This window comes from Neodiprion virginianus, chromosome 3, assembly GCF_021901495.1.
Source record: "Neodiprion virginianus isolate iyNeoVirg1 chromosome 3, iyNeoVirg1.1, whole genome shotgun sequence".
Taxonomy (NCBI): domain Eukaryota; kingdom Metazoa; phylum Arthropoda; class Insecta; order Hymenoptera; family Diprionidae; genus Neodiprion; species Neodiprion virginianus.
Genome location: NC_060879.1, coordinates 42,368,867 through 42,484,387, shown reverse-complemented (window position 1 = coordinate 42,484,387; position 115,521 = coordinate 42,368,867). Strand labels below are relative to the sequence as shown.

The 115,521-nt window shown below is 38.9% G+C and overlaps 9 protein-coding genes and 4 long non-coding RNA genes across 30 annotated transcripts; 6 read left to right on the top strand and 7 right to left on the bottom strand.

The window, feature by feature from the left end:
• The first annotated feature begins 11,344 nt into the window (after positions 1-11,344).
• On the top strand, positions 11,345-13,897 carry LOC124301238 (transmembrane protein 147). The gene is made up of 4 exons (XM_046756053.1): positions 11,345-11,775; positions 11,996-12,134; positions 12,386-12,607; positions 12,788-13,897. Exons 1-4 carry the CDS (start codon positions 11,699-11,701, stop codon positions 13,037-13,039), a joined length of 690 nt encoding a protein of 229 aa, XP_046612009.1. The 5' UTR covers positions 11,345-11,698; the 3' UTR covers positions 13,040-13,897.
• Positions 12,924-20,808, bottom strand: LOC124301235 (DDB1- and CUL4-associated factor 8-like). 5 transcript variants are annotated; one of them, XM_046756045.1, is made up of 15 exons: positions 20,666-20,808; positions 19,809-20,027; positions 19,272-19,529; positions 18,918-19,178; positions 18,541-18,687; positions 18,195-18,418; positions 17,905-18,048; positions 17,589-17,821; positions 17,256-17,421; positions 16,986-17,154; positions 16,736-16,866; positions 16,310-16,429; positions 16,070-16,186; positions 15,625-15,781; positions 12,924-14,304 (listed from the first exon to the last, which is right to left on the bottom strand). In XM_046756045.1, the coding sequence occupies exons 2-14, from the start codon at positions 19,930-19,932 to the stop codon at positions 15,638-15,640; spliced, it is 2,238 nt and encodes a 745-aa protein (XP_046612001.1). In that variant the 5' UTR covers positions 19,933-20,027; positions 20,666-20,808; the 3' UTR covers positions 12,924-14,304; positions 15,625-15,637. The 5 variants fall into 5 exon arrangements, with proteins under 5 accessions (XP_046612001.1, XP_046612004.1, XP_046612000.1 ...); XM_046756048.1 differs by lacking the exon at positions 20,666-20,808 and adding an exon at positions 20,457-20,659 and having other exon boundaries at positions 12,924-14,327; XM_046756044.1 differs by lacking the exon at positions 20,666-20,808 and adding an exon at positions 20,457-20,659.
• Positions 20,809-21,669: 861 nt separating this feature from the next.
• On the bottom strand, positions 21,670-31,320 carry LOC124301234 (vacuolar protein sorting-associated protein 35). Of its 8 annotated transcripts, none has more exons than XM_046756042.1 (12): positions 31,202-31,320; positions 28,990-29,188; positions 28,692-28,815; positions 28,354-28,591; positions 27,975-28,169; positions 27,788-27,871; positions 27,312-27,548; positions 23,492-23,640; positions 22,872-23,358; positions 22,349-22,768; positions 22,135-22,278; positions 21,670-22,057 (listed from the first exon to the last, which is right to left on the bottom strand). In XM_046756042.1, the coding sequence occupies exons 1-12, from the start codon at positions 31,208-31,210 to the stop codon at positions 21,878-21,880; spliced, it is 2,466 nt and encodes an 821-aa protein (XP_046611998.1). In that variant the 5' UTR covers positions 31,211-31,320; the 3' UTR covers positions 21,670-21,877. The 8 variants fall into 8 exon arrangements, with proteins under 8 accessions (XP_046611998.1, XP_046611994.1, XP_046611995.1 ...); XM_046756038.1 differs by having other exon boundaries at positions 28,990-29,209; positions 31,202-31,225; XM_046756039.1 differs by lacking the exon at positions 31,202-31,320 and adding an exon at positions 30,717-31,138 and having other exon boundaries at positions 28,990-29,209.
• On the top strand, positions 29,134-31,443 carry LOC124301243 (uncharacterized). The gene is made up of 2 exons (XR_006907434.1): positions 29,134-29,237; positions 29,362-31,443. It is a non-coding gene; the product is annotated as an uncharacterized LOC124301243 (long non-coding RNA).
• A 64-nt stretch (positions 31,444-31,507) lies between these two features.
• Positions 31,508-38,070, bottom strand: LOC124301236 (extracellular signal-regulated kinase 2-like). Of its 2 annotated transcripts, XM_046756051.1 has the most exons (12): positions 37,941-38,070; positions 37,587-37,806; positions 37,360-37,490; positions 37,105-37,280; positions 36,876-37,015; positions 36,565-36,757; positions 36,350-36,490; positions 36,089-36,258; positions 35,887-36,009; positions 35,607-35,758; positions 35,254-35,280; positions 34,477-34,654 (listed from the first exon to the last, which is right to left on the bottom strand). In XM_046756051.1, the coding sequence occupies exons 1-11, from the start codon at positions 38,028-38,030 to the stop codon at positions 35,254-35,256; spliced, it is 1,563 nt and encodes a 520-aa protein (XP_046612007.1). In that variant the 5' UTR covers positions 38,031-38,070; the 3' UTR covers positions 34,477-34,654. The 2 variants fall into 2 exon arrangements, with proteins under 2 accessions (XP_046612006.1, XP_046612007.1); XM_046756050.1 differs by lacking the exon at positions 35,254-35,280 and having other exon boundaries at positions 31,508-34,654.
• Positions 38,071-38,342: 272 nt separating this feature from the next.
• Positions 38,343-40,730, bottom strand: LOC124301240 (death-associated protein 1). The gene is made up of 3 exons (XM_046756057.1): positions 40,501-40,730; positions 40,111-40,210; positions 38,343-39,609 (listed from the first exon to the last, which is right to left on the bottom strand). Exons 1-3 carry the CDS (start codon positions 40,550-40,552, stop codon positions 39,453-39,455), a joined length of 309 nt encoding a protein of 102 aa, XP_046612013.1. The 5' UTR covers positions 40,553-40,730; the 3' UTR covers positions 38,343-39,452.
• Positions 40,731-40,839: 109 nt separating this feature from the next.
• On the top strand, positions 40,840-42,017 carry LOC124301242 (uncharacterized). Its single transcript, XR_006907433.1, has 2 exons — positions 40,840-40,937; positions 41,088-42,017. It is a non-coding gene; the product is annotated as an uncharacterized LOC124301242 (long non-coding RNA).
• On the bottom strand, positions 41,757-44,049 carry LOC124301237 (proteasome subunit beta type-5). Its single transcript, XM_046756052.1, has 5 exons — positions 43,846-44,049; positions 43,414-43,564; positions 42,944-43,156; positions 42,085-42,318; positions 41,757-41,960 (listed from the first exon to the last, which is right to left on the bottom strand). Exons 1-5 carry the CDS (start codon positions 43,987-43,989, stop codon positions 41,851-41,853), a joined length of 852 nt encoding a protein of 283 aa, XP_046612008.1. The 5' UTR covers positions 43,990-44,049; the 3' UTR covers positions 41,757-41,850.
• A 3,308-nt stretch (positions 44,050-47,357) lies between these two features.
• Positions 47,358-84,668, bottom strand: LOC124299895 (uncharacterized). 4 transcript variants are annotated; one of them, XM_046753322.1, is made up of 9 exons: positions 84,550-84,656; positions 79,454-82,011; positions 78,329-78,472; positions 73,796-73,973; positions 57,611-57,822; positions 54,499-54,590; positions 50,956-51,148; positions 50,344-50,642; positions 47,358-50,146 (listed from the first exon to the last, which is right to left on the bottom strand). In XM_046753322.1, the coding sequence occupies exons 2-8, from the start codon at positions 80,493-80,495 to the stop codon at positions 50,362-50,364; spliced, it is 2,142 nt and encodes a 713-aa protein (XP_046609278.1). In that variant the 5' UTR covers positions 80,496-82,011; positions 84,550-84,656; the 3' UTR covers positions 47,358-50,146; positions 50,344-50,361. The 4 variants fall into 4 exon arrangements, with proteins under 4 accessions (XP_046609278.1, XP_046609279.1, XP_046609277.1 ...); XM_046753323.1 differs by having other exon boundaries at positions 47,358-49,960; XM_046753321.1 differs by having other exon boundaries at positions 47,358-50,642; positions 84,554-84,668.
• On the top strand, positions 64,852-67,762 carry LOC124299898 (uncharacterized). 3 transcript variants are annotated; one of them, XR_006907098.1, is made up of 3 exons: positions 65,237-65,251; positions 65,354-65,978; positions 67,071-67,762. It is a non-coding gene; the product is annotated as an uncharacterized LOC124299898 (long non-coding RNA). The 3 variants fall into 3 exon arrangements; XR_006907099.1 differs by having other exon boundaries at positions 65,340-65,978; XR_006907097.1 differs by having other exon boundaries at positions 64,852-65,978.
• LOC124299899 (uncharacterized) lies at positions 65,851-67,071 on the bottom strand. The gene is made up of 2 exons (XR_006907100.1): positions 66,794-67,071; positions 65,851-66,709 (listed from the first exon to the last, which is right to left on the bottom strand). It is a non-coding gene; the product is annotated as an uncharacterized LOC124299899 (long non-coding RNA).
• A 134-nt stretch (positions 84,669-84,802) lies between the features above and the next one.
• On the top strand, positions 84,803-90,330 carry LOC124299897 (arrestin domain-containing protein 17-like). Its single transcript, XM_046753324.1, has 7 exons — positions 84,803-84,934; positions 86,631-86,759; positions 86,831-87,042; positions 87,364-87,546; positions 87,699-87,913; positions 88,356-88,576; positions 88,684-90,330. Exons 1-7 carry the CDS (start codon positions 84,820-84,822, stop codon positions 88,842-88,844), a joined length of 1,236 nt encoding a protein of 411 aa, XP_046609280.1. The 5' UTR covers positions 84,803-84,819; the 3' UTR covers positions 88,845-90,330.
• A 6,648-nt stretch (positions 90,331-96,978) lies between these two features.
• On the top strand, positions 96,979-100,963 carry LOC124300304 (CCAAT/enhancer-binding protein-like). The gene has a single exon (XM_046754251.1). It carries the CDS (start codon positions 97,907-97,909, stop codon positions 99,044-99,046), a length of 1,140 nt encoding a protein of 379 aa, XP_046610207.1. The 5' UTR covers positions 96,979-97,906; the 3' UTR covers positions 99,047-100,963.
• Positions 100,964-115,521: the final 14,558 nt, after the last annotated feature.

The following is a 115,521-nucleotide window of genomic DNA, read 5'->3' as shown; positions in this document are numbered from 1 at the left end:
CTGCGATGTGCGCTTCAAAACTTACAGCTGGTGATCCTACAAAGTTCTAACTGTCTTTTCGGCGTTCTGGAAGGTCCAATTAGTGGAAAAAGGACCTACAAATCAATCATGCGACGAAAAAATTTCGGCCCCTAAAATCGCAAACAATAAGAAAAGCCAACTTAAGAACCAACAAACTTTTTGGATCTTTTCTGCGAAATTTTGGTTCATGCTAGAGCTCTTTTGCCAGAGAAAACGGTTACACATAGTCTCGACACGTTGCGATTAGCGGTTCGAAAATGTACGAACGAAAAACGGGAAAATTTCGTTGTATTTTTTTCAGGTGTTGATTTAACAATGTTCTGATAGTTGTCCACGAATTTCCGAGCGTTTATTTGTTTTAAAGAAACTGTAAGCAAATCGATTGCTTCGTCCGATGTTTGTGAAAAATCAAACGATCCGGGAAACCGCCAGCTCCGAAGTCGCTGTGATTAGTGATTCTAACTTCGCATCGTACAACCATAGGAATTTTGGCATATCTTTCACGCATCTTATAATTCAATCTATTTCAGACTCGATACAAAAGTTGGTTACTACTTGTAATATGCGCATTACTTCGTATGCATGTATCCTGTTATCAAACTTGCAGTGTAGAGGCAATTTTTGTGCGTAGTGAAAGCGCTCATTGAGCAGCAATCGCCAATTTCATGAACAAAATTATACTTTTCGAAAGCACGTGATCGCTAACATCCCGACTATTGGTTTTTTTGAACGCCTAATCACTACCAATTTCTTAGGCCATAGAGACAGCGCCTACGTGCAGACAACGGAACGTACGTTCCGTGAAAGCACCTGATTGAAACCAAAACTTCTACAATCAGCTGTTTGAAAGCTTATCTCGCACCTAATAACTTGAGAGAAAATCATGGCATCCCTGGTGACAATTATTTCTAAGCCAAGCTGCAAAAAAGTACAGTTCGTTGAAAATTATAGGAAATATTCGAAAATCGTAAGAAATTGTCCAAAAGCGTGGAACATTGTGGAAAATCGTCAAAAGTCGTAGTAATTTGCATATAAAATTGCAAGTTTCGACGAAAAATTATAAAAATCTTCAATTTTCTATAAAAGATGATTACAATTTCCAACACGGACGAAATAGATTTTTAATAGAGAGATAGAACTCGTGGAAATTCCTAAAAAAAAAACTGCTGGTTTCTATAAAAAAATTATAAAAATTCTGAATCATCTGTGAAACATAACAACAATTTCGAACCCAGGCAACATCAATTTACTTCTCATAGCAATGTTAGGATTTTGTTGAAAAGTACAATTTTTTATGAGTTTCGCGAATTTTTGAAACGTCACTAGATATCGCATCTCTCTCAACAGGAAAACAATGGCAGACAAGTTAAGTACCTAGCAGAATTGGGGTCCACCTTCCCGTCTTGAATAAGATCGCGACGGAATTAGAAAATCTGTTGCGTATTTTGGAACTCATCTTATCTCAATAGATAAGTAGTCCTATGATAAAAGTAACAATTGTTATCTTTCTAAACCAAGAATTTCTCAATATTCTACAGTAAATTATATCGATATCAATTTTTGATATAAGAAAATCGTTCGCATAAATGCGAGTCATTCTGCAATTATCTATAAGATACATTGATAATCTACGAAAAAGTACGATAACCTATGAAAATTTCTATGCCAGAACTACAAAAGTGTCCGAATTTCTTTATTTAATCGATGAATCAAATGCGTAGTTAGGTGTTGAAATTATTTCCACCAGGGAACTGGTAGTAAATCGCTAATTCGAAATAAATGTAGCAAGTTCTACTAATTTTCTTAATAGCTCTCCTTACGATCTTTTAGCAATCGTCGTCAAGTTTTGGAGGTTCTCACTTATCCGTTCTGGCCGTCCGACGAAATACGTCCGCTCTAAATTTCTCGGCGAAATATGTCCGTTCTAGATATCCAACCGAAATACGCCTGTTTCTATAGAAACCGTCGATTTATGGTCACGGTATTTATCGCCCTCAGGCGACAGATTATCAAGATTGGGTTTCAAAGACGTTCGTAAATGCTATGATAAATTCGAACTCTGAAATTAGTTTAAATTTCATAACCGAAACTTATGCATGTGAACAATGATTCAGAGATGGCTAGTTTTTCGGCAAAGTCGATTACGTTGGTAATGCAGATTCAGACCGTAGCGGCCGGCCGACAATGACACTTGCAGTCCATGAATCTGTGTTACCAACTTAATCGATTCGGTCCAAAAACTAGCCGTCTGAATTAATGTCGACAGATGTACACTTGGGGACAATGAATCTGAGACGGCTAATTTTTTACACTAGACAGTTTATGTTGGTAACGCAGAGAAACCTAGAGGGCGATACTCGGCCGAGCCTGAAACTAACTCAATCGCAATAAACGTATCGTAACCCATGACCGTCGAATCTAATCTTAAAACACGTGTCAATCCAACAAGTAATTATCTCCGCGGTATTCTAATGTTAGATTCGACGGTCATGGATTATGTTATGTTTATTGAGATTGAGTTTGCTTCGCGCTCGGCCGACTATGGCGCTGTAAGTTTCTCTGTGTTGCCAACATAACCTTCTAGTGTAAAAAATGAGCCGTCTCAGATTCATTGACCCCAAGTGTACATGCATACAAAAAAACACGAAATTATGTAACAGTTTATTCACAGGGCCAACTCAATCTTGTATACAATTTGACACAGAGCAACTACACGGCATCTTTGACGGCTGTGATTTGCAGGACGATAATTTGTAATGATCAAACCAATCACTGATGCTACTTGCTAGGGCTACTTGGAGCGTGCTCTGAGGTTAGAATAGTTTGCTTACGTTTGACTACTACTAGATTACAGTGCTCTAACTTTGGCACCCAATTTCTGAAACTTTTGAGATTCAATGCGAGACTTACCCCCACCACGGGAGTTTCCGGACCTGTGTATACGACCGTGCACTCGCATTAGCGGATCCTACCATAGTTCCCTACATTACCTAAGCCGCTGCCAACATAAAAATAAATGTGAAACTTCGTTTGCCTATCCTGGGGACGACAGATACCGTGATCGTGGCTATACATTAGGGTACGTAAAAAAAAAACTTGATTCTTTTTCGAGCGGTACTTAATGAACCCTCATACTTAATAACATAATATTGAACCTCCTGAAAGGAAAACGCCTATTTTTAGAGGTTGGGCATCGACATTTCGTTTCAGACTAATTTGTATTCGCCATTTCATTAGTGGTATGTAGTATTCCTACCTTCACCGCGATCGAGCAAACCCACCCTTCTTATATTAATTAAACGAATGAACGGAAAGGGCTCAAATTTCGACAGCGCATCGTTCTTTTGTAGCGGCATTCAAGAAAGTTACTTATATCCCGAAAATCATTTTAAAAAGAATGTGTCGTTTTTTGACACGCGTTACTATTCCTACATTTCCCGCATTTCAGGAGACAAAAATTGCATAATTGAGATTCTTTTCACAAATCTGGACAGAATAAGGAGTAATATGAGTCATAGTGAGACTATTTTCGTGCAATATCAAGGTCGCTTGACGACAATTATAAATTACACTAATTTCGTAGATAAAAGATGCTCTCGCGTTCAGCTAAGGCCCGTATTCATAGTCAGTTCTTAAATTTAAGCACGGTCTTAAGTCCTCGTTTACCATGACTTGAGTAGGACTTCAGGGTCTGAAGACCGTGCTTAAATTTAAGAACTGACTATGAATACGGGCCTAAGTGTACACGGCCGAACGTGCTTGGTTGGCGTGGTCACTACGGTACGAAGTGGCGCTTACAGTCAGTAGTGCGGCCTCAGGCAGCTCGTCCAGGAGCGTAGTTATTTATTCGGCTCAAGGTCAGTGTCGTTACGATTATCACGAAACATAATTATGAGAGCCGAATAAATAACTACGCTCCTGAGAGAGCATTCTCAGGCCCACGCTCAGGCTCCACTGACCGCAAGCGCCATTTCATGTTGCGGAGACCACGCCACCAAGGAACGCTCAGGCATGCACCCAGCTGATCGTGAGAGCATCTTTCATTTACGAAATTATTGTAATTCCTAGTTCTCGTCTAGCCATCTTAATATTGCATGATAATAGTCTCACTATGACTCATTCTATTTCTCAAACTTTCCGGAATTGCGCAAAGTATCTCAACTATGCACTTTTTGGACCCTGAAATTTGAAAAATGTGGGAATTTGAACCTGTCAAAAATCATGACATTTTTTTAAACACTTTTAGGAATATGAGTAACAATTTCCTGAATTCCGCTATGAAAGAACGATGCACCGTCGAAATTTGAAACCTTTCCATTCACTTTTTTATTTAATACAGGAAGAAAAAGGGTGAGTTTGCTCGGTTGGTAAGGATAGGAGTACTACCAACCCTTAACGTATAAGAAATTCAATTCTGATGCTTGGATGGAGATTCCCTAGTGAAAATAATTCCTACGCCAAACTATAAAAAAGTGCAGTTCGTTGAAAACTGTAGGAAATATTTGAAAATCGTAGGTAATTGTCCAAAAGCCTGGAACATTATGGAAAACCGTCGAAAATCATAGTATTTTACATAGAAAAACGCAAACTACGAAAAATTATGAAGATCTACAGTTTTCTATAAAATAATGACAATTTCCGATACGAACAAAATAGATTTTTTCCGCAGAAACTCGTGGGATTTCGTAAAAAAAAAAAAACTACATTTCTACAAAAAATTACAAAAATTCACAATTTTCTACGAAAGATAGTTACAATTTCAGACCCAGACAATATACATTTTTTTCTCATAGTATTCTTAGAATTCTGTTGAAAAGTACACCTTTTTATGAACTATAAGAATTTTTTAATCACCGCCAGATGTCGCATCTCTCTCACAAGGAAAACTTACAGCAAACAACAAGTACCTAGCAGAATTTGAATCTGCAATCTACATTCGAAGACTGTTCTTGTCATCTGTTGCGTATGATGTAAACGGATTTAGAGAATCTGTCGTTCATTTTGAACCTCAACTTGTGTCAATAGGTGAGTCTTATGACCAAATTACCAAAGACAAATTATAACGGTTTCAAAGTTTGACACAAGAGCATCGTTGGCTTAGATGCGGGCCATTCTAGAATTATATGTCGAATATAACGACAATGTACGAAAAAGTACTGTTTCACGTAAAAGTATGATAACTTACGGAAAATTCTATGACAAACCTAAACAAATGTCCAAGTTTGACTACTTAATCGTATAATCAAATTCGTAGCTAGACGTCGAAATTATTTCCACCAGGTTTATCGTTTCTCCATTGCAATGGACGGCATTTTACATGCAAGTGTCCTACTAACTCTCATTCGGTTTCCTTCATATTGAGGCGTCGTAGAACATTCGAAGTCCTACGATCTTCGAAATACTCAACATTCTGTAAATCGTAGTTCTTTACCTTTAGTCTCTATCCGACCGTCAGAATTGGATTTCTTGCGTGTTATTCAAACAGCGAATACAAAACACAAAACTACGCGCAACCTGCCAAAAAATCACACAGCGTTTTCCTTTCAGGAGGTTCAATATGATATTATCAACTATGGTTTCGTGAAGTGGCCGATGGAGAAAAAAGAAAGAAATTTTTTATTCAGGCGTCCTACTGTACATTATACACACGAGTCCAGGTTTTCCCATGTGCAAAACGAAGATACCCCTTTGTTCCGGGTGATCCGGAGCTACGGAGGGTGTGAGCCTCTAGGTGTACCCACAGATGCTACTTGACGTATTCTGTCGATACGATGCTAACATCCCTACATACAGCAGAAACCGAATACGTGGTGCTGTATCCGTTATTCGTTATCGGAAAAGTCATGCAGTTAGAACTAGAATCAGAGGCAGGCACTCTAACCGTACGTGACATCAAAGACCAGGAACAGAAAATGAAACGAGACACTCGAATCCGCGAATGTTTCCCGGTACTTAGTTTTCGGAGATATTCCATGCTCAAATAACTGTTCCTTTTAAATCCGAACCATTGATTTTCTAGAAAGATCGATCTTAGACTTCTCGTTAATTCTCCAAGGCTCTTATAATTGGGTATTTGCATGATTTTTATATTTCTTGACTTTTGATGTTTTTCGATTCTATAAATTTTTTTAGAATTTTTGAAAAAAAAATATTTTGTTTTTGTTTATAAATATTTAAATAATTTAATAAATAAAAGTGGTCCTAAATCACATAAAAGTCACGTGACATAAAACGGAATGTGATTGGTTTGACGTCATTGTGCTGCTACTGGCGCGTTTATTTGAATCCACAAAGAGTAATGTACAATATTTTCTAGCGCTAAAAAAATTTTAAGTAAATTTTTTAAACTTTAAGTTTGATAAATTGTATAATTAATGTCAGACTTCGGTGAAAATAATTAAAATAGAAATCAATTTTTGTGTGGTGTTTTTTTTTTTGAACTCACACGGATAATTGTGTGGAGGTTATGATCACGTCAATGTATTATACTAAGAATGTTAAGCAAGCATTAGTTTGAGTATTTTTACAAGTTGGTACTATACACCAACAAAAATCGTTTTTTAATGACATATTAAATAATTTAATAACTTTAGTTTATAATAAACAGCACTATCAGACGTTCTTTTCATCAATCACAACACAGAGCAACAGCTGATTACACGTACGGCGTGCTTACAGGAGAACTTGGCGCTAAAAATTTCAAAAAAATTCAGCATTGTGACGTCACATACGCGAGATGGAGCTACTTATTCATTTAAATATTGCCTTTTTTTTATTTATTAAATTATTTAAATACTTATAAACAAAAACAAAATATTTTTTTTTCAAAAATTCTAAAAAAATGTATAGAATCGAAAAACATCAAAAGTTAAGAAATATAAAAATCATGCAAATACCCAATTCCTCAAAAATTCCTTGTAAATTCTTGAGGTGCACTGTTGTTAAGAATTTACTTAAGTTAAGAATATTCAAACGATACTTGAAGACGCCCTTAAAGAGTAACAACAGCATGAGAAAACATGAATACTCGTTATACATTATTTCTCATCCTACGATGTATATCTCATATTTTATCAATACAACTTTCGTTCATCCTTGAATTAAATAAATATATATAAAAAAATAAATAGTACGCAATTCCGCAAACGTATGCCGCAGGCTTTCAAAATGTTATTGCATTATTTCCTTTTGACAATATACTTTTTAATTTAGCAGCTGTAAGTATTTCTTCCGATAATTCTATGTCGGGTGTTTTCTACCTATACATGTGTAAGTGACAAGTATTTATTGACGATTTCGTTAATGCCTACTGCCGGGAAGTCCAATGACGTTTATTCAGAAATAAGATATAATTGTGCACAACAAATAGTTAATTGGAACCAGTGGGCAGAAGCATGGAGTTTTCGATGGAGATAGTGGTGCAAAAATCATCCAGCCTGGAACCAGAAACTAATGGCAAATTCAACTTACAGAAAAAGTGTGCACTGACAATCAGGGGAATTTTCCTAGTTAATTGTATAGTCTTTTCATTCCCTGAAAACTGGGAAATCTGCACTCAGTGCACACCTTTTCTGTAAGTCGAATTCGAAATAAGCTCAACGTTATAAGAGATTCGGATTTGATGTAACACGGTTGTAAAGCATTCGAATTTTCAAATCTTGTAACCTGGGGCTCAGAAAAGGAAATTCCTTACTTTATTCATAACACTAGGTATACACCACATCTATGTGGGTGGACGGGTTGACATATTGCACGAGTACTTGCCTGCGAAAAACTTCATCATATATATTGAAAAGGACAAGTCGACTTTAGGTCCGTGTAAGACCAATGAAAGCCACGGTTTGAAGGCGAATCGAAATCCGTCAAGTTGTAGGGTTTTAAGTCCTGTTCCAAGTCATAAAAAAAATCTTTGTAAAGTTTCAAGCCGCTACATCAACTGGAGCACGTGCTTCAACGAGCTTGAATTTTCCCGTTCCGTAAAAAAAAAACTACCCTCAATGTTGATTTTCGGGTGGATGTAAGAATTTCTGTTTTAAGTTAATTTTTTTCCAAAATTCCAAGTGTTAATTGAAAAATATAAATTATTTACAACCAGACATTGTTTTCATTTCAGCATTGTATTAGCAATTTAGGAAAAATCGATTATGAGTGGTAATAAAAAAAAAATTTAAGGACCGACTTGTTGATATTTTTACATAAGCAATTCGAATTTGACGAACAAATGTTCGTTGACACTGGAATTTTTTTGCATTCACTCGTCGTGGCACATGTCCCCAATGTTTTTTTCTTTTCAATGTTTGTAACAGGTCAGGAGCAGTCGCAATGAAAATTTTTCAGACCCACAGGTAAAGGCCACCCTATTTTAATATGTTAAACAACGATTATAAAAACAAATTTCAATCACTATATTATAGTGTAGTAGTTTCATTTAGCAGGAAGATCATCGATAATACGACACTCATTCTGTCGACCTAGAAATATGAAGAATTGTAAAAAACTCTCACGATTAGAATTAGAAAGTCGAAGCTCACCTCGATTAACGATTGTATTACAAGGTACTCCAGGTCGAGGGCACGCACTTCTTACACTATAGGTCTTTGAGGTCTTTTGATTAGATTAAACGAAAAATAAAGAAAACAATAATCCACTTATGCCGTTTTTTATTTTTTAATTTTTTAATGTGATTTTCATTGTATTGTAAAGCGTATAACTCTCATAGTTAAATATTGAAACTGAAGTATTACTGACATATCAAGTTTACAATTGTTATTATACAAAACAGATGACGAAAAAAAATTAAATATTAAACATAAATCCTTAGCATTCGTGCTAGAATACTTGAAAAATAGAAACAAAGTGTTAGTATGGGTTGTATTACTTATAGATAAAACGATGCCTATTTCATCAGAAAAAACTTCCACGAAAGTATTTCCACTTTGTAAACAGTACAAGGTTTCGCTTTATATTATATGTAAATATAAGACTAAACAAATGTCTTTTAGCTTTGCAGATGTTCGAAACAGCTTAGTATTCAACCAAACATTGTTAATAATGTAAGTCATACGCATAAAAAATATGTAGAATACTTAATTTTTTCTCTGGGAATAAATAAAAGTCACTTGTTCACCATAAAGGTAACTTGTTCACCTAGTACACTACCAGTAATAATTTGTAACTGCTTCGACGCACCTTACATCGACAGCTACCACTCTGGAACTGAATACCCTTCCGCCTCGAATCAGTAGATGCAAAGTTGAAGGGGGCTGAAGGCTCCACCCATCGACGAATCCTTGACTGTCTCAAACTTCAAATAGCATCTATGCCGGAGTAACTGAATTGGTTTTTTCTTCGAAACAGCAAGCATCACTGGATATACTGATCGTGAGTCAAACAGTTATTATAAAGCACAACTACAAAAGAATTTCATTTGAATTATCACACTGGTGTAAGGATGTGTAACAAATAACAGTAATAATAAACTAATAACAAATTTTCTTTACCGCAAACAAAATGGCAATAATTTTGCAAATTTCGGAACCTTTTCTGTACCATCAACTCTTTTTCAGAGGGTTGTGGATGCCCCCCTTTTGATATATACTATTTAATCAACACAAATTTGCAACATTTTTTTCTCTTTGTTAAGCCTACAAAATGATAAAAGTTAACGCCCCACGCCATGTTGCCATAGTTTTTGTGCACACCTAATATAACAAAATGACGAATTACTTGTTTATCTAATTCAAAGATAATTGACAAGTGACGATTTACTTTTTCGAATCATAAAATGACCTTGGAATTGGAAGAAAGAATTAAAGAAAAAATAATGAACAAACAAAACAGACAATAAATTAGTGTAGAAGTTTATAAATTAAAGATGTTTTAGCAATCCTCATTAAACATTAGCAAGCGGTATTGATTCACAGGTACAGTAAAAAATAAAAATACAGTTTGATTTTTAATCACTATTAGTTTTTAGCAATGGTATAAAAATTTCACTTTATCTATATAATCTGAATTCCATCTGCTCTAAATACAACTCACTGGGACTCACTGGCACAAATACTATTAAAGTTAGTCATAACATAGCCCGAAGCTGACAGAGCGGAGTCTCCGATGTGACTGAATCACCCTTTCAGCAAGGGTCTACGAATGGAGAATGGCTCCCGTAGCCGATCAGGCGGTCTCACCCAATCGTGTACTCCCACCGACCAATCCCTAGCAAGGTTCTCCGTTCGGAGTGCTAAAAAGAGACGACAGGCTCGTACTCCATCCCTGTTGGTTGGAAGAGCAGCGTCTCCCCATACAATTTACATCAGATCCGACACCTAAAGGGGTGGATTTTTATCGCTAGGCTGGAGCGTAGGGAAAAAGTATTGGCTACGAGGGCTAAGTCTTCAGGAAACTACTTCGATTGTTAAATAACCAGAGAGTAAAGGATCGGTAATGATTTTTTTTTCACGTTTCTTCTCATTACACCTGCAACGGCAAGGATTTTCATGATCAATTATACCACACTCGTGTGACGCAAATGTAGATAGGATATTGAGATAAAGTATAGCATATTTTTTAGATCTTTCAGGACAATACTTATCCTGACATGGAGAACCCTTTTTTATTAACAGCTATTCATTTCAATAGGAAAGGGGTGCCCAGCCTGCTCCCCCTTATAAGGGGTACATGCTTAAAAGGCAAAAGGGTAAAGAGAGGGTTGAGGGCTAGGGTTAACCCTATAGAAGCATAAAAAAGCAGACAAAGTAAAGGCGAAATGTAACATACATCAGTGTACCCTGAAAATTTGGACTCAAGTGATTTCACAGTAGTGAACAAGGTCATAGAAATTGGCTAATCAGGTCCTTTATATGCTCAGTGGATGAAAACAAATTTCAATTCTAATCAATTTGTTAATGATTCTTGATAAGTAACGATAAAAAACAGAGTTCGTGCAGCATAAAAAAGAGTTTCTCTCACTTTGCGTTAAAATAAACAAAGAAATCAGATTCACCGAGAGTAAATTAATTTTCGTTTACTGGGTGGCTGGCCCATAGTTGGCCATACTTACAATTCATCATCGCAATTGAGAATGAAAATCACCGTACACTAACCTCTTCGAGCCGCATTTCTTAGGCAAATAACATTGCAACTTCATTCCTACTTTTTTGGCCTTTTAAATCGAATGAATGTTTTTTTTTCTCCGACGAATCTTTGGTACCGCAGCATTCCCGCCAAAGAGCGTTACTTGCGCAATGAAACATGAACCGCTGATTCTGCGCGCTACTTCTGCGCAACAGCAACGCCACATGGGCAGCGCTATTTGACTGTGAGATACACTATTTTCATGCCAGTGTATTGGCGAATCCGTTTAGAAACACCGTAATCTTGTTGAATAGGGGGGCAAATCCCGTGCCACTGTACATAATAGTTTATAATCTAGAATATGTATGCAAACAGCATCTGTTAGTCTAGAGGATCTTATATTCATACTATAGAGAGTATCTCTATTACTCTCTCACATATTTTGCGGGCAAAAGTTGTGCTTCCGTATTCTAACCTAACCTAACTTGAACCTAAATCTACCTTTCGTGATCTACCTGTATCTTGATCATAAGCTTCTGACTTATAACAAATTCCGAAAACTTTCTTAATTGTATTTGCGCACTGCAACCCCATATCTCTCGATATGACCTTGTATCACTTTGGCAATTGTTTGGCTCTAGTTTACGTCCCATATTATCTGACCTACAAGTACTCCGGCCTGTAAGTATTCACAGAATATTGTTCAATTTCAACCCTGAGACGAATAGCAGTAACAACGAAAAATTCTACAGACTTGAAACTAGGACGTGTGTAAAAACAGGTCTCCAAAATTAACATTGCAACAATTCTATATGCTAAGCTATCATTTCACTTGCAACTTTGATACGTAATAATCAAAAACTCATCCCGATTAGTATCAAGACTTGTCATTTTCCTGCAGGTCAGAATATGGAGCATTTTGGAAATGCATTCAAGCAGGTGGCATTTACATCTTCACACAGCTAGTCAAAATGTTAGCCCTAGCCACATTCTTTCCCACTGCAGATTCGGTTGGGCAAGAAGGTTTTGACATTGTCGGAGTAGGTATAGCAATACTACCAGATTGGAAAACCAAGACACCCAAAATTCATAAAGAAATTTCTATAAAGTTCAGTCACATGCCTATGATATCCTACAATCACTAACCACGTTGGTATTCAAATGAAATTCAGGAAATATTCCAAGTCACGATTACCAAACATATTAAAATGAAATTCTGAAACTTGTTTGCACAAGTTGAAACTTGACTTTCTGTTATGCAATGTACGATCCGATTTCCAATATTCCACAGGAGTTTTTGAAGTCTACAATAGACCTGGCGGATCTAGTCGGAATACTCCTAGTACTTAACGGAATACCTGGCAAAGGTCATGCTAAGGTTTTAACTGCTGGTATAGGATGGGCCGGTGCCGAGGTATTGCTGACTAGATTTTTACTGCTATGGGTTGGAGCTCGAGGAGCAGAGTTTGACTGGAAATACATTCAGAAGAGTCTCGAATCAAATATAAGCTTGGTAATAATATTGTTTCCGAAAGCATTCGGTATTTAGGACAAGTACCCAAGTCTAAAGATATTTACTCTCGATTGAACATTTAACCTAAACGCACCGTAGCGAGTATTTAAGATTTTTCTGTGTTTAAGAATTCCTTCTACTCTGGTTATCTATTCATACTCATTTATTTTTTTACAACAGGTTCAACACATTACAACCGCAACCTTAGTCTGGTTGTGGTCACGGCACGATTTGAGGCGAGGTCTTGTGCCAGTCGTAGTGAGCATGCTTTTATTGACAGTTTATAGATCGCTGATATTAGATTTTTTGAGCTCACTTCTGCTGGCTGGACCCTGGTCATCTCTTTTCATCAAAGCTGTTACAACTTTGTTCATGGGGGCGACTACTCTGCACATGTATGCAGGACTTGCTCAATCAATTGGAATATTCTAAAAATTTGTTGAACGGGTACAACACAAGACTAGCCGGTGTGTGAGCAAAAACACGATCAACGTGGAAAGAGTTCACAAAAAAATCTCAGATAGAATGTGACACTAAAATTTGAAGCACCATTATTGTGTAAGCTTACAGATTCCAATGTTTTGATATAAAATCGCACTAGTTGAATACAACAACTATATGAAAAAAAAAACTTAGTACATTGATACATAGTATAATATTAACAAGTCCTAGTTTGTTACTTATGGTAGAATATTGTTTATTATACATGTGTCACTATTAATAATAATGTATACCGATTTATTATATTATGTCATCCTTTTTCGGCTTGGCGATCCAAGTCTGTGACTGAGGAAAGTGAGATTTAATTAGTCTTCATATAAAAGTTTCCAAGTCAAGAATGGCGAGACTTAAATTCGTTGAAAGTTTCAGATACATATTCATCTTAAATTTTTTTTAGCTCATGGGTAAGTACGTTCCCGTAAGATGGTAGAAAAAGTCGCAAATGTATAAACTTGGTTACTAATACAATTACAACGTATTCGGTTATTGAAAACAACCCTTTATTCAACTTTTCTGTATATCAAAACCCTAAAAACATGTTTATCACAATTTTTAGGGAGAAAAAATACATATAGTGGTAAATCAACCTTATATAACAATGAGAGTATGTACTAACCCCCCCCTCGCAAAGTTCTTTTCCGAATGTAGAGAAACAAATAAATATACATTTGAAAACTACTATTACATAGATATGCGTTTAGTGTGTACTCAAAATCTACTCTACCGCATTATGTACATTCCTATAACATGCACTTTCAAATGAAAACTCTTGACAAATGACAGTAAAAACCAGCTTTCGAGAAATGTATTTTCCTTAAATTTATACACGACAGTTTTCAATGCATTGTGATTGTACCTATATACGACTCCAGATTGTTTCAAATAATTTTGGCACGAACAGAAATATTTAGTAATTGTTGACTTTTATCATTGTTAACAAATGCCTGAATTTATGTAAGTGTTGAAGAAATAGATTCATGGTAAGACTAACTTTCTATTAAACTTATTATTTGAATACACTTATGAATAAAGAACAACTTAAAATACCAACCAACCGTAAACTGTGATCCAGTCCATATTTGTTACACATCATAGTACCCATTGTATACAACAACGGTTCAGTCTTTGGATGCACAAAAAATAAAATCCATTGATGATTTTTTACCAATGCAATGTAAATACACATCGCAATGCAGCTAGAATATAAGATTGAAGAAAACTATAAAAGTATTAAATTTCGTCCGTTCGGAGAATAGAGTACCCAGATAACCATATTACAGAAATAACCATTTGTTAAAGCTGCTAATGAATTGAAAATATTTACATAAATTTTATTGTCGTAAGTGTCTTCATTCGAATATTTGTTTTCCATCAATCTATGACAGCCATTGATTGTAGGAAGAACTGGAAATTATGCCAACAATCAAACGATGAATTTTTAAATCAAGACAGCGTGCTAGCAGTGAATGGTGCATTGAATGATTTGAGCCGCAGCATGTCCATAATATTCCAATGATAATATGCTAGCATGTTTTTTATATTAATGATGGGGTAATATTTATAAATAATTATAATTGTAGTATTAACGGAATAAATTTATGATCTTTCCTTTCACTTTGCACCCATGTTGATATTTTTTATTCGTCCATCTTGCATTATTGTTGCCCAGATGATTTCAATACACCAAACTACCTGACGTACGAACCCAAATGTTTGAAAATTCACTAAATTGTGGCTCGGTAGGAGACTTGAATTCATAGAATCTAAAAGACCTATGTATCTGTTTTCCAGTGATTCCACCTTGAACGTTGAACCTTACGATCAGATTCAAGTCTTGCTTCAAGAGCTAAGCTACACAACAGTTGAAAGGAAATGCTCTGTAAGTCTTACATTTCATCCTCTAAATAGCTTGACATAATTGTGAAAATCGCGAACAAGCGTCTAATAAATTCAATGTTTAATGTACGCATGATGTACTTCGAGTCAATTTCGGTTTCAAGGAGGAAATGCGTTGTGTCGCTTGCGTCATATTTTTAAATGTAGGTTGGAAATTTATAAAATCCTTTCATAAACTCATCGTAATCTAATTCATCTCAGATACCTGACTATAATATTTATCTACAAATATAGTTATAATAAATTGCATTTTCTGTAAATCCCTCCCAGTAGTAAGCGAAAATTAATTGCTACAAAAATTACAGCTAAATGGCGAGATTATTCGAGTTAACAATGTGACCGTTTGAAATGAATTTTAGTTGTTTGTCGCAAATCTCAAGATGGTAGCTTCATGCTGGCATAATTACACTTTTTTCCAGTGAACGAAATTACTGGCATATAGAAAATTGCGAGTCGTTTGGACGCGAGGTTTGCATACTGGAGATACCTATGAATATCTGGGTATCTGGGTTTGGGAATAATGAATCCACATCTACTGTACTAAATCATTTCTACACCGTAGGTACTTATTCCGTCAGAAAATTGTATTACAGTTATAACATTATGCTGCACAAACTCACCATGGCATTGAATTTAAGACGGAGAACACTGCGGCCTCTCATCACTCTCGTCTTCTGATGCGCTGTTACTGTGACTTGACGTATTGTCACTGGATGTACCAGCATCTTCACCGTCTTGCGCATCACCAGACCCTCGACCTGACCCCCGAGCACGGACCTATTCAATACAGAAAGAGGTCATACGTACTTAATTCTGCGGGGTCCAAACTGCTGGTACAGGCTACCACTGTTTTTCTATTACAAAAGTCCCTGATTTTTTCCGTTTTCCCCGGTTTTCAGATTTCGCGGTCACACTATCATATCCTCAATAATCAATACTGTTGTAATGTATGATTGACGTATTATTTTAGTGTATTCCACTACTCCTAACATTACGGGTAGTTTATTTTCAAGGAGCAGAAATAATTGTTGATTCCGAATCAGTTCAAGATTCAAAACAACTCACTCTTGGTTCTTCACTTTCTCTAACGTGTCTCCATAAAAACCAGAGCAACTGTCCATCAAATGCATCTGGATCCCTGGACATGTCTCGCTCTCTGCTCCTCATGTTATACTTGATGCACTGGAAATTTTTATTATAAATTCATTTTTATTATAAATACATGTCTACAAAAAGTTTGTTATACAAGAATAACTAATACAAAAGCTAATGCTTGTTTCTATGTAAAATCATTCAACACTTCACCGTTTCCAAATCCTTCATAACTGGTGGTTTCTCGCATGATGGGACCCACACTTTAACATCATAGTCTAATCCACTAGTAGCTAGAACTGGAATGTGCGGATGTGGTTCTAGCCGATTCACCTGCAATGAATTCATGTTTTGGTAAGTTTGGGAGGAAAATCAAACTCATAAAAATCCAAGTCCGGTTGAACTTCCACAACTTCTTGCATTCTGACTTTTTATGTAACCCTTCTTATCATTACACACATCACTTTACGCATGTGTAGTTCATTACTACCCGACTGTAGTTTAGTAGTAGAGATATATACCTAATACGGAATGCCGAAAAGTTATGGAAAGTATGGAAACTACTGGGCGTATTATTTCCCACTACTTGTTTACACATCTTCATATACTGAAACGGTTGTTAGATTAGATACTACATACCACGCCATTCTCATCTCCAGTCATCCACTGCACAATCGCCTCAGTATTCTTCTCCCAAATAAAAATGTTACCACAATCAGAACCTGAGATAACAAATTCACTTTTCGGCCCAAAGAAATTCACTCCTTTTACTGAAAATTATAATTGCCATTTAGAAATATGACATCTTGTAAGAAACATGTTGTTCTGAAATAGGAATTTCAAAAAAGCAACATTTCTTCAGCTAGATATTCTTAGTTACAATACCCACCCGTTGCATTATTTCGATGGCCCTGATATCTGTGAGCAAAATCTCCAATTGAAAATGGGAAAAGAGTATCAAACAAGTATATATCTTCATCATTATAGGATGCTACGATTTCTGATCCGTTATAGTTGTATTTCACTGAAGTGACATGGGCATGACTTTTGTTATTTTTCTGCAATAACATGATTATTTATAATTATTTTATTTAATTAATACCAGGTTATTAGCTTGTTGAATCTTGTACAGAACAAATGATACATCCAAAATACACACCAAATGTTTCGGGCAAAGCTTGTACAAGGGTGTAGAAACTTTCCGTTTATCATATAAACGCACATATTGATCTCGTCCACCTAGGCAAAATTCGTTACTATTGAATGGATTCGAATTGATGCTGTATAACGCGACTTGCGATTGGCCTTCCTTCACTGTCAAGAGTCTAGAACGATATTATTTGCTATTCCTTTTTGCTTTTCCTGTTGCTTTCGTGTATAAATTTTGTTAAGATTTCTTCTCAAAGATACAGAATGAACTCTGCGTTAGTTCAATACATTTGAATGTCGAATTAATTTTCAATAGTCATTAAGAAATGTACACTGGACTTACGTTGTAGGTTTGTTCTGGCGTATATCAATTGCGAATACTTTGGCATCTTCACCAACAGAAAGTATTACGTGTGGTATTTCAGGATGAATCGAGAGCTTTGTAGCTGGGCCTTGGTGAGCTGCAAGTCGCCGCGAATAGTCTACCGATGATTTATGGAGATCCGTTAATCTGACATGTCCATCACGTGCACACGTTACCATCAAATGTTCAGATGGCAAAGGCAACCACGATGCCTGCAGATGTAACATTGTGTTGTACTATAATTATGTTAAATTTCAATGGAATACATTTGAGATGAGAGATTGGCAATAATTACCTGAAATACATTACTTGTATGACCAGTTTTAAACGATTCATGTTTCTTTCCTAATGGCCAATCCCATATAACTACCATCAAATCGTCAGAACCACTAGCCAAATAATTCCCTCTTTGGTTAAAACTTAACGTATTGACACAGCCCTGATGAGAATAATTTCAATATTATACTGTGATCATAGTTTTTGTTTAAAAAAGAAAATTATGCTCTTACGAGCTACATAAGAAAAAACTTATTGCTGATAATTTAGTATTCGTGCAGACGAAACAGTAAACATAATAAAGCAAACCTTGTGTTCCTTTAGTTTGTACATAAGTTCTAGTCGTTCTACAGTATGAAGCGAGCCATAGAATCTGCTCTGGAACAGTCTGTTGCAACCAAGTTGCCGGTTGATCAGTTCGGGAACAATAAACCACTGGGGTTTTGGTTTTTCTTTAGACAGAACTGGGTGGACTGGCTCATTAGAGCTCATCGACTCACTGGCTGACGTCCATTCATTGGAGTTGTCATCGCCTACATAAAAGATATAGGTTGCAGCAAGTTTGTTTTTCATAATTTAAAGCCTTAGAGTTGATGATTATTATCAAGGTAACAACAATGCCAGCTTATTATTTTTTAGTATTGGCACCACCAACCGGTATGATCATCCTCCTGCCCTTCACTATTTTCTTCCGATTCATCATTGGTGTCTTCGGCAATATCCAGATGTGAACTCAAATTTGACTCTTCATTCACAGTTGACGGTAGATCATATTCACTTTGGGCAACATCCCCATCAATGGCTAGAAAGAATAAGTTAATCGGGAAATTTTCAGCGCTGTTTTGTAAGGTCAAGGAATTATTTTCTATTACCAATTAGGTCAGAAAAAACTACAAATGCAATTCTTATAAAATTGTGCAATGTTTCTTAGTAATGTGACCATAGCTGAATGAGATTTTTTCACCAAGTTTATCTTCACATGCTGCGTTAAATGTGACTTAATTTTCAAAACGGGTTTTATGGGAGACTCACCTTCCGTCTCTTCACCAGTTGATTCACCAGTGAGTACATCATCCGAACTATCGTGAGCCTCATCCTGTACATTCTGTTTGACACGATAGTTTCGTTTCCTGACTTTTGACTTCAGCTTGTGAAATTGTGTTGGAACCTCATTCCTAGAATTAGCTTCTCGGGACCCATTTATATTTTCATCTGTTTTTTGACGTTTACTAGAGTCTGTATCCAAACTGTACTTCGATTCATTATTTGAAAGTCTATCACCATCCTCTTGGCCTGTACCAAGTGAATTCATTTTGTAATCAAACCATTCAATTTTCGTCATATCAGTTTTTAATGTATATCGAAGACTGCAAGGCCGATATTTACCTTCTGAAATTCCTCTTTTTGACTGAGTAAACTCGCCAATAGAAGTTGTTGTTCCTTGATCCTTTGAATCCAGCCCACTTTTCATCAAATTCGACTCCTCAGATGGTTCTACCTGTTGCGGACTGTCATTTGTAACCATTTCTGAAGGCTGCGGCCACATTTCGCCCACCTTACTATCATCTGTCTTCAGAGAATAATGTGACTTTTCTGTAATGTGAACCCTGTCGTCCTTATTTTCAGTAGATATTGCCTGTGCTGCTGTAACATTATCGATGTTTAGCTCACTAGTTTCTGTTCATCATTAGATTCAGAATCTAACTCTGTTAGAAACTGATTAATTTTTAAATATGAGTGGCCAAAAGAGTTTTTAGTTTCATTGATCAAAACTAATTTCATGATAAAATCTATAACAACAATCATTCTTATAAGTATTCTTATAAGTATTTCGTACTATTGTGACAAAAGATTTTTATCCTTAGCCAGCATTTTGAAATCTATAATTTAGAAATAGTCGAGAGTGCTATGAAGTTATGTTACCGTTATTTTCGTTTTTATTGGCAACAGTCTCTGCTATCACTTTATTGATTCCATTCAACTCAGTTTCATGACTTTTTGATTTTCCTGTTCCGCACATAAGTTCGTCATCGTCTTCACACTCCATTATTTCAACTGGCTGTTTAAAATATAAGTTTGGGGCTTCGATTTGGATATTAGATCACAGAAATAGTAGCAACATATGGATAATGTTGACTGAATCTAGAATGACACATCAAATTGTTCTTATATTTTTTAGTTATGATTTTGAACAATGTTCACTGTATGGCATAAGAGACTTGCAGTCTTGTTTGCAAAAATAATAAACTGCGGAAAACCTGTAGTGGCACACTGAAGTACCTTTCACGGTACATTACACATACAACTCACATCATCTAACGTAATTTCGCTTTCAATAATTATATCAATAATTGATTTGCAGCAATATCTACGATATATTACCGTATTATGGTGTGATATGGATATTTCACTAAAATTTGGTGTTTGACGTGATAACGGACGAATGATCTTAATCGAAAAATACATCATTTACAATTGCGTATGGATCGCAAAATAGCAGGCTGCATTCAAGACAGTTCTAATTCTTACAAAGGATAATAAGATGTAAGCCACCTATTTAATTATACTTGCCTAGTTACAAGAAAAATTCAGAACGTAATCACGAAGTATAAGAATTGCATCTTCTTACTGTGTAAGTCTATTTATTTATCTATTCACACACGCAAGTTGCCGCTAGCCAGAATTACTGAATACAAGATAGAAGATACACATAAATAAAACACCGTTTACACAGATCGTTTTGGTTTTCATTTACGTAAACGTCTTCGCTAACAGCTTACCTATAAATAATATTCGTTCAGACATTCGGAGCCACTGCATGGCACCGTTGTCGTACGGTTAAATCTAGATTTACGGATAGAATTAACCAATCGCAACAGCGATAAACAAGAATGCACGAATACAATTGTCGTTGTGATATGTAAAGACCACCAGTCTGGTTAAATTTTTCACCACTGGTGGGTCCGAAAACGAAACAGCTATCTGCAGTTATTTTTCTTGTGAAACTGCATATCGCGGTCGATAAAGGATGAAACTGATATGCCCATGGACGCGCAATATTCTGTGATAAACTGGTGTACGGAACCCACAAGCTTCGTATATCTTTCGTCAGCGGAGCCGTAGTACATTCCGTACAATTCCGCAGAGAAAGCCACAGTGTGATGAAATGGAAAATGAAATAGTGAGCTACCTATGTTTAAGGGAAAAAAAATGCACGTCAGCTTGCAGGCATTTTCTACCAAGGGCGGGCAACCTCCGGTCAATACTTCAGCCAACGTCCAGGGAAAGGATCCGGTAGCTAACGGCCGATTAAATTTTTCTTGCCAGATAAATGCGTGCGCATTGATCCACAGATGACATCATTTTGGAAGTTGGAAAAACGATAGTTACGCGCTTACCCGCCGAGTATATTACCCGACACCTTACCTGGAAGTCGGAATATCTCGACCTAAAAAGAACCAGCCTAATGGGAGTTGGCGTATAAAAGCAGAATTGAATGGTAAGCTATCGACAATTCAAGTAGCCAGAAAGTATGCATAGCACAATACCGACATGATTAAGTGATGTACCGATGTTATTGTCTTATTCGCTTCCACATCGGTCTTTAGACGGAGATAGAAAAGCCACCGCTACAGGCGTGTTACTTTATCCGCCTATGCAATACTCTCGAATTGCAAATATTACCAACTTCGCCTACTCCGGCCCCCGAATCTAACAGAACATTATCTAGGGCTAGCTCGCGCTTTGTTAACGTATGGTTAATCAATGGATACATTTTCCATTGCCGGCATGATCACAATATAAGATGGTATATTATTGCAGCATTTTATACATAATTCGGAATGCTATAGCTGAGATAGGTTTAATTATCGGTTAGTTTATCATTTGATTATTTTAATTCATTTTATACAGACTCATTTCAGGATCATTATCACAATGAAAAACTATTTACAATGATTTCATCATAAACGGGAAAAAATCTTAAATTTCGATTACAGTACGAGACCTTGATACGATGGACCTTCCGATTCGGGAGACTCCATCCGGTTCCGAAGGTGTTCTAGAGTATTTGCTAAATGTTTTTGAATCTGTTCCGTTTCTTCGCTAACCTCGAGGTTTGGCAATTCCTCCCTTATCTTGGCAATCACTTGGTTCAAAATTTGTACGCTCAACTGAAATAATGTTGTTTTACAAAATGATTCATTCGGCAAGTACCTAACTATTGTAAGTAATATTCGCATTATCTTACCGCTGCATTTCCTTTTTCGTAAAAGTAAATATAATGATTAAGCAATTCAACAAAAAGTTGAACTTGGACAGACGTATCCATGCACTGGCTCGCTATTCTAATTCCCTTTTTCAAGCAATCCAGTACTTTGTTCCCGTCTTGCATCTGGAAGAATGTGAAAGATCTATGATATATTTGTATCTAATTAAAAAACAGCGTAAATGGGAGAAAATACCTCTTTACCACCAGTGGCAATTGACTTTCCAGACCAGAATATGTGGGAACAAGTAGACACCCCTCTGCATTGATCTGGCTTCTTCAGTAACTTGCTAGCGTAAAGTGCACACTGGTTTCTAACTGGTTCAGCATTCTCTTCGGAAAAGCAACTCATTTGTTCGAAAGTTGCGATTATAAGTGTAATGGCAGCTAACTGGGCTTTCGAATCGCTAATCTCATCTTCGTAAATGGAGAAAGCTTGACTCATAAATTCATAGGCGACTGTTTCGAAGTTATCAAAGCGAATTTCACCAATAGCAATGGCTCCTTGGAGAAAAAGCCGAAGTGGAAGTTCGGCAAGCTCGGCTTTCATCAATGCGGTGATTGTCACGTGACAGAATTGAAAGATTTTCTGACACTTTTTCTGCCACATGTCATCCTGGAATGAATAATAAAAAAACTAGAACTATTCTTTCAGTTAGTCGGACTAAAATATCAAGCCTTCAAGAATAATTAGATGGAACAAATGAATAACGGCTCACTTGATCTTTCAGGCTCTTGTAGGTAAAGGCCAGCTGATAAGCTTGAAACACGATGGGTGGGAGAGTGTACTTGATTCTCTTATTTCCACCAGTACTGAAATGTTTTCTTGCTGCACTCAAAATCATGTATTGCTGGTCAGCAGTTTCCGATTTAAAATGATGAATCAGTCTACCAAGAAGGCCCTGTTCTTCGGCAAAATCTTCGGGATCTTCTTCAATAGTTGGTTGGTCTGGTTGGTCTTGAACCAGAGGAGAAACCATTGACAGGACAGCGTCGACTTGTTCTTGCGCAGGTATCAGGGTTTCATTATCCAAGATATTCGTGATTATGTAAACAGCCAATGATTTCCTTCCTTCATAATCGAAGTATTCCAAAAGTGGTGCAAAATGTTCGAGTTTCAAAACGGTCAGTATGTTCTTATAGTTATCGACAGGTATTTTCACCAGCCTGGATAATTCCCTTGAAACTGCACTGTTGTATTCTAATCTGTGGGAAACAAAACGTGAATCATTAAATCCGTCAACTTTGTAATCAGACATTCGAATCCATGTACGCGCACTGTTACAGTAAACTCGAAATAACGCTCGGAAAAACAAACGTGATAAGACTTCTTACTGACCTTTCAATATTGAGCTTCTGGAATATTTGCACCGTGGTTGACAAAACCTTGTCGATGTAATCAACTCTGTCTGGATAACACTTGTGCGCTAAATTGATGAGCGCTACTTGGAGCGACACAATGTCTTCGGGTGGCATGTCTTGCCTGGTCTGTGAGAATATGATAAATGAAGAGATGTGCATTGAAGTACACATGACCCGTGTCTGGTACAAGTATATATGTGTATGAAATTGACAATACTATCTGCTGTTTACTTAATTGTGAGATAATGGGACCTATTATTTTTCTCTCTCATATTAAGACAGAGAGACAAACGAAAAAAACATCCAATAATTTGTAGAATTTTTTTTTTGAAGGGTAAGAATTCTCGACCTCGTGTATAATCTATTATTGAATCTTGGTGAGCGGTCAATTATATATAAACGTATTTTTTGGTAACGTTTCGGCCCGGATATGGGCCCTCCTCAATACGATTTATTTATTTAACTGTCAAGAACAATATAAATTTTTTATAAGAAAAGTACAATCAGACATTAAATACTGTAGATGTAATACTCTTAAGGCTATTGTATATTATGGGTTAGAGAGTACAATTTTGATTAATTGAAAATAAAGATAGGTTTAGAGAGTAATTTACCTTTTTATAGTTAGGGAACTAAGATACAGTCGAATTCATAAAATACATTTTGTCGAGACAACGTTCTTCGAGTAACGGTAGTCATTGTCGGCTCCTCCGGTTGTTTAAAGTGTAGGAGTTACAAATTGGAGGTAATTAATTAAAAAGATTAAAAAACTATGTATCATCACTGTCTATAGGTCAATGTAATAAAAAGGTTTTAAAGAAGGTTTTTATAGCAGTTAAATTAGTTTACGCAATGTCCAAGAAAGTGGTACTGGGATCTTTATGACTCTGTTCTCCATGTCTAACAATAATTTTGTTGAACCGGTTGGTTCAACTGGTGAATAACGACTGATGGGAGAAACAAACATGACCCAGAGTGAACGTGAACCAGATATAAACATATATACAAAAAAACAGAAAAAAATGATGTAAATAAAACTGTGCCATGGGGACAATAATTTTATGTGTATAGTTAAGGTTAAACAATATGTAAAATGTGGGCAGAGATTAGCGGTTTGTAAATATTACTAAGATGTTCAACATCTTGTCTAAGGTTAACGGAATTAGTGTGTCCTACAATATTGCACATTTCTAGTAATAACCTTTTATAATAATTAGGTTCTTCACAAAGGATGTTTGTATTGTCGTAGCTAAAAGTATGTTGTTGGTCACATGTTTTGTTAGAGCAGTGTGACATTCTTCATCCTCATGTACATTGCGTTGATGTTCTTTGATTCTGGTGTTTAGGTGGCGGCCAGTTTGTCCGATATAAACTTGATTGCAATCATTGCAAGGTATTTTGTACACAACATTGGATCGTTTGCCCATGGGGATCCTATATTTTGTACACAACATTGGATCGTTTGCCCATGGGGATCCTATCTTTTCCCGAATCAAAGACTATTTGTAAGTCTTTTGAATTTTTTCCCACGAACTTGACATTGTGTTTGGTAAATAGGCGGTTCAGTGACTCAAAGAAACCAGATACATATGGGATGGAAATAAATGTAGTGGCAGGTCTATTGTTGTCGCCTGCGGGAGCAGAGTCAATATTATTGTCAAGTAAGTTGTTGATATGGGAGCGTCTCTTACTTATATGTTTGTGTAATAGGCCGTGAGGATAATCATTCCATCTTAATATATTATATATGAGTGACAGATTTTTTTCATGGAATTCTGTACTTCAAAGTTTGATGGCTCGGTCAACAAGATTAAAGATGGTGCCTATTTTGTAGGACATCGGGTGGTGGGAATTAAAATTCAAATATCTTTGAGACCAGGTTTTTTTGTGGAACCAATCTGTTTTGATTTTAGTGTTGTTGTGTATCAGCAATAAATCTAGGAAATTGATGGCGTTATTATCTTCTATTTCAATGGTGAATTGTAGTCGTGGATGATATTGGTTGAAAATATTCAGTGTGTAATCTATTTTTTCTTTAGGGACTGCAGTTGGAATATCATCGACATATCGGAAGTAGAAAGGTAAATCAAAATCTAGATTGCTGATGCATGACCTTTCTAGGTCTTCCATTACAAGATCTGACAGAATTGGAGAGAGAGGGGATCCCATGGGCAACCCGAATTGTTGTGCATATGTGTCATTGTTAAATTTAAAGATTGCCGAATCGAAACAAATGTTTAACGCTTTAACTAGTTCACTAAGTGGAATTGGGATCTTTTTATCTAGAGAGGCCCAACGGTTTTTTACTGTGTGCATAGCAAGGTCTGTCGGAACATTGGTGAAAAGAGATATTACATCTAGCGATATTAGAATGTAGTTGTCTGGAATAATCAATTTTTTTATTGTTTCAACTAAAGTAAAGCTATCTTTGACTCTGGAGGTGGGGGGGATATTTGTGGTGAGCCATGAATTGATTAACTTGGATAAGGCGTAAGTCGGGCTATTGACAAAAGAGACTATAATTCGTAATGGGACTTCTTCTTTATGGATTTTAGGTAGCCCATATGCGCGTGGGGGGACACTATTGTAGGTAGAGATGCTTCTGTGTATGTTTTTGTTTATTAATTTGGAATTGAACCAATTGAAAGTGAGTTTGTTCACCCTAGTTTGTAGGGAGTTGCAAAGGTCGTATCTAGCAATTCTGTAGGTGTTAGTGTCCGAAAGCTGTTGTCGCATTTTGTTATTGTAAGTGTCTCTATGCATGGCTACTGACGTATTGCCTTTATCCGCTTTTAAAAACATGATGTTCGGGTTGTTTTTTTTAAATAACATGGTATCACGAATTTTTTTGTCTGTGACTAAATTATTGTTGTTATTTCTGGGGTACTTTGGGAAATTAAGAACTCTGTTAGTGAAATCTAATCTTACTTGGTTTCTTGAGTCGGTTGGAAAACTCGTTATTTTTGCTTCAAAGTTGGAGATGAGATTGAAACCCATAATATATAACAGCCTTAAGAGTATTACATCTACAGTATTTAATGTCTGATTGTACTTTTCTTATAAAAAATTTATTTTGTTCTTGACAGTTAAATAAATAAATCGTTCTGAGGAGGGCCCATATCCGGGCCGAAACGTTAACAAAAAATACGTTTATATATAATTGACCGCTCACCAAGATTCAATAATAGAATTTTTTTTTTTTGCTTTCCACCGTTTACCCACTCAATCAAACTATAATTGAACCAATACACATTTAGACTATGTGCGCAAGCCTCGGTTAACTGGCAATGATCGCTAGTGAGAACCTCACACATGCGGTGGTCTCACTATGATTTCTTTGAGCTTTCAGTGCTGTATCTCCACAATTTCTGAAGGTATGAGTAAACAGAGTTCAATGCACAAATTTTTCATCGTTCTCAGACTTAAACTAGATGAGTAAGTATTGTTTAGGATATAAAATCATGGTACTTTTCAGTAACGAGTACATGTAGTATCTGGTCATCACAGAACGACTTGAGAATTTTATAGGTTCAAAAAATCGGGGAATCATTTCAATCTTACCAATTCCATAAATTGCATTTACCAATTAGAATTATATCACAAATTAAAATATAACAGTTCTCTTCTTCATCAAGTATATACGTTACAAAATTCCACTTTCTTTCACATCTCAAATAAAACCTACATTTATTTCATATATGCCATTGATGATGTTTATGTTGGCAAGTAGTAAAAAATTTCAAGACTTTTGGTTCAGTTTGACATTGTAAGAAGTTACGATTTATTTTGGTTATTACCTGAATGATCGTCGCCACTTGGTCACTAAATACATCGAACAATTTCACATCCGTTGGAATTCCTTGAAGTTGACTTGGGCTTCCTGGTCCACCGACTCCATCTGATCGCTGACTGAAAGCGGCCAGTCTGTCAATCAATGAAATAATGATGTTCTTTACATTTACACCATTTTGCAGCTCGGCACATGATTTCAGAAACGCATTCAGCGTTTGTAAGTGAAATTCATCAGGAAACACCTGGAATAAAAGGAGAATCAATTCCATTATTTTGTAGAAAAAGAGATTCTCGATGGGAAATATAAAAAAACTGGACTCATTTGCGCACACTTTTTTTTTTTAATTTCACAAACAATTCGATTCTGATCATTTCCAAGTAATTCAAAGATTGGACGAATTAATTTTTATGTTTACAAGGATCACAGCATATTCAAACGGCGACATTTGAGAATTCGGAATTAATTTTCTATCTCATTCACCTGAATTATGCATTCCATGAGGTATTCCTGCGCGATTGCATCCCTGCAGCTAACAACCTGTTCTAATATCCCTGGTAAAACCAGCTGTAAGAAAATTAATGATGAGTTTAAGAAAAGAGTGTAAGAAAAATTCTGTTATGAAATACAAAACAGATTGAGAATGGATAGATGCAAAATATATGAAAACCTTCTTGTATTTGTCAAGGGTAACCGTCTCTAACTGGCTGAGTCTGACTAAATTTGTTCCGACCAGGATCCGTAGCTCTTCGCGTTCCCTTTCTCTTCTTTCCCTGTCTCTGCTGTGACCCTGATGCTGCATTCTGACCCACAGCTTATTCATTTCAGCAAAGTTCATCAACACAAAGTCAATACTGTCTCGTACCTGATACAACATGAATAATGATATGAACATGTGAGAAATTCATGGTACAAGGAGCGATAAACGGGTTAGATATGACAAAGCAGCTGAAGCAGGTTTTAGCGATTATAGCTCAGTTTGAAAGCTTCAAAAGTATGAATAGAATGGTAGCTTTGAAGATAATGACTCTTAACAAACAACACACTACCTGCAACAGCAACATTCCCGGGAAACGCTCTCGCGTACTCACCGTGCCCTCTTGTTCAACTCCCTCAGCTACGTCAGGCAACACGTTTCGTGTGCATTGTAGTAAATAATTTCTTAAAAACAACCCTCTCAATGGATGCTGAACTCCACGGCACATTTCTACTAAATCACGCAGTAGATCTCTCTTCAAGCAGGGATTTGTCTTAATATAAACTAGACCGACCGTTATGAGTAGATACCTGTAAGAGCAAACTATCAGTTACCAAACTAAGCCAAATATTCTATTGCATGCTTAACTTTCAAATTTTCAATTTGACCTCAAAATTTCTCTCCACTCACAATCTAGGTACAATATTTCCAGCATATTGAACAAGCTCATAGAGATCTGCAACTTTTCTCCCTTTCTGAAACTCATCTAGTAAGTAAAGTTCCAGATGTCGAAGCTCGTCAGTTATCGCCATGTCTGTTGACGTGCGGCATCAGGAAAAACACAAGGAACTTTGGACAGTTAATATTTGTTCCAAATGAACAAAGGTAGATGTAACGCATAGTTGAAATTTATTTAGAATATTTGAAGGCATCTTTAGGAAATAGAAGTTAATGTGAAAATGTATGCGGCATGGTATAAAAAGGATACACAGTTCATAGTAACTCTTGGGACTCAGCAGCGAGGTGCGGAGCTCTCCCAGCATGGTCGAAGCATGTTTTAGTGCATCCATGAGCCTGGATTTATCTAGGCAGTGCTTCATCTGAAAGGCCTGAACCTTAACAACACCGACGGCATCCTCCAATAGTTTTTCTTGCTCCTCAACGCCAGTCATGGTTGGTGTCATTGGCTGCGAAAAAAACAGAGATACCTACCGATGCCAAGTAGCACCATGCAAGGTCAGCCAGTCAAATCAAACGTGCTGTTATTCTACATGGAATCTACTCTATTTATGTCTCTATTTAAGCATTACTCATGGACTCTACTGCAACCAAAACAAAAATTCTATATAACTGTTCACAGAATCATCTACCTGGATAATACGCATGCTTATCAAGTTTACGATGAATACATCCCAGCACTCTAAAATGGATGAAAAGTTAGTGACAGTTGGAGATTCATAGAAAGGTGGTTGATGACTGTTATTTTGTGTCTACAATATGATGACTTCATAATCAAAAATAGTAATATATCCAATTCCTTCTGGACATTGGATGAGATTTAAAAAAAAGTTATTAGAAATTCTTAGTTTTCCAGTACTCCAACTCCGACAGGGTTCTTCATAGTTTTTCTAAACTAATTCTAAGATCACATATTATCGGTTATATGAACAGAAAAAATTTGATGTTCCAAGACAAGATATTTTTAAATGATGAGGAAAACTTGCACCAAACTCTTACATGAGCATTTCACCACTCAACTACTTGGGCACTGTAGCATGAATGCATCGAAAGGAAATGCCAGATTGCAAGGGGTTCTTACTAATTTCTAAAAAAGTTATTAACAGCAAGTGACTATTAAATTTTGGATTGCACACTTAAAATCAAAATCGAATCATAAGAAAATAATACTTGTCTTTGTATACTTCCAAATTTGGTAAAACATACAGCTATCTCGAAAACAAACTGTATAGTTTTGCATACAACATTTCGGCTGTCATAACAATACGCCGTTGTTTACAAGCCACTGAGGTTTGAACATGAATTAGCAGCCTTGAAAACAATCCCTTAGCTTAATAACTCTTGTAGTTATTATCCTACTACAATAATGTTCTGTGAAATAGTACGAAGAAACAGACTACTACTGGTTGCAGACTCGCAAGCTCAGTTTGCTCGAATGACAATTCGTGAAAGCAATTGATCATTGTTGCGTGACAGGGAAAAGGTAAAAAAAAAAAGCATATTTACCGACTTAAACTTAGTGTAAGCTGAATGAGAGTGCAAAGAACCAAGTTTCTATGTCATAATAGGTGTCCATAGATTAGTAACGGATTGTAGGTTAGGGCGAGGTGAACATAAAATATAAAAATATTACGTTAGAATCAGATCTGAACTGCCATCCCCAGTCCATCATTTATTTATCAACAGCCAGATTCAGTTCTGAGCCAATCAATAAAAATTCGTAAAATGGAATTAAAAAATAATATGTTGTTCGTATAAGAAGATGGATGATTGGTACTGACGGATAATGAAGGTTATTGGAATTTAACCTATGACGATGATATAAGTCAATAGCGTAAAGCACCATTCGAAGAACATAAAAAATGAATCATCGATACATTATGGGTATCATATTACTTTGCCGCGTACTTCTACCAGAGTTGGGAAATACGGGCTGCATTCCAAGGAGCATTACACCAGTAAAACACTTGAGCTCACCATTTTCTATATCTTTTCTTTTTCGTTTGTGCCGTCGATATCTTTGTTTCTCAGTTAATTCAAGTATTGTTTTCTTCAATAAACATTGAGAAGCATCGATCGTGTTTTATTTTAAGACAACAAAATGGCACCCTCACATTATTTTACCCAGCCAAAAGTTTATCCCTATAGATTAGGTATACGGGAGTAAAACGGATTTACAATCTTCAAATGATTCAAATGTTGGATTCTGTTTTTTTTTTTTTTTTCAAACCCGATATTTACACGCGACTCCGTTATTTTAGACCTGCGGGTCAATACGAAACGACGGCCGACGAGTGACAGATCGACACGTGAAACGCCGCCAAACGTCTGTCACTTCCTATATCAGCTATAGGATATGTAGGTTGCCTGGCGGTTGGTTGGTATGTGTGATATGTGCGATGTGATTATCAAATTAGGATGGTGAACTTGTTACGAGTACATACAATGCATCCATAGCTTACATTATGCATGTTTAGTACGCGTTCCACGATACTCGATGCTCGTTGCTAGTTGGCTCCACTTTTAAAATCATCTTCTACCATACATATTTGTATGATGTTACGTACCTAGCTGATATGTAATACATTGACCAAGGCTAGGTGAGAGTCGCCTCATCGTTGGGGGTCGCGTTTACTGGAACTGTCCCATAGATTAGAGTTTTATGAAAAGTCCCGTATTTTTGTAAATTTATGGTAAATGCGCGCAAAAAAAAAAAATTTATTGCTGTAGTTTTAACGGTGATTGAAGGTGTATTTCATTTATTCAATACATTCGTAATTGTTCAAAAAATTGTACATTTGCTAAATTTGGGGTACCGCAAGGCATCATCCTTGGCTCCCTGATGTTCGATATCCTTCACCTGTAAGACCTGACACTTGTTAACTCCAACGAGAGAACCACCTCCTACGCGGCTACACGACCATTGTATACACTAGCTAATCATGGGAGGGCGTAAAGCAACACGTAGAAAATGGCAAACCCTTGTATAGTTATCAAGTAACTCCGTGACGGCGAATGCAGGGAAAACAAGCTTCACTCCCTTTGGCCCCTACAAGGACAGCCTTCCTGTGTTCCGCAGGCTAACTATGGTGGGTGGTATCGAGATAAGAAGAAAAGACTGCGTTGAATTCAAAAATATTTCAACATTTTATAGATAAAATGTTTTCACATAAGTATAAATGCATGTATGTACCTCTGCTGCATTCTGTTTTACAATCTAAAAATTAACATCAGTCCTACACCCAGAGTAGAAAATTTCTGCAATTTAAAATAAGAGATATTTGCCTATGTATATTGATGTATCATATTTGTGAAATGTATAACATGTGTAAATAACGTAAGTGAACAACTACCCAAATAATTACAGAGATGTAATGTGATGCTTACTTTCATTCATTATATTAAAATCCTCCTGCATTATCATACAATACCTACATGAATTACACCTTATATCACACAGATGCAGAGGCATTATTCAAATATTATGGCATATACATAATATTAAATATGCATTTGTAATTTGTACAATAGTTTTATAATTCTGCTATACAAGGGATACAGAAACAACACTGTGCAGTCCAAAGTATGTAGTCGTATTCCTCGTGAAATAAACTGACGTAAAGGTCTGATTTACAAAAAGTGCTACAATAATGTTGCAGGCTTGAACTATGATTCTGAGATCTCATATTAAAACTGTAGCGCTTTTTGCAAAAAACATTTACAATTCAATTTCCTCTCTCCAGTGTTGGATATGATTTAAGCCTTTTCTACAAAATGCTGCTTACAAAAACCAGATCGTTTCTGTCACGATTCGGTCGTGATTTACCATGGAATCTGAACTCAACATTTTTTTAACAAGCCATCGTTTTAAAGAGCAGGATGATACAAAAATTGAGGCTGAATTTATAACAAACTTTAGAAACAGTGGTCATACTAGACTCATCTGGAAAGTGGGACTCAATTTTAGCAAGACGGTGTAAGAATTTTGAAAATGATTACGAATTTTTATTTCCTGTTCTTGTTAGTCACACTTTGCGCGTATTCCATTAACCGTATTTTACATTTGTTAGTTTGTGCACAATGGCACGATCAGCTTGTGCGTTACTTGTATCACTTGCTGAAGAAGTGAATCATGACACACATATGAAATGTAAATGGCACATGAGAAGGATTGGTGAACTTGGAGTGAAAGAATTGAGGACTCTGAGCTTGATTTTAAATAATGCTCTGCATACAAGGTACCCTATTTTTTATAATGTATTAGCTAATTGTGTCAAGTATCAAATAATAAGAGGGTTGCGAGACAAATGACATAATGTAATCAGTTATATTGTTATGAAGGGTGATTCGTTATTTAAAAACGTCGGTACTGAGAAAAATCTGTACAAAATCAAATCTCTGACGTGGACCAGAACCGAAATTGTTTATGAAATTATGATATCCGTAGAAATTCTAATTAAAACTCCGCATAAGAAGTGGAGAAAAATTCTATTCGTGTAAACTTTTTGCATACCATGTTAACACTCTTAAGAGTTTAGTCCAGGTTACTCAAGTATTTCTGTGAGCCGAAATTTAATTGAAATGGGACTCGGAAAGATATAATTTGATTAGAAAATCTTTTCAGTATCACTAACTGTATATGAGCATCTATTCTTCTATCAAAATTTTAAGTTTCTATAAAAAATTTAGTAATAATGGCACCTCGAGCTATCTCGAGGCACAGTTAATTTCTGTAATTGAATGCTGTCAAGATTGATTCAAAAATGTACCAAATGTATGTATGCATAAGCGACAGCTTTGTTAGAATAACACGTAGTACAAATTATAAAATACCTAAACTGTATTACATAATTTTAGAAAACTATACATGGTTCATTTTATAGGTAAACTAATTCTGTACATGGGTCTTGCCTTACAATAGGGTTACTGGTATAACAGATATGTATTTCATTACGTACTTTTTTTTCCAGCCGAAAACTGAAGAGAAAATTCAACTCACGCGACTCGTTCGGGATTATTCCAGGAACAAAATGAGATACAATTCATTAGAATTATGTCACTCCAGTAGTTCGACAATACTTAGACTTTTCAAGATTTAGTTGTACTTGAGTTTTTTTCAATCGAAAATCGCTACTTTTCAAGTTTTTTGCGGTTATACTGATTACTGTTGTATTTTCAAAACCCATGTTCCACGTTTTTTACCAGTTTCAATGTTTGGTACATTTTTGAAGAGAAAAAAAAAGTATCACGAAAACGTGATATGAAAGATAATTTAGTATAAATGTTAAAAACCTTCTTTCCAAAATCCTCCTGATTGTGAATTACCACCGGATATTACCATTCCTCAAATCTTTATATGCAGAGGCTGTGATAGTCCCATGACTTTGATTGTAGGTATTTAGAGATCTGAAATTTCTAATTGTTGCTATTGGTTTCTGAGTAGCACTATGCCTCAAATTATTCTTGGCCGTTTGAGCACGCAACACTGCGCTTCTTACTCTATTATGATTATCTAACGACCCAGAGACTGAATTTGTATTATGGATGTAGTTGCTGATATTACTTATGCATTCTGCAGTTGGACGATTGGTATAAGTAGTGTTTTTAATTTGGCCAGTGGGAATTCGCTCCCTCTGCAAATGCACAGGCATAGTTTGATTAAAATAATTTTGAATTGTTTGATTCTGGGATGTAGAATGGTGCGAAGTTGCAAAGTGTTTTGTGAGATTATTTGGCATTTTTGTGAGGTATTTGGCATTCATTGGACTATCTTGATTCATGCGCTTCGGTAGATTCACTTTTGTTTGCAGATTATTATTGTTTGCTGGTGGTATTCTGTGTACTAGCTGTGGTTTTGTACTACGTCGTAGCTTTTGTTGATTCGATTGCAGACCAAGCCGACCGCTCGGGCCATACTGAAAAATACCACACAATCTCTTTCAGAAACAATAAGTGATTCAGCGTTATCAATAAATGTAATGCATTGCCAACATTTAAGAAGCATTCTTATTTTCGCTAAAAACTATAATATTTTTGATCAGATGTGCCTAATTTTACTCCAAATAAATGAATTATAATGTATTAAAATAAGAAAATTCAAAATGCATTGAATGAATTCATGGAGAGTTATTTACAGAGGTTCACAGTTGTGACTTGCAATGATTTCTTTTTCTATTAAATAAGATAGTAATTAAAACTATGAAAATATAAGAAAAATTTCATCAACTATTGGCATAGCTTCAGGATATGAAAATGCGATTGTTATTATGACATTTTTATTGTACCTAGTTATAATAATTATCACGCCATCTATCCGAACAATATAATTCTCGTATAAAAATATCGTAACCATGTTTGACTTTAGGTTTCATTACTTGATGACTTGCTTATCTAGTAATAAGCTATTTGTAATGCATAATGATATGATATTGTTGCAAAAATGTATTTGGTGCAAGCTTTATTGTACAGCGTGCATGCAGGCACGGTGATCTGTATAAAAAAAAAATTACAATACCTAAATGAATCCCATACGACAAGTCACCTGTAATAATAGTATTATAACTTCACTATTCAAACAAGAGCTGAAAAAATGAAAAGAAGCGTCTATCTCCGATGTACAATGTTTTTTAAAGCTTAAGTTGCCTTTTTCAGTATCGTAATTAATTGAGTAAGCAGATAGAATACTGAAGGGTTAAATTAATAATTAATTGTTTTCATCACAATAGGTACATCTTTATAAGACGACATTTTCGTACTATACCTTAGATTCAGTACTCTATCTGCAAGTGGTGAAATTAGGATATAATCTTCCTATAAGAATGAAGATAAAAAACAGTAAGAAATGGAAAGATTAAGATGGTGACTTACGAGAGTTACTTGGTCTGATTGTATTGAACGTTGAGATTTAGACAAATTATGTTGTTGACTCAGGTATAAGCAGCTCTTTGCTTGGCCTGGAGGAAGGTTTTTGAATGGACCATTCATTAGATTGTACGCATATTGTGCCGTTGTATTTCTTCCTGAAATTATGTGCAATACAGCTTGTGCTACGTGGGATTTTTGTCATTTACATTTGTGTATAAACGATAAAACTTGAATTTTTCTATTGCAACTGAACGATCTCCTATCACTCTCAAGTATTACATACCATTTTGCTGCGAAGCTCTGTCACCCGCCATTACATCCACATTAACTAATTGTGGTTTTCCATTCCGACCATTTCCATTTATATACGTTGGACCATTTAGCTTTTTAGTTGCAGCAGGTTGGACTTGTGAATGGTAAAAGTATTTTTCAGTTACTCGCAGTAATTTAAATGATAAATCAAATGTCACCAGTTTCATTCATACCACGGTTTTCACTTTGTAGCTGTTTGTAGGCCTCGGCTCGAGTTTTGTCCTTGCGTAGATCCTCATACGATAAATGAAGACCTTTTTTCGCGGTTCCATCTCCTTGACCAACACCGCTGCTAGTCTCCTTCCGAATGTGTTCTGACAGCCTCCTGATCCTAGATTTCGACCTGAAAGAAAGTTGAATGGTACATATGTACATTTCAACTGATCAGGCATTGCCAGTTGCCGTTAAGACAGAATAACAAACGTCAGACTTACATGTTGTTGTGTTTTTTGTGCTTTTCGTCCATCATAGCATAAAGTTTGTTTCTATAATCATCTACCGATAACTGTACATCATCTCTGAGCAAAGGTACAACGTTCGATCCCCTTTCTGGCTCATTGCCTTTAGTATGGAAACTGCAAATATTTGAAATAAGATCTTGAAAACTAGTCTTGACACTTTGTTCTTAACAAATTACGCACAAACTTACTCAGCAACATACGGATGTTCTAATGCCTCAATTGCTGTTAATCTGCGATTGGGATTGAAGACAATCAATTTATTTATTAAATTTATTGCACTCTCAGAAACATTTGGCAGAAGGTCTCTAATGGAGCGACGTGGACCCGCGGGCGTCTTCTCTAATAAATTTGTACCATATCCTGCGCTAACGGAGTTTAAATCTGAATAAAAAACAAAATAAATATTCATCAGGAGTTACTTTTTTTTCTCTAAATATAATTTCATCCACCGTTTAACCACGGAAACATTGAATAACGACGACATCCGAATGTCTATTACCTTCTTCTGTAGGATGTGGCAAAGTCCCCATTATCCTTTCTACCTGATTTATCGTAGATGAACCAGGAAAAAGAGGTTTTTCTAGTAGCATTTCACCTAAAATGCATCCCAAAGACCACATGTCTATGCCTTTTGTATACCTGAAGCGTACTAGCGATATAGAATCAGTTTAAATACATACACATCTGCCAAAGACAATCTCATAGCTATAACTGATTCAAATTCTTACCGCTTCGATGCAATAAGGATCTCTGGCGCTCTGTACCAGCGAGTGGCGACATAATCCGTGAGTGTCGGATCGCTTCCCGATTCCCTATCACCTTCGCATATCTGAGTAACAGATCGAGCCAGCCCAAAGTCAGCAATTTTGCAATGACATTGCGCATTAAGGAGAATGTTAGATGGCTGGAAAGTAAGAGTGATAGATTGTTGACAAGACAATTAAGGATTGCCTGGAGTACTATAAACTGCAGGCACAAATTACCTTCAGATCTCTGTGTATCACGTTTCCCGAGTGGATGTATTTAATTGCCTTGAAAAGTTGGTACATTATGAACACCTTGTGAATGTCTTGCAAAATATTGCCCCGTTTTATCACATTGTGTAAATCAGTTTCTGCGAATAATAAAGCGATACACGTGACACAACAATTTCTTTGATTAACTTGATAATTGAATCTAATACGAGTTGACGATGATAAACAAATCTCACCCATGTATTCGAAGACAAGGTAAATGTCCTTGTTGTTGTTTGCCTTGTGCAGTCCTATGAGTTGGATAATATTTTCATGGTTAGCAAATGACAACAAGAACATAATTTCACGAAAGGTACGTTGAGCATCTGTTTGATTCCGGAATGCATCAAAAATCTTTTTCACTGCTACAGTCTCTTTGGACCGTTTATCTACTGCTTTCCAGACGATTCCGTAAGCCTGAAATTTCAAGCGTTACATTACCATGGAACGAACCAGACGAATCACAGAAAATTGAATCGCTATAATCGAATGGAATTTGTGGAAATGGGCAATTATAAAGATGATGAAACAATATAAAGTTTGGAACTCACCCCTTTGCCGAGCCTTCGAATAATGTCATACTGCTTAGTGACATGTGTGTCGATTTCAGATACCTTTTCCATACTGCTTTTACCAGACATGTTTGACAATTGTTGAGTCGTATGGTGGGCAGATTGAATAAGAAAGATCACCAAATATCTTGACAAAAAATTTTCAAATATAAACGATAAAAGCTAAAGTTTCAATTACATTTTTATACATGAGCAAGGGGATTTGAGTGGAAGGTATTTTTTATTCAACCGTTGACACATCAATGTGGACTGTATTTATGAGATACATAACGGTTGCTATGACGATGATGCTCAGTGCCATTCAGTACTACCAACTGAGACCGTAACAGAAGAATTTTATATTATCTAAAATGATGATTAACTTGTCCATTTGAAAAATAGTTAATTGTATGGAAAATTATTTTATTCATCTCTTAAGACAGAATCATTACAAATAAATTACAAGATATTTTGTATGATTTGTCATTTTTCACACAATCAATACACATTCGTATTGCTCATCTGTTTATCATCACCATAGTATTTAACATCACCTCTAATTATTTTTATATAATTAGATACCAGTGTATTTAAAATGAAAATAAAAACAGGTGTTTCGATAAAACCGAACGTGCAAATAATTAGCCCAAGTAAATCCATAACCAGAAATGAGAACCATGTAAGGAAATACATATACCTATTAAAAAACAATAGTAATAATAAACGCATCAAACGCATAGTAGATAAAACAACGAAAGGCTGGAATAAACTCGTAATAATGACTTTCTGTTCGGTATTGGTCCCAAAATAAGAAAAGAAATAATCCACACTTGTAAAACCAAACTTGCATTATTGAAGCACATGAGTGAATCATAAGTATCGTTATATATTGAGAGGTAAATCAAGTATATGTTACACCTAATAGAAACACAATAGCGTGCAATTGAAGAACATGAATGCTCCAAGGTTCTGATACAACATACATACATACATATAATCTAAGCACGTAGGCCAGACATACATGTCCTTTTCGTAAAAAATAAATGTCTTGTCCAATTTTTAGCTAACACCATTATAAACTCTCAAAGCCTTCAGTAGTAAACTGAACACAAACACCACTAAAAATTATCATCTGTCTGGAAGAAGGTCTCACATCATTTTACGTATTTTCGAAAGCCTTGTATATATATATTTTCTTTTAATAGTACGGATTTGAAATATGAAAGCAGAATATTGAGTTGTTTCAACGAAGAATATCTTATGTATTCAGGAGTTTTGTCACTCAAAAAAATATATCTCTCAAAAATTATGACTTGTTTTATATCTTTCGTTTCGTCTTCACATCATTAAAAATTATTAAGATATTTCAATTGTTTCTGCCGTTTTCTCATTCAATTTTAAAATAGCGATATTACAATAATTTCACACATTTTTTTCCCTCTCGTTCTTTCGCTTTTCATTAGTCCAGCTACGTCAGTTATCAGTATGAAGATGCTATACTCAGTAATATTTTTACTTTCTTGGCTGCTGAATTATGTTAGGACGAGCGTGAGCTGCACGAGCATCATGAGTTGGAGCTGGCTTCCCGTGGAAATTTTGCACTGCTTCAGGTGGAAAATCAGCATTTCCTCTTGCAGGAGCTCCACTAATCATCATTGTTTTTGGTGGACTGAAAAACGAAAAGGAAAGGTTGCCAACAGTGTAATAAAATCTTAGAATAAAAAATTTGAGATTTACAATAAATGGATACGGAGTAAAGGAAGAAGAAAATATCATATACCACTTCACTGACGGATCAAATTTTGAGTAAGGTGCTACGAACGGTAGGTCTAAAGTAGGAAACAAAAATGGACCAATCTTTCGGAAGGTTGTTTATACCTCATAATGTTCAAAACACAAGAAAAAATATTTAAAAAAATATGAAGCGTAAAACCGTAACGTGCGACCTTCTTGTAGCAATACTCCACGGTTCTGAGAAAAAAACTCACTATAACTAGTGCTAAAGATGCCTAGTAAATCGGCCACTTATTTTCTTCATATACTTGAAACACTCCTATAAGTACACAGATAATTGACAATTTTTGCAGAGGACACAAACATTTGCATCATTGCCAGTGAAAGGGTTTGAATGAATTTCCACAGATTTGGAGTAGTTCCGTATGATAATTACCTAGTAGAGAGTTTGGCCTCCTCAGATTCTTTGCTCGGCTTAGCTTCTCGGTCCTCCCTGGGAGTTTTATGTTGGGTTATTCTCATACCACCAGCTTTGACTGTAAATAAATGAAAGACGTCTATTAGAAGATATTTTCGATGGTATAGAAACGAATTGGAAAATAGAGCTACGTCAGTTCACACTGACATGCACGGAGTAACAAAAGGCACGCGGGCATACATACATACAAGTATAGATTTCTGAAAGTACGCTACGAAAGTGTTAACGTCAACATAGAGCGCCCTGTCACATATGTATGACAAGGATGAATAAGCGATTCGATTATCCGTAAACAGGGCTTGGCGGATTTTCGTGAAGTTATTGTGTGAAAATGCGTTTGATAATTACCTGCCGGGGGATGTCCACCTTTCAGTTCGCAGCATTCTTCGGCGGCAGACATAATTGACGGCACGGTGGTACAAAGCAGTACAAAGTAGAGTAACGCAAGTATGTAGGCGATCGTTAATGTCGCATATGTTGATACAGATTTTTATGTAGTATTCAAACGCTGCAATATGTTCGCGATGGCGCTTGGTATGCAGTATACTTATGTATGTCCAGCCGTCGCAGTTGATTGCAGTCTATGCAGCACTACGCAGCAATTGAAATTGGTGTGCAGCAGAAGGCGCTGCTGGGTTTATGACAAAGAAGCGTGTTGCGCTGGCATCCAATCGCGTCAGCCGTCGGTTATCCCGTAAATGTGGTTGTGGGTATCACGCATTTACGCCACGTGGACCTTCCGAAACACGTCTGTGTCCCTTCATGCATCAAGACTTCAACCCTGTGTAGTTATCAGATAGTAGGAGGAATGAGAGCTCTGCGGGAAATTTTTTACTTTATTACAAAATAAAAAAAAATAAAAATTTCACTTCATTGATATTTACGATGTCGTCCCACTGCGACAAAACCAATGAATTGTAATAATTATATTTCAGTGGACCCGAACGACCGCACGAGAGACGCGAAAGCGACTCTTGGCTAGACGGCGAAAAAGCTATGGAGATACATATTTCTGGAAAAAGCGCGGTTAGACGATCTCTGTTCTTATGCAAAGTCGCGTATTCGATGGAAAAGGACGAGTCGTGATCGGCCGGACGCAAGGGCACTCACAATATCAACGCGATTCGCGGTACTATGTGCGAATCAGCCAATCTGCGTCTTTTAATTTTTTTTTTTTTTTCAGTGGAAAGAAAGACGAGTAAATTTTTTTTTCCAAACTTAACAGTCAACACAGCAATAACACAGATACATTGTATCGTGTCAATAATATGTTAAATTTATAATCACATGTACTTTGACTGTTGCTGATCATTCAAATTGCGATAACGACTCAACTCATCTATTTCGATTGTCCGTATCATTTGTTCATGAAATATGCACTTTGATTATCGGAATGAGGAGTACTGCAATATGAATCACAGTGCAAGCATAACATAAATGTTCATACAGCGTCATTCATTTGTTGCCGAACGAGAAAGCGACTCCCGTAGCTGTTTTATCAGCGACTCTCTCTGATCGGGGTCTCACGTTCAGCAACAAATCAATGAACCTGTATATTTACAATGGAATATACTTTATGTTAGAGATCTGAGATATAGGTATAATTTATGCAATACGAAAAAACTTTTAATTAATCACAAAATGACGATTGTTTGCAATACAATATATTCTTGAGGATACACTTGAATGAAAATTTTATTACTGTCGTACATTTCTCAGCTTCTCTTTGTCTTCCTGATACTTGTAATGAAGATCCTTGCAGTCCTCGTCGGAAATGTGAACCCATCCAGTAGATTTCATGTGATAAACTGAAATTAACATATATTTACAATCGAGTGATAAATAAAATCATGGTTAATCCAAAAGTTGTATTGTAATTATTATCGGAATTCACAACAAATTGGGGAATTCGATTACAACTGCCACTCTTACCTCGTATTATACCCCCAGAGTACGCATCCCTGTGAGTGGCATGGTAAATGGACCTTCTCCCTAATTCATAGGCTTCTTCATCTGTCAAGTCCCAGTGGTAACCGGAATCCAAAACGCCAAAGGCGTATACAGAGCCAGAACCAACACTAAACACTTGACCGGCTGTTCGAGTTCCTTCTGAATCAACATAGTATAAGCCAGGCCCTCTTTTATCCCAGCCGGCGATCATCATTCCTGTTAGTGACAATAATATTGGCAATTTTATTAATAAAAACTTATTTTCTCTATCATAACACACTAGAATCTCGCTTAGCTGATTTTCGATTAACCGAGATTCCGATTATCTGAGACACCCATTTCACCCCAGCACACCACATTAACCGAGGTGTATCCTCGGATAATACGAAGAACCTCGGATGAAACGGAATAATGTCGTGTGCCTATGTATGAAATAATCATGCATCGCTCTGTTTTGAATATGCTGTAACATGGCATTTCTTGAGCTGGTCGGGTAATCGTCCGGGATCCCGATCCAGTCCAAGCCGTGAGACATTTATTTGGGACCCGTTGGAAATGCCCGTCACAATACATAAACTTAAAAACATAAAAGTTTGTTGCAATTTTATGCATTCCGAGTTATAAATTCGACAGTTACTTTTCTGGATTCAAGCAGAGGGAATATAACGATGGCTTGAATTGTGAATGTTTTTCGTATTATCCGAGATTGAAATTACATTATTTATATTCGAATTGTACATTGTGCAATGTTCTAACTAATTCAAGTACCTAAATCTCATCTTAAACTATGATGTCCGTAGGACAATTCATCTTCATGAATTCATGAACCAACGCAACATACCCATAGAAAGGCCCATTCCTTTATAATTGTAAACCATGTTGGACATCAGTTTGCTTGCAGCAGCAACAGAGATTCGTTCTCTGTTTCTAAGCTCATACATTCGGCATTGCTTTGCCAAGACACGATCCCAGTAGACGCAGTCAGCAGCACCACCAGCTAGTGTTCCCAAAAGATAGTCATTGATCTCAACGATCTTCTTCATGCTCTGAGACCCTGCAATGAATATAAAATGATTGAAATTTCCTCCTGTGCTGTAATAAGGATGTCAAGGTATAAAATTATTTCAATTTAGGATCGCAATGACAAAATGGTGTATCGTCATAGTCTTTATTATCTCGTACTCATGCGCTAGTGGTTGCGCCCCTTATTTAAGTTTACATCAGAATGTAATTGTCCAATTCATAAAAATGTTGTTAGAGTATCTGGTACAAGACGTGGCCACAAAATAAAATTACGGCTGCTGAACTTACCAATAAATTGGCCACCAGTAGCACGCGAATCCACAGCAAGAACGACGCCACCTTTGTAACGAAATCCAAGGGTCGTTGTGCCATGATCGAAATTTATTTTCAATTTTCTTCCATTTTCATCGGTCGAGAATCGAGACAAATTTTCAGCCGGCTATTGGGTGATTAGTTTAATGTTTAAATGGGTTAGATAGAGGTTAGGGTTAGCCAATCATCGATGGATGGTACGAATTATGTGCCGAATAAGTAGTTATGAAGTGTGTAAGTTTTGGGAATTAAAGAAACGCAACAGCAGATGTCACAAATTTTTGGCAGCTCAATATGCTGTACTCAGTATTTGGAACTGAACAGCCGATTCATGAACAGGGTAACGGTGATGATGATGCACTTTACAAGGAACTGTCAAACTCGACAAATATTAAAGATAATACGTACGTTTGCGAACGGAGGCATAGCCAAATTCAAGTTGTTGCTGAAATTCTTGCTGTAGGCTTCAATTTCCCCTTGAAAATTGTCATTATTTCTGGGTAAATTAAAATCCAAGTAAGAATTTACTCCGCAAACTTCAGCGAGCGCCATGTCTGATACTGTAACAATCACGAACTACTTTGTCAACTCTGCGAAGAACCACGAGTTGCCACCACTTGCCACCACAGACGCCACAGAGCTCTACAGAGCTCTAGTGCTCTCACTATGCCGCGTCATTGAGTAACAATCATTGTATAACTGCTATATCGTGCAATTTTTCGTGCCAGTTCGGTTGGTAAGGTAGGCAAAATGCTCATCCGTAATTGTAGCAATTTGGCAGTGTTTGATGGTAAGTGATTACGTCAATAGGTTCAGTCGGTCACGTTTGGGTATTTTATTCTTGTTTGAATACGATTATTCAATGCCTACACTTTTCGACTCGTCTTGTGCGATTTCAATGTGAAATCCAGTTGGTGTAGCAAAATGCAGCAACTTCTCTACGATCCTTCAGCTTCCCTTACCCAAAAACAAACCTAAGTTTCAGCCTAATGTATGTTAGGTATGTAACTTGGTGAGGCCAGATTTTCACGGACAGCAAAATGCTGCCGCAGTATTTTGCTGCCGTGAAATGCCAAGAAAATAGGTAATTCGCAACCACTGCGCGCCAGGTAGCGCTAGAGTCCGTTTTGCAGGGACTCTTAGTAGCGCTTCTCTAATTTATTGTCATTCCCTTTGGTGAAAAGCTCGGCACCAAAATACTGCGGCAGCATTTTTAGTCTAGGCTTTGATTCTTATTCGATTTCAAAGAGATTGCAAAAAGTTACATGGAAATCCATGCAGCATCCGCGTAGTCTGAGGTGAATATCTAGCGCGCCTCGACTATTTGCTGCCCGTAAAAATTCAGCCTGAGTGGCGCCTTCAAGTTGAAGAGTCTGGGGGTGCAACAGTTTTCTGTAATTCTCTACCAGCGCCATGAGGTATGAAAGAAATTTCCGAAAATCTTTGCAACTTTATCGAGCTGTTTAAAAGTTTAAATGTATACTTTAGGGAGATGAATGCAAAGGGCGAATATAGGGCACATGACCCGATAGTAATCGCTATTGAAGTAGGGAATCGCACAGTGTGTATATTACATGACACAGAATATCGCTTTTATTTTGACGTTAACAACTAGAGTTTGTTACAGACTTCTTTTATACGTATTCTATGCATAGTGTGTATAGACTTTAATTAAGGAATTATTTTGATTGTCAATTGTAGATATGCAGGTGCTGTTCAATATAAGATGATATACCTATACATTATTGTATGAGATTCTAAATAATTCTCTAACCGCCGTATTGAAGGATTGAGGAAAGTTTGATCGAACGACAGATGTGTGAATTTTCTGAATTAGGTGTAATATACAGTGTTACATCGCAGTCAATATTTATCCCTGTATAAAGGATGTGAGGCGTCTCATAATCAGATGGTGCCGAATTACAATCAGTCGACTCACAATCAGAACCACATCAGTTAGGTACATTTTTGAACATAGAACTCTAAAATACGCATGCTTGACAGGTAGTACGCAAGATTTTGAACGGAATATTGTTGGAATGTAAGTTGAGATTGGAATTTTTATAATAACATACATGCATCTTGAAGGAAATCACCTTATATATATAAAAAAACCTCACATTGTCTGCCCAGAAAACTTCCTACGATTATGGCTTAATTAAGAATCTCGGGAAACCTGAAGTTTCAATTGCGAATGTTCAATAGTTTACGTATATATATACATATAGGTGTAATATGATATATATATATATATATATATATCAATTTCTTGTAGTGGGTACTCAACTTAACTAACAATAAGAGACCCGTCGCACTTTTTACCTCAGTTTGGGAGAAAATTTGTGCTTACAACAATTACCATGCTTGCAGGTGTAGTAAATAAGTAAAACTTGTAACGCGTGTATAAAAATAGATTAAACTTTTAGCGTAATAGATGTGATGAATGACGTTGGACACTTGATATAATGTAAATTTACTAGAGGCGAGATCATTACACGCGCAGTGTAATATAGATGGGCATCTGGATAACCATATTATCCTGCATTACACATTTAATATCGAACTGTATTATTTGAGGGAGAGGAGAATGAATATTTGAGATATATCTATATACAGGCAGTGAAGACGTAGAGCACCTTGCACAGACTATGATAATAATAATAATAATATTTGGATTTATACGTACACTTAGGTACCATTTAAATACCCTTCTCCAACATATACATATATTGTACATGTATAACTATTTCTTACGTCTTACGTTCTGCATACATGTATGTATTCGACTATGCTAGGAATTATATAACTTTCGGTTCTTTGAAAAGTCGATATTTCGGCCATTCTACTTTGTATCCCAGATTCCATTTTTTTTTTTTTTTCATAGTTATGTATCACATTACGCCGTCAAATTTCATAATACCTCCTTGTATAATTAGGAAATTTTCGAGAGTTACGAATCTGCAAGTGGAGGAGGAGGGGGGGGGGGGGGGGGGATATAGAATTATAATATTGCGCATGAGTAGAGAAAACCTGAATTTTATGTGAACATTCCGCAGGAATGTGTAATATAGCTGCAGATTCTGATATAGATGAACTTACGCTGAAGATTATAGAACTTATTAAAATTATAGAACTGTCGATTAGCCATGCGGTCTAGCTCGAAATATGTTTCATTCGTTTCGTTCGAGCTGATTCAAATCGACTTCAAATCGTGTTTAATCTATAGTCTATAGCTAGATTGACTATGCAGACAATATTACACTTATGCGGTTCAGGACCTGAATGCAACATAAAACTACGTTGAAAGTATTTTCAGAGGCCTGCTTAACCTTTATTCAAGTACTTATTAACGTATTGCAAACGTTAATACTGTGTATAATAATTCGCATTAGTATAATTGCTGCTTGGATTATGATTTATAAATCATTCTATGCGTATATGTATATGGCACGTATTATAATTTAGGCCGTGTCTACTTGTAGGCATTGTTTTAACAACAATGATCAAGTTTTGTATTTGATTTATGTCCATTATACAAAATGAATATTAAACTAACATTACGCTTGGAAATTCGGGTATAACGTACGAAAAATCTGATCGATAGACCTTACTTTCTAAAAAAGAAACAGAAGCTGTAAACACAATGTAATTGATATATACATGACAATGTATAATAATGCATGATAAATAATATACATGATGTACGTATTGGTATGTAAAATTTGGGGTGTAGAGGGTCTGAATTAGGTGTATAAGCTGCTAATAATTACATGTATAATAATTACGAAAAAAAATCCGGGATTGGCAAAGCGATGACGTATAGTTGTAATATGTAAATTATAGGTATATGAATATGGGTAAGTATGTTTTGCGCCAACTTTATCTGTTATTAGATACACGCATGAACGCGCTTACTATAATATGAATACAATTAAACGAAATCACAGGTAACAGTATTAAACCGTTTAACAGAGTGACGAAAATAAACCTGCATACGCCCGTGTTATTACCTACGCAGCGAAAGGTAGATAGAATGCCTTACGATTTGTCCCTGCCCACATGGAATCGTGAACATTTTGTCGTCTCGTTTTCATGAAGTGAAATAATTAAATGACAAACCGCGTAACGGACGTTGCTCTTCGGCTTTGCACTTTGGAAAATAACAAAGAGCTGACAGACGAGATCATTGTACGAGCATTATAGATCGATTCAATTTTCGGAATTTTCTACGCAGTTTCAATCGTTACTACATACATTCTTACCTAATCAAATCCCTACATTGGCTTAACGCCGCAGCCTGTAAGGGAGGTAAGCAGCTTTCTTTCCTTGCATAGATAAAAACCCCCAGTGAAATGTTGTTCTGTAATTTCGCCAGTATTACCATTTAAAACATCGACGTATAGTATTATTGGTGGATTAGAAACTTATTGGCGAATTGTAATCAAGTTATGATAAACGAGGATTTTGCAGGTAATGGAAAAATTCAACGGTTTGAAGAGAAAAAAGCAATTTGACGTTTGGAAAGAAAATCGCACGAAACGTTGCGGAAATGTTTTGAAACGAGATTTTTTTCGTTCAGAAATACACACAGAATAAAATTCCGGATTTATAAGATATTTTCAAGCAGAAAATTTACCGAAGTTGTGTAATAAAAAGTTCTGAAAAGTAATTGGTTTCAAGAAAAACAATTTTCACCAGGGAATGAAGCGAACCACTTACTAAAACTTAATCTCACCCGTTACATTTACGATTGCATTTAATATTCAATCTTAAAGGCGTACCTTACACATGATTTGAGTAATAGGTTACAAGTGTATAAGGTGTGCGGTGCGCTTTTAGACGTCTACTTTACACGAATCATTGTATCTATACACGCAGCGAGACTTATTTTTCAATACCGTTGATGATTCAAGAAACTCATTATAAACTCGACGGAGTATTACACCAGCCATGTAGGTATGCATGGATATAGGTATTATATATGTATGAGGTATGTTTCGTCGGTACATGGCATGGGCATCGATATATCAGAAACGAGTAACCGATGACACTGGTCGATAAACGAAACGTCGAACATTGAGACAGACTTACGATTAGGTGGCAAATTGCCGTTCGTTTCAATACGCATACAATCTACGATTTCGTCACGCGATTTCATCGTTGGTTCCTTAAATGAAATATCATTAATTATTGGTATATAAAATAGTTGTGATTAATAAACTGTAATGATTGTAATGAACTCTTGACGCAAGGTATGATACCCGGACTCGTTTGTCTTAGGATGATGCACTACAAATACCTGCGTAATGTTGATGAATATTATGAATAAATATTTATACACTTAGAGGATTGACCGTAAACGATTAAATATATCTTGTCATCCAACGTCCAACGCAAGAGGTCACGAGACTTAATTTTTATATTTCGAGAGAAGGCAGTATTGTGATGTTTAAATCGAGGAAAGTTTGTTAGTTCCTAATTAAAAATAGACAGATTATTAAGGAAATAGAAAAACTAAATGACGATACGCAAAGCTGCGTTGTAAGACAGTACAAGAGCTTAGACAAAATATTTGCATGTCGTAAATTTGATACCGGTATAATGACAATTATTCCCGTTACTGATCGTTATATCATACAAGTCATATCACGGACTAATTTTTGCTTACAATCAGTGAAATTACACGTAATCTCGAACAGGGCCTTTAGTCCCTGAACCTCGGTTCAGCCGCGTTGAATTGACGAGAATTTGAAGATTGTCTGCAGGTACAAGTGTAAGTGTCGAAAAGATGCCTGGCAAGAGTGGGGGTGGAACGGCGTCGAGTAACGAGCAAGAATTAATTAAATAGCAATCAGCGAATGTGCGATGGAGTGGATATCACTTTAATGTACAAGGGTATAAGACGAATACAATATACTTACTTCAAATTAAAGAAGACTTGGTAGGGGTAGGGGGCGAGGGAAGGCGGCGGGGGGGGGGGGGGGGGGCTTATACGTATATACAGCGTGCGTACACACACTTGCGTCACTCGCCGCTACAGTTGTGTGGAAGTTACGATTTATTACATTTTATTGCATCAAGCATTGTCGCGGGGAAAAGTTCCCCTCACTGCTCAGAGTACGTAATACCTACTTACCGTCTCGCGAGGGTGTATTTGTAGGCATGAGAGCTGCGTGGTACAGCTTCGGTGATATTGAAACCACCGCAAAAAGTTCGGATATAAAACATTGGGAAAATCATGGATGGGGTGAGAGAGTGAGAGGGAAGAGCCTGGGATGAGGATATACGAAATGTATGGCTCATGTATGTACATGCCAAAATTTCACGTGTAATGAAAAAGAACTATAGTCTTTGGACCTGAATGTTTTCGATAGTCGACGTTTCTTCGGAAGTAAGCGTACAATGGCAACCAGGTAAAATATATGTTTGGGTAGTCGAAAAGTGCTTTTTAATTTGATTTACCAAAATATCAATATGAATCCTGTGTTTGTTTTTTTGGAGATATTCGCTGCGCACGATTCGACTGAAATTGTTTGGAAATACGGTTAACAACGTGGTGACTTGGTAGGTGCGACCAAATTACAAATCGCAAAAAGCTTTGGAGAAGAATATTTAGCTGCCCGTTTTCCGATCCATCCAAAGCTTTTGCACAAACTATTTACTTGCTTAGGAATTCTTAAATCTCCGTCGTACGCATGGTGGACACTTTCTGCAACGACAACAATTCTCCAAGGTAAATAAAACCATGCAGCTTCGCCCAAGAATAATGATGCTCGAAATAACAGTTTTCAATCATCGCGATAACCGAAGTCGAAAATTAGGAAACAATGTTAAATCCTACCTTTTAACGGCTGTTCAAACTTGAACGATTTCAACGAATCGGTAGGTGTACTTAATTGGGCTTACGTTGAGCTAGGCGATACTTCACAAGACGTGGAGGTTCTCGCAGCTCTTGCTCTTCGTGTCATTAATACACATCTTGCTTAATATTTCACGGGCAAGATTCAGGCTGAGGGCTGTTTTGCTCGCGTGCAGCTTAACCAGCATTTTTCCCTTGCTGCCCTGACGACGCAGTTTCTTGTCCCGGGACTCCCGCAGTCGGATCTGCTTAAGGACCCCGACGAGGAGCTCGTCGACGTTGTGCTGAATGCCACTCGACGTTTCTATGAATTTACACTCCCTCGAAGTAGCAAGCTGCTTACCCTCTGTGAAAAACGCATCGGAATTCGATCCGGATTATACAGGCAACCACTGCAGCGTATAAGAGCGCGAGCAACGCACGGACAACGTTCGTCGTTATTAAAAACGCAAAAAAAAAGAAACAAAAAAAAAAAGTGTCAACACTACAGAGTCGAGTTAAGGCGGTTGTTAAGTTGGCTACGAATAAATCAACTGCTTTCCAGTGTATAAAAGTTATACCGATTTATCACGCTATTGACAAAAATCTCAGATTACTCACCTATAAATCAGTCGGCAAGGACGGGTGGAGGCACGACTAGTACTGAATAAGCAACTCACCGTTGGCTGTGATTGTCCGGCTTCGGGCCAGGTCAGCCTTGTTTCCAACAACGATGACAGCGCGTTCCTGGGTGAAATGCTCTCGCCATAGATAGTTAAGGATCTCTTCGGCCACTTCGAAACTAGCACGTGATACTATCGAGTAAATAACTATGCAGGCGTGTGGCTCGTACGTCGATAAAGAGTTTTCCACCTGAAAATTGAAAATATTGATATGTCAATACTGTTCACGTGCGCCTTTAATATTCCATCGCTCTAAATTCAGCCCGTCTCTGCGCAAAACCCATCTTACATTACAATACACGTGCAAACGAAACTCAATATTTGAAACTGATGGTTGAATTTCGTTTCATACATTATTCTATCAACTTGCCTATTCTCGTATCTTTCGGGCTCTCGGACGAAAAATTGAATGGTCTGATCGGAGAACCAGACGCAGGAACGAGATATAAATATTAGGGAAACTGAGATGTTTTCAGTAAAGATTAGACGAGAAATTTCTGCAAACTTTGTCATGAAAACATTTTTTCACGAAAGGGACACTGATTAGCTCCACATTAAGTCGAATTGTGTAATTCTGAAATTTCTGGACTTTATAAATAATTTAATAAGTAAGTATAATTGCATCAAGTCACGAGCGTGAATAACGTATCAATGTAAGTTTTCCTATTTCTCTTCCATGGAATATCGAAGATGTGAATTGAGTTGAACGAAATTCCGGCGAGTGTGGTAACATTACAAGTCAACGCTCTCATCGAGTGATCGATTAATGCTACGCGATGAATCGTGGTACAAAAGAATCGCTCTACTCTCTAACACCCACGATTCCTGGTGAATAGCTAGCCTACAACGTCCCCTTGTCCGTAAATTCCTGTAGAGGATTTAAGGAGAACAGGTGGCGAAAATAGGCCTAACATTGGATAAAATTCAAATGGCACTTGCGAAGAACAGAAACAACATACGTATATTTAGTTTTTTGCGACATTTTTATTGGAGTTTTGGCTATAAAATTCAGTGGTCAAAGTTTGAAGAATTTGAATATTTAAGGGAGATACGGGCGGATAAATAAGACCACGCGTCTCGTGCGCTGCTCCCTTATTGCCGCGATTCCGAGTGAACGGTTACAGTTTACGGCAATTTTTAAGCGCCATTCTCTTCGTGGGATGTTTCTCAACAGACTGTACCAAATTTTTTTGAAAAAATAGAAATTAAAAAAAAGGCGATTAAAATTTGAGAAACATCGAAAAGTGAATGACATTTGCTGTAATAACAACAATACTGAATTTTTTTTTACGCAGACGTTGATTCAGTTTGTAGAGAAAGTTATTAGCTGTATTTCAAAAAAAAGAACACGGCGATATCTCACTACGTTCTAGAGTTGTCGTGGAAAATTAATGAGAAACGTTGATTTGAGAAAAACGAGTGCGTTTTTTTACAAATACCATTGATATTCACTATAAAAAATGTGACAAATGACTTCAAAATAAGAAAAATGAGATAAGTTTTTTCAATTGTTCATAAACGTCAATTGAATGTTTACCCCATTTTCAACCGTCAAAGCCTTCCTAGTCCCCGGGAAATCAATTTTGCGAATTCTTCAGTTTTCCTTACGCCAACATGTTCAGAAAAGATTGTAATATCAGAGTAGAAAAAAAAAGAAATGAAAAATTTCGAATTTTTTTGATGCCTACTCTCCTGAAACGGTTCAGGTGATGACGAGGTATTTTTTTCTTTGTCTTTTACCGTTTCTTCTTTTTCTCATACATTTCTTTCTATTTTTCCAGATTTCGACTCAATTACATATCCCAGGCTGGCGTTCAATTTAATATTCAAATATATGTAATATCTCACTATATTACACGCGGAGAAAGAAAAGCGACATCAAGTGTAATGTGCTGGCGTCTGGATATTGTGTGTGAATTAGGTTTGAAGCTTAGGTGGGACGAAAAGGATTTTTTGCTCAGTTTGAGGAACCTTTTTCCGCACATAAGCATCCCTGCATATTTCATAGCTGTAATGTACGTAAGATTGTCCTATTCCACATTCTCGCTGGTTTATTGCGGGCTCTGCGCACCTTTGCGTACGGATATATATTGTTGTACTCCGCGGCCTGCCAGCCTAATTTACAAGACATACTTTCAACCTCAAAACTCTATTTGTATCCAAAAGCGTGGGCGTTGCGTGCTCGGACTGTAAGAAATTACTAGGACGCACGTTCGCTTCAATTTTCATTATACCTATGCGTACTTTGGTCAATACCCGAATCCCGTTCAACTCTCAAGAGAACAAGAAATGAGATATCCTGCAAATGTGGGCTTAATTGTGGCCCCACTAACGAAGGTAATTAATCCCTCATGAAAAGCAGATAATAATCAACGATTTACCGCATGTAAGAGAATTTTTCCGAAGTAAGGTAAAACTTTCGGTACAAAGTGTAATAGATTATGATTGTAACGGCCTTTGCTGCGGAGCTACAGAATTATAAATCTACGCACCTCTTTTACCAAGAAATGCGCATTATCCGGTAGTACAGAGCCGAATAACACAGGTCAGCCGATTTTTTTTTTTTTTCTTTGCATTTCTGTTGTCATGGATAAATTTCGATTTTATACGTCAAATAATACCCAAAACCTTTATTTATTACTTGTAATTTATTATTTATTTATTTTTTTTTATTGTAGTTTATTTTTGTCTTATTTACGTTGATAAATAAGTCTTGAAGTTTTTGATTCATAGCTAATAATGGTGCCTATGTGGAAAAGAAAAGAAAATGTTTTCACCAAGGTGTGATGGACTTCACCGTTATTAACGTTATCAGGCAGGGAGTTTAAGTTCAGGTTTGATACGAGAACGTTCATGCGAAAATAGAATTTTAAAAGTTCATTTTTAAACTTTCTTTGTCAATTCTTCTACATTCTTAGAATGTTATTAATTATTATTTTTTAATGAAAGTGATTTAAATGCAAAAGTGAAGTTTATTCAATTGTTATTTACAACAAATGGTTGAGAAAGTAGGTAATTTTTCTTTAAATCCGAAATATCCTTCTGGTTTCTACGAAAAACAAACGTTATCTAGTTGAACTATTTCTTCGTTTATAAATTACGTAAAAGAAAGCAAAATTTGACATCTAGAACCTAGACTCAAAATTCGCGTTGACCGATCTAATCCCTACCGTGGAACAACTAACATAAAGCGAGGCTAAGACTGCATTTCATCAATACTTGAATGTTATCTCACGTTGGTTCCGTTAACGAACACCTTATCCTTTGCTCCTAAATCAGAAACGCTATTTTGTGCATGGATCAGGTCTGGAATGAATTTTCGGTCGAATTGTAATCCGAAGGTTAATAAATCCGACGCTGTGCTAGGTAGGCACGTATTCTAACGTATTCCATAATAGGCCTTATATACATAGGCATATGGGTGTGTATTGTAGGTGTACACCTCCATATCGGCGTAAGGCCTTGTACATCCATACATGTAACGACATAGCCCATTCGAATGGGATTCGCGACTATTCATGCCGTATCTAGATAACTCACGCTCATCTCCACGTTCGGATGATCGATGAATATCATTTCGGATTCCTCTTCGTCGAGTAGAATGGAGACCGTCTTCTCCCCAAATTCGTCATCTGAAAGCAATTCATGAATCGTATCACCACGATGGGCGTCACACCGTAAATTTACCCAGAACGGAAGATATATTGTCACCGTTGACGGGTTCTTCTCCTCCGCGATTATATATCGCGCTTTATTAACCTTCTGATTTATAGTTAGTATCCCTGAGCTATCCGTCTGTCGTCTGGGACTCGTTTTACGGAAACAAGAAATTTCAGAGAATCGTCGTAGATGATATTTTTTTCTTCAAAAAAGTCTGAAATATTCTGGTGACAATTTTTGAATGGTAAGTTTTATTGGAATGGACAGATAAAGTAATTATAGTTATCGATTCTATAAAATGAACTTATACGTATAAGTACTAAATGAAACGAACGAATGAAACACCAACGACCACCGCAGATCAACTCTTCCCAGCATTGACCGAGATCCGGGAAATAATTCCTTAAGGGGAGGTTCCAGTCAAAATCGACCAAAAAAATTTATTTTTTTGTGTTGCTTTATTTTCATCCTTAAAGTCTTAAAAATGTGTAGGCAAAAGGATATTTCCCTATCTAATTGATTTTACGAGTTATAGCGTATAGACGAGAGAGGGCGTCGACCGAAAAACAGGTAGAAACGCGAATTTATTTATTTATTACGCGGAGGCGAATTTATCAGTGTTGGCAAAAAAGGCCAGAATTGACAAAATCAGCACCAAAGTTCAGCAAAACATGCTTTTTGAAGATGAGGAAGGAGTCCTGTATGGTGCGGGAATAGCTGATTAGATGTAAGTGTAAAAAAAAACATTGTATACGATTCTTTCTTCGTCAAACTTTAAACGCGTTTTTCTCGAAACACCTTTTTTTTGCGCACGGGGCGCGATTCCGCTTCAACGACTACACCGATTTCGACGTTTGGCGGCTCAAATTAAAGCTTATTCAATTTAGGGGGCATTCAGGAAGCGTTTTTTGTCAAAAAAAAATGTTTAGTATTGTTTTTTTCAACGTTAAAACAAATAAAAAGAGGCAAAAAAGGTGTTTTTTTTTTCAACGGGTCCCCATTTTTGCTAAAAAGGGTTTTTTGAAAATCGGAAATTCATAAGGCCCCCCAAATTTCATCTACTTTAAGATTTTTTTTGGTTTTTTCGTTTCGGATCACTTGGCAGGGCTGTAGAGTGCCCCGCGCACACTGTCCACCGCCGCGCACGACCGTCGTCAGTGAGGGCTGGAGCTGCCATTTTGTATTATTTTTACTCGAAAAAATTTTGTAAACTTTTTACAATATAGACAAATAAATGCCACAAAAGTTTTTTAAAAAAAATACGTATATACTCTCAAAAAAAAATCATGAAATTACGCACATTTTCGGGCCTCTGGACTAGAACCTCCCCTTAATGGTGATATAGTTAGAATTTCGCAGCATGCGATAATGGGGGTTTGGTGTTAAACTTTGAAAAGGTCAGCGGGAGTTCAGCTTGGCGGTTCTTAAGAAATATAAGCGGGCGTATCGACACTCTTGTCTTTAATTCGCGCCCACCGATAGGTAATGCGTTGTAATCACTTTGCAAGATTTAGCCCTGCATCTTTAATGCTTCATTCGCAAATGTTTGTTTCACGGCCTGCGACTCGAGTCTCGCTCCTTCGACATAACAGAAGCGAGTAATGCACAAAGGCTGTAGCAAATTGGTCTTCTTCGCGTATAATCAGGAACACCGACAGCACTATACTGCGGCCTCTTAAATCCTGGCACCATTGCTACCTCAAAGCCCCCGCTGTTTAATTAATAGAGCAACTAGATAAATCGCAGCAATCAGAAACGTCGGGCTTATGTTAGGTCGAATACTTGCCTACAATAACTGATGTCTATCGTATATATCAAGGTACTAAGTAGACAGGTACGTACAGGCTACAAGTGTATTCCAAGTAGGCATTTTAACACGCGGCCGGAATGCGCGAAGCAATGAAAATTGAATGTATAATGCTTGTACGAGTATACACGTGCTTGTATAGGTATACGTGGAGAGTTGGTCCCACGTCAGAGAACTTGCAGTAATTCACGAGTGTGATTCACCTCAGACTGTTAATGCAATTTATCAACCGCTTATAGTGGTATGATACCTACGTTGCCGAGATTATTAAGCGGTCGGGCACAATACGCGTGTCCAGAGAACGGTCAAAATAATACACAGGTTTGCAAAAAAAATATTTTTTTCAGTTGCATGGGATGTTTTTGGTAAATATTATGTTTTCGAGTGTACTGAATCATAAAATAACTTTCATTTTCCTCCATCACGTACAGTATTCTTGAAAAAATACAAAGGGTTTGGATAAAAAAAGTATAACAGTAATGAAAAAACCACTATTTTATTACAACGAACTAAACAATATTTCTTATAAAATTAGACGAACAATCTCTTCATCAAATGTATTCAATATTTTGTGTTCATTCTTTTCGCCTATGAAACCTTTTCTTCTACTCCGTGATACACCTCCGAACGAGCTTGCGCTTTCCATTTTCTGCTTCCCTGTTCGTATTTATACTCGCGTGTCGCTCTAATCGATATTAAATGGAAGTAAGAAATCAATTTTGTATAGGTTTTTTAGAATCAAGAATAGGATACCAGATTTCGAATTAAACGGGAGTTTCGCTCTAAATGAAACTACAAAAAACAAATTTAACATAAAACCTGACGCGATGGAACTTTTCGAGTATTTTTCCTCGTCTCCGTGAGTTAAAATCTATAAAAAAAAACAGCATAAAAAACCTGTGCAGTATTTTGGTTGGAGACCAGTGTTATTACTCACGAGTCTTATCATTCCTAGTTTTTTTTACATTGTATTTAAATTTAGAATTTTGTAAACGGCATTCAGAGGTCCACACTGCTCACAACCGAATAATATATTCACGATCAGTTATCATGCAGAAAATGACGCTGTCGATTATTCGTGTAATTTTGAACTCTCACACGAGAAAATTATTTCTTCAGTATCTGACCGACATTTTATTTTATTTTTTTATTTTTTTATGTTACTTGAATTCAGAGTCAACGTACCCAGACTGGCATCATAGGTGTTCATGTACTCGCTGGTCATAAACTGAGAGACGAGGGCAGTTTTCCCGACCCCCGAATCACCGAGAAGTACGACGCGGTATTTGGGCACTTCCTCCACGTCGCTGTTATCCGTGCTCTCCGCTCCGCCTTGGGCGCTACAGCAGGATCCGTCGAAGGGCGATCTTTCCCCCGAAACGGACACGTTGCTGTTTCTGAAGGGATGGCAGAATCAGAGAAATTATTTGCCTTATCGTTCAATGCTTGCGCTAGCCTATGACCATGCAATTAAGTGGAGAGTAAATCAAAGATTACAAGACTTTTCTGACGCATGGTGTACAGTTCTTACCGCACTTCAAAATAAATTACCACCGGCGTATACTTATATAACGTATCATGTATGTTTTGCTGGTTATTGTTGGAATATCGCATAGTCGATGGGGTATTCAGATCTGATAAACAGCAGCCAAGAGCAGCCGCGTCAGCAACGCAATTCACTTTTGCGCACTTGAACATGTACGAGAAGAGAAAGTATACTTTCCCGCAGTGATTCTGACAAGGATGGTAACCCAGGACACGTATTTTTTTTTACGTGCCATTAAACACTTTAACAGGGTGGAACCACCCTCCGAAGTAAAGCCTGCTAAGGGGTGATTTTGCAGTTTCACCCAAGAGAACATAACATTTTTCAACCAATCCAACTGTAAAAGTTTTCTCACAACGAGAAATGAAAAATGTAATTTTCTCAGTGGGGAAAAAAGAAACTTTCAAATCATCCTTTGAGATGCCTTACTTTGGAGGATGGTTTCACCCCCTTAAGGTGTTTGGCAGATAAAAAAATACGCGTCGCATAGTTCTTAGTCTACTGTAACATATTACAAAAGAAATGAAATCGGAGAGACCGACCTGGGTTACCGTCCTTGCAGCCGATCAGCGGTGGCGCTGCGGTCTGATTCTCCATTGCCAACGTAACCGACTCGTCGAATAAATTACTCGTCGAGGATCACTGCAGCCAAGTGTACAGAGGTATGTCAGTGCGTACGAGGTATTCGTTTTCATCCGCCGCTTCGCCCTTCGATTCACCCGCTCGCAGGTTCAATTCCTCGATATATAAATATCGTTTTTCCTCCCCTCGCGTCGACCCGCCCGCCCTTCGTCGGCTTCCGCCCCCATCGGGGGTTAAATTTTACGCATGACTAAATGCGCCACTCGTTGCTTCTCGATTTCCAACCAATTAGGTTCCAATTTCACTTTCAGAATGAAAATATGCAGCGACTTATCCATGCCGCGTGAGCTCTGTACATACCTAAGTAACCTAACTCTGATACGCATAGATGTGCGCATTTTTCGATCGCAGCTTCTTTTGCAATATCGGTGCTTTATAATATTAGAAATTGTGTCTTGAGTCAAAAGTGTCTTCAATTTTCTCGTCCCCCTTGTTTCTAATCATAACGCAGCGTCGGATGTAAGATGTTTTCAAGGGGGAAAGATCCAAGGCTGCAACCCTCTAGCACTAACTTAATCAATTTGTCAACTCAATTTTCTTTTTTAAGAACTGGAAATTGATTCAGGTATTTCAGAAAAGTAATGACAGTGCGGAGTTGAAGAACGAATCAAATTATTTATTGCGCAACTAAGTCACGTAATAATACGTTTGGGAAAACAAAAAGGTCGATGACTTGCAGTAGAACTAAGATAAAATATTAGAACTTGATTGATTGTTTTATGAACGGCAAACACTTAAAACCTCATGTGGTATTTAATTTTTACTACATGGTATATGGAACGAGATATCGTTGATTGAATATTCTGCGATATTCCATGCACGGTAGATGCCGCGGTAAATACTCAGGTGGTAAGCGTTCAAATGGAAAAAAAAAGTGAAAAATGGCAAGAATATCTGTTGAAAAATGATTTGTAATATTGTGAATGAATAGAATGAGAGTGCTCGCTGAAAATCAATTTCTGTAATTTTTTATTTGTAAATTATATCTTTAACGGATATAAGTGATTCATTCGGAAATGAACATTTACCGCATCACGATTCAGAAATGAACTGGTAGATATTAATTGTATGTTCAGAATTTTCCATCTTTTTCTTAAATATGTTGGTAAAAGCAGCATGAATCCTAACAAAAAATTTCTCTTCAATGTGATTTGTTTGAATAATAAATCAACCTACACGAAAATTCTGGTGATATATGTTGTGGGTTGATATGTAAACAACACATTCATCCTAAGAGAACCCGTTTTCTCATCTCTATTCGTTCATGAATGATGGAAGCCGAACAATTTCATGAAAGAACCTCCAGGTATACGTGTGAAGTAAGTATGTGCAAATTTTTTCCTATATTCTATTACCAGGTAAATCATTCTCTTGGGCAAATGTGTTCGCGATCCGCTAACTCGCTTTCTTCTTTTTTGCCGCCCCATGAAATTGCCGCCTGGGGCCAGTGCCCCCCCCCCCCCCCCCCCTAGATCCGGTGCTGTCATAATGCATTCATAAGATCTGAGTCACTGAACACTTTATGAATCAGTCTTTGTGTGCTATTATCTCCACTTTTCTTAATAACGTCATGAATCCTTTATCAAGCGGTGGACGAGCACCGTTTTACATAGTTTTTGGCTAGCTGACCGCCTTGAATACATAAAGGAGAATGACAAAAAACGACGCTTATGTCCTAGACTTGGCAATTTATCGTTGCATTCATTGTCTTTTAGTTTCAACAGTCGCACGGATCTTTCCACTGTAATGGTTATGCGTACTATTGTCATACGCACCGGATTTGCAATACCCTCGGAATGAATATATATTTACTTTGACATTATTCTTTATGTGCTCGGAGCCAAAATAAAAAATTCACGATGATTCAGTATACGTCGGAAATAATGTGAATAAGAAAAAGCTCGACGCGCAATCTCGAGCTATTTATATACAGCCACGCCGGATCCTGGATTCCTGGCTCTCCTGCAGTCCCTTGTCAATTCGATTCCATTCGAAGATCACCTTTTCACCACTCAATCATTATGGTATCCGGTTAGGAGCTGGGGCATCGACGGTAGACAATCGAACGGCAGATTTCACAATTCGTCGTACTTTTTTTTTCCCCAATACCTCCTCAATTGTACGCGTCACAAGGATGCAGACTTTGCACAAAGGTTACATAAGTGAGGAGATATCGGTGAACGACGTAAAATCTCAAATCAAGGCAAACTATAAATAATACGATTTAATTTAAGGGTAGAATTTGCTTGGAGTTTGTTATCCAGTTGAACTAATAAGGTACAGCGAAAACCTTTCAATACATGTATGGGCTTGAATGGAGAGTTTACAAAGGGCCATATATTCGAAGCTCCTTAATGGCCTGTAGTAGAGGTAATGGTCTCTAACTTCCAAGTTCAAAGCGGACAAAATCAAGTCTATGTGCGCGAAACTATACGGTTTCTGTCGATAACGGTAAACTTTGATGTTCGAAGCAAACGGGGAAGCAAACTATCGAGATCACTTTACCCATCTCGTCATGAGAATTGCATGGATGTGCGGTTACTTGTTCGTATATTGCTAAAATTGACGATAACTTGCCGATACTATAAGAGATAAGATTAGCTTATGGTATGGTATCTTTTAAAATCACTCACCACGAAATTGTTCTTGAATCTAGGAAAATTTCAGTGATCAAACACCGCGTAATTCAAACCTCAGCTATTTTAATTCCTCTCTTTCTCTTTTTTTATCTACCTAATCCTATGAATTTATAGATATAATAATTGGATAATCGATCAACTTTGCTGTAAAGATGATCGAGTCATTTTATCGTCCGATCGTTATTTCATTGTTCCGTGAAAATATTTTTCCTCTATCGCGCAGAAGGGATGGAAGGTGATGTGAACAATATGGGGAGAAAGTGTTTGAATATTTGACGCGGAGCTGCTGGCCCCCGGTAAAATAGATTCTAGCAGGTAAACTGCAGGATTCGCAGGTGCGATAGCTTAGGGGTTTAAAAGCTCAAAGATTTAAAGGTTTAAAGTTTTAAAGCTTCAAAGGGATCAGCGGCTTGACGTTAGGCGAGCTAGTGGAATTCCCCTTTCTCAAATCATCTGTGAGGATCACGATATTATATTTTTTTTTTTGATGATGAACTTTTTCAAGTTTCACCAACTACAACAGCTACTTCTTACGGACAACAAATACGGCGTCCACATGCTGCACCGAAATAACGGATCGCTAGTTGAGCTTGATTCGGAAAGATAGGCGTACAATATATTCTTATGAGAAGCAGTTTCGATTCTCTCGTCTCTCGATAGAATGAACTCGTTCGAAGTGATACTTGGGAGAGTCAAAACGTACTACTTACAGTCGAGAATTCCGTCGATAGATAGAGACGCATTGTTCAAAGAATTTTTTTACCATAATTTTTTTCAACCGCACCAAGCCCACCTTAAGTCCTACCCCGGCTGGATACCGTAAACATTGTTGGTCGACGAGTGACGACTCGAGAGCGACTTGATACACACAACCGATGGATTCGAAGCGATATGAAAGTGCATGTAGGGGGCAAATTAGGGTGCAAGCCTGATTCAAGGCGCGATTAGGAACACGGAGAGAACACATTCACGATTGTTTGACGAGACTCGGTATCTGGATACCATCCAAGTTTAAATATATCTCGAATAACACAAAGCGAATACCTCGGGGACCGTGAAAGCAAGAGTTTGTCTTAGGTATAGACCTGACAAGAGGTTCTTAAGCAAGCATCTGCGCAGTTTTCGCAAACATGCTTACGTACGTATCTACAGTTGTATCTATGAGATGACGGTGTGTCCGACAGGGTATGCATGTTAGAAGTGAGTATACCCTTACCGAAAATTACCCTCGTCTGAGGGATATCGTTTTACAATTAGAATCCATTCTCACATTGCAGCAGGTGGCCTGCTTTTTCCGAGGTACACTTGAGCGTAGGTCGTACAATAATCCTGAAATCTTTATCGAGGGAGCAATATTCGAGCTCTGTCATTACTTCAATGTTGACGTGCAGAATTACCAGAGCTGTCGAATAATTTATTGAAAGCTCTGTGGAGGCCAAGTGGCACAGTAGAGCTGCTTCGAATTGAGAAAAATATGAGATGTTTTGCAAAGCCACCGAATAAATTCTAAATTTTCGCCACGTGTTTCTACGACACCTCCCAATATTGAGAATTTTGTGTATTTTTACTTCTTCCAACTTCACAACATACGGTGTATGCGTATCGGTTACAGAGAATATTAGCGATACCAATATCTTACACACCAGGCAAAGGAAGCTTTGCAGCCGCAGATTTCTCTGCTAAATATAGATTTTTCACGTTACATACCAAAGGCACTCACCGGGTCGCTCCCGGATCACTTTAATTATAAACTTAGGAAAGAGAAGAGATCCTAACGCCGCTATTTCAACAAATTGGTAAACTCATGGATCGTTTACTAGATTCAGATGCAACGATACACAGCATGTAGATTATTTATCAGCTTACGAATTGTTTGCCTACGTGACAAAGGAGAATGTAAAAAAAGTATGCATTTTGGCGCCGAAGTGTAAAGTGGTTGCAACTTGAAATATCATTTTTTTTTTTTGGTCCTCAGATGACAGGAAATGACAATTATTTTTCGAAGAAATAATGGGATCACTTCTAGAATATTTCAACGATAGGACATCATACCTGCACCAGCCGAAAACTTTCAAGTACTGAATATTATTCGCTGTTTCTACGAAGGCGTACATACAAGCCGCGAATACCGACGTTACATGATAAAAATAAAGTTATCGTACCATTAGGTAGTAATGGTTATTCGCTTTTTTTGGTGTTACCAGTTTTTAGTACTTATCCAGTAATTTAAAATTTTTTCAATAATCTTTAACACAACATTCGAAGCGGAATTGTAACGAAAAAAAGTTGTAGCTCTCCGAAAAAAAAAAATAATAGTGCTAATTAAACTGTAAATTTATATGCTTGGGCCATTAAGACGGAGAATCATATGTGGGTAATTTTTTTTCCAATTTCATTAATCCCATATCCGACAAGTGCTGCTATTTCTGCGGAGTCCTAACGCGTAGTAATAAATTAATTAAAATTGAGGTATGCCTTGAATATCCTGACACCGTTGTAAATCTACCTCTGACTGATCGCAAGCATTAGGACAACTGATCTGCACCAAGCCCGTGACCCAAGGCTTAAGCCAGTCTGCTGTAACCGTAGAATTCTCTACTAATTAAATATAATACTGTATACATATCTATGCCTGACTGCCGAGGGAGATTTTGGACGGTTAATTGATTGTTTGACATGAATTCCAAAGAACTGTAATGATCTCGTGATACTGACAAGGTTGAAATTTGGTTGAGCATCCAGAGCCGGTTCACTTTTCGCCGTCGCAGGCTTACACATTACATACTTCATTTTTAATCTGATTGATCTTTTACCCCGGCAGTTGGATATATTAGAAAAAGTCTCAATTACGCTTGAGCGCCAGGACAATGCTACCCGGGATTATATTACCTTGCATTTTCGCAAAACGATCGCCGGTAATTTACTATTCTCTCAATCCATTTAAAAGTATTCCAAAGTGCAAAAGGTGACTCACGTGGCAGCTTAATTCCGTAGCAAGGTTTTGGTTCACGGCCATCCGCATGGCATCGGCACTGAGCTGCAAGTTCTCTCCTACGTTTCTAATTACATGCTCAGAATTTCACAGTCAAGTTAACTAATTTACGAGTTCACCTGAACTAGAATTTACTAAGCTTGTCCTTGCGACGCTTTTAAGCACGGGAAGTGTAATTTTAGCAGACAATGAAGAGATTGAAATTGGAGCATAAGAAGTGGGCAAATCATGCCGAGTCTCTCCTTTGAAGAAACAGTCATATGATAGCTTCTATGTGACTATAGTGAGTTAGTGATAACTAATAAACTGAATAGAATGATTTTAAAGGCGCCTGAAAATTCCTTTACATTGCTAATTATATGTTTATTTACTTTGAATGCTTCATTTTCCATATGATATAATTCACCCAGGTCAAGTTACGCCGGTCCTTGCTATGCTTAATTGAAATCTGAATAAACATTGGTGATATTTTGAACTGTCTTTTACTCCACGCTTCAAGATGACTAACAGAAAACACACATTCTTCTCCCATGAATTTTCAGCTATTTCTGCTCGCTTCGTCATGCGATTCTACTTACGAGTAACAAATATGCAATATAACTTATTGAGACTCCGCAATTGCATGTATAGATGCCATTCGCGGAGCATCATCAGCCAGAGAAAATGAAGCTTTCTTGGGAGAGGTGAGCGTCATATTCCTCGAGTACTAGTATTTATGAGCGTAAGTTATAGGTATAGCAGGACGTTGGTGTTGTCGTCTGTTGCCAGTCGTTTGGCTCGTCATTCGCCGGAATCGCGTCTTTCTCACCTCATGATTTTCTGCACTGTCTGGACGGTTTATGGACACTCGCCAAGTCCGGCGATCGTAAAATATAAAAAGCTGAGGTGAACCGTTTAGAAAATGGTTCAACCAGTTAACACCATCAGCTACGCCATCTCATAACTTTTCCTAAGCTGTTACATATACCTGACTCTGAAACCTTCACTCACTCTGCAGACTTGGGGTTGTAGGTGACTGGGCCATAGCGTAGAAAATTTTCGAGGAACGGGGTTTCATTGGACTTGGGGAAAACGTGAAATAATTTATTTTTCTAGATTTTATGTTCTAGGTTAACGAATTCTGACCTAATTGTAAGAGAGTTAAGCAATGTTGATTAAACATCGTATACAGGCGATTTCTGATAAACCTAATGCAATCACAGTTGACGTTGATATGTAATCGCAAAGCCGAGGCTAACAATTTGACCGGCTGAATTGAACGTAGATGTTAAAAGCTTTTGATCTGCTGGTCACCTGACGCAATGCAATTGGACCAGTAATCGGACTGGTAACAGCGATACAAGGAAAACACTCTGACTCACCAATCGGTTACGATTGAGTACAGTCAGAGGCTTCCAGCAACGATAGCCGCGTCATTTCGAAATCTATTATAGGTAGGTAGGTAGATTCCATCTGCTCTTGGCGCACGGTCAAGCTAAACGGAGTTCCCCCTCTCCTTCGTATTCCCCCCCCCCCCCCCCCACATGGAGCTCCGTTTTAGAATAACTCGGAGTCTGATTGTTCTCTGCATTCTCATTTACAGCATCCCTGTAGACCAGTCAGTCCGAGTTATACTTTCATCCGCACGTATTAGCTTGCCGAGAGAAGAACCGTGCGCGCTAAATCATTCGCGTCGAGTAATTAGAGCCAGTCAGCTTGATACGTAAAGAAAAATCATCATGGAAGTCGCCAAAGGTAAGTACCATGGTACAGAAAAATCATGACACTATATTTAAGTATCATTCGAGATTTACTGAAAACGATTTATAACTCTCGTGATGTCGTTTTGAAGAGTAATACTTCGTTTCAAAATGTTTTAGTGCTAATCAGTGATCTATAAACTCTTTATAGAGTCTTTACTATCTACTTGTGCTGTGATTTATTCAGCTTCTTCACTTTTTGAACATTTTTAATTCCGATGGCGTGCCTAGGAGCCGTTTAATGAGATCACGCGAAGTTTTCGGTTGTCTGTGGAGATGGACAAAAGCTTGTGGATTCTTAGCGGTTTTTTTTTTGCGATGAGCACGTCGCTGGGTATCATTTATCAAAGCCTCGCGGGGTTTCTTCGCTTGTATTGTATTTTTAACAAGTTTCTATCATCTAGCCGCTCACAGCTAAACACCATAAATTTATTACTGTATAAAAGTGATTCTTACGGAGTATGTCCTGTTATGTGTATCCGGTTTTTGTTCACCTACCGGATATCAGGAACCCGTTATCGAAATCCCGACTACCGCGGAAGCGATTTTGTGCCAACAGTAGCAGTGAATTGATAAAAGCATCGCATAAGGGTCGAGAAAGATGTTATCACCGTCATTTGCTGGTCATAATTGTTGCTGTCAGTGTTGCTATAGCGCGCCTCAAAGTGTCATGTTATATTATGACATGAGGGATTGGTGATCGATAGAGGACTCGCGTGTAGACGCCTGTAAATACATACATAATTGTCGGTTAAAGTCAATCCAAGGCTCACTTTGCTTCTCCTGAGTAAATGAAGACTTAGGGGCTACCTGCAATACTAGTTGATGAAGTATATTTACACCCCTTGCGGATCCCCGTAATTCGTATAAACTCCTTTTCTCTCCCTGTCTCTCTACGTGCGAATCTGGCTTAACCATGGCGCTATAATTTGACCAGTGCTAGTATAATCTTAATCCCATTGTTTCGGTTCACGGTCCGCTTTCTTTATTTTACATATGTCCGCGATCGAATAAATATCCTTCTATCTACTTGTCTATCTGTCTATAACTATTATTGTACTCTATTCTATTCTATTCTATATACCAGTCGACGACAACGCATCCAGCCTTGTCCAGCAATCATCGAAAGTGTCAACCGCAACGGTACAGTCCCAGTCGGTGAAGACCTCGAAGTCAGTGCAGAGCATTCAATCATCATCGGTGGTCCAGTCCTCGTCAACGGTGAAATCGGTGACCTCGTCGAACGTGAGGTCTCAAAGATCCGTGGAAGTCGAGGAGTCAATCGAGATTGAAGAGTCTTAAGTCGTGATCGCCGCGTCGAGGATGTAGCCGCGCCGTCGCCATCTACTCGCTATTACACTACGATGCTGGTCAACGCTTGAGTCCCGAAATAACAGCCCGCAAAGCTACGTGCCAGGCTCTGATCTTCCAAAAGTATTGGGATTCCGAGTCATTTCACTTTTGGCTGAGCTGACAATATGTGCTCGGCTATAGAAGCCTGGCCGATCATTGTAAGCCGAGCCGAAGCCAGCTTCCTTCCTTCCTTCCTTTCTTCCTTCCTCCCTCCAATTTTTTTTTTTTTTTTTTTTACACTTCCGTTTCCAATCCTCCTCCCTGTGACAGTACTCTTCTCTTGATGCGCAACGAAAGAAAAAAAACTTTCTATTACCGGGAAAATCTGTGGTCTCTGACTACTATGTCAAGGTATTATTCACCCTGAGGTTCAATTGTATTACATAATTTGTTATTGTGATTGATTTAATAAATCTCCTTCAAGTATCCTGCGCGGGTTCCCTGCAGAATTAACGTACTATCAAAAATTCACTCTACGCTCTGACACATTTGCTGAATACAATACAACAGGACGACATGTGATTACAGCTGAGTCTATAGTCTTTGACGACAGACTTCTGAGGGTATAGGATTTCGAGACTGACACAATAACTCACAGGTAACTAGGGCGAGAAACGTGCACTACGTTTGTGACTGTTTATTTCGGGACAATACATAACGGTCACTGTAGGAAGACTGGGACAGCTGAACTGTCGGAGGCTTCAGTTGATTACTGTGGGACTCTGGGCTACCCAAAACATACCGAATATATTCTTACTGCTACGACAAAATGCAGATAATTTCGTACGTGAAAACTACACATGTAATCTTTAAGTCAGTGTCTTGGCAAGTGATGAACACCAATTTTCAAACTGTCAAGGAACAATATGATTAAAACTGTTAATGCTATGCTGACGTGATGCGAGAGAATATGTCACGTTACTATGAATAATCGATACGACATATCGTTACGGCTTAAATTTGTTTTTCATTCTGCATCTGTTGGTTTTCGTACGAGGGGACTTATCCGACTTGAGATTAGTCAAGCCTTCGTGACTTGAAAAAGTTCGAATACAATCGATGAATACAAGCGTTCATAATTCTAAACAGTTCTCTTCGATATTTACGACTAATTCTTCTTAGCGTGAAAAAAAAGAAACTGAGGAAAATAGTTTCTGATGAAGATAACTCCATTCTCTCCCTAACGTTGGCGATCTTGTTGAAATCTAACACGCGAAAAGCCTGTCGTATATTAGAAGTGCGGGGTGGAGAGAGTTGTTGGCAACAGGATTCTATTGGAAAAGCACTTGATAAGGTCGAGGCTCAGGGCTTTAGGCGAAGGTCTGAGATAGTGACTTCTTCAATTGGATGGAAATCGATTAGACAATCAAGCAAAGAATTACCGAACCGAGCAATTCCCTATACACTCACTCTGTTTGATACATTTTTCTTGAGAAAAATAGTTTCTTGACAAAGTTTGCGTGTTACAAATTGCCCAAAAATGTCTACTACAGAGTACTCAACGTTAATAGAATTATGATTCTGCAAGAAGAAAAACATGGCCATAAAATATTTTGGAACTAATTTCGGTAACAGATTGTGAGATGAGAATATACGGTGAGCAATGATACACATGACAGACTATCCAAGCTATGAAGGCACGTTTCGTTGCGATACTGCAGCTGTTCGTTAAATAATGTCAAGAGCTTGGGGGTTCTTAAAACTGAGCGAATTTTTCACCCATTCTGCGATTGGTTTTCGAAAAAACGTATACCACAGGAAAATTTCGTTATTCCATTTTCACGGGTGCACGAGACGCTTGATGAAACATTGTACAATAAAGCATCCGGATTTGCCCATAAGCCCTGAGTGAAACCTGTTGTTTGTTAAAATTTAGTACGTTGCTAGTGGATATGGATGAAAAATTTAGCATTCCAACCAGCGGAGATCGAGAAGGCACGTATGACCGGAGCACAATGCTGCATTTCATCTGGTAATTAACTAATTTACATACAGAATACCAGCCAGCGAAGAGGGCCGAAGCTTTGCGATGCCCGGTGGACCACCCACTCACCACCTGTTTGAACTTTATGTCTTTTTCAGAGACACTCGCGACGCCGAGTAAGTAGGTAGGAGCTTTTTGCGTAGAATCCCAGGTTTCAGCGCTCGGGCCAGACAGGCTTGAAGGGTGATACGGAGAGAGAGGAGGGGGGCGACAGGACCTCGATTTTCTCGAGGGATTCGTCCTCTAGATGCGTGCCGAAAGTAGAGCCGATATATGAATGGATGTGCCTTCGAGGTAGTTTTCTACACTACTCAATATCGGAACATTCTGCTGCAAAACGAGTTTAATATATTCATCGAACTTCGGACGATGTAACCACCGAGTAACTGGCACAGTATATAGATAGTTGGAGACGAAAATCTGTAGTTTTACTGCTTAGTTGTCAGTTTACACCAGATGTTCAGAGTCTGTCAAATTTCATGATACCGTGCAACGATTGTATTTAAATTGCTGTCAGATTTGTTTTAACTTTTCTGAATTAAACATCAGAAAAAGGTTTATTTCCAGAATATTTCAAGAAACCAACGGTGTAAATCAGCTATTCACTTGATCCCGACTCCTAATTAGATGTATTCAATGTCGATGAATCAAATTACAACGTTGTAATTTCCAGTAATTTCCATAGTGGATGAGGGCTAATTATCGCAGTATTTTAGAAAGTTTCACTCTCTTATTTGTTTGTTATTTTTTTCTATCCGCGCGTGGCATGGCTGCTTTGCCAAACCCACGCTTTCTTGTGAGTGAATATCGACTGGCGTATTATTATATTCCGACAACGAGTATCAGTCGACAAACGTCTGCGCCTCGAGGCTGAGACAAATATAGACGGTTGCTAACAGGCTTACAAAGTATAACACAATTAGGAGATGGTTTGTTTGAACGCAAGAGTAAGCAAACTTGGATGAATCTTAGTGGCTGAGTCTTTCGAATCTCTAGGGAGCAGTGAGCTGGGCATGTTTCATGAACGTATTATTTCTCCTACTTTCGATTATTTCATTCTTTCATTATTCTCGCAGCTTTTACAAATTCACCTGTTCTGCTTTTAACAACGAAATGCACATCTTCACCTACGTATGGATATCGAAAATTCTCCCTTTCCCGGGGAAATCGCTTTCTCCTAAATTATTTCTACGTCAGCATTAGAGCGCGCTGTAGAAGTCTTCCAAAAGTGACTTATGGGTGTCGTTAGGTGAACGGAGGGAGAAAATCGTTTTTGGTTTTAAAAGCTGAACATCTTTTTAATGCAAATGCAATTTGCAATCTAAAGACTCCGGTGTGGACTGGTAAAACCTGTTTAACCTGCGTAGCAGACGACGCGGCTGTCCTTGAATCGATAAGAATCCACCACTTACAGGTGTACATACATGTAACGAAACGAGGAGAATTGCTTATTGGATTGAGTTATCAATGAGGTGAAAATACAGTTGAAAGTCATGGTCCAACAGGAAATAGCATATCATTGTAATTAATTTATTTTAACGAACTGCAGGATTTGAGCGAGGAATGAAGTGCAGGTCGGTTTGGATGAAAATCAAAATTCAAACCAAATTTGGTTGACAACACGAAATTGATTTGTGAAATATTTTATCCAGGATTTAAAACGTGATCACTCGATTGATACGAATATGACGTAACGCTTCAATTCAAACGAGCGAGAGAAAAATTAATCAAAAATCAAATCAAAAAGTTCGTAGCTTAAGAATGGGGGTACTTGCTTAACGAGCCTTCAACCAAAGATTATACAATCCACATCCCAGCTTATAAACTCCTCAAATCCCAGCGCTTAAGAACTCAGTAATTGCGGGCTTATAGAAATTACAATTCACCGTCATTGTGAATGACACCCTCGTTAAGCGACCCAAATGTCTAGCATGCTTAATAAAAATTGTACAAAAACAGCTTGAATCTATCATATACTCATTGTTAGATGGAAAAACTATATCAGTTGAAATTTTATTTTTGGCGTTCTGAAGGGTGAACTAAGGCATTTGACACTCACGCGTATTGGTGTTGATCTCCATGAGACAATAAACCTCAAAAAATTGGAGTAAATTTGAAATTTTAATTTTTTATCCACGACGTACACTTCGCAATCTTTCAAATTATATCGTCACATTGGAATGAATAGATCTGGAGCTTCAAATAAAAATTTCACATTGATATGTATACAACACGTGACTTACGTTACCAAGTTATTTCCTTGAATAGTGTATTATAGTATTACGTTGATCGCAATTTTGAATTACCGGATGATGATGTAGATCCGAACGTAGAAGCTGAGGAGCTTTACACCAGGATCTATACTAGTTGGAATGTTTCACCCTAATGTTATTGTTAACGCGCCTCTAAACGACCGGCCGATCCGCGGGGGCCAAATAGAATAGCCGACTGCTTGCACGCAACTAAACAGCCCCAACCACCCCACGCCAACCCGGCCGGATGCGCTAGAGACGACCAGCATTGTTAGGTAACTGTCAGATACACGTTTCTTGACTCACAGCTAGGTCAAAATTGAACCGAATATTTTGACTCACGGACCTCCTTCGTTCCCAGGAAAACCAACCCTTAACTGACTTTATTTTGTATCGCGTACATGTGAGAAGGTAGTGCAGGTGTCGTAATCGCCTGCTTTGTATTAAAATTAAGGAAAGCGTTGACAATCCATGTTTTTTGAGCCCCATATTAAGTTCTACAATTGTACTATCAAGTACGAGCATGTTGAAGGGCAAAAAGGTTATTTTTGTACGAGTCGACTTTCTTTCATTTTTTGACGTTCTGCATGTGTTGCGATTTACAAAAAAACACGTTTTTACCAACCCACAAATTGCGCTGCCGTTGTCTCTTTCGAATAGACGAGTCCAGGAGCAATTGTACACGGGTATACGTATAATATAAACATGTTAACCGTCCGCCGACCACGTGGTTTTTTACTGACGTTGCCAGCCAGCGTGGACTATTTCGTCCTGGGCTCCTTTTCCCCCATTTAAGGCTTTTCAAAAACTTCGAAAAAATTCAGGCGATCAGTTTCAGGTGCCTACTTAATATTCCAACATGTTTGTATTCCGAAATTTCCGGTTAGATGATTTGTAAAAGCGGTTAAACAATGAAAAATTCCCGAGACACGGGATAAGTGAGAAAACGAGGGTGGACGATATCGGACATGTTGGCCGGCGGGGGGTTCACGACATTAGACACAACCCTCCTACGAATGTACCCGACCACGAAGAAACTTTTTACGCTACGGCACTTGTTTACAAAAGTCTGCCATATATTAAGTCGGGTCAAACTCGACCCAAAATCTTCGTAGTTTGCAAAACCTGCAGGTTTCAACATCCATTTGGAGGTCGCTGAGCCAACTCTTCCAACACAAATCGCGAAGCTTTACTTTCTGAATATACAATACGTACACATGAATATCTGGATTATTCTCTTCGAACGGATATGCGCAAGATATAGGTATACATGGTTTCACTGTTACGGATGGCAAAAGAAATTTGGAAGATGTTTTTTAATCAGAGTATTAACTGAGAAAACTCATTTCTCTCAACTAATACTAAAACTAATCAGCACGAAGACAGTTCGAATCTACGAATGATCGAAATTATTGAATAAGGATTTTGACGTTTTGAAATGGAAATAATTGGCCTACCACGCATGTTCCTCAGAGTATTCAAGCTGCTTAAGAGCTGACTAATAAGAACGCACAGTAACTGTTACCGTCCCAACAGACGCAAATAAATTCGATGTAACTTCAGCTGCTTATCTGCAGGTGCAGCACACATGCCTGTACTGGTAATAGCGCGGTAGCAACACAGAACATACATTCGACGTAATAAAATCACCAAGTGCCAACAAGACAAGAATGAAATTTGAAGAGCGGGGTCGAAATCTATTTCCCAATGCGGTCCGTGTAATTCGGCATGATTTTACTGGAAAACTTCTATACCTTCACCTCTTCCACACGTTGAACTCAAGTAAAAGAGTTACTAAACTAAATTTCCAGCGCGTATTTGCCCCAGGAACGAGAAACTGAATAGAGTGAGGTACACGAGCACTATGTTCTATTACCGGTGCCAACTATTTGCCGACATTTTCGCGATTTCTCAAATACACAGCGCTCCAATCAGCGCTATAAGAATTTTTGAGTATGTTCAGTACGATTGTAAATTGCTGCAGGTATAACGAAGAAGCATATACTTAACTCTATTATACACGTTGCTCTTCCTGAATGACGATCGTTTTAAATTTTTAATATTGCGGTGTACAAAGTGTTCGATTGTACGGCTACCGGGGCCTGATGGTGGTCCACATAGCATGCAAGCATCAATTGGCTTGTGTGGGCCAAGGGTATGAAAGAAAAGCATTTTTTGGGCAGAAACGGATATTAGATAAGACGTATAGTGATAGTGACTAACCGGCCGCTGTTTACCGAGGTGTTGCTCCGGCTACGCCTCGAGATAATGGAGTCCCCGCGATTTACCACGCCCTTGTGGGTGATGCTGAAGGCTCGCAGTCTGTAGAGATCGTCGCATGCACGAGGGTTGTACGCCTTCTCAGGGAGGCTGTGAACTCTCGGCCGAACGTGGTCAGGTACTGGAAAATACACGGAGAATACAAGTTACTCCAATCAGATATCGGCACAGATCGACCGTTGACCGTCATGGCAATTAATGGGGGGAATAGCTTGGACGTTCTAAGGTCGTACCTATTTTTAGAAGTTTTTTTTAAGTAAATGAAAACAGTTGGAGCAGTTTGAATTTAAGGACTTTATTATTTATAATTTCAAGAAAATCTTAGAATTATGTCATTGAAATCCACAGCAAAATTGTGACATGGCGATTGTTGCGAACGATCACTTTTTCAATCCGGTGGCGCAGATTCCTCAGTTATTTTTTTTACGAACAACTAGAAATTTTCACGCAATCTTTAAAACTTGATTATCGATTCGAGCTCGTGGCTAGACTTTTGAATTTCATTCCAAAAATTTTTTTAACACTTTTTTGGTCGAAAAATAAAATTTATTGTTAATAATCGTATGTATTTGAAAAAAAATTTCTTTGAACATTTGGGTCATGAGTTTAAAACCGAAAAAGTGTTTTTAACTCGACAAAACTTTCCTATCTGTTACAAGATGGACAGTGATGTCGAGAGGTGCACCACATCAAAAGCATTCGAGTTCGAAGACGTTTGCTACTTACATATATGCATCATGTAGCCGTTTTGTTATTAGTCTTAATGAAAAAATTCCAATATATTCTTGAAACCATAAATAATGAAGCCCTCAAACTCATATTGCCCTAAGTGTTTTAGTTTTCTTAAAAAAAAAAAAAAAACTCTTAAAACTAGGTATGATTAGACCATCTAAGCTGTACCCCCCTTAATGGACACTTAATGGTACCAGTTGCGTCCCACATTTCCTGAAAATTCAAGAAAGCGATACACTTACCTCGTAGTCTATAATAGACATTACGTTTAACCGATGAAAATTACTGATTACCACCGAATTGGGTTAGTCCTCTGAAAGAATAACAATATAACGGAACCTGAATGGTTGTGCGTTTTTCATCACAGAATTTGCTGCTTATTTCCAGTTACGATGCAATATGGCTGTCAATAGACTTATGAACTGTTAGAAAATAGTCTCCTGGTTGATCACGAGCTAAGTTTTCAAACGGATGTCTTTACCCGCCCTTTGTGCCATAACCAAGTTTGCATAATTATCGTGTGGCAATTGAAGAGGTACCGAAATAAAACTTTTATTTTCTTCACGTGGTTAATTATCTTCCCCTTAGTGGGAGGGACAGGGACAAAGGGTATTTTCGTTAGGTTTATATCAAGCCTGTTTTTTTTTTTTTTTTTCAACATTCTTTATTTTGATGTACTTCGTCATGTCTTATATTAATTTCTCGTCTTACTCAGCTGTGACACAGCCGGTATATTGCCTATTAAAAATATAAGTGAGATTGCAGGAGACGAATCTTCCGAAGGATCAATCCAATTTTCTTCACTCAGAAAATTCTTCTTATATAAGTATAATGCCGACGGAAGCCTGTGATACATTTTCGTTCACCTCTCTTTCGTCGGCGCGGCAGGGGCTGAGGAGGGGGGAGGGACGGCAGATGCCGTCCGCCCGCCGCGCCGAGACTACTTTGAAAAAGCTCAGATCCTTCAACTTTCCCCCGTTCTCAGTTCTTCGCAGTTATATTCAATACTCTTCTCTTTTCCTCCTCCACAGGCAAAATGGAAATGTATATAGGTATAATATATATATATATATATATATAGACGTAGAAATAATTTTTTCCTAACGAGAAATTTCTCGCCGCAGCTCGGCCGCCTCATCGCCGCCCGTGGCCGCAAAAATTGGACCGCGACGTGATTACGCGAACTCTCGAGTACATTAATAAAATAACGGGGAACAGATCGTGGGTTATGAGTATATATATGCGCATGTACGTACAACTGTACACATATATTCGTACATACTGTAATGTGCTTTGTCCTCGACACAGCTGAATCCGTTGCTACGTTTTTCTTTGTTGTTTTTATTTTTTCGTTTTCCTATTTGCGCTACTCGCTTGCAAACTTTATCCAAATTTGTTTATCCGTGAAAGTATTTTTCAGGTATACTCACTGTCATCGTTTTCACTCTTGACAAGAGATGTGGTCACCGTTCGAAATTATTTCGAGGGTTCAAGCGAAAGGAATAAGCTGCGCTGTAGCGATTTTGAGAATGTTACAATCTCCTGAAGTGAACCTTTTCGGATTTCACAATCAGATATGGTTAGTTTCGGGCTAACGGTAGCAATTCTTTTCTACCGTAATGATGTTAAATGGGTTAATTTAATTGTGGTTTTCGATCATTGCGTCAAGGATTGGGAGGATGTTCGAGATCAAAAACACGTAGAAGAAAAAAAGACAGCGTTGTATGGGTACAGCAAGCACTTTCAGCCAATCTTTTCATCTTGCCCTACTAATACCGAATTCTTACTTTTTGTGTACTAATACCATACTTTCAACCAGAACGCTGGAGCGGCAAGAATTGGAATGGAAATTGAAACGGAATATCAACGATGGTATCGATATTTCTTTTGAACTTCCGAAAGAGTTATTCGGTTTTGTCCTGTTCGTCTCCCCTGAAACAAGCACGCAATTAATGCCGCTTGCTGTTTTTCAGCATTCTTTTTGCTCTCCTTGTACGTGAAACGATTATACGAAACGATTATAATCAAAAAATGTTATTCGGTCAAATATTTGAATGCTTTTATGTTTATTAAATGTATATCGATGTACGTGAAAATCAGATGCGATTGGATAAAGGTTAGGCGAATCTTTTTTAACTTCTGAATTCGCTAACAGCAGGTTCGCGGAGTAAAAGACCCGCAACGAATTTATAAAGTAGATTTAAGATTATGCAAATAACTTTCTACGAGAATCCGCAAACAGCTGTTGGAGTTTAGTTTATATATAATATAATAATCCCCCCCCTCTGTCCCCAGTGAACAAAACAGTCAAGCGTAATAAAAAGATACGGAATTAATCCCCTTTTTATCAAATCCCTACAGAATTTCTCGAAAATTGTATCCAGGCAAATAAATACGAGGTAGAAATGTGAAAACGAGAATATCGACACAACTCAGGGTAAGAAACTCAAGAATACCATATAGTTCGAAAATCCGTTATTCCTGTCAAAGGTCATCCTTATTCCAAATATGTAAGGTCAGCGGCAGAGTAGGAAAGATCCAAATCTAAAGAATTTGAGTTTTCATTTTTCTCTTCGTGTCGCAACATGGGTATAAATAATTATGTAAAGGAATTACCGGCAAGATAGAAAGAGTATAGAGCTCGCAACGTTGAAGGCGATATAATCGTACGGTGTTCACAGCCGCATGGCAGATTTTCTGTTGATTCAGATTACATAAATAGCGTTCCGAACGAACCCATTTTCCGCGAGGCTCTGGAAAATAATTAAGCTGTCATGCCGCCCGGGCTTACAGGTCTTGATGTGCATGAAGGGTAGGATTTTCTCTGATCGAGCCTTTTACCTGCGTATAATGTGTAAGGTTCGGCCCAATATTATACTGTATAGATATACTTTTAGCAGACCTCTTATATTTTTATATTTTCGCTGAATTTTTGTGCCGGAGCAGGTTCAAAGAGCCGGTATATTGTTGATTTGATAAGAGTCTACAGCGCGTCATTGCGGCGAGAGGAAATCTCCCTTACGGGTGAAGCGAAAAACGAAGGGAAAGGCAAATAATGGAAGGAAAAATAAGGTGGAAAACGGATCGACGTATGCTCGGAATTTTTATCCAAGAATAATACGCGTTCTGGATCACTATGCATATCATAGCACGCACTCTGTGCAATCATATTATATATTTTACCGACCTGTTAAATTTTCGGTGAAAGCTTGTGACAATCTATGTAGTAGGGGTTGAAAAGCTCCGGATGGGTGTTATAATTTATGTTTCAAATCAGAAGCTACTAGGCAGGTATATAATACTCACATATCGAGTCGCCTATAGTGAGTCTTGACTCTAGGAAACTTTATGTTATACCCTCAACCGAGAATTGATGTGTTTGAATTTGACCCGAAATTACGGAGTAAAATAATATCTTGTTATTTCTTGGTATTCCGTCGAGTACTTAGAATATTTTCCGAAACTTTGGATTTCCTGTCAAAGTCAAGCTCTCTAGAGGATTGGGGTGTGAATACATGTTATATCTCGTAAGGATCTTCTCCAGCCCGATGAAGCATTGTCAGAGTTGAACGTTGTATAGCAAAAAAAAAAATTCTGAAAAATGTTACTTCCAGTGGTTGATTGATTCACCGAGTACAAACGCACCCTCAATTTATCGTTTTTATGTCAATCATGCGCGGCGCAGGTGTCATTAGGTATCGAAATTCAAAAAATACGACACAAACTGTTTGTCAAGCTGCTCACCGGGTAATTCGAGGAAATTTGATGTCCTCCGCTGTCGCCCTCGAGGGTGAGCGGTGAAATTGAGGGGGCCCACGTCCTCGTTGCTCACGTTCGACAAATTCGACGCCTGACTGTCCCTTGAACCGCGTCGTGAGGCCAGATAAGCTGCATGAAAAAATTGAAATTTCTGTTAAACGACTATTCGGATTCCACTTCGTGCTGCTGCTGATATGAATTAAACGAAACTATCTTCTGAAGGATTGAAATTCATTGATTGTTACTTTATTTTTGAAACTCGAATCTCGGTCACTCTTATTTGTACTCTGAATTGCCAAGTACATATATTTCCCGCTCCGTTTGATCAGGCAGACAGATGTGAAACTATTTTCTTTCTAGCAATGTTCAAAAAAGGGAACGTGTCATGGAACATTACAAAAAATGTACCGTTACGTGTGTTTAATACGTAGGCGCTTTGAATTTCGTGAAAAGATAATATCACTTTAGGACAAATTCACGTCATTCGGATTAATGCACGGTCTATACATAGGTATACATGGCTCTCCTTGATCCTATTTCATACGGGCACCTATACCGTGTTACTTGACTGACGTGCCAGTGAATGTGTTAAGTTGCGAAGAAGGTGTGGGTAAAGTGCGCGTAATGTGCAAAGGGTATACATATTTAAGCATAATTTAGGAAAGTGGGACCTTGAACCTCATTAAACTCCCACAACGATCAGGGCGACCGCAGGCTGACAGGTCTTATGGACATTCTGAGTTTTTTACACATTTTGAGGAAACTGACCTTTCGGCATTCACAGACAAGATACAAAACTACTGTCAGGCGAGTTTCTACACGTGACAATTCAGTTAATGCAGATCATTGTAGAGGAAGTGTTTTCATATTGCAGCTCGGTAAATTTTGGGATTTGACAACTCTCTTAGATTCGTGCCAATTTCCCAAAAAATCTTCCAATCACTGATCAAACATTGTGATCACTTCTCGGAAGTTTTTTCGATGCCTGACCAACTCCTGGTGATTTTTATCTCATATAATAGCGTCCAGTTCCAACAAAGTTCATACGACTCGGACAGGCAGCATGGATACAAGAAGTACAAGGATTTACTGAATCAAAGAGACTATTACCCAAGCCTGCCTTCATCGAGCCCCTTCGTCGAACGGCGGGACTTGAAAGCATGGTAACCTGGGTCTCAGCTTCGGTCAGGTCAGTCAGGTCACTCGTGGACCTCCGGGCCATGGTCTTCCCGGGTTTGGCGTCGACGAGAGTTTCCTTTCCAACGAGGCATCCCTGGCTGCGATTGAACTCTCCGGAGGGAAGGTTTCCACGGCGAGGACTGTCGTAGTCGAACCTGGTCGTTTGCCCATGACCCGGTGACCTGGGACTCTTCGCGCCAAATTCTACCTGCAGCTTCGGTTCCACTGGACTCTCGCCTCGACTCAGTCCAGTCGGGGCAATGATCGTTGGGGACATCGGGCTCCTCGGGCTTCTTGGACTCCTCGGACTCTTGGGGCCAAGATTGAAGCAGGAACTACGCCGGCGGTCGAAAAACTCGGACTGCTTTTTGGCATTCGTGGCGGTCTGACTTTTTGCGTGGCTGAAATTGAAATACTGATTGTGCCCGGGCTGTGGGGATCCCGATACCGTTGGAGTGATGGGGCTCTTTGGTGGGTAAGACATGGTCTTGTTTAAGTTCCTCCTGACGTTACAGAACTGGAAGACGTTCGAGGGGGAGGGAAACCCTGGAGAGCTAAACACACTTCCATCGCAGCTGGGACTCTTGGGGGTCCTGGGGGTCCTTGGAGTCCTGGGACCGGCGTTCGGGCTTTCCGGGCTGTTGGGACTTTTCGGGGCGGAGAAAGTGAAGTAGTTTCCGGTGTTATCGCCGTTGCGATTTTTTCCCGGGTTTGCCGGCGAGCCGGCAGCTCCGAACTCCTCGCAGTCGAACTTGGCGCTTCCGACCTGTGGGTAATATTCCGTGGATAGATCAAAAGTGCGGGGTATTCGGGTCGTCTTTGTCTTTGCCGAGTTCGAGTCCCCCGATTCTGAGTTGGTCGACTCCGAGTACCTTTGTGTCGGACTCTTTTGACCCGAGGCTTGCGGTGGCTGTGGTAAATGGCGGATGCTCTTTGGCGATTTGCCGTAAGAGTCAGGGCTATTGACCGCCATCCTGTTTCGGATCTTTCTCTAAAATACCAACCCCGCACCCTTTTACTACCTAGCGCCCTTAAGCTCAGGGACTAAGCCTTTCTTTTCCTTTCCTCGTGGATCCCCGACCTTTTGGATCCCGCCTCGATGCCTCGTTATTCGCTTTTGTGCTTCAATTAAAACCGAATCGCGGCCCTTCATAGCCTACACGATACAGGCCAGGTTGCCGATGTGGATGCTTAGCACAGACCATGATTGCGATGGTAGTTAAGTTCGTCTAGAGTGCTCGGCAAAGGTCTTTATTGATCGGCATTGTTTCATTATTACTTATCAAATTACATAGGATTAATATCATCATGAAACGCTATTTTCACAACAGTATGCGTATTCATACCCATGTGCGTACATCGTCGCCTACGTATACTCACTATAATGATATGCCACGATTAATCACGTCCTGGGGCATATTATATACAGCTCTTCAATCTATGCCCCAATACAGACCACAATGAATATAGTACCTTATCATCATAGATGGATGGAAACACACTCGCCCCCTTTTAACCCTTCACTCTCGCACACCCGCGGGGCTCGGACGTTGATTTATCGACTACAGTCTTCATTATCGCAACACAGATTATACATAGTATACACCACATTGTTCCTTATCCCTCATTGTTAATGATATTATTACACTCTGAATACCGATATCAATTATACTAGCAATACTCGTCGTTTTCACACTCGGTATACAACATCAAATTAACGCAAATGAGAAAATAACATGAAAAAATTTAACTGTCCGACGTTTTCGGAAAAGGGGCCGAACGACCCCCGCGCGTTCAAAAACCAGTGGTAACTGTAGGTTCTACAGAATCTATCTCGTATCGCGAGGTAAAATTAAGTTCTGTTTATTTACGACACATTCAAAGTTATGTATCGTTATGACTTATGACCATTGAGTCGCGATGCACAAAAATCTACCTATATGTCTACGTAACACCCGCAGTATGATAGTTGAAATAGAAATTGAATCGACAAGTGTGTGGATTTAGACGCGCAGATTCGGCAATCTCGCAACACTCTTCCATAACCTGTTGACGGTGTGCGGTGACCTCACCCCTCCCCGCCGGCACACGGCGATTCTTCAAATTGCCGCTTTTGTGCGGTAACGTTTCCCACCGACGAGCCGGCAATACTGTTTAATATTTTGCTCCGTGCTCCCTTAGTCCTTCTTTTCGTTTTTGTTTGAGCAAAAGTGTATGGAGATGGTTAAAACACGTGCGTTGCGAAAAGCGTCAAACCACTTTTATACGCAGCGATAAGGGAATCGCGTTACCCTGGTCACCCTAACGGCGGATCGTGCGCTACTGGATGCTTACGTTGATGGTGATGGTGGTCGTGTCACGGCTGCTGCTCCTCGGTCAGGCCCGGGACTACCACCCCCTATCCACCCCTACGCAGTCGCTCTGCCCGTTGAGGAAAGTTGCGCGGCATCCCCGGTGCAGAGGGTGTAAGGTAGGTACGCGGTATATACCTGCGTATAAATGTAATATAACTTGATACATAACGCCTTCGACCAGTTTACGCCGCGTTTTGCAAATGAACGAGTAAACAAAAATTTGTTTTTGAAGGGGAAGGAGACAAATAAAAATTACCACCGTTGAGCCTGCGGGTAATTAGGGTTCAGATTTTATCACAGGTTTGCGGCGAAGAACTGTGCTAAAGCGGGAAGGAGGGAGGGAGGGAGGTTTATTTTTCTTACCAAATCTCGTGGTGTCTTCTACTAGTGGGTATAATGTTGGAATTATATGAAATATCACTTTGCTGCTGAGTTCTGTTGATGCGACACGTGATCTTTCGTTTCGATGTCACCGAATAACGCGATGGTTAACAATTTGAAAGCAACCCCATTTACGCTCAAGTAATTCGCTTGCATGAACTTGTCAGTCTCATCTTAATCACCTAACTTGAGTATTTATCGGGAATATGTTATAATTTGGAAATTCAGTATTTATGTTCAATATTCAATTGAACAATCTGCACTACTCAAATATTTCTGATTCCCTTTGAGAGTTTTTTCTTTCTCTCGAAACTGTACTTGTTAATATGGACGGCTAGACGTACTGATGCTGGAAATGTTTATAATGAAGGATCATGATACAATTCCATGGATAAAACATATGAGGTTTCGAAGAAAATTGGTAGGGGAATAAATGAAAGAATTTACCGTAATAAATATCAAGAAAATGTACAATAGATTTTTAAAAATATTTCTAACTGTTCAAATTAAGAAAAAGCACTTAATCTAACAAAAACTGTTTTGGATTTGTTTGCCACTCATCGATTGCCATATCATGTGCCCAGTTCCGAACCATTTGTAAGCGCTATTATTTAGTACATCAAAAAACATTGGAGACGTCATTTTTTAAAAACTACCCTTATAGTTTACCCCCAAAATTCGATTTCTCAGCATGCCTCGGTAATGATATCATGATATCAAATTTTTTGACAAGTCCAGGAAATTATTTACCATCAACTGATGATAAATTGGGCAGTGTTTTTAGCCTCAACGGATGCCTGCCTTATTTAGGGGGGGGGGGGGGGGGGTGGTCTTTGCTACTTAAGCGGCCGATAAGCAGGTAAAATACGTGACTGATGTATTTCGGTAGATTACAACATGTCACTGAATGAAGAAAATTAATGATTTAGACCTAGGGCACTTTCCTTGTGAGAGAATTTGGGTATCATATGAAATTCAAGAATAGACTAGGTAAGCCAGGCATCTACTATATCATCTGATGATATTTGGTTTTTCTTATCCTCGCGTCTTATTCAACCTTGTTCGAGCTTGTGACTCACGAGTTGATCATCCGTTTGGCCCGTCTCCCACTTATCAGCCGTGTTCGGTAAGTAACAAGTTACCATGCGCTTGAACTACAGTCCTTGAATTTTCGAAAAAGACTATCAATTTTGACAATACGGATAGCAATCGCACAAATTTGGATGTCTCCTATCGATTCAGATATTGACGACATCGCACCGACAGGTTGATACTAGGCTTTTTAAAATTTAGAGTGACAAAAGTAAGTAAAATTTGTTTCAATGCGATTTCATGTTTAGAGGACTTTTTATCTTAAGCTCACGATTAAGCAATGCAGATCGTTTCCTTTAGTTGCGTGAAAGCTTCGTTACTCAGAAGGCTAAACGATTTCATTTCTATATGTATACCGTATAATAGGCTTGTTAATGGAATCTATCATATTTCTCCACGTCTCGAATGCCACTTTGAAAAAATGATTTGAAAATGATTATTTCACGCCCAAGTAGATAATTTAACCAACAACAAACTGTTTTATACTTGTCAAAAATATTAATGTGTCGTATAATTTTATGTTGTAATGTTCTTTCATGTTCAAATGTATGTTTCAAATTACGCGCCTCAAGGCGCTAAGTATACTGTTTCAAAACATGGCGGCCACTTGTTCAAGGTCTCACAAACTGGCAGCAGAATGATCAAAGAAACCTATGCGGTGGTCGCTTCTGGTCCTTCTGGTTTACGTAGTATCTACGTCATAGAGATATAAGAAATCTCTATGATCTACGTACCGTAAATAGTTTTCGAAAGAACCCCTACAAAGCTACACGGTCACCGTCTGCGCCGTGGTATGCGTAACTTTCGGATGGCAGCATTTGCCAGGTATGTAAGGCAAAGGTAAAATCTGCGCAAACCTGCCTTGGCGGAGGTAGTGACCGTGTGGCTTATTGTTAGAGAAAGAAGAACGCGAAGGGTACAGGATCTCTGGTACAGACCGTACTTATACATCGTGGAGTTGATGCATTTCGTAGCGAACAGACTTTCTCTAATGTGAAATAAAGCGCGCAGGTAGTTTGATGCATCTTCAAATTTTCAACACATATTTTAAACAATGTCCATGTGACTCAATTGAACATGCATATCTAGATGATTCTTTTATAAGCAGTAAAAAAATTATATCGAGTGAGTAGCGGGGTCAAACAGTGTACCATCACCCATATAATTTTTTTAACGAATGAATTTTTAGTTCCTAAATACCTACGCTTTCCAGAAACTGGCCAAGCCACGTTCCCCACGTTTGTTCGTCCCTGGATTATTGTTAGCCCAAAACCCCGCCGAATTGGACGGCCCTGGGGAAAGAGGCGCGTCGCTTGATGACGATAGCCGAGAGCCGGCTGGTGTTTGTCAGCGCCTGTGGCATAGATCACTTCGTGCTTCTCGACGATCAAAGAACTTCAGAGTATGGAACGTATTTGAAGCAATTTTGCATAAGTATACGCACGAAACAATAACGGTTCGCAAGTCCCGATGGGAGGCACGCAATTAGCGATTGAATATGACCGTGAAAATGGTATATATCTACCGGGTGAACTTGTGTCAGGGAGAATTGTGGCAGATTTTTCGTCACCGAAAGAGATCAGAGGTGAGCATGGAATTATTCATTTATTTTTCTATTGCGTAGCGGTGGCAAAACAATGTGTACTGTTTAAATTGACAGCAGTGCATTAAACGTGGATGTTTCCATTCCTTTTTCTAGGTTTCTCTTTTTTAGCGGAATTTGACATTCAATTCTATTTTTATCCACTGTGAAAGTGTACTTTCATTATTTGATTCTACTAAATTGGAAAGCACCCGGCGTTTCGTGTATGCGAACAGGCCTTATCCAAGCTGATAAAGGTCATGATCTCACACACACGCATTGGAACGTGCAGACGCGTTTGTTTTCTAGCTGTGTGTATCAATGATGCAATCTCATCCATAATTCATTCTCAATATTTACTTAATATCACAGACGTGCAATTATGTGTGCAGTCCATATAACCAGTTATAAAGGCATACACGTTTACACACACATTAAAAATCTGTCCATCAATTGGAACAAAAAATTATGCATACAAAAAGTCTTACGCGGCAATCTGTCGGGAATTTTTTACAGAAGAATCGTGCAGAGAGTTTGCGCAGATCAGTTTATCAAAGGTTATCGAGTTTGCCTGCAATGTTGGGCAGACCGCAAATCGCAAAGATTTCACTAAATCTGGGTACACATTAATAACTCGCATGTTTTCGAACAAACTGGTTCTGTTCGTTTTACGAGTAGATTTCGGCACCAAGCGCACGGCTGCTTGACACTAGCACCAAACGTTTACATTCAAAGTAGGTACACAAAACGTACAGTGCGGACGGAAGCGTTAAAAACTTCTTTTCTCAACGTCTTACCGTTAATAAGTTCGCATTTTTTTTCTTCACTAATCTTTGTTCAATAATCTCAAATGTCTAACAGTATTAGTAAATCAGAATTTGTATTCACTCAAAAAATGTTTGATACTGTATCAAGCCGAACACGCAGTTCGATTAGGGGCCATACTTAAATTACGTAACAAACGTAAGGGAGGGGGGGGGTCAGACTCGATTGTTACACTTTGTTACGATACGGGGGAGGGGGTCTTTTGATGCTTGTACGTAATTTTTTGAATTGAATGTAAAATTTTTTGATAATTAATAAAAAAATTCAAACTGAATTCCCGCGCCAGATTCTGTTATAGCCAAACCTTTAACATTTTGAAACTAGCGCGCTGCGGTAGCTCTTGGCATTAGATCACTCAACTTACAGTAATTAAAACACTTAATAATTAATTAATAATTAATAAATTGAAGAATAATGAAAAATACAAATGATTTTAATAAAATTTTATGCTATTTCGTTATTTGATTCCGAAAAATTACGTACAATTTGGGACGGGGGGGGGGGGGGGGGGTTGACATTTTGTTATGATCTGTTACACAGGGGGGGTAGGGGTTGAAAAGTTCTTCAAATTCCGTTACGTAATTTAAGTACGGCCCCTTATCTATTCACTCCTGTTAGGCTCATGTTTGATGTTTTCTGACGTTCAAAATGAACGATTCGCATTAATTAAATCATGTGAAATCGTTAAATTTTTTGAACTACCATCACTTTTATTATCGTTATAAAAACGCAGGTAAAACAATTCGTCACGAGTTAAATTTCTCCTGCAATAGACGAGTTTCGTGGGTTTATGAGGCCTGTCCGAAATTTTTACGGAAACACTAAAGTCGTACGAATGACAACCTTTCCTTTATCCTAGTTTTTTTGCCCCTAGGACTCCGAGTGAAGGTCGTTGGGGAGGCGAAAGTGAGATGGACTGTAAAGCGAGGGAAGTCGCGGACAGTGTACCGCGGTGAGGAGAATTACTTCTCCTCGCTGTTCCACTTGATAGGAAGTGATTCCGGTATGTCTGTAGAATTATTTCTTTAGGAATTCCTTACTGCAGGGTGCGTAATACTGCCCACCAAACCGCAGGTCCAACCATCGAGCTTCCAGCCGGTCACCTGGTTTATCCGTTTAGTATTCAACTACCGATGGGGCTACCTAACAGCTTTGAGCATAAGATTGGTCACATACGGTATACGATCAAGGCCACTTTTGACAGGCCATGGAAGTTCGATCATGAGGTCAAGGCTGCATTCACAATTGTTTCTGCCTATAACTTAAACGAGAGACCGCAAGCTGCTGTAAGTCAACATTGTGGCTCTGAATGTATTAGACTAAATTCACAGTTCCTCACGAATGCCTCTTTATCAATCGACACCTGTTAAAATTAAAAACGTTTCCAAAATCTGCGTGAATCGAAGATGGCTCGGTTTCATAAATGGAAAACTAGTTATACCGTTTGCATCTTCAACTGTATTCTATGTAAATGTGAACGACCCTCTTTACGTCGATATCGCAACCTTTTTGTCCCGAGATTTCAGAGTAAAACTCATCAAAACTTGAGCGATTTCGAAGTACATACTTATGATTAGAACCATCATGATAATAATTTAAATGTGTAGCTGTCGATCCACGGAAACATGCAGAAGAGCTTTTGCTGCTTTTGTATGGGCAAGGGAAATTTATCGGCAATAATATCTATTCCCTCGAGTGGATTTGTGCCTGGTCAAATCATACCTGTTACTGTAGAATGTGAAAATAATTCCACAGTCGAAGTGGAGCAGATACAGGTTTCTTTGAGACAGGTACGTCAAAGTGAGCAACATAAATGTCATTTAAATACTGCAGAACATGCTGGCATGTTGCGGTTTGGATCAAGCATTGGCAATTAAAATTAAATTAAAATTCCTTAACATTCCTATTCACTTTATCATTAACCGGAACGATACGACTGTAGAAGTTGAGATTTGAAGCGAGCTCTCCGTATCATCGCTCCAAGAAAGTAGGATCGAGTGTGATAAAATCGCAGTTCAATGAACCGTTTGCTAACAAATCCGAGGAGCCTGTTATACTACCATTGAAAGTTCCGGCGCTTCCTCCGTCCAATCTTGAGTTCTGCGGGATAATCGACCTTGATTACGTCTTGAGAGTAACGATGTCTTTCTCCGGGGTGTAAGTAATTAACTTTTGCTGTTGATTATTTTGCCAAGTGCTGAAAATTTAAATGCTAAAACATAGGTGCCAAACACGGCCAATATTGTATCATGAATTTCGGAATCTGAAATTGAAACAATTAGGTTTTATTCGATCAAGAAAGTACCAGGCAGTGCTATTTAGTATTTGCCCAGATGTATGATGGTTTTACTTTAATACTGAATGACAGATTCGCTTGACGTTGTTTTACAATCACTCACGTTTCAAATAGCTTTTACCAAGAGAACCAACTCTGTCTTGTTTGGCCCATGTTTCACGCCGCATCACTACAGACGTTGGCCGAAATTTTATACAACCTCCACGACACCATTCCCAAGTTCATGGTATCTAAGAAAATTCTTTGATTCGAACTATATTACGGTGTAATAATTAATAAACTGGACAAGAAATTCTTTTACAGGCACTGCGACATCCACGAAGACTTCCCCATCCTTATTGGAACAGTTCCACTGTACGGGTCCTTCGACATGTACAGCCCAAACGTCCGGGTGACCCCATCACCTAGTGCACCACCCCTACAAAACCCTGCAGATTTTACAAATACGTCTTTCCCTGGTCACTCACAACCTAGTGACACACCGTCGCCTCCGTATCCAAGTCAGGGTGATCCACGCGATTTACGTGAGTCAGAATAACATTGAAAATAATATTTATTCAAGTTTTGATAATATGTTATTTGTACAAAATGAACGGCCGAATCTAATGTTCTGTCAACATGTCAATTTCAGCTCCACCTTCTTATGAACAGTGCATGTATGGTGCCCAATCTATCAAGGACACGGAGGAGTCCGATTATGTTCAGGCCGTTCCATATGCTCCGCGATATCCTGTGTACAACTACGACGCCGCTAACACAGCTTCTAGTGCTCCCATCCGCGAAAAGCAGTGAATGCAGATGAACGCCCTTAAAGACAAAGTACCAATCACTACACTAAGATACTCTTGGGAACTACTCCGAACCATTGCATTTCGATTAAATCGTCATCAGTTTCCAAGAAAATTTTCGTGCTTTCATTAGTTTTTTTCTTTAAGGGTGACGTTATTCGCCGTTGACAATTTCTTAAGTGCCTTGTGACGCACTTACAGAAAGTCTACATATTATGTATTTTTAAGACTAGTGTACGTAGCTTCAAAACTCTATGTGAGTTACTTGTTGCAATGTGTCGACGTATAACTAATTCACACTGCCTGTAACGAGTGCGAAGTTACTGAGCGCACATTTGTTTCGAATGTTACAATCAAGAGACTTGACTGAAAATATAGATATCAACTGTACTGGCCCGAGAGCGCAGTCGCTTCAGTTTGGCAGGTTGCGTCAAAACGACCAACACTCGGTGTCGTTGCAACGACATATTGTTATTTACACGGTGAGAATTTTATAGTAACGGCAACTAAAGTTACAGTTACGGTTACCAAAGAAACATAGTAAATAAGTGACAATTATGCCATTTTGGTGCTCTAGAATATGTAAGCATAGTAACGATTACTATGATCACTCAGTAGCCACTTCAGTGGCACATTGTAGCTAATAACATATTCACGTAGTAGCGGCTACCATATTGACATAATTTCCAAAACTTTGCACATATTCTTGACAACAATAATACCGTTTACCATGCTGTGAATGAATAATCTCTGAGATAACGACGAAAGCATTAGAAAAGTGAGCCAGTGGTCGTTTATGTCGACCTACTTCTTCGTACCACGTACGACCACGTACGAGTTCGGCAACTGTTAACAATCGTCTCGAAATTTTGTAAAGTATCGGTCGAATGCGATGACACTGAAGGATCCAGAAAAATTGAAGTGTTTCTTACTTAATTTTTTCGTTAAGAACGTGGCAAAGTTTCGTGGCGGATGCACTGTAGTATGTAGTTTGACAAGATTCCAGACGACATCAAGCCCAGAGCCTTGCCCGGAGCACACGAAATCGTGCAGTAAGTTGCGTGCCGTCGCATCGCACACACGAGCCGGAGACTCGCCCTACACGACTGCATCGCCGTGACCTGTTGCCGCTGTGCGTTGGTGCACGGATCACTCGTTTTCCGCTGTGTTCGCGACGGCCACGGCTTACTGCATTTCGAGTGCTCACTGCTCCGGGCTTCGTACTTCGGTCCGTCTCGTCACGAACGACGCTGGAATCCGCGTGCACGAATCTCAAGTTCCGCAATAGATGAGGGGTGAAGTTTGAAATTCCGATTCAGTGGCTTTGTGTTTATTCACGAAAATGACTGGAACAAAAATTTTATATAATAAAATACAAAGAATGTGTTTATTGTTAATTGATGTTCATCGATCAATGAAAATGTAATTTAGGAAAAATAAAAAAACTGGCAAGCCTCGAACCCGGGCCGCCAGCGTGCCAAGTCCCACTTCACCACGCTCGCTTTCTCAACCGGTAAAAAATTTTAGAGGTATAGCTAGTAGAAAAGGGAGTCACACGAAAATTTACTGAGAAACAGGCTTATTGAACAAAATGCCGTTAACCTAGTACTCGGGCAGGGCCGAGTTTTTGGAAATCGCCAGTGGATAAAATCAGTGATATTTCGGTGATGCAAAAGTGGATTTGCTGAGTGTAATTTTGGCAAAATTTCACAACCAGACCGAAGAATTGAGTGGATTTTCAGTGAATCACAAAGTCAAAGGAAAATCGTATTTCAGCCATTGCAGCATCGAGCAACGCTTTCCTGGACCAATCACGATGCTACTACAAACGCAGTGTCATTAACGCCCCAATTGCAGCGATCGCTTCCCCAAAATTTGCCGTGCCCTGGTGTATTTCAATCCGTCGTCACACCGCTGACAATATTTCACGTCTATGTTACGGCGAATCCGCCCTACAACCCCAATCTGTGGCATTCAAACACTATACGTTAGTATCAGGTTTTCTTAATCAGGAATAATTTTTCTCCCGGTGTCCGCATATCAACTTCCACTTTCGATTTCAGCTCCGCCTACATACGAAAGAAACCCATGCGGCTGAAATATCAGATCCGAGGAAGAGTCCGTCCACAGTTACGATGCACAATTAACGGACATGTGAGCTAGACGTTGGAACTATTGCACTAATGCGATTCTTCATCAGTGTATGTGTAACAAAATACAATATATCAGATAATATTATACATATATGTATACAGCTTGCGAAGTATGTGAATGTCATTATTTTTCTAGTATTTTAATTATCTCAGTTATGGTCATCGCCATTCGCAGCGGTGTAGTGCGCGTTGATCCGATGCTACGCACGATCATTTTACACATAATTATCCATATATATAGAAAATTACGAGAATGAAATAATAACCAAACCTCAAAGCTTCTTCGCAACACATGGAAAAGACCTTACCTTTCGGCGGGTATAGAACGAAGCGAGATGAGCACACTAGATAACGTGACGTATAAAACATAAGCTTTTCGATACCTTCTACATACAGCCACTCTATAATTGAGGTTCGATGATAGAAAAAAAATAAACAAAATTCCGGAAATGAGCCACCATGTATACAAATCAAACTTCAGCAATCTTCAGTCAAAGGTTGTCAGCTACTACGCAACGCTTGACCGGTTATCTTACGGAACAAAGCTTTTTTTTCGACTATCCTAGCAAACAAAAATAGTTTTGTGAGCCCAAGTGTGTATATCGTTTCTCTCAATCTAATAATCCACTCGGTTAATGACGGATGGATAATTTTCACCTGCAGGTATTCATCGCCACGGTTACTTCACGGTACTCTAATAATATTAGAACTTGCCCTCTCGTCCAATCGCCGAACATAGAAAAATAGCTTACAGTGGTAAGTCGATCTCTGTTCCGTACACGGAGAGAAAAATCTGAAAAAAATTACCCTGCTGTTACTAATGGTGATGTAAAAGACACCTAATGCAGTTTTTATTGATGCATGTTACAAAAATTGTGGGTTTTTATGAAAAAAATTACTACCTTGCTTAGAAACTATGTATTTCGACAGCACAAAATTTAAAATGTGACGACGCATTTTTCTGATGCAGCACGGTAAAAACTGCATTAGGTGTCTTTTACATCACGACTGTAGTAACAGCAGGGTAATTTTTCTCAGATTTTTCTCTCCGTGTACCATGTATGGTATACGTGTTCGAACACCATTGATGTTTAATTGAATAATTTCAGTTGTCCAACGCCATCACTTTGTTCGGTGCCGAATTCGAATTTAGGGTAGAATTTGAAATGTGGCCAATCAGCTTCGAATTCTATCCGCAACGGTGATGTTTCAATTTTTGCCACCATGCGGGCGCCACCATAGGGTTCAAATGTTTACGCATATTTCGTATGGGTTGAGCGACTTTTTATGTCATTTTTATACGTATACAAATTGGTCATTCCACGGGTCAAATAGAGCGAGATGGACAATCGCGTTTATCACAGAATCTATATCTATATACACTTCAAAACGTTTGTCATGTAATCTAGTCGTAAAGTCGTTGGAAAAGCCTTTAAAATCTACATATAAATATGTAAAACTTGTCAAAAGTGGAGTTTCATCACGAGAGGCGAGAAATAAGTGATAACGTTTCCGCAAGGTAGGCCAAAGGCTTCTCTTCGCGGTAAATAAAAGATAGTGCGTCGGCTCGCACGCGTTTATTTTTATTTTTTCAATGAACTTGGTGCGATCGGCGCACACTTATCTTGGCATCGCTCATACGGAACATTGTGCGCCTACGAGGTGGAATCTGACCGATCCAAGACCACCCGTGTTATCTGCTACGCAAATTAAATATTTGACAGTAAACGACACTGGCCGCCTTAAATTAATCAAAATCTACCTCCGTACGCATACCTAGGAACAGTAGAAATTTTAGCCGGTAATATACCTACATATGATACACTTCAGTGGGTAAGAGAATCCGTCGCCGTGTGCCTACCTAGGTACAGTGAAATGTTGGCCGGTAATACACCTACAAACGATCCACTTCATTCGGTACGATGAAGTTTTTATACCTGCGACTGTTGGTCGGCTCCAACGATATAGCAGTAAAACGACGTCAGTCACGAAGGCAAAATTTGCTTTTTTATCAACGAGTATGTTGGCACAGAAGTGATGAGACCCGTCTGACGTGCACCGAGTTCCGTGCATTCGTGTATCCACGAATGGTACGTGCAACGATGAATGCTTGATATGAGATAAAATTTTTGAGCAGCCTAATTGTTCTACAGAAATGTTCAGATAACAGAATAAATTATAGACACACGAGCTAGATAAGCTGAAGCGGTGTATATTTTATGCGACACGCTAATCTAGTCGTTCGTCATTTCATTGACACAAATCATATGAAACAAAAAGACGACATTCTGCAAGCATGCGCGTTTGTTATTTGTTTACGTGTTTAATTGTTTTCCCTAAAAATGAAATGCGTATTAAGTCAATTTGTTTTTCGAATATTTATCCTTGCGATCCCCTATCAATGCTATCCTATAATGTATGTAATTATTGTCATACTGTATACGATAATTGTGTGCTTTACATATATTGGATTAACAGCCAGTGCAGATGTTTGTGGAGATATCTCGAACCCGATCAAAACCGCACGTTAGATTTGAATACTTAGTTTTATCAGTTGAGCCACGCTTCAACTACAACATTTAATTTCCTTATACTCGTTATCTCCGTACGTTACTTGTACGATGCCTATAATATAGCTGCGTATGGCACGGACGACAGTGTTTTTGGCTTACTCTTTTTCTCAAACGAGCGTTTGCTTCGTCCCATTAATTTTTTCGGAATAAATCTTGATAATGATTGAACTTCACAAGTTTAATGAGTACCTATATTGTATGTACCTACTTCCTCTCTCGTCCCGTACAGCAATATAATTTGCAAGAGCTCGTATGTTCGTCAGACGTAAATTCGCAGATCTTCCGCATGTGGTTCCTACGCGGACTATCCAAATTTGCTCACGAGCACTCAACCTTTTCATGCGTTCCAATAAATTTATTTCCTTTTTTTAATTATCTCAGAGCAATACACTCTACAGACAGGGCCAAATTACCCAGTACGCCAACCACGCCATGGCGTGGGGGCGCAAGGTGTCTGAGGGTTTTTTTTTTTTAAGTTTTTGCGAGTGAAAAATTTTCTCAGATTATAAATTTTTTGACGATATTCATCAACAACTCACGCATCGAGTTCAATACGAAAATTTGATTTGTGGTTTTCGAAAGTTAACTTGTTTTCTTTTAACTATTTTCTTTTTCTGTAACCAATAAAAAGCCTCGAATGTATAACAGTTGACTTTTTTGGCTTCGTGCTTAATTTTATATACCATTAATGCGCTATCGACGATATTGGGATGTAAATTTCAGGTTTTATAGTTCAAAATGTGCTTTTTCACGTGGCATCATTGATTAGTAATTATTTTAAAATCTTCAATTTTTCCTCGTAAGATGAATTTGGATAGTACGTCTTTTCCTACGATAGCCAAAATATGAATCGCTAAGTGGTTTTACATACGGTAAACAAAAAAATAAAAAACAAAAAATAGCATAAAAATGCTTTTTGTTGTAAAACTGTTTTACACTGTTTTTGCTGTTTAGGTGATCTTACATATGGTATAAAAAATGGAAAAAGACCAAGGGGGAATCATGTAGCACTTTCATACCGCTTTTTAAGTCGAAAACGTGAACATTTCACTTGAGTCCGGAATGAATAAATTTTTCATAACTTTATGTTTAAACATATATTTTTATGACTATTTTTGAATACAAATAACCTTACGTATTTCATATTTACATTATATGATAGTCGCATAATTCTAAAAGTTGATAAGAAAACAAAATATTTGGTCTTGCGAAAATAAAAAACTTGACGGTTCCGGTATACTGTCCCGAATTGGGCTAACGAGGAATACCTACAGACGTGTTCACTGTACGGCGATTACACCGAACTAACGAAAGTGTCTACGCAGCTGACTTCACTAACTGTCTCACAGATTTTTCAAGGAACAATAGAAGCCCCAAGGTCGCGGTTGTTTTGTGCAATTCTTACGTGAAGCAATGAAGGATTTTGGTCGATCCGTTTTGGGTCAGTGTACCTCAGGGGTTGAGTCACTGGCGCCGCGTTCGGTTTGGCGAACATTATATCAACAATAATTATACGCGGTGAATTCGACGCATGTACCAAGGGGCTGTGCATTATGTAACCTGCTCTTAATCCAGAAACGTGTTGACGTGGAGCAATGTTATATTCCAGGTAGAAAAATGTTATGTTATGCGATTGTAAAGCATCCTACAACTCAGCAATATGTAGTCAATCATGAAGCCGATGATTCTTTTTTAGACAGGTGATCCTTGTTTCAATAAGTCGTACACATATTCAAGTTTCTCAGCCCTTTCAGTCGTTGTTCGAAACTTGCCAACCGGTATCTTTTTATTCCTCATATTTGCGTCAGACGACTTTTTTTTTTCTTTTTTCTCCTCCTACAAATTCATTCTCGCGAATAATCGATACGTCGTATTTATAAATCATTTCATGGAGGCCCGAGCACGTTCTTAGGTCCAGTAAGTGTACCGTGTAACTGCACTCTACCAACAAATATGTATATAACGTCTCTGTGCGCAATAGCTGAACTCCGTTTGCCTACAATCAGCATTATCTTCATCGTGCTGTAGCGACTGAAATATCCGTCATTTGACGACAATGCAAGTAGCTACAGGGTGCCGACGTGCCACCCCGTGGGTGTGGCTTCCTCGGAATGGGCTGGATCGTGTCCCTCGACTCGCCGATGCGACGGCTGATCGCGTGTTATCGGAGGGTGCAGAGTCCCGCCCACGTGAGGGTGGAGTCCGACGAAAGAGGAAGATCTCTAGCCGGCGCTGTCAAAGGGCTGCGCTGCACGAGCCGAATGACGAGGAGGAATCTCCCTGCACGCTACTGATCTCTGCAAGTCGCAGGGATATATATATATATAGGGATTTATGTACACCTAGGTATATCTATGATATCTATGTAAAACGCGATCGAATACGAGGGTCTTTCCTCACTCGTGCGCGGTATTGATACCTACTGCAGTCCATAACCGAACTTATCACAGAATTGCGCAATGGAACGCAAGCGGGTACGTATACGAATTAACTGTATAATAAGGTTCGTACGACATATAAGTCGTATTAGGGTGTAATATAGGTATATTACACCGAATTCGGTTAGGTCTATCCGTATAGTAGGTACTAACATGCTGTGCCTCGTGGAGTAGCAAATGCTTTGAATAAACACTGCCTGTAACCTTAGTGTACCTATTACATATCTACTTATACATTTGAATATATGTCACTCTAGAGTATAGAGTAGGTACAACAGACTTGCGCAATGACGCTACATATTAGTATAATCTTAGTGCATAATCAGCGTCAACCCTTTTGCAATGAAAATTCGTCAACAACGATTTTCCCGTCTATCGTTCTACTCTGCGTCGTTACACCCGTAGTTGAAAACTTCCCTGAGCGGCACAAAAAGTTCGGCCGTGGCGTTTGCAGCTTCTATAATCGTAAGAACAGGCCGAATTTAAAACCTCGAGTACTCTCAGCGTAATCGATGCAAAATTTTTACGCGACGGTATACCGGGCACGCGATCTCGAATGCAACCCATCTAATACCAGGCATACCACGTTCACGACAGGGTCGAGTTCGACAGTCGTGATAATTATTGCTGATCGCAGCAGCGGCTAGTCCGATCGATTGTCGTCAAATTGTGGAACGCAGCAGTATCGGTGCAGTGTCGCAGGGCGATTTCGTTGACATCTGGCTGACTCGGCTGATTTGGCAGGCAGGCAGTCAGGCAGGCAAGCAGGCATCAAGTGGATTTTGTCGAGTATTATAAATAGCGTACAATAAAGGCGACTGCAAACTTTTCCCGCTCGGCGCGGATCGCGGGAGAGAGGGCTGCCCGCATGGGCGAAGAGGCGAAGGGGGCGGGCAGGGGAACGGGGTGGGGGGCTGGGACTCGGCGCGGAGAGAGGCGAGAACTCGGGGAGCCAAAGGCTGCGCCGAGAAGTTGCGCGCTGTTTGAGCGCATTGAAACCTTGCGCCATGTTACCACGGTATTCAGTCGCGCGCCAACTCTCGAATCGTGCGTGAGTTTTATCTCGTGGTTCTACACGTTGCGGACTCCGTTGGCGCTGTTGATAAAAAAAAAAAAAAAAATAAGAATAAAGAAGTCAGGTTTCGTGCGACGCTTCTCCCTGTTATGTATATCATATACGCGAACGAGGAGAGGAGTTAAAAATAAAGGAACATTAAAAGAGCGCGAGAGTAGAGTTATAAAAATACATACGCGCGGACACTTATCCGATGAAATTGAAAGCAACCGAAGAGCGAAATGTACCCGTACCGTTGGCTCTAGATAACAGACTCATCGCCGGGGGCAATAACTCACACGTGTTCCTCAACTCCGGGCAATTTAATAACAAACACGTAATACGCGGGCTAATTCTTGTGAGACGCGCGTGAATGAGCCTGGCCTACGCCTCCCTCCTACGACTGACATTATCGCGGAGGCGGGTCGTCGTCGAACACGACCGAGATACTCGCGTGTAAGATATTCGGTGGATGAACAGTGTGCAGCGAGGAGCGGATACGTCAGGTATACGTGGTGGACCTTTGCCGTGGGGTGCGGAGGGTTTTTTTCGTCAGTACAACAAGAAAGTATACGTGCGAACTATTGTATACCGATATTGCGCGCACATACGCAAGTGAACATCCCACCGCATACTCGAGGTTTTCAAGAATTTTGATAAAGTGACAGTTTGTTAATTTGAAAGTTACCGGGCTATTATGTGTTATACATTTATACGTATATATAACAAGGAAGGAGAAAAGTAGCAGGACGTGCGTTCCGCATCGGCGTACGAGAAGAGACTTGGAAGAGTTTGAGTCCGCGGTATTATGCGGGAGTGAAGATCGGTGAAGTTCGAATAGTCTGTCAATGATGGAATCACCGGTGATGTACGAATCAGCTGCGCATCAGGCGCAGTCCCAAGGTGTTCCGGCGGACCTTAAGAAATCCTCCCAAGTGTTGAACAACAACTCGGCCCTTCAAGTGAACCACAACCAGCAGTCCGGCGGCACGGGCGGAACGGGGGTTAACAAGGTGTCGGCGAGCAAGGCGACCCTCAACCAGCAGTACGCCGAGCACTGCGCGGCAGCGGGCGAACTGACGGACCTCAACACACCCGAGATATCGCTCGATCTTCAGCATCTGATCGACGATTCACACTTCAACGATGGTCTCCTCGACATGTTGGGGGGCGGTAACGGGAACGGGAACAACGCCAGCGGCGGCGGCGGCGGCGGAGGTGGAGGCCCAGGTTCCAACGGAATGAAGCACTCGCGAAACGCCGGGTTCCCAGGGCGAACGACGCTCGCCTACATGCCGCAGCCCGTACACAGCGGCGCGAGCTATCACCAAGGGAGCAACAGCTGCAGCGACAGCAACAGCTCGAGTTCCGAGTCCCCCAGCATAAAGGAAGAGCCCCTCGACCCCGCCGACTATCGGCGTCACTGCCCTCAGTACCCCGCAGGTGCCGGCGCCTACAGCCCGGCGAACGGCGCCGGTCCCTTCGCGAACGGGGGGCCGACCTTCACGACCTTGACGCCCAGCACGGTCCCCGGGGGTCACCAGCAGCCGCGGGTCCCCATGAAACCCGTGATGTCGCACCAGCACCAGCACCAGCACCCCCACCCCCACCCCCATCAGCACCAGCACCAACACCAGCACCAGCACCCTCAGCATGCTGCGGCCGCCGCGGCCGCGGCAGCGGCGAGGAAACAGTCAAAGAGCATCGACAAAGCGAGCGACGAGTACCGGCGTCGCAGGGAGCGGAACAACATTGCGGTGAGGAAGAGCCGCGAGAAGGCTAAGGTCCGTTCGAGGGAGACCGAGGAGAAGGTGAAACTACTCGTCAAAGACAACGACCTCCTCAAAAAGAGGATCGAACTCCTTACCGAAGAGCTGAGCGTCCTCAGGTCGCTCTTCAGCAGCGTCGGCGTGGTACCTGAGCAGCTGCAGCGCGAGATCTCGAGGCATCTCGATCAGTTCCAACAGCACGCTGTCGGGCCCATGTAGCAGCGGCTCTCGCGATCCTCCCGTCAAATCCCATGCAAAGCTCGTTGCTTCGGCCCTCGAGCTCCGGCTTCTTCGCTCCGCCGTCCCCAGGGAGCGAGTAGCTATTCGAGGAGACTCCGAGGAATAGAGCTGCAGGAAATTGGGCCCGATTCGTCGCGCGACACCCACGTTTACCGTTACGCACGGTCGTCGGTCAATAACTGCGGCATATTCATGTAATAATAAGCGAAAATTGCTAAACGAACAATCGTATAGTCGTATATGTATATGTACAGTGATTTAACGAAAAACAGTTACATTATTTATACACCTACTACGACGGCCATGACTGTATGTACTACAGGTATACGAGCTTCCTCGTCCATGTATTGCGTGTGCATTACGACCCGGCGAACAGTTCGCGTGAACCGAAAGGATTCGCAGGTGAGGCAGGCAAAGTTGAATCTGTTTAGGTGATACCATGTTTCGCGTTAACCACTCTCGATTGACCGAACGCTTCACAGAATCCTCGTGGTACGCGCGTATACGTTGAATGTACAATATGAATGCTGTGGGGTATAATTGTGCAGTATAATTGTGGTATTGCAATTGTACATACATTTCATTATGCATATCTACCTACATAATTACGTGTATATGCGTGAATGGGGCATCGTCACCTACACAGTTCCCGTGAGCCTGTACCTATCTACCTACTTACCTACCTACCTACCTACCTACCTACCTACCTACCTGGTATATCAATCTAGTTGCGTGGGCATTGAGAACTGGCGACGACGGCCTTCTCCGCTTTCATTTGATTATTACAGAACCGCCATTCTATCATAGGTACATACTGCAGACTTCTATACTCAAGATGAAATTGCCTGTGTGTGTACCCATTACTTATACGCGTATCAACGGTGGGGTTGTTCAAACGGTCGTGCGGAATATCGATGCAACGTGACCGCTGCCAGCAGCCCGTAATATTCATTTCTTACCTAGGTTTTATAACCTATATCCACCTTAATCTTACGTTAGAAAAAAAAAAAGAAAGTAAACGTCCCGTAAGATTGGGTCGTCTCTGCGCGAAGATACTTGGTTCAACGGTTCAATTTTTATACATACATACATATATATATATATATATATATTCATGTATTGTAACAAATTTACATCGTTGTATATTCCGTTCATGGCGTTGTGATTACGTACGATTATTACGTTATTATGATTATTGATAGATATAATATTGTTATATCAATTATTATTGTTGTTATTATTATTATTATTATTATTATTATTATTATTATTATTATTATTATTATCATTACACACTTTTTCGTAAATGCCCCGTCGACATGATCATTTGTTTGACATTTATACATGCAGTCACATCATCCTATACTGTATATCATAAATTCACACCGATACGCCGGAAAACACCAAGCAATTCATGTACACATAGGTCCGTCGTTACGTATGAGATTCTGCTAAATTGCGATTATCGTCATTATTATAAGTTGTATAAGAATCGTAATCATTATGTTTGATGTGTAACTGTTAATTATGATCGTAGATATTATCATACGCTAATAACAATAACGACATATATATTTGTTGTTGTTGTTGTTGTTATTGTTACTACTACTGATACATATTATCATTATCATCATCATCGTTATTATTATTATTATTATTATTATTATTATTATTGTTAATATTAATATTATTACCATCACTGTCGTAAATAATAGTTACCGAATATGCTGTACTAGCTCTATCGATAGAAATTTAATGTATTTATAATTAAGCAGTTTTATCTCAAGCCCCCGATCCGACACTGTACTATATGTCTGTCCGCATCCCATAATAACCTGTTGTATTATAATCATAAACATATGCATATGAAATACAAAAATATATATTAAATATGTATATGTATATTTAATATATACGTATGTTAAGCCTAAAATAATTTTAACTATGTAATGTATAGAAAGTTTAATACGTATTTTCATTAGAGAATTTAATATTATTATTGAAAATATATACTTATCGTAACAACGTATTTTATTTAGACATGTGTTTGAGCCATCGTCTGCAGTATCGTGTATATAGTATACTCACATGTACAACAATAAACGTTGGCTCAAACGCGGTCTAGTTATTGAGTTACCGTAACGTGTGAAGCAGGCTTCATTTGTTCATTTGTTCATTCGGTTGATTGTGCGAGAGATAGGTAGAGAGCGATTGAGATATTTTATTTTATGTAACAATAATGTAAAGAGACATATTCGTTGTGAATGCATTCGTATAATAAATAGTATACATACATATATATATACATACATGTATATGTATACAAATTCTACACCGTACGTTTTAAGCATGCATTGTGTATTTACGTATATTCACAACGTATATGATATTTATGCGCCGAGATTAACCGGATTACGGTGTACGGTTGTCTATTATACACATACATATATATGTAATACTTATATATAAATATGTATATTTACATATATATGTATATCATATATAGATATTTATCTGATAATTGTCTATATGCACAAATATATTTTGATATAAAATTTATAACGCCTTTTTTTACTCATGCAATATTCCGCATATAATTCTTTGCCATACCCAATCAACGCATTCCGTATTATCCTTTGTCAAAATTAACCACGTCGAGTGATTTTTAATTTCAAACACAGCACGTACAACGTACGTTCGAAACACCACGGTATGCCTGCGCATCCCTGTGTTATGTATACCTATGTATGCAGTGACTTACTGCATAAGCGTAGGTGTATGTATGTACATGTGTATAATATCTACCGATGTGCGCGAGGTTGAAATATAAGTATTTAAAAAATGATCTGAAAATATTCTCTCTTTCCATCTTTTATTTACTCAAGTCTGATCCCGTCTTATACTCACCATCGCGATATGCCGTCTAATTGTAATCGACATACACATATAATATATGTATAATATAGTATATTCTCTCGCTCATCGTCGGATGGTGTTAAGGGTTTCGTCATCTTACGATAAAAAATCTACGCATATTATACGAAAGAGTACGAGACATGTGTGATGGACGATGATTTTGATAACTTGAACGTCGCCGATGGTATTCATATCGGAGGTCCAGTCAGTTATGTAACTTTTGCATGTGAGACACGCGTTTGTCATCGAGCTCTACCTATATGTGTGAAACCTCTTACATTGGTGTAGTTAAAGATTTACATTGCTGCAGACTTCCCCGCCAATCCGAGCAGATAATACTGACACTTATAATTACACACGATTAAATACCGATACGAATATCTTTTCTAAATACGTCTCTAAGCTATAGCATGGATCGAAGACCTCTTGATAGGTTCTGAAGATCATCTATTGGACAAAATCTGTTGGGCCACCGTTTTTCCAGGATTTATGGCGTAGCAGCGTTCCAGCTGCAAAAGTGACGATTGCCATGATATCTAAACACACGTATCGAGCTGAAGATTATCTGATAGTTTGGTATTCGATTTATCCACTTAAGGTTCCAGATCCGATTGGATCGGTCTGCCCGACGATTGCGTCCGGGCTAGAACCGTTATCGGAACCAGCCGAGTAACTATTTACTGTATCTACGTATTAATTGTCCATAGCGATACGTATTTACATTATATTCGCGAGGTAGCATTCACTTTCTAATTGAGGTTAGAAAAACTTTGAAACGCCTTGGGCATAACTTTTCCCAAACTTTCGTTCCTTGAAAATTGCTCTGAGGAAGAAATATTGGGTTAATACGACGCGACGTGTGCAGGCACTGCTTGATGACTGTGGTTTTCAAAGTTAATCATGTCAACACCTTGTATCCGGATTACCCGTCGAAGTCCATTGTTCAAAGAATTGCGATGTTTATTACGGAAATACAGAGAGTCTGATTTAGCGCAAACGCTTACCATTTTCGATCGGTATTTCAGAGGATTTATCCGAACACAGCAATCCGTGGTTCTTTGGAATTGAAAGAAATGTCGCCGTTATAAACAAAGTGATTCAAGCAAATGCTTGAAGTATCCAAACTTTCATACTTCGTCATACGCACGATCGGACACAACTGCAGTCAATCGGTAACGATTATTAAAAGTATAAGAATCAACCGTACTATGCAGCAATGTACAGTTGAAGTTACAAGCCGCAATGTCTTTTATAATTAGTTTATAACGTTTCGGAAAAACCAACTCTTCTTGTTATTATTAATGCATCGAAATGATAGGAAAGGCTGATTTCGGGGAGAAGGTTTATTACCGCGAATCTGCGGGTCGAGCCAAAATAAACAATTGAACGCGAGCGACAGAGACAGCTCGATTTTCAATTAAGAGTCGTATGTACCTAATGCTCGCTTGGCGAAGCCGTAGGCATGGAGCGAAGTCGAAGCTCGATCATCTACGCGATACGTAGTGTGAAGCGGGGCTTCACTGTTGTTTTTACGCTATCTTTACCCGCGCTTGTCGATCAGACACAATTAGTCGACTCTGCTGTGCTACCTGCACCGTGGTGGATAATGAAGAGAAGTAAGCTCCCTGTTTTTGCAAATTGTTCACGTAATAATGTGCATCAGAAAGCTTGAGCTTCGTTGACACATTCGCTTGTAAATACGTGTGCCACGCTTTTCAGCATCGAGGCTGATCGCGAGTCCAACTCCTACGGCGTCCGAGACTATCCGGAGCTCGTTTTAGCTCGAGCGTTTTTCCGGCTACTTTCCCGAGTCTTTTCGTCGACGTATCTCTGCGCTTCCTTGCACATCTGGCTACTGCAGGCGGGAGTGCGAGAGCACTACATTCTCGCCAACACGACGCACGTATGAATGTATAAATTTGGTGTATCACGTAGGGTGGTTCATATTTTGACTCGTTTTTAACGTACGGCTCGAAAGATTTGTGACGAATGCTGAAAAAAAATTATCGGCAAACCTGGAGGAGGTAGGGAAATATTCAGAAGTCGCTAGCAGCTATAATTATACAAATATTGCAATAATATAATTGGTAGCGACCTCTGAATACTTTCCCACCCCCTCCAATTTTTGCGATAGTTTTTTTCTCAGTGTTTGTCACAAATCTTTCGAGCGGTACCTTAAAAAAGAATCAAAAAAATGAACCACCTTAATACATATGAGTACTCAAGGTGCGACCACCTTGCTCTTAGCAATGCGCAAGTGGGAAATTGTCGGTGATCAAATAAACACGTTTTCAGGCAGATTGAAAATGGTGCTTTTATGTCATTGCAATTCCCTGAAAAATTTTCGATAATGAACACGACAAATAGCAGTAAATCTTAATACAATCGAAGTATTAATAGTTTTTGGACATAGGTAAATGTCAAATTTCTGTTTTCGCCTCGAAAGAGCGAAAAACACTGTTTCTTATTATTGCCGAACAGATGGTCACCAAGTGTCGGGAAGTGGAATACAAAAAAGTCTAGAAGGCTGTAAATAACCTCCACCAGTGTTGTTCCTCAAAACTACGCCAAATTTCATCTGGCACCTGTTGGACGTTGAATAAGTTGTTACGTTCAACTATAATGATTATCAGTATCGTGTACATGATTTTTGTCTTAAGAAAAAGAGAATTCATTCAATTGTCGGATCAAACGATATTTACATCGAGTACAAATCCACAAATTGGAACCAACGCGTACCAAGATATGGAATTTTAAAACAAAACTCAAAGTTGCAACCCTACGACGATAGGAATAATACTGATTAGAACTATATATTGTAGTTGACTGTACAACATGCACAGGCAGCACGAAAATACAAACTTGACTTTGGCCTGCGGTCAAACGTCCCTGTAATTTATGTATCTATGTCTTGAGCTCGGTAGTATTACGGACACTATGAAACAATTTTTTTAGGCGAATAACTGATGCTAAAAACTAGGTGTCACCATCAGAATGATCGCTGGTTAGTAATTTGATTTTAATTTCTTCATACGTGACTGTTGACCTTTTCGCGAGATTTACTTGAACAGCTGTCCGTGTTGTTTACGTTACAGGTTTCCAGATTACACGAGATGCAAACATGCGAATGAATTGTGACAAAATTTTTCACGAAACGTTCAAACGACGCCGCTTTACTCGCGAATCCCCATTTCCATCCATCCATTTGATGAACTTTAGAAGAAGCAGGAAAGGTTATAATCAAAGCTGTGCAGGGTTTTCGGTCGACGGGGCTGAAAAAATAGAACCAGCGGTTTGCTACGGCTGGCAGAACAATACGTGACGTAATTCCGGGGTCGAATCCTCGTTGCCTCCTTTACGCGGTACAACTTACTCACAACCGCGGCCACAGGAAAGTGAAACTCTAGGAAACCGGGTCACACCTACATCGCGGCATCGGCGGGAGTTCGCGCTCTGGTGGGATCTCCGCGTCGCCACCGCGTCGCCGCTGCAGGCGTGTAAAACTCCGGCCTGTGGAAGTCACCGCACCATACTATAGAGTCCAAGGTTCTTCCGTCAGCGAAGAAGCTCAAGCCAGTTAGCCAAATTCAGCAAGATCCAAGGGTGAGTCGGACGGTGAAGAACAACACTATGGCCATTTGATGCAGTATATATATATGTATGTGCCGGAATCGAAAGGTGCCTAGATCGCACAGAATTGGTAATAAGATCTTATCTCTTTCCTCACTAACACGGAGAAAATTCACCTCTATTTCTTGAATCAGGTGTGGCGTTGCTTTGGCGATTTCTTGTTTTTACCTAGTCGTCCGTTTTGGTACCGTGCGTTGGGCAGGTGTATTATAGAGACGCGAAGTTGACGATTACCTACAGGAAACTAGGGTGAAGGGCGTTTGCAAATTGGTATCGGTGATAATTTATCACCATAGCAGTGCGTTAACGTGATATAGGTGAGTATAAAATCCATATAGCTCTCGGTGAATGATATTCGTCGCGTGCGTATGAAAGGAACGAACGTGGAACCAACCGCGCCGCGTATTCATAATATCTACCGACTCGGGCCGTCGTACGATACGCAGACGAACGCACGGACTCACGCACTCACGCACTCACGCATTCACGAGCACATCAAGACCCGCAGATCTCCACGCCTAGGGCTGGTCTAGTATGCGACCCATATTCCACGCCTGCATCTCTATATTAGACACATGTCCAGGGACGCGTCTAACTTCGTACAACCCCGGCTCTCCGATCCGCTGACGTAACGACACCGGTTCCTTTTGCTCTCCGCGATCACTCTCGTAGACCAAACTGAATTCCAGCCGTTAACTAGCTCTAGGTATGCACGTATATACTTATGTATACTTACGCACAAGTCGCGACGGGCACCGTTCTCACAATCGGTGTCGGTATGTAGGTACGCAGGGCTGCGAGTATTAGTTCGACTCTGGAGAACGAGATACGACTCGGCGATCCAAGTGCATTTTTTGAGTGACCGCAGGAAACTGGTAGGGATAGAATATCAGTATTCACTTCGAATCCGGAACTTGTGCGAGATACGAACGACTGTCCGCGTTTCAAAAATGGATGCGTTATCAAGTCTGCGTGCAGTGCAGTTATTTGGCAGTATTAGCCTCACGAGCAATGCAGGATATCTCCGATTTCTGAATATCTCTGGAATCGTTGGCGTTGAGCTGATACGATTTTAAGTTCTTTTCAACAATGTAAGAGGCTTTAGTTTATACACGTTGATGCGTTCTGAATAATTAATTATACGTTTAATCCGGGAAAGCAAGTTTATCAGTTGGGTAGGAAATGTCTACAGCGCTGTTTGAAGGCGAACGACAACGTTTTAAAAAGTTGTATCCATTATCACAATACCTGAAGCGTCGAGATCACTTTTCCGCAAAATTAAACGCGCCTGTACTACACGCACCTATATCGGTCGAATATCTGTACTGCGCGCTGCGTACCGTATCTACCTACGCAGACGTATCTCATGCGTGCGTAAATGTATCTAGTTTCGCGTGGGTCAAGTTGTCTGTATACAATCTACGCACGTACAGATACGTCGGCATGTGTTAATGCAAAAAGCAAAGCTCGGTGGTATAAAGAGCGTGGATTGTACATACACGCAGACAAGCTGCGCGTGGTTATAAGCGTTTGACGCTATTTTTAAAATTAGACTAAACTCTCACCTTTGACTGTTATAGCCTTACAGACAACTTGCCACGACAGACGACGCGTACTTTATTACGGATCATTTGATCAAGGAAAAGTTGGTTCGACGAGATGCTTCGTGAATCAGAAAACAATAATTAGCAATGAGCTATAATAAACGTTTCACCGTAATTTCTTATTTGTTCCTTTTTTCCATATCCTGTAACGAATCTTTCACTTTTTCGCCCTTGAATTAGGGAGGGTTCGACACGCTGGCCACCTGCTAGCTACGTTGTTAGATACACATATATTATATACCAGCAATCCGTCGCGGCTCCGCCCGCGAATATTTTCAAATACCTCTTGTGGCAAAACTCTTAGATACAGTCTAAGAATTTTTTGTGGATCTCATTGAGACCTTGGAAACTCAGCTTAAACATTAGAACCTTCCTCTATCTGTCAGAGTTTAGTCAGAGTTCGCTTTGGTGTGCGATCCAGTTCCAGCTTGGCTCACCAACATGGTTATATGTCCCAAACTATTCATCTCTTTGCAACGAAATGTAGACTAAAACCTATTAAAACGTTGTAGTTATCCAAAGAAGAGTTATATGCGAACATATACGGACAGACAGATAGAGAACCATCGAGTTTTATGTATGCATGTGGAAGAGAAGATTACAGCGCTACAAGCATTAGGGTGTTTCGGAAAAAGATAAATGGCGATGTTCCACCGTGGCACTCCTTAAAAAATTTGTCTAGGTCAAAAGAAATATTCTGTAAAAAGTGATTGTCTTACGTTACGTGGAAAATTGCACTCATTTTATTGTTTACTTTTTTTTCACATTTTTTTCTATATGTGAAACAACACGTTGTAGCTCTTCAATTATTATTTCTTTCCTGACATTTATATTCAATCCAAAGATTACGATCCATAACACAGTCGTATTTTAACCGGGAATCTTACTCTCGAAAATTAAAAGTTTCTATTAAATTATAACTGATTCATGAGATTAAGTTAATAATGAAAATATCGTCGGATAAACTTCTCAAACATCAACTTGAGACCTTAAAGTTACAAGTGTGGGTTTTCTTAGTGACGTAAATTGTTATTATGATCGATGTAAGCAGTAAGAAAAAAATTTTACTCACGATTCGTCATTAATTAAAAAAGATGTGTGTGAAGGTGAAAAATCAACTGACAATGAGCGCGATCTTCCACACAACATAGAACGCTCATCTATTGGCAGAACCTTTCTTTTAACCTAAACAAAATTTTTAGAGGGTGCCGTGGTGGTAAATCACAAATAATTTTTTTCTCAAACATCCTTACAAGCATATTGGCAAATATACTGCGTCCGCAGTTTGTCAGCACCCGGATCATCAAAGAAAGCCACGATCAGTGATAGCAAGCGAGCTTTTGAAACTCGACGAATGGTATCTCTGATAGGTACAAACTTACATAGGCAGCCATATAATCCACGTTGTATCGGGGCGCGAGGATACAAATGTGTGTAGAAATCACTATCGAAGATCTGCCTGGAAGTCAATATGATTTGGCCTACTAAAAGTTACAGTTCTCATCTCCAACTGGGTTACAGGCGGGTTGCCCACCCTCAACTAATAGTTAGGTTGACCTGACTTCGTTATACGCGCTCTCTCGCCTTCCGCCTGCACATTCAGCTGCTGCTGGGATGCTGCAGCCGAATCACGAATGTATTTCTTGTCTTTCCTCAGGCCGCTTCAGAGTTGCTCGTCTGTGAGTCCATGCACGACAGATTAAACATGCACCCAGTAACCATGCCCAAGTGCAATTCGTACGTACGTGCGTGCGTGAAGATACCCTAACTTTAGACTGACCCCAGTTTATTTATATTCAATGTTACCCTCCGTTTTATATAATATGCAACTGACTTAAAGCTGGCTGGTTGCCTACAATGATGGATTACACCTTATTCAAGCGATGGAAGTCAGTGATGTTTGCGCGTTCTTCAATCTTTTACACACTCGCTTCGAGTTACCACCGTTTTTCGTTGAAATTTTCCGAGAATACAGAATGCGTCAAATTGTACTCCAAGTACCAATAGGGGATGAGGTTTTTATTCGATTTCCAGGCCAACTGAAAGTAGGTAGTGATTGGCGGATGTTGTGACACTTACCACGTTATTCCTGTGCGTAGATAATCGGGGACCACAGTTGTCAGTCTGATCGCAGGTGGCGCACAATCGTTGGTCTACTTTGCCGCGAAATTCCGGTGTTCCGAAATGAAAAAGTATTTCGTTTAGACGTTTGAAGAATTTAAACAGGTTAGTTTGCCATGGTGCTTTTCTCCAAATGAAAAGAAAAAGATCTTCTGTAAGGGAAATGAATTTTATCGTAATATTGTATGCTTGAATTGGAATTATAACCAACGATGGTGCTGCCACCAAGCTTCAAGAGTTGGCAGTGTGGTTCCCCATTAACCTCAATTATCATAGATTCACGTTTATGATGGTTGTTTTTGTTTCTATGACGATGACTTCGTGCAGTGCTTGTTTAGAATACCATTTAAACGATAAAGGTGATTAAGGTGGAAAGCGGAACTTGGTTTTCATGTATTTGGAAATTTGATTGATTGAAAGGTCCTTTGATGATGTTTGTCATACACGGAATATTTGTCGTTTGCCATATTTTGAACAATTTCTATCCTTTATTTATAAATTAATATTGACGATTTGAGATCAATGGTAACGTGAGAAACATAATAATTAAGCGATAAATCGTTAGTCCCTGACTACATAAATAGGTATACCGACCGTGCAACGTACGCTAAAAGGTGTACGAGGCGACTCACCGGATAGAGCCTAATTCAAAAAGAAAATGATGTAGGTATACCGGGTGAGGAGAAGGGAGAGGTTGATGCGCGCGGGTTGATACGAGCAATAACGGAATAACACCGGGACTTTGTTATTTTGTTATTCGTTTGAAAATTCTTCAATCGTCACCGCCTGTCGTGGATCGCGCGGCTGTTAATTTTTCTGGATAATAATACATGTATATACTCGTTATAAATATATTACAAACTGTACTTGTGTAACCTCGCATTTCACCGATCGTTATTAATTCTGATTATACACGTGATGCTCTTATATACCTTGCGCTATATTATTCATTGTGTCGTCTCTACATCAAGGATTTACACCCATACGCTTTTTGCAATTTCTAGTTTTTTATTGTTTTTTACAATTTTTTACCGGATCTTTCAACATCAGGAATTATCGATTGCAACAATTTACATCCTATCATACACACAGTCAACCCAAAGACACGTTTGGTTACCGCATTGGTGTGGATCTAAATTCTCACAAGGAAGGTATCCCAGGTCGATCTCTCCAATTTGATTTCTTTTGTAGTATGATATAGTAGACTAAAATCTAAGCGACGCGTATTGTTTTTTTCATCCGACATTAAACACTTCAAGGGAGTGAAGCCACCCTCCAAAGTGAGGCATGCCAAGGTGTGATCTGGCAATTTTGTTTTTTCAATTATATGACAAATTGCCCCTTGACGTGGCTTACTTTGGAGGGTGGTTTCACCCCTTCAAAGTGTTGATTGGCAGATAAAAGATAAACACGTATCGCTTAGTTTTTAATCTACAATAACATATTACAAAAGTAATGAAATCGGAGCGATCGAACCGGGATACCTTCGTTGTCAAAGGATCGAGGCATTGGTTGGTATCCAGTACGGTAGCACGTACATAGAACCATCCGCATACTTACCATAAGATAAGCAATCTGTAGGCTGAACCTGAGTATGAGACAGTCAAGAGCCCCAGGGCTGTGGATTCGGTGGTGCGACCGCCTCTGTCACTCTCACAATCAGTGCAGCTACCTCGTCCGCATGCCCGCTGACGGGTGTAATTGCTTGCCTGCTTGCTTGCCTGAGGCGTCCGTTGTCCAGCTGCGATATACTTACTTACCGGCACTTCGGGACGCGAATGGCAATTACTTACGCACCTACCTATAACGTGGGCCGATGGATCTATCATATCTCTGTTTTTCTACAAGTCTCTCGTACTCACTACCTCAAGGCGACCCCGCGCGCTCGTTTGCTCTTGCCATTCGCCGCGCTAAACGCGTTTACAGAACCACTCTTACTCTCTTAGAAGTTGTAAAAAGTCTTACACTGCACCTATTACCTCTCAAGCAGTTCTTACGCTCGATCTTGCGGCACTCGGTGTGTCTATGCTGCCGATGCTGCGGTCTTATTGCGTGCTGTGGGCGGAGAAAAAGTTTATGAAAAAACTTTCGCAAAGAAACGAAAGTATAAACATGATATTGCGACACGTACATTTTTTGTCCTTCACATTTTCCTCGTTTTAGAGTTTTGCAATCAACTATATGTTGACGGATATTTGAAAAGAAAACGGTCGATCGGACCGGTGTGAGCGATTAACTCACAATCAGAGGAATAAAATGAAACTAGGTGTTTCTGTTACAGTCATCCACCATACGAAAGAACTTGATCACTAGTTCGTTCGTATCATCGGTTTTTCATCTGGTTGAAGGACTTTTCCCAATTTATCGGAACGTTCTTACTAATCGATCTTCCTATTTATTTTTCTACATTCTTCATTGGGGAAACAAAAATGAGTGCACAAGAAGTCTAAACTAAAATGAATAATACGCTTTTAGAGTGTTTCAATAATAATCGAAACACCGAATTGAAGCGGTGTGCAAAGAATGCTGTCGAGGTTCGAATTATAGGAACAGCACAGGACCCGCGGCCTTGCCGGAGGAATCTAGGAAGAAACCTTCGACAGTCTCGTTTATCGAATTCTCGGATCAGTAATCGGTGTACTTGTATCCGTATATATACCTCCATAACGGACATTTATCGCAAGCGAAGATGGGAATTGTAACGACGCGGCGGAAGACTCGATCCGTGAAGTGAATGGAAAAAACAAGGTCTCGTCTCGTGTGTCCCGGAGTTATTTCCTGTACGTTTAGCTCGTGATTAGTTTTCCTTACTTCTTCTCCCAGCCGCCTATCATGTCTACAGTGTTAACCGACTCGCCTCCGTCATCCTTTGTCATTCTATACCCGCAGTGTTAGCACTCGCATTGTTATACTGTCGTACAAACGCGATAGGAACCAGTACAACTTACCGTTAATACGCTGCAATTAGGGGGTATGTTTCATTCCGTACCTAATCTACTCCGTTATGACGTATGTGCACATCAAAACTACTCAGCGATGCCGTAACCTTTCTAACCTACTGAAAAATGTTTACATTTTGTTGTTCGAGATGCGTTAGAGGCATGGACAAAAACTAAACATTCTGAACTATGCTTTGGTCGGAGTAAAAACGGATTCGTACGGGAATCGGTAGGCTCGAGTGTATAGGCCGCATTTACGGTTTATCTACCAGCGTCAAGCGTGACTGACGTAAAGAGTATGGAATGAAGACGTCTTTGTTGTTTTATTCGCTCTTAGCTTCCGCGGTCCCATAGAATCATTGAATTTTGTAACAAAACTTTCGCGCCGATGTCTCGGTTTGATTCTCACCTAAAAACGAACAAGTTCCCAGCTACGCGTATAACGTAGCTGCGTAATTCAATGTGCTTTCAAAAGTCCAAAGAATAAAATGTTAGGCTTATTCTTTCGGTCACTGTGTCTGCAGTTTTTCGCAAAAAAAAAAAAAAAAAAGTAGCGAAACATATAGAACGATTCTTGAGAAAGCCGTTCAAACGAACGAAGCTTGAGCTGATTATCCGATTATTATTTCTTCGTGCTGATACAACGAGCGGATAGAGAGCGTCAGCGATTCTTGTGCACAAGAAAAGTGCAGGAAATTTATCGAACATGCGCGAGGACGACGAGGAATCGTTTTTGCCTCAACTATGACTCCTGCGGTTATAATTACACCTTGGTGTGTGGAACTTCTTGAATCTTCATCGGTTTGCAGATTTATAAGTTTTACCCCGCGGGGATATCTTATGGTATGATATTTAAGATAATATCGTATAAACGTAAAGTTCACAAAAACTATGAGATTACCGCGGTTCTTCAAGCAGCAGCACATGTTTATTAACGTGCATATATTTTGTACCCACACACGCGTACCGCATTCTTAAATGATGTAGCGAGTGCTGAATTGAGCGGAAAAAATGCAGATACGACAGATGACTCGACACATATGCATCGTTATTTATGGGGTAGGAGTCTAGGGGGGGCGTTGACTTTTCAATAATGATCGTTCGTTGTGCCGCGGTGAAGTCGCTGATAGAATGAATTGGTCAAGCAGAGAACCGTGGTGCTGTGATGCAAACGCTTTCTTGCGCCTTCGCGACGGATGAGAAAAAAGTGATACGCTCAAGTACACGAGATAAAACCGCTTACCGCGCCCTCCTCGCTTCGCCTACTTTCGTTGCTGTTCTACAGGCGATTATACAGGCTGCTCTATTCCTTTGAGTCACAGTGGTCAGTAATTTTTTTAATACTTGGAGAACTTTGAAAACATATTTCTTTGCGGTTTTTTACTATTTTTAAGAGTATCTTAATACGTTTTCAATACCCGAGAGAAATTGTTCCGATATAATCTAAATTATTATTGTTAGAAACAAATTTATTGGAAAAAATCTTGAAAATTGAAGACATAATTCATTTTCGAGAAAGTAACTCCTGTACACATATTAATGGCTTACATAAATTATTCGTTTTCGGGGTCGCTGATTACAAATCGGAAGTCGTATTTTGAAAATTCAGTATGGCGAATGCAATCAGCGACCACTAAAGCCACTGCATAGAGTTTTTTAACGATAATATGCAAAATACTAGCAGATTTCGAGTATCGAACTTGGCATCTTGTAGCTGATTTGTGAATTTAAAGCAGTAAATCGATTCACATACGATTTCGAAAAGATCACGCAGCTCAAATATCATGTAATCTTACGATTCAAGTGGTGACAAATTTTTGCGAGCTCAAGAAATTGTGTAATCTGTGTAATTTTTCGGTATACTTTGCACTTCTTTGCTCTCTTTCGTGTTTCAAGTGTAAAGACCTGTAATATAATTCAGCGTTAAATTGCCGGAACTTGTTAAATCATCGTCTGCGCTTGACGGACGCGACATTTTCCAATTATTATACAATTAATTGCTTTCCATTTAATGAATGTGACCGTTAAATATGTAAGGTTCGCTCTTTTTGAACAACAGTTCAATAACACTATAGGTATGTAATTAGTGACGGAAGTCGAGGTGATGAAGACTGCAGAAAATCGAGCATTCTAAAATTGTAAATTTTGATGCGCTTACTGAAAACAGAGACGGGAGTGAAGTAGAAAAGGAGAGAGGGGTTTTCATTTTCTTCAATCTAACTAGTGAAAATTTACGTTTATTATTGTACCTACAGAATAAGCATTTCTCAGAGATGACAGTTTTGCAGTTTTTACGATTGTCAAATTCCCAAGATATATTTACGAGATGATTAAAGACGTATATCTTATCGTAAACTGGCATGATATTAAGAGGAAAACTAACTAACTAAATTCTGTGTATACAAAGAGGTGGTGGTCAAAGACAAGATTACTCGTGCTTGCAACAAGCTAACTGGGAGAAGACGTGGTTTTCCTTTATCAGAATTAGATTTAAAATATCATTCCATATTCGTGTAAACACAGTTTTTCTTGTCCTCGAAAAGAACGTTTCGCAATTATTTATACGCTGTATATAAGAGCAAAAATGTTCGCATATAAATGTATACAACTTATTGCTGTGTCAGCGATCTCGGAATCAGTATACGAAAAAGAATGGAATAAAAAGGGAGACGGAAATACGATTGTAACGAATAAGGTAAACAAATAAATATACCAGCTGAAATTTGTTATACCACCGTCTCGCATTACTCATTTACACCTACGTGCGTACTTAATTTCCCAGAATTCGATGCGATGCGAAGATAACCAATGCAACTGACGCGCCGTCGCCGCATAATGGAAATCCTCAAAAGTATTTCTAAACATGGGAATCCAAGTCGGGGAATTGAGGAAATACGATTAAATCAGAGCACGCTTTGTCACTTCTCTGCAATACCTACACCCTCGGGTTTTTCCGTTAACATTATACTTTTACATCTACTTTCCTTCAACGTCGGTATCGACGGGTATTATAAAGCTTATAATAGCGACAACGAAGTACCGGACGTACAAGGAAATCCGAAAAATCTGGTACTTGAAAAAATATTTTATAATACGGTGACAAGTCGAATGGTTTTCAGAATAATCCCAGGTTACCCAAACCTGGGTAAATGTTGACGGCTCCAATACTATTATGTCACAGGAATTTCAGCACCTTATTTATTGCTTCGTTGATGCGTTCTAAAAGTGTAATTAGCAAAATTCG

Excerpts from the sequence above, each read along its gene's own strand:
- LOC124299895 (XM_046753321.1), bottom strand. The coding sequence starts at position 80,495 with ATGGCGGTCAATAGCCCTGACTCTTACGGCAAATCGCCAAAGAGCATC. Across the intron at positions 78,473-79,453 it reads CTCGATGAAGGCAGGCTTGG|CTTATCTGGCCTCACGACGC; the intron begins GTAATAGTCTCT and ends TTTTTCATGCAG. Across the intron at positions 50,643-50,955 it reads CCGGACAATCACAGCCAACG|AGGGTAAGCAGCTTGCTACT; the intron begins GTGAGTTGCTTA and ends CGTTTTTCACAG.
- LOC124300304 (XM_046754251.1), top strand. The coding sequence starts at position 97,907 with ATGATGGAATCACCGGTGATGTACGAATCAGCTGCGCATCAGGCGCAG.
- LOC124301234 (XM_046756035.1), bottom strand. The coding sequence starts at position 30,411 with ATGATGGACTGGGGATGGCAGTTCAGATCTGATTCTAAC. Across the intron at positions 28,592-28,691 it reads GGAAATATTGTACCTAGATT|GTATCTACTCATAACGGTCG; the intron begins GTGAGTGGAGAG and ends TTGCTCTTACAG. Across the intron at positions 22,769-22,871 it reads ACAAGAGCCTGAAAGATCAA|GATGACATGTGGCAGAAAAA; the intron begins GTGAGCCGTTAT and ends TATTCATTCCAG.
- LOC124301240 (XM_046756057.1), bottom strand. The coding sequence starts at position 40,552 with ATGTCTGCCGCCGAAGAATGCTGCGAACTGAAAGGTGGACATCCCCCG. Across the intron at positions 40,211-40,500 it reads AGGTGGACATCCCCCGGCAG|TCAAAGCTGGTGGTATGAGA; the intron begins GTAATTATCAAA and ends ATTTATTTACAG. Across the intron at positions 39,610-40,110 it reads GAGGCCAAACTCTCTACTAG|TCCACCAAAAACAATGATGA; the intron begins GTAATTATCATA and ends TTCGTTTTTCAG.
- LOC124301237 (XM_046756052.1), bottom strand. The coding sequence starts at position 43,989 with ATGGCGCTCGCTGAAGTTTGCGGAGTAAATTCTTACTTGGATTTTAAT. Across the intron at positions 43,565-43,845 it reads CTATGCCTCCGTTCGCAAAC|CCGGCTGAAAATTTGTCTCG; the intron begins GTACGTATTATC and ends ATCACCCAATAG. Across the intron at positions 41,961-42,084 it reads CTCTGGGGGTATAATACGAG|TTTATCACATGAAATCTACT; the intron begins GTAAGAGTGGCA and ends TGTTAATTTCAG.
- LOC124301235 (XM_046756045.1), bottom strand. The coding sequence starts at position 19,932 with ATGGAGTGTGAAGACGATGACGAACTTATGTGCGGAACAGGAAAATCA. Across the intron at positions 19,530-19,808 it reads CAATAAAAACGAAAATAACG|CAGCACAGGCAATATCTACT; the intron begins GTAACATAACTT and ends ATAATGTTACAG. Across the intron at positions 19,179-19,271 it reads AAAAAGAGGAATTTCAGAAG|GCCAAGAGGATGGTGATAGA; the intron begins GTAAATATCGGC and ends CACTTGGTACAG.
- LOC124301236 (XM_046756050.1), bottom strand. The coding sequence starts at position 38,030 with ATGTCTGGTAAAAGCAGTATGGAAAAGGTATCTGAAATCGACACACAT. Across the intron at positions 37,807-37,940 it reads TTCGAAGGCTCGGCAAAGGG|GCTTACGGAATCGTCTGGAA; the intron begins GTGAGTTCCAAA and ends TTGAAATTTCAG. Across the intron at positions 35,759-35,886 it reads CAGAGCTTCGCAGCAAAATG|GAAGAAATACAACGGCACAA; the intron begins GTATGTAATACT and ends ACATAATTTCAG.
- LOC124301238 (XM_046756053.1), top strand. The coding sequence starts at position 11,699 with ATGACCTTGTATCACTTTGGCAATTGTTTGGCTCTAGTTTACGTCCCA. Across the intron at positions 12,135-12,385 it reads AAGGTTTTGACATTGTCGGA|GAGTTTTTGAAGTCTACAAT; the intron begins GTAGGTATAGCA and ends AATATTCCACAG. Across the intron at positions 12,608-12,787 it reads TCGAATCAAATATAAGCTTG|GTTCAACACATTACAACCGC; the intron begins GTAATAATATTG and ends TTTTTACAACAG.
- LOC124299897 (XM_046753324.1), top strand. The coding sequence starts at position 84,820 with ATGGGAGGCACGCAATTAGCGATTGAATATGACCGTGAAAATGGTATA. Across the intron at positions 87,914-88,355 it reads ACGATGTCTTTCTCCGGGGT|GCACTGCGACATCCACGAAG; the intron begins GTAAGTAATTAA and ends ATTCTTTTACAG. Across the intron at positions 88,577-88,683 it reads GGGTGATCCACGCGATTTAC|CTCCACCTTCTTATGAACAG; the intron begins GTGAGTCAGAAT and ends TGTCAATTTCAG.